Source organism: Petromyzon marinus, chromosome 14, assembly GCF_048934315.1.
Source record: "Petromyzon marinus isolate PM22_M1 ecotype Great Lakes invasive population chromosome 14, UKy_Petmar_22M1.pri1.0, whole genome shotgun sequence".
Lineage (NCBI taxonomy): Eukaryota > Metazoa > Chordata > Hyperoartia > Petromyzontiformes > Petromyzontidae > Petromyzon > Petromyzon marinus.
In genome coordinates this window covers 4944625-5065757 of record NC_133680.1, presented here as the reverse complement: position 1 = coordinate 5065757, position 121133 = coordinate 4944625, and the positions used below count along the sequence as shown (strand labels likewise).

At 46.5% G+C, this 121133-nt stretch overlaps 2 protein-coding genes and 3 long non-coding RNA genes across 11 annotated transcripts; 1 reads left to right on the top strand and 4 right to left on the bottom strand.

Annotated features, from left to right (window-relative positions):
- Positions 1-9014: 9014 nt before the first annotated feature.
- LOC116942399 (uncharacterized) lies at positions 9015-13088 on the bottom strand. Its single transcript, XR_004402784.2, has 2 exons — positions 12355-13088; positions 9015-9852 (listed from the first exon to the last, which is right to left on the bottom strand). It is a non-coding gene; the product is annotated as an uncharacterized LOC116942399 (long non-coding RNA).
- Positions 13089-35505: 22417 nt separating this feature from the next.
- Positions 35506-64106, bottom strand: LOC116942400 (monocarboxylate transporter 5-like). 4 transcript variants are annotated; one of them, XM_032954281.2, is made up of 8 exons: positions 62888-64102; positions 61402-61534; positions 59633-59772; positions 57096-57257; positions 54657-55391; positions 51591-51802; positions 44116-44209; positions 37759-38058 (listed from the first exon to the last, which is right to left on the bottom strand). In XM_032954281.2, exons 1-8 carry the CDS (start codon positions 62913-62915, stop codon positions 37835-37837), a joined length of 1728 nt encoding a protein of 575 aa, XP_032810172.1. In that variant the 5' UTR covers positions 62916-64102; the 3' UTR covers positions 37759-37834. The 4 variants fall into 4 exon arrangements, with proteins under 4 accessions (XP_032810171.1, XP_032810172.1, XP_032810170.1 ...); XM_032954279.2 differs by having other exon boundaries at positions 59629-59772; positions 62888-64098; XM_076067041.1 differs by lacking the exon at positions 37759-38058 and adding an exon at positions 41040-43076 and having other exon boundaries at positions 59629-59772; positions 62888-64101.
- Positions 64107-69300: 5194 nt separating this feature from the next.
- On the bottom strand, positions 69301-75213 carry LOC142924573 (uncharacterized). The gene is made up of 2 exons (XR_012941686.1): positions 74415-75213; positions 69301-73364 (listed from the first exon to the last, which is right to left on the bottom strand). It is a non-coding gene; the product is annotated as an uncharacterized LOC142924573 (long non-coding RNA).
- Positions 75214-78330: 3117 nt separating this feature from the next.
- Positions 78331-90319, top strand: LOC142924572 (uncharacterized). The gene is made up of 3 exons (XR_012941685.1): positions 78331-79458; positions 79757-79864; positions 88305-90319. It is a non-coding gene; the product is annotated as an uncharacterized LOC142924572 (long non-coding RNA).
- MDFIC (MyoD family inhibitor domain containing) lies at positions 87514-120642 on the bottom strand. 4 transcript variants are annotated; one of them, XM_032954286.2, is made up of 4 exons: positions 120400-120642; positions 113437-113589; positions 95730-96050; positions 87514-90698 (listed from the first exon to the last, which is right to left on the bottom strand). In XM_032954286.2, exons 1-4 carry the CDS (start codon positions 120524-120526, stop codon positions 90331-90333), a joined length of 969 nt encoding a protein of 322 aa, XP_032810177.1. In that variant the 5' UTR covers positions 120527-120642; the 3' UTR covers positions 87514-90330. The 4 variants fall into 4 exon arrangements, with proteins under 4 accessions (XP_032810177.1, XP_032810178.1, XP_075923155.1 ...); XM_032954287.2 differs by having other exon boundaries at positions 113437-113586; XM_032954288.2 differs by having other exon boundaries at positions 90636-92532.
- Positions 120643-121133: the final 491 nt, after the last annotated feature.

The window sequence follows — 121133 nt, the reverse complement described above, 5'->3', positions numbered from 1 at the left end:
GTATATTTGGAGTTTGCATGTTCCCCCCTTGGTTCCGTGGATTTTTCTCCGGATCCTCCGGTTTTTTTCCTCCACGTTTAGAATCATGCGTCGAGAGCATTTGGCTGCTGCTATAAATTTCCACGTGATAAGCCGCTTCGTTGAGCTATTATTTGTGGCCAGATCACGTCTGAAAAAGAGCTTTAACTGGTAAAATGAAATAAAAAATCTGCAGTTTAGTTTTCGTGTGTCTATGGGGCAGGGTCAGCTTAAACTTCTACATTGTTCTAGGTCTCGCGCTACGCACTTTGAACTACAAGATACGCTTATCGTCATCAGCGAACCAATTAACCCACTTCTGGTGGAGTCAGATAACGTGACCGATATTAATTTTGCCGAAAACCTGCTGCCAGTCACTAGTAGTGGTGCATGCCAGGTCATTGATGTATTTTAATTATAACCGGGTTAGATATGCACAGTTGTAAGTGAGCATCACAATCCAGCTCACAGTGCTATTGTCAATCCGCTGTCGGAATGAAGAAGGCCTCTTTTCCACGCCGTGTCAGTCACGGGGGTTGTTTGACCATACTTCACCACGCTGGTCAGTACCGTTTGGTGAAGGGGGGCAATGAGACCAGGACTGGTTCAAATCATCACTCGCCATTGACGTTCGCTGTGGCCGGGAGTTGAACTCAGGTGCTTGGGTTCATAGCGAAGTGCGCTAACCACGACTTCACGCCGTGTATAATGCTCAACCACGTGCCTTAAGCAATCCGCTGTTGTATGAAGGCCTCCACGAGTAGTCACCATATTTCACGGTCGAGCGATGTTAACAATCGATCTGGCTGCTACACACAAGCTGCTGTTATTATCGCTTCATCTCCGCTGTGGATCGTCCATTCATTGCCTCCTCGCAAGCCGTGCGACCCAAGCCTGCATTTCTCCAATCCGCGTGTTCCCCTTTCGTTCGCTCGGTGTTATTTAAATCGTGCACCTCACCCACGCGTCTTTGCGCACTTTTCAGATTTAGTCAAAATGTGTCGGATAATGTCCATGTTTCTGATTCTGATGTGCTGCTGCTGTTGCCGCTGCCGCTGGTAATGACGATGGCGATGATAATGAGCGGTAATTCGCCGTGTTTAATTCGTGCGCTCGACAATTATTGACACGCGTGGAGGCTTTGGCGAAACGCGTTTACGCGACATTGTTGCCTGCTCGTGACAAGAGCCAAGGGGCCGTCCATAAATGACGTCACGCACCTGGGGGGGGGGGGGGGAGGGGTCAGACATTTGTGACAATGTGTGACGAGGGGAGGGGGGTTTGAGAAACGTGACGTCACATCAAAATGCGCGACTTTAAAGAAATATAGACAACACGTTCTACTTAATTAAATAGACTTTTTAATAAATGTTTTCTCCTACATCATCAGAGTGCAGCGCCACATTAAATACGCACTACAATGACAATAGTTTAAAGCTATTTGAAGCATGTTTTATATTTTTTGGGGGGAGGGGGGGGCAGAGTTTTGTGACGTCATATTTGAGTGAGGTCTGACTTTTTGTGACGCCGTGTGACGAGGGTGGGGGGGGTCAAAAATCGTCCAAAATCGCGTGACGTCATTTATGAACAGTGCTGTGGTCTCTGCGAGCGAGCCTGGCAGCGGCAGTGCCGGATTATCCCAGTACCACAAGTAGCACAAGTAGCACATGTGTAGTAGCTACATGTGTAGTAGCTACATGTGTAGTAGTAGCTACATGTGTAGTAGCTACACGTGTAGTAGCTACATGTGTAGTAGCTACATGTGTAGTAGTAGCTACATGTGTAGTAGCTACACGTGTAGTAGCTACATGTGTAGTAGCTACATGTGTAGTAGTAGCTACATGTGTAGTAGCTGCATGTGTAGTAGCTACATGTGTAGTAGCTACATGTGTAGTAGTAGCTACATGTGTAGTAGCTACTACATGTGTAGTGGCTACATATGTAGTGGCTACATGTGTAGTAGCTACACATGTAGTAGCTACATGTGTAGTAGCTACATGTGTTAGAGCTGCATGTGCAGTAGCTACATGTGTACTACATGTGTAGTAGTTACAGGTGTAGTAGCTACATGTGTAGTAGCTGCATGTGTAGTAGCTACATGTAGTAGTAGCTACATGTAGTAGTGGCTACATGTGTAGTGGCTACATGTGTAGTGGCTACATGTGTAGTAGCTACATGTGTAGCTGCTACACGTGTAGTAGCTACATGTGTAGTAGCTACATGTGTACTACATGTGTAGTAGCTGCATGTGTAGTAGCTACATGTGTAGTAGCTACATGTGTAGTAGCTAATACATGTGTAGTAGTAGCTACTACACAAGTAGCTACATATGTTGTAGCTACGTGTGTAGCTACGTGTGTAGTAGCTACGTGTATAGTAGCTACGGGCCCCGCACTTTCAAGGGCCCCGCGCTAAATGCTTTCAAGCTATCAATTCCGCTTCAGTGATTCTGCACTTGCTCTATTACTATAGTACTATACCGCCTTTAACTTTTAGGAACGACTGGGTGTTTAATGTTAGCTATTTGTCGTATTATCTGGCTGTATAGCAAATGGTAAAAAAAAAACAATTACTTGACTATGTAAGTAAAACATTTGTGTTTTAATATTGATGTGTTTTTGTTTTGTTTAGGGCCCCTTTATAACATATGCTACAGGTCCCCGCACTAGCTTAATCGGACACTGGCCAGCGGCACTGTTGTGGAAATTCCTTTCTTTGGAACTCCGTTTTACTGTTCGTTTTGTTGTCCTTCCCCCCGCACCTCCGACGAGTGCAGCTGGCTAACGTGCGTTCCGAAACAAGTTCAACATACATACATCTGGAGTTTGCAGATGAGCGGTGTGGAGCAAGCGCATCACGTGACGTACTGGAATAGCTTGCTCACTCCACTGCTGACGGAAAGGGCCTCCACTAGTAAGGGGCTCTAGTGGGCCTCTCACGCTGCCATCGGGCCCGCTCTTTAATGCGGGCCAGACGCCTTGGGAGAGGCGTGGTAACGCGATTGCAATTCGTTAAGTCGATATAATCATGTTGAAAGCTGTCTTGTGTTCTGGGGCGTCAATGAGATAATCTCATAGTGCAGATCATAGCAGCATGGATTCATCAAAGTCTTTGTTATGTAAATGGGCACGGGTATAATTTCAGATCCTTTACGGTGGAAGTTACGCGTCACGTATATTTTGCAAGTTGAATATTAAACGGTGAAAAGTAGAGTAGCTTTAAACTATTTTTTTTTAATACAACACGACGTTGTTTATTTGCGGTGGCAGGCCTCCCCAGTAAACATAACGTTGCTGGGTCCAACCAAACTAGCACCTTACACACCAGTGGTATTTCGTATGTAACTTAAGCAAACAATGTTGTCACTCCCCCATGGGTTCTTCTGCGTATTAGTTCACCATTCACTGCGGTGTATACAGTGTTATCGGTTGTCTTGGGGACGTGTAGCGATTGTAAGGGCATGTCCGCTGCTGCCTATGGCCATTGCTCTGCTGAATTGTGTTAGTTTATCCCTTCCCTTGCAGTACGACGTGTTTCTGTTGTTATAGAATTACAAACATTTCCATAAAAAGTGACCACAACGGGCGCATGAAATAGGCACGTGTGGCCACAAGACGGCGCTGCTTCCAATGCGGGGACGTGGATGGCTCCAGATTGGACTTGATAACATTATGTTGGTAGTTCGGGGTAGGCCACGCTGTGGCAGTACAGCGGTGGATACTGGAATCCATAAGTTCGGAGCTAGGAGTGTTTACTCCCCTCCTGGGCGTGGATCTTCTTCAGGGGCTCCAGTTTCCTTCCACAAGCCACTGGATGAATAGGAGTCAATTTGCCAAACATCCAAACTCAGCACACTCCTCAAAGATTCTTAAAACCTTAGCGTTCTTGGACAAAATGCCATTCTTTATAATGATGCATATGATCCAACTCTTTGGTTCTTTCGGTTAAAGTCACGTAGGTAGAAAAAGAAAATAAAACAAGAAATAATACATAAAGGTCGTCCTCAGGTGCCTGAGGCCGACCGCTTGTGTTGCGATCAAAGCGTCGTGATATATTATTTTATTGGGTTCTTTCGGTCAAGTCACGTAGAATGGAGCTAAAATAATAAAAATAATAATAATGACAGAATAAAATTGTCACGACGTTTCGGCCACAACACAAGTAGCCTTCCTCAGGTGAAGAAACAGGACTGTCCCGAAGACAGCGCTTTGGTGAACCCTGCCAAGCTTGACAGCGTCTTTTAAGCTGTGTGGGAGGAACAGAGCGCCTTGACAAAGGAGTTTACATATAAATGAGCATGTGACTGGGGGATCAGCATGATCTTGGTGTGAGGGATGAGCACCACGGAGAGCGACGAGCCCGGACCGGAGGAAGGGGGGAAGAGGAGGAAACGGCCACGGTGTGCTGCTCTGTACTTGTAGTATTACAATATGTATTATTCTAGAATAAATATTACAATATGTATTATTCTAGAATAAATATTACAATATGTATTCTAGAATAAACACTACAATATGTATTATTCTAGAATAAATATTACAATATGTATTATTCTAGAATAAATATTACAATATGTATTATTCTAGAATAAATATTACAATATGTATTATTCTAGAATAAATATTACAATATGTATTATTCTAGAATAAACACTACAATATGTATTATTCTAGAATAAATATTACAATATGTATTATTCTAGAATAAATATTACAATATGTATTATTCTAGAATAAATATTGCAATATGTATTATTCTAGAATAAATATTACAATATGTATTATTCTAGAATAAACACTACAATATGTATTATTCTAGAATAAATATTACAATATGTATTATTCTAGAATAAATATTACAATATGTATTATTCTAGAATAAATATTACAATATGTATTATTCTAGAATAAATATTACAATATGTATTATTATAGAATACCTATTACAATATGTATTATTCTAGAATAAATACTACAATATGTATTATTCTAGAATAAATATTACAATATGTATTATTCTAGAATAAACACTACAATATGTATTATTCTAGAATAAATATTACAATATGTATTATTCTAGAATAAACACTACAATATGTATTATTCTAGAATAAATATTACAATATGTATTATTCTAGAATAAATATTACAATATGTATTCTAGAATAAACACTACAATATGTATTATTCTAGAATAAATATTACAATATGTATTATTCTAGAATAAATATTACAATATGTATTATTTTAGAATAAATATTACAATATGTATTATTCTAGAATAAATATTACAATATGTATTATTCTTGAATAAATATTACAATATGTATTATTCTAGAATAAATATTACACTATGTATTATTCTAGAATAAATATTACAATATGTATTATTCTAGAATAAATATTACAATATGTATTATTCTAGAATAAATATTACAATATGTATTCTAGAATAAACACTACAATATGTATTATTCTAGAATAAATATTACAATATGTATTATTCTAGAATAAATATTACAATATGTATTATTCTAGAATAAATATTACAATATGTATTCTAGAATAAATATTACACTATGTATTATTCTAGAATAAATATTACAATATGTATTATTCTAGAATATTACAATATGTATTATTCTAGAATAAATATTACAATATGTATTCTAGAATAAACACTACAATATGTATTATTCTAGAATAAATATTACAATATGTATTATTCTAGAATAAATATTACAATATGTATTATTCTAGAATAAATATTACAATATGTATTATTCTAGAATAAATATTACAATATGTATTATTCTAGAATAAATATTACAATATGTATTATTCTAGAATAAATATTACAATATGTATTATTCCAGAATAAATATTACAATATGTATTATTCTAGAATAAATATTACAATATGTATTATTCTAGAATAAATATTACAATATGTATTATTCTAGAATAAATACTACAAGTACAGAGCAGCGCACCGTGGCTGTTTCCTCTTTCCACCCCCCCTCCTCTGTTCCGAACATAGATGGACTCGTCCGTCTGAACAAAGCTCGTCGCTCTCCGTGGTGCTCATCCCTCACACCAACATCATGCTAATCCCCCAGTTACATGCTAATTTATATGTAAACTCCTTTGTCAAGGCGCTCTGTTACTCCCACATAGCTTAAAAGACGCTGTCAAGCTTGGCAGGGTTCACTCAAGCGCTGTCTTCTGGACAGTCCTGTTTCTTCACCTGAGGAAGGCTACTGGTGTTGTGGCCGAAACGTCGTGATAATTTTATTCTGTTATTATTATTTTATCTCCATTATACGTGACTTTACCGAAAGAACCCAGCAGATGAATCCCTGCAGTCAGGAAAGCTTTAAATCGAAATATTATTTTTTGTTGTATTGTATTTTTATACCTACGTGACTTTACCGAAAGAACCAAAGAGTATGGATTCCTGCAGTCACGAAAGCTTCAAATCAAGAATAATCCAACTCGGTTGCTCCTTGCTTTCACTCCTCTATTGGGTCTGAAATTCAGACCACTCAAGTGGCAGAAACATTTGACTGTATTCTCCGGATTATAAAACGCATTTCACCCCGCGTATTTTAAAGCAAAAGATGTGGTTGCGACCACATTGGTATAGCTTTATTGACACCAGACATGTTTTAAGTGTCTCTTACTTTCCGGGCAGTACGGTACAAGCCAACGATGTACTTCACTGGACAAATTATTTGTATGTACGTTGAACATTCTAGATTTGAAGTTTTCGTGACTGCAAGGATCCATACTCTTTGTTCTTTCGGTAAAGTCACGTAGATGAAAAATAAAATACAAATAATAATAAATAAAAGTAAATTAAATCACTTATTTTTATTTTACTTTTATTTATTTTATATTTTATTTTTCATCTACGTGACTTTACCGAAAGAACCAAAGAGTACTTTGAACGTATTACCGCAACGTACTTGGCCAACCATACTAATGGAAGGTGCGGGGGAAGGAGAACAAACTGATGCCACGTTGGCAGTGGTGACAACAACAACTCAACACATTATTCAACACTGTAGTCTTGAACAATATGTAATGGGCGACGTTTCGGGAATGGCCCTTCTTCATGTGTCTCTTGCTTTGCCAAGAGACGTAAAGTTTCATTGGAATTTCCAATCACTCATACATTGAAATAGCCAAACGACCCAGTTTTAAGGCTTGGAATGAGGCTTTTCTGGATAAGGGGCAATATGGTTGCAGGATTTTTAGAATATGCTTCTTATTATATGAGCCAATTTGGGTCTCAGAGATCGTTTTTTCTTATTAGTTACACAGTATAGAGAGTACTGTGTAGCCAAAGGCGATGATAATTATATCACAGTGTAACAAAAAATATATTTTTTGTCCCTGGGTAGTAAGTGTTATTTTATAATTGCTTATGCCTCAAAACTACAGAAAATGACTATTTTTCCCCACAAACTTTGCTTTTGTGACCAGGACAGTGATATTTTGAAATTTACCTATTTTCAATTAATAAACGTGTGCATTCGTGTCATTCCTTCACGTGAAGTCCTGGTCACAAAAGCAAAGTTCGTGGGGAATAATATACATTTTCTATACTTTTGAGGCATACGCAATTAGAAAATAACACTTACTATCCAGGAACAAAAATAGTGTTACATAGTTAATTGTCAGTGATGGTGATATCTGAACCGGTCCTGGACTCCCTCTCAAGAACCGGCTCTGGCCAGCGTGACGTATTGTCAAATAAACACCCTCGACCCCCACGGAGTGGAAGATACCTGAATCTTGTGGATTGACAAAGGGCTCTCCATGATTTTTTTTTATTATTATTCATGGTCATGGCTTAATTTCTCACCGATTGCTTTGCCGGTGGCTGCGAGACTCGGATATGCACGTCAACTCGAGAAGCCACTGCCATCACGAGACGTATTCTGGGCGTCCTGTGTTCGGTACGACACGTAAAGCCCTGTGTAGTTCACGGCGGTTGCCAAAGTACAGTGTATTTGTTTAGTATATGCTCACACATTGCTCAGAGAGAGTCATCAGACGCCCTCCCGCACCTCACTCAGTGCTCGCAAATGCCAGGGTATTTGAACACGATCCTCTGTGTGCCCTCTCGTGGGGAATTTGAGTAGTATTATTGGCATACCATCGTCGCGTAATATACTTGTTAAGGTTACGCTTATAAAGTGCAAATTTCCACGCCTGATAACCGAATATTATACCCTCTTTGGTCATACAATTCAGCCAATGAGGACATTTTTTAAATGTTATTACTAGCATTATGTCAATACCGGTACTTTGTAGCATATTGCTCTAATTGTATGTTGTGCGCGTGGATTAGGTGTTGAATTGTCTCCATTTTAATGGAGACATCTATATAGGACAATGCCGCGCACACCTCCTTCCAAGATGGCCAGAGTTCTGGTAAAGTAAAATTTAAAAAAATCAGCAGGAGATGGACTCGAGCTCAGACCACCAGGTGAGCAGAGGCCACGGTCGATCTGACAATGACACCTCAATGACGAGACGCATACCAAACAAAAAGCCACACGGGCCAAATGCTTTCGAACGCTCATAAATACGCACGCACTTCAAACAGCTTGTTGGTAGTGTCCGCTCCAATTTAGTTTGACAACGGTGTGGGTGACTTAGTGTGCTGTTTGTACGTTTTTAGTGATACAGTATTTAGAGCATGGGGGGGGGGGGGGGCAGGCAAACATGGGGGCTTATGGGAAGCGACCGAGTAGGGTCATGGAGGATATTGAGGGGGCCACTTAAAGGGCCCAAGCCCCCTTGAATTTCCACACCCGTGGCTATACGCAAGGCGGTGTTTCTGTTCTCTTGTAGCAGGTACGTGTACGGCCCATTAACCAATCCTCCGCTGGACGTGGGCATCTTCCACGCCGTGCGGATCCATTGTTGTGTTGTTTTGCACGGTTCATAAACATCACGACAACTCATTACAGAGCCCAGCCTCCGTCAAATTCACGCGATTTATTTTAAACGATCAATACCACAAACTGACAAACGCACACGGACAGCAGTTTTAGCATCACACCCCCGCAATAATGACAAGTGCCGAAAGCGTCGCATCGGAATGCAGAGGAGGCGTCGTGGCTGTCTTGTTTGTCGCGTTGATTCTTGAGAAAGCTCCGTCGCTTTACCCTACGACCGATGCACTTCATCCCCCGAAATCTGTCGTTTAAGCCTGACAGACTCCGGTGGAATGAAGGACGTCGGAAATCGTGGGAATTGCATGGAGGAGAAGGAGGAGGATGATGATGATGATGAAGAAGAAGGAGAAGCGGTTTCAGCGTCTCCGGTGGGTTTATTAATTTCATTTCATTTCTTTCTTTCCACCGTGGCTTTTTGTGGGCCACTGTAGTGTTCCAGACAGACCTGTTCCGTTTCAGTACCCGCGAGTGTGTATGAGAAATCCAGTTTGGCTTTAAGAGCGCAGTCAGTCTCGTGAGAGTTGGAGAGAGATATCTTAAAAAAAAATAAGTCCTCCACACCACCCTTGGATTCCTGCCCAAAATTGGCAACATCATCTTATCGTGTTTTACAAAAAGCATTAAAACATTCGGGAGGCACAGGTATTGGAAGTCGTTCATATTTCCAGACTCAAATCCTTTTTTGAAACAGTATTGAAGAAACGGCCATGTTATCGTCACCCTTAGCAGGAGAGGGGATAAACCCGTGACACACATTTGTTGTGCTGCGAGAAGATAAATGGTCTGGAAAGTCGACGCAGGCGAGGGGATGAAGTTGCATCTGACATGCGGCCAAATGTAAAAAAAACATTCCCGTCAGTCACCTGCCAAAAGGGAGACAGATGGAGAGATAGTTACAGTGCGTTATGGGAGCAGATCATACAACACACAAATAACCGCGTGTAAACATTCACTTTGATCTTAAAAGAGAGCTATGCGAACGCTGTCAAACATTGGTCTGGCGAAACGTGCAGTAAACAATTCTACGGAACGCACCGATAGGACACGGATAGCTCGGAGGTAAAGGGTGTTGATCGTAAGCCTGTCGTGCCTGCGACGCGTAATAATGTACCTGCGAACCGCTCCCCGTCCCACCACCTCCATAGCCGCCGAGCAAATGCCCCCCTCCCCTCCCTTCCCTCCCTCCCTCAGAACCTGTGCGCCCAACCCTCTTCGCGGAATTCGAGACCACACCTTTGCTTCAAGTCTGCCGTAGGGCACGGCCGTTACTAACCCGACACAGGCCGCCCCACGCCACCGCCACCACCACCACCACGGCAACAACAAAAAAACGGGGAGGGGGGGGGTGGCCCAAAATTTTCCTACCGGTTATTTATTGTAATTTCTTGTCGTCAACCACGGTCGCCATTTGAAAACGTGTTTGATTTTTTTTTCAAAGTTACGCCTCTCCATTGGGGTGTTTTTTTCTACTCTCTCTTTTCAAATTTTCCTTCAAATGCCCCCCGACGAGTAATTGGAGGCTTGGAAGAGGGTGCACTGCCATATCGGCACGCAGTAACGGCTTTGAGTTTGAAATATTATATTTGTAAAAAACAAAGAAATAAAGATAATCGAGGAGTTATAAAACTACAGTCATACAAATATTCGGACGTATTTTGTGGACAATTTCTACGAGCATATTTTGAATTAGTAAATTAGCCACCTGTTCTTGGCTTTTAATGACGTATTCAAGAGTCTGGTGAAAAGTTACGTTGGGTTTCGGGCGTGCTAACGACAACTATACCTGTTGAACACGGCCAACATTTTGACAGCCACAGGTGGCACAAGAGAAAGAAAAAAATCCTTGGTTAATGACAGGAGACCAGGTCAGTTACGTTCATTTCATCGCAACACACCTCCATGAAAGTGGAGCTGCGTTACCCTTACTCTACGGAGCGATTCGCGATTAAAACGAAGAATCGGAGCGAGACTCCGAATGATTCTTGCACTTGCAACTATCGTGGCATTCCTGAATTGTTGCTGAGTGTTGCATAAATTGTGAGTGCTTTTGTGTGGCGTGGCACAAGAAAACAACAACCCCCCCCCCTACTGCCGTGGCTGGGTGCAGCAACGTACCACTGGGCGAGTCGGCGCAGGACGCAAGGGCCGCGGCGCCCCGTGCCAATTTTTTTTTTTTACCCAGGACGCTTATTTTGACAAACGAAGTTTTCTCGCAACCATCCGCCCCAGACACCCACCCTCTCACACACACACACACACTCGCACACTCACGCACCCACCCACTACACTCACTCACACACCCACCCAGTACCCTCTCACACACTACCCTCTCACACACACACACTCACACACGAATACACCAACCCACTACCCTCACACACACTCACCTACCCACGACCCTCACACACACTCACACACCCACCCACTACCCTCACACACACCCACCCACTACCCTCACACACACCCACTACCCTCTCACACACATTCACACACTACCCTCTCACACACGACCCTCACACACGCTCCAGGGCTTGCGAACAGCTTCTGTCTGCCGACTCCACTTGTGTTAGGTTTTCTCGGACAGATTCTATTGAGTTTTTGATCGAACCCTTCACAGTCGTTTCTAGATAAGTTGCTGCATTGTCATTTTCAACGTAACATTTGCAGAGCGGCCATGAAAGCCAAACTATGGCGTTGCTTTGTGTCGAAGTAAAAAAAGAAATGGACATTTGCACGTGCATTGAGCGTTCCATATTTAGTTACTTTTCACTTTTTAAAGTGTATTTACACTAAAACAATATACTGTATGTCCATGTACATCTGAAAGCTTAAGCTGGGGCATTTATCACCATGCGTAACGCTTCTGGGCAGAGAGTGGCTGTCGTCTGTAATTTAAATTGCATATACGAAATGCTTTGGGTGCTGCTGGTCTCACAAGCACATACATCTCTCTCTCTATTTGTTCATTAAATGCAAGTCTGTGTTTAAGACAATGCTATTCTATTACAAAGGCGTGCAATATTGTATCTAAAGTAATTCCTTATATACGAGTTTCATTTTGTTTAGACAACGTACTGGCACAACAGCATGGAATAATAACAACGGCATTTTAATTCTCCTTTATTTGGAAAAAGCTGGAACAATATATATTTTTGACAAATTTCTGCGACCTCAAAAAATTCTCGTAGCATTTAAGCGAACGCTACGTATCCCTTCGCGTTATTTTTTTTGCGCTACGTGCGTGATTGGATAACAGACAAATCCCAAAAGTGACCAATAAGGCCAGGTACAATGAATACCGGCAGACAATACTTACGCGGCATTTGTCACTTGCGGATGAAACACGTGGTCGCATTGACGCTCACCTTGAACGGCTGTTTAAGAGCGTGCGAGACCCGCGATGCGGACGAATCCGACTTGGACAATTTCTCAGCTCTCTCCTCCTCCTCTTGCCGCCGAGGCTGTGAGCGTCTCTCTCCTCTCCTCTCTCCTTCTCGACGCTCTCGCCGTGGGCCGCAGTTACATATCGCACGGAGGAGCACCTGATTGGACGGACACGCCTTAAAGTAGGCGGACTTTTTAATTAGCGCGTCTTAGATAAGAATCTTCCACCTACCGCCAATGCTGGAGCTGAGTTTAACGTTTCATTGGTTTGGCATGCAGGGCAGGTGTGTAGGTGTGTGTGTGTGTCCGTGCGGACGTGTGTGTCATGTGATGTATGTGTTGGGAGGAGGGAAAGGTAAGGAGGAGTTTTCACTCGTGCAACAGGCGCTATTTACTATCTGCCCGTTTGCTTGCAGTTTTGGTTCTAGGGCGCAGTGGTTAGCGTACTGCGCAATGCATCCCGGCAACTCTAATTCCATTGACACCAATGGCTAAGATAAGGGGTGCCACGATGGCGAGATGTGGACACCTTCGCCTGGTAAACAGGAGGTCGTGGGTTCGATCCAGATCCCGACCCTGAGGCCTGTACGTTTGGAGTTTGCATGTTCTCCCCGTGGTCGCGTGGATTTTTCTCCGGGTCCTCCATTTCTACGCGGTAAGCCACTTCGTTGAGCTATCAATTGTGGCCAAGTCGCTGCTGAAAAACAGATATATAGCTCAGTGGGCCTTACCTGGTGAACTTAAGAAAAATGACTCAGTTTTAGTTTAGTAGTTTTAAGTGGCGAGTGAAATATAAAACAGATCCTATGCACCCACATCTTCCATCTTCACCAACCCGCACTGACCTTCCTGATGAAGTATAGCCGAACAGATCCAATGACTGACGCGGCTTTGGGAGACGTGCAACCCAGCTGTGGTTTGACAAAGGGCTGTACATGACATGGCACTCGTAGAGAAAATAAGGAGAATGGAATTTATTGACACTCGACCATAGTTTGTGGTGGAACGGGGTACAGTGGTTAGCGCACGGTGCATTGAACCCCGTAACCCAAGTTAGATTCCCAGTCACGGTTAACATAATTGATGAGCGATATCAGAACCGGTCCGCCCTCCCCGCAATTCACCAACCAGCACTAACTGACCAACGTGATGAAGTATGGTAAAAAAAAACATAACCGACACGGTATTTGAGGTCTTCATGGAGCAGCTGATATATCTTTAATTAATGTAAAATGTAATTCCAGTATTTCGTAGCATGGCCTGCTTGTCAACCGAAATAACAAATTCAAGATTGTTCCTTAATCTCACGAGGCTATTGTAAAACACGACATTCACATGACAACGTATTAATGATGAGGCACAGGAGGATCACTACTGTTCACAGGCGGCGTATTGATCTGTTACCCTCCCGGAACTCCTAAATATAGTACCTCTACTTCCAGCAATTTTCACAACTTGCATCGCTCATAATCACTGCCCTTGCGATATAAAACAAACAAAACAAACAACTTGGGCTGGTCTCCCCCAATTGACGTCTTTCTCATCGCTTTGTTCTCCTTACACCCCGCACCTCCGATTATAATTATTAGCGCGGTTCGCGACGTACGGTGCGAAAGAAGTTAAACGTAGCTTAAAGGTCGTGATCTCAGCTTGGCTTTCTCACTCCAGCGCTGTCCTCCAGACAGTCTCGTCCCATTCACCTGATGAAGGCCGCTTGTGTTGTGGCCGAAACGTCGTGAGAATATTATTGTGTTATTTTATTTTATCAATTTATTATTTTATTGTCATTCTACGTGACTTTACCGAAAGAACCAAAGAAGAAGTTAAACGTAGACACGTGCGTGCGCGCGTCTTGCGCCGCCATTTCTAGACAGTGAAAGGTGACGCTTTTGACACCGCTCACAACGCAAATCTGAGAAAAATTGCTTTATTAATAATAATTTACAAAAATGCTCTTTAACGCCGCTACCTTCATGCGCACATTAATGTGTATTTGTGCGCCTTACAAAACCAACAATATGAATCTTGTCTATTAACAATTAAGTAAAGTTGAATGACGAAACACATTTTCGCAATCTGTTGCAAGTGGAATAATAATACAAATTATTAATTGTTCAGGCATTTGTTTATTTATTGCTCGATGAAGGCCCGCCGCACACCATGCCAGTCATGGGGTTTGTTTGACCATACTTCACCATCAGTGCCGGATTATCCGAGTACCACAAGTAACTACAAATGCTACGGGCCCCACACTTTCAAGGTGCCCCGCGCTAAATGCTTTCAAGCTATCAATTCCGCTTCAGTGATCCTGCACTTGCTCTATTACTATAGTACTATACTGCCCTTCAACTTTTATGAACGACTGGGTGTTTAAGGTTAGCGATTTGTCGTATTATATGGCTGTATAGCAAATGAAAAAATACAATAACTTTACGATGCAAGTAAAAACTTAGTGTTTTAATATTTAAGTTGTATTTGTTTAGGACCCCTTTATAACAACATATGCTACAGGCCCCGCACTAGCTTAATCCTGCACTGTTCACTGCGGGTGGTGGGTGGAAGTGGATGTGAGCTAGATCCGACTCAGATATCACTCGCCAATTGTGGTTCGCCATCGCTGCGAATCGAACTCAGGTTGCAATTGAAAATTCCTATTGTTTAAGTCAATCAGAATTCCAGAAGTCCTACGTTTAATCGTGCATCTGTGTATTGTCAGTCTATAAAATGGGTTGCAGATAATTAATTACCGAGCCGTGCCATAAAATCTGTGGGTGGTGGTATTCGTTACTTAACCAACCGGACGGAGTTTCACCGTAGAGATGGAGCAATAAACTCGAGCTAGACCGGCAAAGTTGAATTACGAGACCAGTTTTTGGAAGGCCTTCGTCCACTCGTGGACAGATTACGTCCGATCACGACGATGAAGCCAATAAGTTCGCCGCTTTGAAATCCTTTTTTTTGCGTCGCATTAATCTCAACCCTCGCGGACTGTCACCCTGCGTGTCACTGGCCGAGTGCTTTAATGCCGCCCGAAATGTTTCTGGAAGCCTTTGGCGAGTGACAGGGCCATCACCAACCCCCCCCCCCCGCCCGCCCGCCCCCACCTCTGCAGGAACCCATCAATCAGGCGCGAATGGAGGCGATGTCGGTGTGGCGTGGTCCCCGAGGCTGAATTCCGCTCACCACGACTCAGGTCTCTGCAGGCTCCTCCCGTCCCCTGTGCAGCAGCAACCGCTTCGTCCCCCCCCCCCCCCCGGCTCTCAGTCATATTGATTAATTATTTTATTTCGTGGCCACGCTGCGTGGCTTTCGGTGGCGTTTTCGGCTCGCGCCCGCGCGATGTCCGACGTTCCGCTGCACGGGCATCTGGCCGCACTGCGTCTCGCAAGTGACGACGTCACGCTTACCCTCTCCCCCCCCCCCCACCGCTATTGAAGGCCCACACAGGAGAACGAATTCTGCGCAATTCTGGCTGTTGCCTGATGGGGCTGGTTGGTTGTAATTACCGGCGAAGCGTCACGGTATTCAAATCGTGAACGCCGTGGGTTTACTCTACAACACACCGGGTGTGCTGTACTAGTGACGCATTGGTAGGTTTTGTTTACGTAACAAACCCTTACTAATTGGCTGTGTCGGGTGGTGGCGGGTATAACGACACATTTATAAACACGTGACCTAACACAACCCCCCCCCCCCCCCCATCGATTATGGATGATATTGGTCGCGAAAGCCTACTGCAACCACGTGTTTATTTGACGTCGAAAAAGTCTCGGATCTTTTCTTAGGTCCCTAGACCCGGTGCCTCGCACAACCGGGCTCTCGCTGGGGTGAAGGTAAAGCCGCAGCCCTGCAATGTCTTGCTCACGCCTCCGCTAGTAGAAGCGCATCCACCGGAGGAAGCTCTCGAGAACACTTCAAGGTGGTATGGGGCCTACTCTTCCTCGCTCACCAGACATCTCGTAGGAAGTGGTGGGGGTACTCACGCTTCAGTTCTCTCCCACACTCGATTTGGTGTTCCCATTTAATCTACTCAGCGGACGTCCACATGTGGGGAGGATTTAAGAAACTTGCCGCCACTCTTTGTTTTTTTCGGTGAAGTCACGTAGGTGAAGTCATGTAGGTATAAAATAATCCAGCAGTGGGTTAGTTCCACTGCTGGATTAAAAAAATTTCGCCTGAGGACGACCGCTTGTGTTGCGATCGAAACGTCGTGATTTATTTAATTTTCTACCTACGTGACTTTACCGAAAGAACCAAAGACTACGGATTCCTGCAGTCACGAAAGCTTCAAATCAAGATTGCCCCCACTGTTTCTACCGCTGTGCCAACAGCACTTGGCCCCCGTCAGCCTGTTTAAGCTATATGGAAATTATTGCCGCTGTGTATATGTGTATGTGCATTTGCATACGGTGATATGCATATGCCCTAATGTTTGCGTGTAAACGGTGCACGATGTGCTCTGACTCGGGATTCGTAACCTGTAGGCCATGTCTGCGTTTGTAGGCGTTAGCTCTGACAAGTGGGCGCACGTTTGCGCACTTTGAAATTAATTCGGAACACTTCCACGAAACGTGCACAGATAGAATTGAGCGAGTTAAACAAAAAAAACGCAAAGCAGTTAGGTTTATATTCTTGGTTCTTTCAGTAAAGTCACGTAGAAGGGAAACAGTAAAATAATAAAAATATAAAACAATAAAATTCTCACGACGTTTCGACTGCAACACAAGCAATCATCATCAGGTGTGAAAACCACAGCAATAACATTTTCTTGCGAATTTTATCTTATATTTTTATTATTGTATTGTTTCCCTTCTATGTGACTTTACCGAAAGAACCAAGACTATGAATCCCTGCAGTCACGAAAGCTTTAAATTAGTTCGGTTCTATGAAAAATTATCCAGAGCTCTCCGATTCGCTCCGGCTTCTCGCTCACCGGTGTCCAGTTGCCTCCTCGTCACTCTGCTATCGCTACAATCGCGGTGACCGCTCTCAAGAGCCTCACTCGTTGCCTCATCCACCCGTGCCGTTTTCCCCTTCGACAGACTGCGCCCTCCCAGCCACGGTGTGGGACAAAACACTTCCCCTTTCTGCTTGTGTCTTCGCGCCGCTCGACCATGGAATTCCCTCCCAATCGTCTCTTTGTCCCAGGTTCCCACCGCCTTACCTTAAAGGGATGTATATTAGCGCCTTATATCCGAGGCGCTTTACGCAGAATGAGCAGCGGCACACGTGGATGTCATTTTGTTGGGGGATGAGGTGAATGAAATAGACGAGAGGACGCAATGGGGGCGAATCTGCGATGCGAGAATTCGGCGAAAGTAAAAATTATGGCAGTGAATCTTGATGATTATGAATGAATTAATTGAATGAATGGGCAATGAGTGAAAGCCATACAATGAGAATATGAAGAGAGAAAAATAGCGGTTTCGGTTATGGGGGGGGGGAGGGCGGGGGAGATTAAGGGGTCGTGGGGTGAGCGAGGGAAAATAATAATACCTGAACAATAACCTTGCTCGGTACGAGAAACGCATCATCTTTTATCCATCATGCCAAAACAGTGATAGTTAGTTGCTGGCCGCTTGGTGCTTTGGGCCTTTGTGTTTGCGCTCAGCAACCGTGATTTACAACAACAAAAAACACACACAACCACAGGGAGTGCGGCTGCTGCAGGACGAGTACGGCTCGAATCCCGCAGATCAAATACAAATCAGGGATGTCAGATTGCCAATCGAGAAAGGTGAACGGGCATTGAGCAGGGCGCATCACTGGACGGGACTATAGAGGACGGACGAGACTGGCGATGGAGTGGCAGCCAAAGGATGAGGACTCCGACCGTGGAGATGGAGCTGACGAGACCAGCTCGTTGCACAGTGAGCCGAGAGATGGCGACGGCGTGGGGAGGGCCTTCAACCAGCAGCGGATAGACACTGGCTGCTGATGTCGATGATGTTGACTGGTGGCAAGCCCGGCGGCTTGCGTTTCACGCCGACGTGCACCCACAGCGCTCGGAGTTAATAATATGCTGTCACGCTGCAATGGTCACAATGACAACTGCAGGTTGCAGTTGTCATTGCTGAGTTTGAATCTGGCAGCTGCCCGTGATCAAACCAAGTTTCCAAGTGTACTGAGTTGATGGTCTTCATATTGGCGAAATCCTACCTCTGAGAATTAAAACGTTGACTCGACTGTCATTCAGTGAACATTATAGGAGGATGGGTGGGACAATGCTCTCACTTACCATGTGGATCAGAGGTCACTTGGAGTAGTTTTGCAATATCCACTTCTGCGGGCCGCTTTCTAACACGGAGATTGCGTTGCTTTTTTATTATCATTTATCCGCTTTCTCAATCCACTGCCTCGTCGTTAATATGGGCTGTTTGTACCAAACTTCACTCAACTGGTCCGTGCAGATCAGTGCAGGGCCTGGGGCGAGGGGGAGAGTTGACAGGACCGGATCAGATATCACTTGCCGATTGATGTTAGCCGTGGCGAACTTATTGGCGTCGTCGTCGTCGGACGTAATCTGTCCGCTACTGGGCGAAGGCCTTCCAAAAACTGGTCTCGTGACACCAATGTGCTGGGCTAGCTCGAGTTTATTGCTCCATCTCTACGGCGGAAACTCCGTCCGGTTGGTTAAGTAACGGATAGCACCACCCAGTAATGGCTCCCATAGATTTCGTGGCACGACTGGGTAATTCATGTCAATGGTAAGTCGGGCCACTGGGTTCATTGTGCAGTGCGCTAAACACACGGCCACTGCACTCACCCACCGCATACGCACCATGTCAGCAATGATTATGAACTGGTGAGGTGGGTAGCGTAGTTTCAACTTTGAAATTGGAAATGTTTTGACTTTCCTAGTTTTATGTACTGTCACAAAGACAAAGGTTCCCCGTATAGCCTGAACAGACTGTTGGGGCAAGTGCTGTGAAGCGACCACCTATGAAGGCCGGAGGGCACACCAGGGATAGGTGGTTAACACCACGCCCGGCCGCCTTTGTCTCCCAAGTGGTGACACACCACACCAGATACTCATTTGAGGCTGAGAAAATCGTCACTGGCGTTGGCCGTGAGCGGGAATCGAATTCGAGTCGCCGGGTTCGTAGTGCAGCTCGCTAACCCCTCGCTACACAACCGCTCCCCATGATTTACTGTATATATACTGTATATATACATGCATGTAGATGTGTACACTTTCATTACTTTAAAATGGGCCTTGAAAGAATGGATGTTCTTCATAATCGGTTATGATGCATCTAATATGATCGCTGAAGCATACACACACACACATTATTGAAAGTGCAATTCATCCCTTATGGAGTGCATATCGGCCACTGGTGTTTCGATGCATCATCACAATTGAGTTTAACAATTTGATTCGAGCAGCAATAATGCGTATTTATTACATTGCGACGACTATTGCGGCCACTAGTGGCTACAGGGTGGGTGGGGGGGGGCGGTCACGTGAATCAATTGACATTCAATGTGCAAGAATGGAAGAACGCCGATTTGTGCACACAACAATCTGCACGTTCATGGGGTGGCTGTCAACGAAATGCAACGCTGCCAAAATAAACTCACCCTAGGGGGAGACGGAGCGATGAAATAAAAAATTCGCGTGCAGGTCCTCAGTGGATCGCTGTCATCGCAGCGCCGTGAGCGATGACTCAGGCGCGCCTCTATCCAGCAGTGGATCCATCGTCACTGATTATGATTATTTGATTGATGGATGTATCACGAATGGACATTAATCGATGAACCGATGCTTCTTTTCACCTTCGGTACGAACATCTGCGCAGATTCCACTTAAGAGCTTTTTGACGAGCAGTACATGCGTACTTAAAAAAAAATTATAATTATTATTTACCCGTAGGACTCTGTGCCAAAAATCAAATTGGCCACATGCATTGCATGCAGTGTTTAGCACCCCCGAGGCTGGTGAAGGGCCCTCTGTGAGGTTTCCACTGCCAACAAGAAGCCAGGGATGGGCTCGGGCGTGCTTTCTTTTTTCTTGTTGACAGGGCAAGCCTTGTGGCACAACTGCCGAGCCTCATCGACAGCTGTGAGCTTAAAATGCGATGCCATATTGGAACAGCTCGGCTGAATTGCTTAATTTTAAGTTTTGTTTGACAAATGAAACAATTTTCTCTCCGTACGTTTGTAAAGGTTGACACGTACGATGCGCCGCGATTGGCCCATTTGTCTGCCGCAGGTAGAACACCGTCTCAGATAAATCTCACCTTTGCGATGGTGGAATTTTGTTGAAAGCTTCCTAAGCCAGGCTACCAGCAGCACCTTCAGAAAAGAAAAAGAAAAAAACACATTTTCCGCAGGAATTTTAATTCGCACCGTTCATGATATTAGCGAGAAAAAAAGATCTTAAATCCAGAGTTAAAATTATGGCGTTATCTTAATACCGCAAATGACTTCATGGCGTCTTTATTTGCTCTGATCTCATGCTGCCACAATCTCCCATTGTGTGTGCTCGGTGAAATATACCTACGGTAGTTCAAACTTGATTTGGCGCTTTCGTGACTGCAGGAATAACTCTTTGTTTTTTTCGGTAAAGTCACGTAGAAATAAGAAATAATCATAAAATTACATAATAGCATACGACGTTTCTACGTGACTTTACCGAACAAAACAAAGAGAATACCTACCGTGCTACAGCTTTCACGGGGCTCCTGTGTGTGTGTGCTGTGTATATATTATTGAATGCCGCATTTTCACATGCGCACATCATCATCATCACCACATGTAATGCTGTTGCGCTTGCTACCTCCGCCCTCCACCCCCCTCAAACACCACGCACTTGGCGAAGGAGGGTAGCGAGTCGCCGTCGTGACAGCGTGTCTCGACTCGCTCGCCCGGCTTGTGTAACGAGACGACTTTTGCCAGGGGCGTCCACGCCGTCAGACAAAACGCTCTCTCAGCTATGCAACGCGCGGGCGCATTAGGACGCACGGCTCAAACAGAGAGCTGCTCCCCCCCTTCCTCTCTCTCTCTGCTCTCTCGCTCGCTCGCTGCGCGGCGATGGTTGTAGCGAAAATGTATGGAGAGCGGGGGGGGGCAGTAGATAATTGGGGGGTGGGGTGCGGGGGTGGGGGTTGGGGGGAATGAGTAATAGAAAATTGGTGGACACCAATGAATAATGTCGCATTAAACCCAGCGTTATCCACTAATTTTCATAGGGGGGAGTGGGAGGGGAGGGGGCACTGTCGCCGATAAGGCACCATCAGTGTGTGAGGGCCGCCACACGTTTGAAACTATTGGGGGTTTGACAGCAGCACGATGATGATGATGATGATGGGGGGTGTTTTCACTTGTTGTGTTGTCGGTTAATGGGACGCACTAAAGGCCACCAAGGACCGCCAGTAGCCCGCGTGCCTTGCAATGAAGAACAACGCAGCAAAAGCCGCACAGATCGGGACGGTACTAATGTTTCTGAAAGTGTCTGCTCTGAGCACATCACAGGGAAACAATTGGAGAGATAACCGGTGCCATGTATTTGTAAAGCTGGCTTGGCGATAGCCCAGATCTGGCCTTTGCAACGTGATGCGTTCTACCTGGGTGTCCTATATATTTTTACAGATCATACTACAGTGTAGAGGGTTGTAGATTAGCATTAACCGCGTATCTTCTGTCTTGTATAACATGTGCTCTGAAGCCGGTTCAATGTCTCCAGGTTTGTCTGTACCATCTCATTGTTTGAACAATACCTCTGTTAGGATGATGATAAATTCAGAGTTTAGCCCTCAGACAGCCCGCTTGGCCTGCCTACTCCACACCCTACATTTTCTTCGGAATTTATTTTGCTGGAATACTTTTGCACGCGTGCGGTTTTTTTTGTGCACGTATAAGAATTAAATGCTTCCGCTTTAAAATCCTGGTGCCATTTAACATCGCTGTTACTAGCCTGCGTGAAACATATAGAGGGTGAGTACTGTACGTTGTCCTGCTATCATAAAATTGCAGAGGAATAGCTCTGGTGATAGATAGAGCCTTGAGGCCTTGAGGCTCTCAATTGCGAGGTCATGAGTTCAAATTCTGAACAGGGCTAATGCAGACCAATTGTCATCCCAGACTGCGCACCACTTGTTGGAATGCCCAAAGTAAAAACAATAATAATGCCAATTATTTAAGGATAATGTACATTCAATAACCCGGGGGAAACGTCTTACTGAGTTTCAAGACCCTTTAGGAATGTTTGGCAAACTAAATAATTGAGTGCCTGGTTTCATTTCGGAGCAACCTGGAAATTTCTCGAGAAAATCCACGATGCCATAGCTTAATCACCAAGCAGCACCCATAACTAGAGCACATGGCAAGCCCTGGTGGTCACTCCATCCAAGTATTAACCAGGCTCCAATTTGCTTTAGCTTCTGATGTCCCACGAGACCAGGAACATAGAGGGTGATTTGATTACAGAGGCAGTGGTTGTGGTTGTCCTGTGTATGGACTATTTTTTGCCATGGGGAGATCGAATTTCCGCACTCATGGCTTAGGACTTTCATCGGAAATGAGTAACTTCCAATGCTCGCTTGACCATAGGAGAACTCAAGCAATTCATTTTTGAGCAAGAAACACGCATTGGAGTACAATTGCAACAAATGCAGTGGCGATGCTAAATGTAGCATATGTGTAAGGGTTTTACGAGTGTGAATGAGTAAGGCTCGTATATATATATTTTAGATTTTGCTCCCCAGCACTATGTCCTCTGTACGACGCCAGAACCTCTCGGAAAAAAAAGTTTACTGCTGTCAAAACCCACACCAGAGTGGGAGGGGAGGGAATGAGCATGCCCGAGAGTAACGAGAGGGCGTCCACCGTGGAGAAGGAGTGACGAATTCACTTCACTTGTGTGCAGCTACGAGGTGGCTTGTTGCATCGCAGGAGCCTGAGAGATGGTCTTGACTTGGGACGACCTTAATCCAGCGGTGAATTGCTCATGGCTGATGATGACGACGACGATGGTGATGATGAAAACGCCTACACATGCTCTGAAGTGTAACACGTAGGTTTTCGCGACCAATATCATCCATAATATAGGTTTTTTTTGGGTTAGATCGCTTAAATATATTATGGCTCTGATGTGTATCGCACATTATTGGAAAAAATAAAGATACACATTTGGCCGTAGATTCTAATTTTGAGTAAAATGTGGTACTTTTTCAAAGGATCTGGATGATTTTAAATAAAAATTACCGAATCATTAAGAGTACTTCTATCGCAGAGACGGGCGTATGAAATTAGCTCTCCCGTGCGCAGGTGCTCCGTGATTATTCGATTGCGGGACCGCGAGAGAAGGTTGGGCGCCCCACGCACGGACAAGCCTGTGGGCGCACGCGTGCGTGCGTCGCTGTTTGCAGGCTGGGGTGTGTGTGTGTGCAAAAGGGCTTTTGAATGTTGGAAGGAGACCAGGGCCCGCCTGGCAAGATGCACCTCCTGGGGCATCACTCGTCAAAACTTGCTGCTACGCATTTTTTGTCTTCTTCTTGCGGAAAGTTTTTCGTTTTGGCCATGGGCAGACGCACACACTTTTTTTTTGGTGCTGCGTGTCAGGCATGTGGTCCCCCCCCTCCACCGCGGGTTTTAACCCCTCGCCTGCTCCGTGCATCCGCGGTGCAAAAACAGCCACTCGATTTGGCCACCCGAAATTCATCCAGCGCCTCCCCCCCTCCCTCCGCACCGAGGAGTTGGATTGGCAGCGTGGGTGGAGATGGGAATGTAACCATGTGCTTGATGGCAGTTTCCTGTCACTGCTCGCTGCTCTGAGAACGTGAATCTGAAGGCCAGCCCTGTCTAGATGCTGGTCATTAAACTCTCAATGATAACTCAATTTGAGAGAAAATAAAACTCAAAATGGTGGGTTTTTACATTGAATGCGTGCCAGTACCGAAGCACTCATGTGTCAACTCAAAACTCTTTGTAATTTTTACTTAACATCTCCATGAATTCTGGTAGCATTCTAGTGTCACGTGATATCTCAAACTCTTTGACTTTTCAATCTCTCTGGCTTCTCCCTATGCTCTGAAAAAAGCCACTGCTTGAAATGCCAGGCTACTGTACATGTTTTTTGTGGCAAGGCAGTGTTATTGATGAACGTGATGGGTGTGTTTTGAGTTATACGCTGGGGACCAATTATCAATGCAGTCATTTAATTGTATAGTGCAGTTTATAAAAAGGGTGTTAGGATTTCCTTATTTAAATATTTTAACAATGTATTTTGTGTGTGTTTTCTTTTTTCGTTACCTTGTTGAATACCATGGAAATTTGGTAGCCATCAGGCCCAAAATAATGGTGTTTATTATATTATATTATATACGTATTAAACTTTATAGCTTTGTTTAAGTGCGACGCATGTTGTTTGTATATTTGCATATTAGTCATCGGTAGACAGTTCAACCGGACTGTTAGCTGTTGCATCAGATTCCATGGGAGCTGATTTACTTGCTTCACTGATGATGGGCGTTGAATATTTTTTTAAAGAGTTTCATAGCCCAAGTTGTATCAGCCATGATATATGCACTTCTGGTTGATAAAGACCTCCTCGTGTACGGTTATCCAAAAGTAGAAACTCGTAGCATGCTTCATCCGTTTTCTGCCAACTTTAGCACTTCACACTCCATGGGAGGATAATTACGTTCTCCACTTATGATGGGGAATAAAAAGATTTAAGTGTTTATCATAAGTTCAAATCAATGTAGAAATTTCAAAGTGACCCTGCCCTATGCGTGAAAGCAATACCTCTCCTGCCTGTATTATTTTAGCGCCCATAGTTGAGTATTTTGGTTTTGGGATGTTTCTAGTTTCATAACTAGAGACCCCTCCCCCCCAGCTCTCCAGCCCTTCCAGAAACATCATTGCGATTCGTACTGCTCTCACACAAACTAAACCACGGACATCTGCATACGTCTGGACGCGCACGTGCGGTGTTCACATACCGCGTGCTTGCACCGAATGCAAAGTCGGAGTTGGCTTTGTGCACGCGACGGCTGTGCACAGGTGTCGTTGCAAACACGGCAAGCGCGGCTTTGCGGTGAAGCGTCCCCAGGTGTGGCCCAAGCGAGCCTCGCTTTGCTTTAAAAATATATATATCTTTCCTCTCTCAATCTCTCTGGCGACGTCACCACCGCGGTGTCGTGGTGAGCAGCCGCGCGCGAGGCACGTGTTCCAAAGAGATCAACGGTTCGTTGCCATCTCCCCGGCGCGGCAGCTGGAGCAATGGTGCAATTAAACAAAAATTATATAAAAAAAAATCAGAATCTTTTTTTTCCCTGGTGAAATCCGATGAGCTATAAAGATATTTTTCCCAGATGCCCAGTAGGTCACAGATGTACAGTAATACAACCCTCCTTTGTCTGCCCAGCGGTATAAGTGGGTACACCGCCCATTCGTAGATCTGTGGATCGTATGTGGTGGGGTAAAGTGTGGGTACTTTCACGTCTCTCGGGATGTTTTTTTCGCTGTGGAAAAGTCGCCCCGAATACCATCCAGAGGTAGGTGGTGCTCTCCCTTTAGTGGCGGCAACTGTCTCACACGAGCAGTGGTGTGAGCAAGCAACTTTAACGGAGTGAAACTGAAAGAAGATGTCGATGGTCGTGACTAACAACAGTGGCAGATAAAGGGACAGAATGTGCACATGGAGATGGGGGCAATGTAATCAGCTCGTGTGAAGATTGTGTGTGGTGTTGTATCATCGCAGGACTATGAAATATGGTGATGACTCGGGGTGATATTCATCCAGCAGCGGATCGATCATGGCTGCTGCTGATGATGACCTATAAATATTTTCATTCTTAGTAAAACTGAAATCGGAACAACATTGAAACAAAATTTAAACTGGATTTAGAATTTTGAGCAAAAATGTCGCTTCGCCTATAAATGGTTCTGGGTCAACAAAATCATAAAAAGAGAATGAACGGAAATGAATGTGGTGGCTGAATGCATCGTTGCGGTGTGCCCGCTTTAGATTTCTGTTTGTGATTCCCGCACACCTGTCACGCCCATATCTTTACGCGTGTCAATGATTCTTGGGTGCTCGTGGACACGACACTGCATTGTTTCCATACAAATACCGCACCATTTGGATGCGCGAGCGTCTGAATGCGAGCCTATCTGAAGACGGTGAACAAGAACAAGGGCACGCAACATTACGAGGTTGCGGGGTGGAAATTTAGTGATTTTTATTTGAAAGACGTGGAATTGGGGATAAGAAGGTACGGGGAATGAGGAATTCTCCACTGAACAAGAGATGAATAGATGGGAAAAGTCACAAGTAAGCAAGCGGAGGAGAGGTCACATTCCAAATTCTGTTGAGATTTGGACTTTGTTCTGGTTGGAACCAACCATGGACGTATTATCAATGTGCCAACGTGGTAGCTCTGTCCTATGATTTAATATGCCGATGCCACCTTCAATAAAGACACAAACACATATAATGTCACGTCGCAACGTCGCCGGAGTTGAAAGCGGGGACGTGCGGAATCGATCTCAGTCCTTTTGTTATTTGGTAGTGTAGGCTTACACTGCGACGTGGTGTGTCCCTTTCATCCCCACGTGTTGTTTCTACCTCCCGGCCATCGCAGAGAATTGATCATTCATCTGCAGGGTCCGCGTGCTGGTGCCACTCTTGCCCATACATTTAAGACACCGCATCTGCCCTGGTGTAAATGTAATTTGCACAGTGCCCGATAAATAAAAAAAGTTGACAAAGTGTGCACTGCGGTATTGCGTTTTGGCGTGTATTGCTGCCCTCCAATCTCGGTGGCCATTTTAGGCCGAGTTAACTTAGGCGAGGTCCGGATTCCACGTCAGATACCAGAGACCAATCGTGTACGCGGAAGGAATACGATCTGAGATCTTAGCCCAGCGTGCTTCGCTACTTCACTCTGAGTTCATATCCTATAGACGAACACAAAGATGCCCCCGTGTGTAGATGTCAACAGACTGTTGGGGCAAATGCTGCCAGTGAGCCACCTACTCAAGGCCAGGGTGCCGCTCGAGGGAGTGGAGTTGACGCCACCACGCCTGCCCGACTTTGTGTCCCCATTGCCGATGCTTACGCACCACACCGAGGACTCGTTTATGGCTGAGTCAATGTAGGGAAAGTCTGGAACTGGCTCTGATGTCACTCGCTGCCGGGATTAGCCATGACCAAGGAATACAAACTCAAGTCGCCGACGGATACGCACACGCCGTGCGTAGATAACACCGCGCCGTTTGCGAGCGTCTATAAAGGCCAGCATGGCACGAGAGGGGATGCGCCGGGTGACGGAAGGCAACCGCGAATCAAGAAACATTTCCAAGGCCTCAACCGCCCATGGCCGGCAAATTCGGCCGCTGGGTTGAGGGTGCTGCCCGCGGTGTCATGGCTTAGCGTGCCAGACGCGCGATTCATAGGTCGTCCAGTTCGACCTCACAGCGCAGCTGATGTAACGATGGTACACGCTTCTTAAATACCACCCCCCCCCCCAACTCTGTTCACTCAGCAATATAATTGGATTGCACCACGGTTAATCGATCTGCATTATATAGCTGCTAAACCCGAACGATAAATGCTCTGATACGTGTGGCATTGTCTCTGTACTGTTCGCCCTTTGCCGTTCCCTGGGGTAACACTGGTGGTGCTGCTAGGCCATAAGGAAGGCTGTCTCTGGTGGAGGCCAATCAAGTTCAAAGACAATGGATATATTATCAGAACATGTTTGTTTGCATGTTCACCACAAGTACTGAGTGTTGTTAATGCAGTAACTTCATTCCTTGCATAAGGTTTCTATTTGGTGTTTGAACGCCTTAACAAAGCAAGATGGCCACCTGAGGCGCGCACGCTCCCGGGCCGCGCTCCCAGCAGCGGCTGGCGGGGGCCGCTTGTGAGGGGCCGAGGGAGCCGACGGGGCCAGGGGAGCCGGGGGGGCCGACAAAACTGGGGGGGGGGGGGGGCGACGAAGCCAGGGGGGGCCGACGGAGCCGGGGGGGGGGCGACGGAGCCGGTTCACTCATCATACACTGACTCACATTGCCGCTGACTCGCTCACACATCATACACTGACTCACTTATCATGCACTAACACATCGTGCGCTGACTCACTCACACTGCCGCTGACTCGCTCACACATCATACACTCTCGCTCACACATCATACACTGACTCACTCATCATACACTGACTCACTTATCATACACTGACTCGCACATCATACTCACGCTGCTGCTGACTCACTCACACATCATACACTGGGAGTGTCGTGCTGCCAGCTATGGCTGCAGGATTTGTCGTACCTGTTATGTATATCGTTTATTGTTACATTTAAAATCACAGTTCCTATGATTACTGTTGTTACATTGTTTCTGTAGCTTTATTTTGGTCTGGTTGTGGTGTATTAGTTTTCTGCAATGTATATTCATATTTTGTTTGTTGCGGTTGCTCCCGACTTAAGAGCCGCATGGCTCACAGGGCTGTACCTAATAAATGAAACTTGAAAAACTTGAAACTTGAAACACCTGATTTATTGCCAGAAAGTGGAAACCCCATGCTTATTTTTCATACTTCGATACTTGCAAAAAAAAAAGATCCCATCGATACGAACAAACGATACAGAGGGGGCTCTCTGTAGCCTCCTCTAGTGGAAGAGCCTTCTGCCAGCAGCGGCGTGAGCAAGTTACTTGCAGGGCTGCAGGGCCCTTGACTTGCGGGGGTCGCAAGTTCAATTTTCAGCCTCCATAATACGCTTACAAAGCGGGCTCCCATTCAGCGGCCAGGCGCACCCTGGAATGCCCACGAAGCAGTTCTTCTTACCCGCGCCCGACTCTTGCTGCTATTCTTACGATTCCTCGACCCCTCGTTGTGGGCCCCTCCAAAGCGCCGAGCGAGCACGGAGGCCTGAAGGGCATCGCTGCCCCACCCACCCACCCCTCCCTCGTCTGCCACTGCTTTAGGCTGTGAGAGTTATGCGACGAATTCTGCGGTGAGGGCGGCTACAAACGATGTGTGTGGGGGGGGGGGGGGCTTTGCCCTCTCACCTCAGCCCCCCTCCCCCCGCAGAAGAGGCAGCAGCAGCAATAGTTCAGGGATCACGGGTCCCTTGTCATTTCCAGGGTGCAAGTTCCACGGCCGCCTCTGTGTAGGCTGTCGCAGGGTGTTTGTGTGGTCGCTACCGTGCCGTTGTTCGCTGAGAAATTCTTAGGGAAACGTCGTTTTTTTTGTAAAGTTTTACGATTCTCCGTAAAAAAAAAACAATAACTTTGTTTTGTTTTACAAAGAGAACACTGTTGGGGAGAAATGTGTGGAAAATGCTCGTGACTCCGTCTTTACCTGAAATGTGGTTTCCTCCGAAAGGTTATGTTTGCAGAGAGGCGTACACATGTACAAGATGGTCTGCCCGCTGTTGCGAAGTGTCAATCTAAATGCTAAATCACTTGCCAAAGGGTGGGCCTCGAGATTAGATTGATGAGCAGTGCCCTGAATTGTAATACATGTCCTCCAAGGTTATAGCCATGGTGAGGGAATGGATGAGAACACCATTAATTGTAATTATTTTTACAAAACTGCTCTTGACCGAATAAGTATGTCTATCTATTTGCCTCAGAAAATACATTCAGCTGCATTATGAGTCTGAAATGAGATCTCTGTCTCCGCTGTAATTCATGGAACCTCTTGTATTTTTAAACAATATATTGTACGTATGTAGAAACTTCTTTTGCACCGTACATACTCAACTGTGCTAATCGGAGGTGTAGGGGAATGACAACAAACTGAACACAAAAAGCAATTCTAAAGATATGGCTTTTCAATATAAATTTAAAAGGGCATAGCTCCAGTGGCTTCCTAATATCGGAAGGAAGAGCGTTCCAGACGGCCGCAGAAGAGCATCTGAAAGCGCGCGATGTGGCGACCGTCTTTGTTCGATGGTTTAGCCAAAAGCCGCTGCGAGGATTGCCGGAGTTCACGTGATGGTTCATGCTCCTTGACAAGATCGGCAAGGTGCTGTGGTTCATTTGTGGCAAGTACTTTGTGTGTAATATTTGCCAGATAGCCGGCGTAGTGCAGTGGTCGGTACACTGTGACTTGCGATCCAGAGGTCGTTGGTTGGACTCAATCTCCCAGTGCCGCAGATAAAACAATGACGTCAGTTTCTTAATCCCCCCCTCCCCTCCACACCTTACCACTGTCCGCCCAGCAGTCTACAATGCGTACCACCACAATCGTTGATCTGCGCGGGTCGTGTGTGGTAGGGTAAAGCGTGGGTGATCCCACCTTGCCGGTCAACGTTGAAGAATAAACCGGGTGGACCAAATACCGTCCAGCGTTCGCTCTAGGGAAGGCTCCAGCTGTGGCAATTACAGGGCCGCACCTTTACCCGTTTTAGCTTGGAGGTGTAATGCCCTGCCTGCACTTGCTTGCTTCACACTGTCGGCGCGACCCCACATTGCTGATGATTTGTTGCATTCCACCTGTACATATCATTAAAGAGAAATATTACATATATATAACTTTTTGACTTTTTTCCATTGAAAACAGCTACATCGTTTCGATGGAGTGCTTTTTGCCAGTAACATCAATAGCATCTGCTTTAACAAGGACTGATGAGACCCCGAAGTTTTAAATTGGTCCAGAGTTTATTTGCCTCAACAAAGGCTGCTGGATAATATTGAATCTGGAAAGTCAAATAGCCTGATGGACAATACCAGATTTATATATATGTGGAGATAGAATCTGCATCTCTTTGATGGTGTTTGATCATGTTGGCCTCTGTCGTGCTATTCTTTACCGAGTCTTCGTGGCCTCGCTGATAGTGCAGCTCACATCCCCGTGATGTCGAGCTCTTACTAGTTTATTGGGAGCTAGGATGGGTCTCGTGAGTCATATGCAGGCAGAGGAAATCGTATGAGTCTGTTTTTTTGTTTGGCAGGTGGTGGAAGGACAAAAAAAGGAGACGCTAACGTGGGAATTTATCCCACCATCCTCAGCCCCCTATAGGGGTAGGAAGAGCTGCAGGTGGCCCACACTAGACCGTGTAGCTCATTACAGACGGCACACACATTGATGCTCTCACACTTTTGCACGCGCATTTGTTAAGTGCTGTGTTACAATGTTGCCTCGTGGCATCCGAAGTGGGACTGAGCCTCCCCTCGGTCGTTGAGTCAACCCAAAAGCAGCGCCAAGCGCGGCGGAGCCACACAAAACATCTTGGACTCGTCCAGCAGCAGCAGAAGCCGTTATCGTTTCGATTTGACGGCCATCGTGCCATTGACTATCTTTGGCCATCGTAAGTTTCCGTCTACCTCCGTTCCTTTTTACGTCCATTTTGCCAAACATCAACAGCTTATATCAGGGTTTTTTTTTATTTCCCGTCACGCCTGTAGCCACGTGTCCAAAATACTTTCGATTACATCTTTCCACGACGGGCTACGGCTACAAGTCGAGCTTTTTTTAAGCAAACTCTTGCACTAAACTTTCTTCACCGGTTCTTCTTGCTGTCCATCAGCCAACGTGTTCATGATCAGACGTATCGGGACCGCAGCTGCCTGCTGTAATGATCACACAAGTTTCACGTGCATGCACTTTTCCTTCACGAGCCCGGCTCTGTGTTTCTCCACGAAATACGACTACATCCGGGCAGATGGGGCAGCTGATAAAGGCCGTTTGTGAGTAGCGTTGCAGGCTTGAGAAGACCTACCTACAACTGCCATCGTCAACGCACCGGCTTGTACACTGGCACGTGTATAATATAGCGCGCTAATGTGTGTTTTGTTGCTGTTGTTGTTGTTGTGGCAATAATGGTAATCGCACTGTGCTTGCAATTCAGAGGTTTGCCGGTTCGATTCGATCTCGCGGCAGGCACCGCGGTTGAAACAATGGGAAAGGATTTAGATTTAAAGCTTTCGTGACTGCAGTAATTCATATTCTTAGCTCTTTCGGTAAAGTCACGTTGAAGGGAAACAATAAATTAATAAAATATATATTATTTTATTGTTTCCCTTCAACGTGACTTTACCGAATGAGCTAAGAATAAGAAAAATGGGAAAGGATCTTAAATCTCAGCAGTGTAAGCAATTTTACATCGCGGGCAGCCGGCTGGCAGGTCGCACGTGTCGGGGTAAAGTGTGGCCACTCGCAAAGTTCTCCAACAATTCCGGCCAGCGTAGAAGAGTAGGCCAAATTACCCTCTAGAGCAGCCCTCTGGAGCTCCCGATAGCGGAGGCAGTAGCAAGACCGCACCTTGAGCCACTCAGTACATTTTACTCAATTATACTGCCCTCCGATTACCGTGGTTGGCTGCGTACGGTGGGAAATAAGTTATACATGCATAAAATGAAGAGTATATACCAGGCAACGTTTCTGGCAATTGCCCTTCTTTAGAGGGCATAAATAACGTGCACCTGCATCTCTGCAAACGCTAATTGGCGGCCTAGGAGAGTAGGCTCAACAATCGGGTAACTTCCTATGCGTGTCTACTTTTTACTCTCTCCAATTGCCAACAACAAACCAAAAAAGACAGACCGGCATACTTTTCTTGCCTTGCAAATGACAGGCACGTAATGCGATGTGAAGATGGGCCTTGGCTTGAAACATCGCCTCATGTAGATCTTTATAAGGGCACAGCGTTATTGATGAATGTGTTGAGATTGTTTTTGTTATTTGTGTCTGCGCAACGCAATGTCGCCAAACAACAGATTTATAAAGCATCGCTTATGGGCGCTGATGCTGACGTCCGTGGTGTAAATGTGTTTGTATCTTCAGTCTGTCTTTTCGAGGCTCCTAATTTAAGCAGAGGTTTCGTGCGCGCAAACATCGGTGTCCGCGGTGGAGGTCCTGATGGTTCTGTTCCCAATTATCGGTGAGCGCAGACGCATCGAATCACACATTCCCACTTCGACCCGTGTTGGGAAAAGACAACACGACTGCAATATTTCGAACAACGCTTATTGTCACAATTGTTTGTTTAAAACCCAAGACGGCCGCAACGGGCGCTCAACGCAAAGTGTTCCACTTGGCGTTGCCGTTTGCGCAACGTTGCGTTCATTGCTCCACGCCACGTATGGTGTGTGGGGAGGGGAGGAGATGCCAGGGAAATGCCGCGAAGAGCATGCGTCTACTTGCCTGCCATTGCGCACCGCGGAATTACATGCGGGGAAGCGCTTCAATATTAATGCTCAGGCAAATGAATGCGTCAGATTTGGATGATTCACGTCTTAAGTGGCCGCACGAGTGGCTGTGGCCATCGGCTATTATTCGCATAGGTCTCTGGAGCACTGCCCGTGCCCGTGGCCGTGTGAATGCATTTTACCAGATGGAATAACCGAGGTCACCAAACTCGTGCTCCCCATTATCTACATTGATTAAAATCATCATCATCGTCAGCCATGATCTATACACTGCTGGATGAAGACCCATTATGACTTCCTGCACACAAGCTCCATCTCCATGGTGGCCGTTTTCTCGCATTTGGCTGCCACTCCATCAGGAGTCTTCGACTGCCGTTCATCATTCCTTCGCGAGTGACGCATCCTGCCCAACACCAAATGACTTTCGTGACAGACAATTTGATGTCTCTTAGCACGCGTTCTGTTCCTTGATCCACGTGTTCCTCGTTCGCGGCACCTCCGATTCGCTGCGTACAGGTGCATTTTGTTTCTGAGTGTTATTCCACGCATGCACCATCAGACCACGCACACGCTATGAATCATGTTCTGGAAAAAGACTAATGCATTTCAAAGACTTTGTAAATTAGGAAAGAAAACATTGATTGAATATACCATTATACTGTTCCTAAACCAAAAATATAAGTATTCTTGTTAATAAGGTTGGAAATAAATATGTGACAAGGGATTTTTTTGTTGCACAAGCTTAAAGAATACACTCCAAAGGTGTGAAGGAATACACCACAACACGTTTCATTGTTCATGGTGTACTAGGAACACAGTTGTGTTTCAAAGGAAGACAAAGGATATGTTCCAAACTTATTAAACAATAACATTTGTTCTCCCCAATCGGAAGGTTTTTTGTTGTTGTTGTTGTTGAGATTCGCGATGTAGAGACGACTCCCAAAACGTCCTTTAAAAACTCAACACTTGCACGCCTGCTCGCAGTGTCAAAACGATTATCACGTGAAAAGAAGCAAAAAACACACATCTTAGTCGGAGACGTATTTAAACGAACAACCATTAAAAATAATAGATTTCAGTCCCGTGAGCCAGCTTTGACTGAGGTCGTTTGTGTTTCACTTTCTTCCCGAACCTTGCGCAAAAAAAGAGGCCAATCACTTATTAGCAGCGCGTGGGTTTCTGCGCGGTGGAACTGCACGGCCCTCCGATGCGTTTGCGCTGCGCCTCGATCTGCCCGAGGTCCGACGCTTCGCTCCACCACAACCCCAGTGGTCTTCGTTCGGTCTCTGCTCACTCTGCAAGGCTGCCGGTGCGCTGAGCGGCGTCTGGGGGAGGGTGGGGTGGTAAGAGATTCCTCGCTCGCTGCTTCCGCAGACGATACTCATTGAGCGATGGGAAAAGGCCCCCTTAAATGTATGTGCGTGTAAACATGTTACGAACTTCTTTCGCACCGTACGTAGCCAACCATGCTAATCAGAGGTGCGGGAAAACCGTCTGTGCTAAAATGGCGTTACGAAATGCAGTGTGAATGTTGTGTGCTTCTTTCGCGCTGTACGTAGCCAACGGTGCTAATCGGAGTGCAGTGTCCCCAGAGTGCAGGGCATGAGTTCGAGCTGTTGCCTCCATGACTGAGTGGCACTTGTATTTTTGGGACACAGGTTGTACCGCATCGCGCGATAATTGACTGACACATTCATTAGCTACGGCCGTGGTTGCAAACCGCTGCTGGATGAAGGCCTCCCCTAGCCATAGCCATCTCTCGCGATCGGGCGACGTGATAGTGATCCACCCAGCACCTGCATACGATCTGATTTAATCGCTCCATCACCTTGCCGGGTGCCTCTTGGAAAACGCTCAACTCCATGATTTTCCACTTCGTCATTATTCTTGAACATCTGTCATTACGCTTTCAAGTGACATGTCCTGCCCAGCTCTGTGCATTCCTAACAGGAGGAAAACCCTCAGGAGGGCCTTTAAAAAACAGGACAGCTGTTCCTTGTAAATATGACCCACTCTCGAACAACATGGTTATAATAGATGTTTTATTTTTAATTGTTTAAACAATAACATATATTTTATCGATAAAAATAATACTAAGTATAAAATGCGTGTGGCGTACATGAGTTTTTCTTCCAGAACTTTTTTTTTGTATCGGTTACAACCGCTAATCTGAGTTACAGAGCCACCTTGTGGTAGCTGGAAATCGACATTCTGCGCTGTGATTTGACCGTTAAAGAGAAGAAAAATAGAAGGTGATGAACAATGAATGATCATGAACACGTTGGCTGAACAATACATACCTTTTTTTCATCCTTATTAGTCCATATTTTTCAATTCACCCTTTGTGAAAATGACAATTAAAGTCGTGGAATTTGTAAATACCAAGGAAATATTGCCCTCTGATTGAAGGGTATCCTTGAAAGTGAATTGACTTCATTGCGTGACCACCTGAGGGGAGATGATCCGATAAAAACAAACTATCGTATGTGGATTCGCATGCACCGGCCCTCCGGTAATGTCGTCGCATCGTGCCGTGTGTTGTTTAAGCACGATGTCCGACGTTTCGCTGCACGTGCCGAGAGCTTTTTTTGGGAGGTTCAATTGAATTCGCTCCACGTAAGTTCGCGGCATCACACTAAACAACATACACACTTGAATTGAGTTCTCTCCGTGTAAGTTCACGACATCACGCTAAACAACATACACACTTGAATTGAGTTATCTCCGTCTAAGTTCACGACATCACACTAAACAACATACACACTTGAATTGAGTTCTCTCCGTGTAATCTCACAGCATCACACTAAACAACATACACACCGCGGTACAACCCGACATCTCGCCAGGCGGCTCTGCAGCGCAACCACTAAAATTGACGCAGTGGATTTTCGACGTGTCAATGCGGTTGTTTGTTGTTGTAATGCAGTCTATCTACGTGGGTTACCAATCTTAATTTGAAGCTTTCGTGACTGCAGGAATCCATACTCTTTGGTTCTTTCGGTAAAGTCACGTAGGTATAAAATAAAATAAATCACGACGTTTCGGGCGCAACGCACCTGATGACGGACGCTTGTGTTGCGCCCGAAACGTCGTGATTTATTTTATACCTACGTGACTTTAGCGAAAGAACGAAAGAGTGTGGGTTGTCAAGTTTTAACAGGAAGCGCCTCCATTATTATTGTCATGCATTGTGATCATGTTTTTGTAAGTCTTTTTTTGTTTGAACGCGTGCATTCGCTTCATACATAGCTGCCTACAACTAATGCGCCTGATCCCACCGGATCACAGAAGCTATGCAGCGGTAGAAGCCGGATCATGGTTGGATGGGCCACCACCACCATGTGTAGCACAGGTGCTATAGGCTGCTGCGGGGCTACGTTGTCGGCAGAGCAGAGTGCGGCAACATACATTGTTGCACCGTGCCGTGCTCCAACTACTATGCTCCCTTCTATAAATGTTGAACTTCTTTCGGACCATACAAAGCCAACGGTGCTAATCGGAGGTACCTTAATCGGCCTACACTGACCACCGTGGTGAAGTATGATGAAATAATCCCGACAATGAGCACAACTCTCATTCAGCAGTGAACCGACTAAAGGACTATGTATTAACCATATCTTCTAGATAATAAGACACATCATTTGCCCCTGTATTTTAAAGCAAAAAGCTGACGCGCGTCTTATAATAAAGTTTATTTGTGTGTGTGTGTGTGTGACCAGATTTGTAAAACTAGATTCACCCTGGGCACAAGAAGATGCATCTCACTTTCCGGAGCGTCTTATAATACAGAGAATATGGTAAGTGCACAATCCGGCTTTATTATGCATATCGAGCGTTGCTTAATGGTCACCATCAGCCATCGTCAATCCACTGCTGGATGAGTGCCTCCCCTAGCCATTGCCATTGGTCAAAATCCTGCCATGTAATGTAGGTAAATGGAGTAAAAGCAAATACAACCATGACTGCTTTTTTGTCTCGACATAAGAAGTAAAAAGTGAGATGTTAGTCACATCTGTCTATTGGCTTTCCAGATCAACATTATTCGGCAGCATTTATTCAAGCAAGCAAACTCTCGACCCGGTTCCGAACACCTTCTGAGTCTCATCAGCAGGGTCAGGCTTTCAAAACAAATGGCTGCTCGGTTACTGGATTCCACTGGCAAGAGTACTCGATATTAACTATGGGAATCTGTAACAAAAAAAAACTGCTATATTGCATACAAACTCATGTTGCCGTGTTGTGGAGTATTGTGGGTGACGTTGAGTATATTTTCCAGGGTGGATGGGGGTGTGGGGGGGTGGGGGGGGAGGTCTATGTTTCTGCGCAGCCCCTGCCATTGCTCTTTGTTGCATTTTCATCCACGTGACGTCGGGGGACCGGATCCGGGCAGAGGGCCCAGCGACTCCCCGCTGAGGCCGGGAACCGGTGAGCCGGTCCCCAGGGGCCTCGCGGTGTCGTGGTGCCGGGCGCGAGCCTGAGCCAGCGGCTCCAGGAGCAGGGGCACGGCCGCGATGAGGTAGCACGTGCCCGCCAGGAAGAAGGAAGAGTCGTACGTGTGCGTGATGTCGTACAGCCAGCCTGCACGACGGCGGGGAGAGAGCAGAGTCACGAGAGGGCCACGGACGGATTTGGGTATCTTGGCTCCTGGGACAGCCGGAGCAGAGATGACCCTTGACCCTTGACCCTGCCCCCTTCTCCCACCCCACCTACCCAAAGACAAAGACCCACCCGCCTAGAGCCCGAACAGACTGTTGGGACAAGTGCTTTTAGCGAACACCTATGAAGGCTGGCACGGCAGACGATGGGGGGGGGGGGGGGGGGGGGGTGGTGGCCAGCATCACGCCCGGCTGCCTTTTTCTCCCCAGTGGCGATGTTTATACATGGCACCAGTTACAAATTTGAAGCTGAGTCGAACTAGTGGAGGCCCAGGACTGGGACCGGTTCAGATAATGGTCACCGGTGTTGGCCGTGAGTGAGAATCGAACTCGGGTTCGTAGCGCAGTGCCGTGACACGTACAGAGTGAGTGGTGGAGTTAGCCATAAGCGAAGTGAGCAAAAGCTCAGAGCCCCCAAGCAATTCATGACAAAATAGGCCGCGTAAAATATCAGATCAAGTCCATGAACACAACAAGCTGACTGACGTGTAATAAAAAAAAATGTCATCTCTATGTTCCATAATATAGGTTTTCTGGGTTAGATCGCGTCAATATAAATGTATCGGTAAACCCATCACCACCCGACACAACCAATTAGTTTAGGTTTGTCACTTAAACAGAACGTGACAATTCGTTACTAGTTCAGCACAACGGTGTGTTGGAGAGCAAATCCACAACATTTACAATCTGAGTATGACGCTTCGCCAGTAATTACAATTAGCATCATCAGACGACAGCCAGATTTGGTTGCAAAAGCCCAAGTGTGTAACTGACCAACATCCCTATGTAGTCTGCATCTCTCTTTTCGCATCTCACTACATCTATGTGTTTGTCTACATTTATTTTATCTCACTACATCATTACCTCTTGTTACTCTCCCTTCTGTCATTTCACGGGTTTTTTTAACGTTGAAAGGGGGTTCCGCCAAAAATATTTCCTGCTCAGTGCCCCCCCCCCCCCCCCCACGTGGGCTAGCACTACTATTGCAGACACGTGCACACGAATTCTCAAACGGTTGCTACCGGTACACACTGCAGGCATATTGTTTTTATTAAACTTATAATATGATCAGATAACACTACTTTCTTTAACAAAAATCGAAATATATTATTTAAAATAATATGTATATATTAAAATATGAATATATATACTATTTGGTTCTTTCGGTAAAGTCACGTAGAAAGAAATTAAATGAAATAATAATAGAATACGACGTTTCGATTGCAACACAAGCAACCATCATCAGCTACAAGTGAATGAGAAAACAAACATAGTGAACTTAGAAATATAATGCAATACAACACAGAGAGTCGGCCAACACAAGTCAACACCCCACCTGGTTGATTACGTTCTTCCAAAGATTGCTAAATTTGAGAGAGAGACAAAACACAGACACGGAGACACACACAGACAACCACACAAGCAGAGAGAGAGACTCACACAGAGACAAGCAGAGACACACACAAATATATATAATTTCAATATATTACAAAACATCTAAAATATATTTAAAATATTTAAGTTTTTACATGGGAGATCTTGTGTAAGTTTTGGGCCCTGGAAAAAAAATGTTCCATTTGTTCCTCTGCATACATTGGGCCCGGCCTCCGGGCACAGCCGTTAATTCTGTCCCCCAATTCGTCCTCACGGAGTATCGTGTTTGAAGGTTCACACTGTACGTCGGCTCGTGTTTTGGGTTCGGCCGAATGGTTTTTCAGTGGGCGTGCGAAGACAGCGCACAGCAGTGCCTTGCGAGACGCCATGCTCCTGGCTTCAGCCACAACAAAGTTTGCCGGTTTGAGGACCAAAACAATAAAAACCCGTAAACTGCGCGCCGAAGTAATACGAGATCATCCGCAGCACCACAGTGTAAGGTTAAACAAACCCCGAGAGGACGACCCCTCATCGCTACACCTCCACGGTGGAGATGGAGAGTGATGACATCGGCTCAAGTGCAGGAGCGAGAGTGGATTGTGGCATTGCGGGCCCAACGTGCAGTGGCGACCGAGTGGGGAGGCTGTCATCCAGCGGTGGATTGACCGCGGCTGATGATGGTGATGACCATAGGGAGGATAGGTGGCTGGACACAGGAAGTTGCGGAGAGTAAATCAGACGTCTCCGTATTCCCCGCGTAGAAGGCTTGATGGCTCCGAGTTGATCAGCAAATGTTTCTCTGTTCGTGTCGAGGTTGGTGAGTGGGCCAAGGAGATGGCTTCAGGAGAAGTCAGATGAATATCTGAAATGCTGGCAGTGAATGATCGCAGAGAGCAGTGGCCTTCTACATTGCCAAGGGTGGTGAAAATAATTTGGTGTCGTAATAGTCGTCCGTGCGTTTTACCCAGGACAATTCCACCAAGTCTCAAGCCTCTGGCAGTAAGGCCCTGCGGTGATTATATTCTGCTAAGGGGCCGTCCATAAATGACGTCACGCGAGTTTGGACGATTTTTGACCCCCCGCCCTTCGTCACGACGTCACAAAAAGTCAACCCCCCGCCTCAAATATGACGTCACAAAGCTCTGCCCCCCCCCCCCCCCAAATAAAACATGCTTCAAATCGCTTTAAACTATTGCCATTGTAGTGCGTATTTAATGTGGCGCTGCACTCTGATGTTGTAGGAGAAAACATTTATTAAAAAGTATATTTAATTAAGTAGAACGTATTCTTGGTTCTTTCGGTAAAGGCACCTAGAAGGGAAACAACGTAACTTTACCGAAAGAACCAAGAATATGAATCCCTGCAGTCACGAAAGCTTTAAATCAAAATTTAAGTAGAACGTGTTGTCTATATTTATTTAAAGTTGCGCATTTTGATGTGACGTCACATTTCTCACCTCCCCCCTCGTCATCGTCACACATCGTCACAAATGTCTGACCCCCCCACCCCCCCCCCAGGTGCGTGACGTAATTTATGGACGGCCCCTAAATTCCGTCAATGGGTATTTGACGTGAAAGTAAATCATGATTATTTTTTATACCGTTGCTACTTTTCAGCCCGAGCCGACAACGCCCATTATTCCCAGGGAGTCTCCCATCCAATACTAACCAGACTCGAGCGCGCATAGCTTCTGAGATCCGACAAATTTTGGGCACATTCAGGGCGATTCGGTCTTTGGCAAACGTCTGTAAGACGTGAATGTCAAAACAGATGTGGGCCAAAGGGGCCAAGGTGATACGCCTGCTGCACAGGTGATGTCGCATCAGCGGTGTCGTGTGACATCGCTGACGCACTAAAAAAAAACAAAGACAAAGATCCCCCGTAAAGCCTTAACAGAACGTTGGGGCAAGTGCTGTTAGCGAGGAGCACCCATGAAGGCCGGCACGGTACACGAGGAGGGTGGGTGGCCAGCACCGCGCCCGACCGCCTTTGTGACGTCAAATCAGCGGTGTCGTGTGACGTCTCTCACTCACGGACACACGGGGCCAGTGGCGTGGCTGTCGAGTGTGCAGGCGGTGAAACTGCACCGGAACCCACAAGCCGGAAGGGCCCCAGCGCCGGGGGTTCACAAAGAGTAGGGGGAGAAGTTGAACAGGGGCGGGCGGGGGGGGGGTTAAATTTAATCCATTGCACCGATGGCCCATGCCGAACCACCGCCCGACATGCCACTGCGTTGCGGCATTGCCTGTCCCATTGCAATTTTTTGAGCTCAAGATCTCCGATCGTTGTTTTACCCGGCTGCGGGCCATGGGGTTGGCGCTGACAGCCACGAAGTTCCTCTCGGTTATTCACGGTGGGCGATGACCGCTACTTTATGTCGGGTGGAACATGCATCTCCTCTGACACTCGAAGAGACTCATCAAGCAGTGAACCAGCGTGGCTGGGGAAATAAGAGCCGTCCATCACGCGTTCGTTCATCTCTACGACAGTGCTGCTGTTGTTGCATACCACTGACAGTTATTTTTTTAAGATAATGGCTGCAAACAATGTTGCTTTGTGGAACTCCTCCAATCAATCAATGTGCAGAGGCTGCACGTAACGTCTGACTCTGCGTTCCCTCTAAATCTTGGATACTTTCGTCTTCAGGAGCCTTATGAAATGTGTGTCACAAGTTTTACCTTCACTCTGCTGTCGCTGTAATCTAATGAAGGCGCAATTTTGTTCTTGTCAAGAGAAGTTCATCCGTTGTATTGGAGCATGCCTGCCTTCCAGCACGCATTCGTGCCCGACAGCTCACAAAATAAAATAAATATTCTCAGCTATAGTTGCTAAGCATTTGAAGCACAATGCATATTACAATGTACACGCATTGTAATATATGCTAAGAATCCATAAGTCTTCAATCCGAATGTGTTGATCTGTAAGAGCAGACTTTGGCGGTTAGGTGTTAACTATGCAAACGCTTAGAGATCTGGCAGAAGGAAGGAAGCTTCGGCGAGGTGACATCAACGGCATTGGATGTGATGACCTCTTGACCTTGTACATGTAGGGCAGTGTTTTTCATTGCAAGGCCCTCGGGCCACTGGTGGCCCCCTGGTGGCCTTTGGTGCGGCCCCTGACAATAGACAACACGTGACAACACTCCCCACCATCATCGTGCTGCCATCAAACCCCAAATGGTGTCAAATGTGTGGCGGCCCCTCACACTGATGATGTCTTATCGGCGAAAGTGGCCCCCTCTGACGTAGAGTATTTAGAAAATCTCATCATGTGTTGTGGCTATCTTCTTCTATCGCATGGCCATCGCAACAGGATCCGTAAAACACTGGACATGTGTGAAAAAGTGCTTCATAGCTCATCGGATTTCTCCAGTATTCATAAATATTCTGATACCTGAACCGATCCTGTAGGCTCCCCCTTCACACCAATTGGCACTGACCAGCATGATGACGTATGGTCACACAAACCCTATGACTGACAAAAACGGAGGGTGCCATTATCTTACCCGATAGCGCAGGGCTTCGCAACTGGTGTACTGCAGCAAAGTCTCAGATGTGCCGTGGTATTCTCGAAATTATAGGAAAAGAAATAGGGTTACTGCAAGCGTGTATGATGAACTTATTTTGCACCGTACGTAGCCAACCGTGCTAATCGGAGTTGCCGGGGGAAAGACAACAAACTAAACAGTAAAAGCAGTTCTAAAGAAATGAGTTTTCAATCCAGATTATTTAAAAGTGCACAGCTCCAGGGGGCTTCCTATTATCGGAAGGAAGAGCGTTCCAGACGGCTGCAGAAGGGCACCTGAAAACGCCGCGAGCGATGCGGTGACCGTCACCGTTCGCAAGCGAGAGCACACGAACTCTCTTCGTGCCGTTCAGTGGCCGATCCGAGCGCCGCGCCCAAGCTCCCATTGGTCGTGGCGCGCTACGACAGACGGCCGTCAGCCCCCACCCCCGGCACACGTGTGGAGCGAGCAAGGCATTGTGGATTCTCTCTCAGTCGCAACGCCCCCCCCACCCACCCAGCTGGGCCCACAGTGAGGTTTTGGTTCGGCGTGTTCCGCGAAGAGCGAGCGAGCTCGGAAGCAGTGGGTGCCGTGGGATGAACATTCGTTGAGAAGCGCCGCAGTTGTGGACTGACAAAAGGGCTCTAGATTCATCGCTCATGCGTTTTATAAACACCGATCAGCACAGTTGGCTACGGACGGTGCGAAATAAAAGAAAGCTGTCCCTGATGTGGACGAATCAGTTTCAAACACAGTGCATATATAATTATCAGAGTATTCTTTTTGTTTGCATGTTCACCACAAGTACGTGTGGTTAATGCAGACAATATTCATTGAAAAAAAGGATTCTGTTTGGTGTTTTAACATCTTACCACCTGTTTTATTGCCAGAAAGGGTAAAAACCTATTGTTATATTGCAAAACAAGTTCAACATACAATAATAAAAACGTGTAATATCTTGCTCTCTTCCTGAAAGGAGAATATAAAACACTTTGTTGTTTCACCCAGCGGTCTTTTGCCACGATTACAAAGTTTTTCCCTTTGTTTATTGCGCCGGCCCAGGTCCCTCTAGCGAGGGTGGCTGCGATGTTCGGTCGGTACCTGCAGTGGGGGGCCCCATGAGGCAGCCAAAGCCCACGAAGAACATCGAGAGGCCGAAGGCGCTGCGAACCCTCTGCACGCCCAGCAGGTCCACCTGACGGAGGAGACACAGACGAACCCGCGATCACCGTCATCATCATCACCATCGTCAATTATTCTTTAACTGCTGGCGGGATTGAGGCATCCCCAAACCGGCTTGCTCACTGTGCTGGGATTCCAATTGTCGTTTTGTTGTTGTTCCAATAAGGTTATTGTTCTTCTTGCTCGTGACCTGCCACATATGCAGTGATCTAGAAGCATGCCTTGAGATGATTTAGATGTCTTCTTTGGTTCTTTCGGTAAAGTCACGTAGAATGAGAATAAAATAATAAAATAAAACGAAAAAATTCTCACGACGTTTCGGCCACAACACAAGTGGCCTTCTTCAGGTGAAAGGGACAGACCTGTTGGGACGATTGAGCTTCAAAGGGACAGACCTGTTGGGACGACAGAGCTTCGAAGCTCTGTCGTCCCAACAGGTCTGTCCCTTTCACCTGAAGAAGGCCACTTGTGTTGTGGCCAAAACGTCGTGAGAATTTTATTGTTTTATTTTATTATTTTATTCTCATTCTACGTAACTTTACCGAAAGAACCAAAGAAGATGAATCCTTTCAGTCACGAAAGCTTAAAATCGAAAATTATTTAGATGCTTTTGAGGGTTTAACGGCACATTCTCGGATTTCACGTAGGCCTCGGCAAGGTAAGGTAAAAGGTAAAAACAACGAGCCTACCTTTACCCTACCTTTAACCTTACCACAATACAATCACTCTACCCTTCCTTTTACCCTTCAACAGGTAAGGTAAAAGGTTAAAAGCAACGAGCCTACCTTTACCCTACCTTTTACCCTTACTCCATACAAAGTACCCGATTACAGGGTAATGACTGGGGTACTACTACATATGAAAAAAGGTTTATAACAGGTAAATACTAGGTAAAGCGCTTTATTCATATAGAATACTCTCGATGATTACAAATTTACACGCTTTCTTTAAACTCACTGTCTGTTGTTGTTGTCGTTGTTGTATCCTCAAATCTTGTAACGCAATTGTAACCCACTTCCCAATGTGGTATCGACTGCAAACTTGGTATACTTATTTCATACTGATGACAATACTATATTCTATCATTAAAAATTAAAAATATATATTTGTAAACATTATTTTTTATGTTATGTTTCGGCTTGCGTCTAATTGTCCACTGTCAACTTATGTTGGCTGTAATTGCCCACGGCCCCTTACGTTGTGGTAAGCTTCGGGGCCACTTCCTGGAGTCGTGGAGTTCTGCCATTACTCGTAGATTTCATAACAGCGTGTTTTTAAAAAAGTTTGTTTTAATACTACTTATTAAATGGAGGCCACGGACTGCGCCACGGAGCTTTTAGCGGTAAACAAGGTACCGTATTTACCGGATAATACTTCGCGCTACCTTTACCCTACCGGGTAATTCTTCCCAGCTACCTTTACCCTACTACCCTTTACCTTTTACCCCTTGGCATGTCGACACCTTTACCCTTTACCTTCACCCTTTTACCCGGTAAAAACGGTAAATTACCTTACCTTGCCGAGGCCTAGTTTCACGACACATTTATATATTTACGCGATCTTACCCAAAAGACCTGTATTATGGATGATTTTGCTGCTAAAAAATTCCACGTGAAAATCCACTTCGTTGAGCTATCATTTGTGGCCAGGTCACAGCTGAAAAAGAAGCTGATAGCTCAGTGGGCTTCACCTGGTAAGATAAGAAATAGTTTCGTTTTATTAGCATATTTTTTAAAGCGATGTGTTCCCATTTCCTGTACTTTGCACTCATATCGTGTGTTTGTGCTGCTTGTTGTTACAACGTTCTGACCTGCTCCTACTGGACATCTGTGATAAAGAGCTTTATAGCTCATTTGATTCCTCCAGTCTCAATACAGATTCTGATTCTGTAGATTATCAACGTTCATTTTTTAAATCTCTCTTCAACCATCGTTGCCCACGAAGCCACCTCTCTTGTAATATTGTAACCAAATCTTTAACCATAAGCTGAGTAATATAAAACACGACACATTGGTCAACAACACCTTGGCATTAGTAGGGATAATATATATAATAAGTGGCCAATTTTTCTCGAAATGTCGCCTATTTTATATTTTTCCGATTGTTGAGTTGTTGCTGTTGTTGTTTGTGCTTGTGCACCACTGCCAATGCAGTATCACCAAATAATCTGTCGAACTTTAGTGGAGCACTTTTTAAATCACCAAACGAGATGAATATCCCATCTAGTGTCATGTTGGGGAATTTAGTAATAAAAAACAAAATGATGCAAATTCGATATGACAATGTTTCCACGTCCTCGAAATAAAATATTTCCCAATCCTATACACTTTGTCGACCGCTGCCATTTAAATGACTAAATAAACTACGCGAGACATTGCATCATTATTGTTTGATAGTTATGATCATCGGGACACGTGTTGTAAAAAAAACAATAACAAGAAAATCGCAGCAAGCGTTGCCACTCGTGGACGCTTTCGAGAAACAAATGACACTTTGTAAAACGGTAACGTTGCTGAACACACATGAGAACGGACATACATTGGTTTGAATAAGCCGAGTTAGTTCTCTTAAAGTACTCGTTGGAGTTGCCCGCTCGTTTGAGGTCGCTTAAAAACGAGTAGAGCTATTTCTCATCACGGGTGTTCCATCCAAACCTGTCAACCCCTGATCAGTGCCCTACCTTATTACCTACCAATTCAGGCCTTATTGGTCACCCCGTGCCCTTATAAATCTCAACGTTCATCCTACCAAGTCCCATCATTGGTGTTAGTTAGACTTTTAACCCTTATTATTATAGTAAGACTTGTTTAAAACTTATTTAAGATTTTAGATTCCTATATGTTGAATGTATGCACCATCCTGCCAAAGTAAATTCCGTGTCGGTGTGAACTTTCATGGCGAATAAAACCCTTTCTAATTTCTGATTCTGAAACAGCTGTACGCCGTACGGACCTGCAAACTCAATTTCCCACTACAAGAATACGGGCTAAACCGTGATGGGTTGACACAGTAGGTGGCCTGCACTCTGTTGTTGTCTCGTCACCCTGGGACGACGCCGCTTGTTTCCACTAGGGGGACGCGAACATTCACCAAAAGCAGCAGGGCACTTTCGAGCAAGCACTGCGTGACGCAGGCTTGTTGGACAAGCCCCCATCGCTCGCCATGTGCTCACGGCCAAGTTGCATGCAATGCAGTCGCATCGCACACGCACTCGCCAACGTATGGACAGCACATTCGAGTCCACGCGAACACACAGAGCACATGCAAACACATCACACACACACACGCGCAAAGATCCCCCGAATAGCCTTAACAAACTGTTGTGGCAAGTGCTGTTAGCGAGTAGCACCTATGAAGGCCGGCACGGCACACGAAGGGTGTGGGTGGCCAACACCACGCCCGGCCGCCTTTGTCTCCCCGGTGGCGATGTTTACTACACACCGCACCAGGTACTCATTTGAAGCCGAGTCGACCTAGGGTAGGCCTATGACCGGTTCAGGTAATCGTCACACTGGTGTTGGCCGTGAGCAGGAATCGAACTGAGGCTCGCGGGCAAACACACAACCAGCGGGACCCGACTGGGCAATGAACCCATTGTGGCCCACTCGACGGAGCCAGCATCTGGAAGCAATGTTCTTCCTCCCCGCGAGCAGGGCTTCTTGTTCCCACGGTAGATGCTTCTATTTCGTCCTGTATTCAACAATTACTTTTTTTTTACATTACAAGGGAAAAATCTGTTCGGTTAAGTGAAGATAGCTTTGTTTAACACGTAGGCTTTCGCGACCAATATTATTGGGTTAGATCGCGTTATTTATAAATGTGTCGTAACCCTCCACCACCCGACACGGCCAATCAGCAGAAAAAGTGTCCCGTTGACAAAAGACAAATAGTTCACTACTTTAGCCCACCGGTGTGTTGAAGAGTGAATCCACAACATTTACAGTTTGAGTACGACGTTTCGCTGGTAATTACATCCAGCATCATCGGGCAATTCGCCAGAATGGCCAGAATACGCATGACCTCACAGTCCGACCATACTACGCTGCATTCAAGGCAATTACTCCGCTGGTGTATATCGTGCATGGCAATCATCGCTCCCTACTGCGAACATTTGGCAGGACACACTGAGTCCTGAGACTCGGGTAATACTGGTAGGAACGAAGTTGTAAACTGAGTGTACCAGCCTGCAATAGATTAATGTGTCCGTCCGTCCGTCCCCTTTCAATACTTTAACGAAGTGAAATCTCGTGCTGTTGGGTGTAAAATCAGCAATAGACAGCGCAGAGACTTGTCCTACCAGCCCACCCTGCAGGGACCTGTGAATGATAAACAATACCACGCGTGTTAACCCTCCACAACCACTTGGGAATGTGACACTGGGCAACGTACGCCACCTGCTGATAGGTTGAGCACCACTTTGCCACCGAGTTGTTTCCGTCTCTCGTGTGATTCTCAGTTACGCTTGTGCAAACAATAATCATCATTGTAAAAATGATGTCGACACATTGTCTATCCAGGAAAGCCTCAGTGACTCGCGACTCTCCGCGCCAATTGGGTCATTGGAATATATGAGCTCTTCCGATAACGGGAGTTTATCACGCGGGAGGAAATCAGAGTTCCCATAGAGATAAAAGACAACACGTGCAGCTGGATGACAATGCTCCCACCTCCTGGTCTCCTTGTAGGCCTAAACTAAACTATTCATTTTTTTTCATAGTACCAAGTAAGACCCACTAAGCTATATAGCTATTTTTTTCAGAAGCAACTTAGATATCACAAATGCTAGCTCAAGGAAGTGGCTTATCACGTGGAAATTTATAGCAGCCAAATACTCTAAGTGCACGTTGATTCTAAATGTGTGGGGGTGGGGGGGGGGGGTAAACCGGAGGACCCGGATAAATATTCACACCACCACGGGGAGAGGAAGAAGAAAACTCCAAATACACAGCAGGCGCCATGGTCGACATCGAACCCACGACCTCCTGCACGCCAGGCGAGAGAGTTAACATCTCCTAGCCACCGTGGCGCCCCAATGCTTATGCCTGTAACACCTGGATGATAAGCCCTGCGGGGTACCCATCCAGGTACTAACCAGGCTCTGTCAGTGTGGGATCGATTTGAAAAGCTTCATAACACTGGGTTTATTATTATCATTAATAAACCAGAGTACCCATAGTAAACTCACCAGGCTAAATTGTGGGGTTGACGCTCAGCACTTTTGGGCCTCAGTGTTGTATCTTCAAAGTGGCGCTCACAATTGGCAATTGGCCCACAGCGTTCACAAACTCCGAGAAGGCGATTTTAAGAAATGCTCAGGGGCGGCCGGAAAACATGTCAGTCGCCGTGTCTTGTTGGTGCCCCCTTATCTCTTCCGCTCCCATAATTCCGCCACACCTGCTAAGAATAATTTCATGGGCCGTGTCGATATCACGCAATCTAGCCCGGTGGCCCATTGCGCCGTGTTTAAACGCCTGTCCGCTATCGCGCTATTAAATCTCTCTCGTGCTCGGAAAGGTTATTTCTATACACGGTCTGCCATTGATTGTGTGCGTCGGGCACCTGTTACATGTTGTTTGTAGTCGTGTGAGAGACATCGATTATTTTTATATATCCACATTATTGCTACTAAGTATTCACCTGTACGGTCATTTTTTTCAATTCCACCAATCGACGAGGGCCTCTCCGATCCGTGCGGATCGCGCGGGTAGATTTGACCCCATGTATACATATAATGGCTGTACATCGACGCGTACCCGCACCTTCGATTCGCACGGTTGGCTGCGTACGGCGCCAAAGAAGTGCAACATACACACGTACTCTGCGTAGGTTTCGAGAGTGCAGCCACGATTGAGTGATTAGTGTGGCAATTGGCAGCATTTCCTTCGCTGGTAAATCCCGTGCGATGAATGGTGCTTGTGTGCGAGGTTAGGGGATGGAGTGCATTTTAACAAGGCTGCTCAAGGAATGTATTTAATCAGCTTGGCAAAAAAACAAGCATGCGCATTTTACATTTCATCTTTACAAAAAGTGAGATTTTGTAATTGATAAAGCGCCCGATTGTGCGAGAGTTGCATCACTTGCACATACTTGCCTCTCAAGATGTTTTTTATTTGATAGTCAATAGAGGAATTTAAGAATAGGAGTGTTTTTTTAAAGCATGTCTTAATGATTAAAGCAATTTCATGTGTGTTTAACTAGTTCAGTGCTGTAGTATGAGTAGAGTTATGTTATTTAATATTAATTTCCAAGGAGAACCTTGAAAATGTGAGTTCTGATATTCATGAAATTACTCTTGCACTAAAATTTTAAAAAGGGGCTGTGCCGGATTATTCAATAACAATTTTCTTGTTTTTTCGGCCGTACATTGAAGCAAGGCCCGAACGAAACTTTCAAATACTTTCTTTTTACGGGTCAAGACATGAACGCACACCGCAGCGACTGCTGTCACTGCAAGAGATCTCTGCAGTGACAGACTTGACTGAACGCACTTAAATTGGAAACACAAGATTTTTGCCAAGCTAAAAAATATATTGATATTTTTTTCGTCACTTTATTCGCGATAGCAGTGGTGGCGCGTGTCTGTGTTTCCGGCGCTGTGGGGACGAGGGTTTGTGGACAACGCAATGGCTGTGAAACTCCCTTCCCGTGGGCGTCGAGGAGCTGCTACAGTATGCCCTGGATCGCCAGGAGAAGGTGGTACAGAAAATGTGGACTTCAACTCATCCCTCTGCACTGGATAGAACACCCACCATGGGTTTCCCCGGGCGCACTGGTTTTCTCCGAAATTAAAACTCATGAATTAGTTGAAAAAATGTCACTTCTGAAAAAGAGCTGTATAGTTTGGTGGGCCTTACCTGTAAAAAAATATCGAATGAAATATCTCACCTACCTAGTCATTAAATGGTTTAAGATACGAAGCTTGATAATACTGCTAAAATTATTGTCCTTAAATGCAGACTGATTAATCAAAAATATCAACCGTGCATTTTATTCAGAGGAAGATCTATTAAAAAAACTTTAAATAATGACTACTATAATTTAGCTTGGAATATATATAGCCCCTTTGTCAAAGCACTGCTGGTTGAGGGCCACCCCATGCCATGCAGGTCGTAGGGGTTGCTTAACCATACTTCACCACGCTGATCAACGCGGTTTCTGAAGTTGGGGAGCATAGATGTGGGTGCATGGAAGTGCAGCGCAATAATGTATATTGCTGCATTGCCCTTTTTGCTGCCCACCACATAGCCCCAACAGCCCAACAACAAGATCCCTGTGCGCACATGTTGGTCGCTCATCCAAGCCCTATCCAGGGTCAACCCTGCTCAGTTTCTAAAATCTGAATGTGATTGGGGCACATTTCACGGTGATTCAGTCTAAAGGCCGACGTCAGTTACCAGCACAGGCAGGAGGAGGGCCATGTAGCCCCCGCAGAAGATGGCAAACACGATGGCGTAGGCCATCAGGCTCGTGAAGGTGGTGGCTAAGGGAGAGAGCAGCGTTGTGATGCCGCACAGCAGCAGGTAGACCGTCAGGTAGCGAATCTTGGGCACGTAATTGCGATCGGCCACCCACCCAGATGCCAACTGCGTCAACGTCTCTGTGATTCCTGAATGACAAGGAACACAGGGAGGGGCAGCCATGATCATCGCACCCGAGATCATCGTGAGCATTGTTGTCCAGAGGACACAGTATTAAAGGGTTACCTTGAGATACAGTGGCTGAATGCCGTGTCTCACATGTAAGGGGCGTTTTTCTGGGTACCCCTTAAAATTGAAACAGAAAATATGGATTATTTTTGTTAAAATTGCATCGCCCCCCCCCCCCCCCCAAAGCTCAGAAATTGTTGTTGGCTGAATTATTATCCGTGTCTCCACGCTGCACAGCAACATGATTATCCATGCAGTCCCAGTTTAGTAATGCGCTTTACAATAACTACTGCAGCATTGGATTGTGCGCTGCCGAATGGGGTTATGACTCGAGGTGGTTCAGCGGTGTCTTTTTGATCCTCAATGTTGCTTTATATATGTTTCATGATCTAAAAAGCAATATTAACAACGCTACAAACGTAACACTTAGGCTTTCGCCACTCACAATTATGACTGATATCGGATTTGTTGGGCCAGAACTTGGCGGGTAAAATGTCAATGTGTGTTGTACACCCTCCTCCACCCGATTTGTACCAGTACTGTATCGGGTTGTTCAATGACGATCGGATTGCTCTGCGAGGTGTAAATGGGCTACATAGGGTCTCTGTGGTCTTCATGGGAAAAAAAACTACTAAAAAAAGTGTGGCTATACCAGGGCACCCCACACCTGAATTTGCGTGGTATTTCAAGGACACACTGAATTTACAATCCGACCAGCTCAAATTGTGTTTTTCTTATTGATATTTCCACACCTCTTTTATTTGATTGCAATCGAAAACATTTTGAGTACTGTGAGAGGCGTTGCATTTTGCCTTGCTTGTTCTAAAAGAACCTTCATGCAACGATGCCATGCAGAGAGCAGTTGTGGAATAAAATACATTTGTGTCCGATATATATTTTTAATTATACAGGGTGCTTCAAAAAATGTTAACACTTAAATGGGACTATCGTTTTTTTTTAATGGAAAAGGATCGGATAATACACTGTAACGTGATAACAAATGTAATGCTAATAGCTTCAAAAAGTCAAAGAGTCTCCACTTGTTCGCTATTATTGTCAACACGTGCCTGGAGTCCTCTCCAGGTGGTCTCCAGAGCCTGGAGGCAGCAGCACATTTCTTGTGGTGTTGTTGCAAATTCTCAGAAGTGTTAAATAAATTTTGAAGTACCCTGTACAGTAATGTCCTGTTTTTAACACTGTACTGATAACCAAGTCTGTAGTAAACTACAGTACAAACAGCACTTTTGCAATTAAATTAAACTATTTATTCAGTCTCAGAGGAGGCAGCGGGGCAGATTGGGGTAGTCAACCCGGTGACTTGAGTTGAATTCCCAGCCACGGCTAACATCGGTGGTGAAAAAATATCCGAACCAGTCCCGGGCCCCCATAATTCAGCAGCCTGCGCTGATGCACGTGATAAACTAAAGTCAAACAATTGCCCTTTGTTGACAATGGCTTGGGGAGGCCTTCCACCCAACACTGGATCGACAAAGGGCTGTCAACTATTACGATTATAATTCATTTTCACAAATCTTGGTGGATGTCTAAAGTGCGTTGCCTCAGTTGGCAGGCACTCGCATTCTTGATCTTTCACTCTTGGAGAGAGATACAGTACGCAATAGATATCGGTGCGGAACGCCACTGGGCAGCACGTGATGTACAACTCAATTCATTGTGTAAGCACACTTGATTTTAGTCCTAGAGGGTGTTCTAAATTTGGCCACATAACATCTGTCCACATTGGGTTTCAATACCACGCGACGGATAAATGCGCGATGGGAAAAGTACCGGCATTTTTTATTGCATTCCGAAAAGGGTCGCTATGTCTCGTAAAAAAAAAAACACAGTTGGACAGAGTGCCAAATTATATTTAAAGCGCACGCTTTTATTTTTGGAGTAAGGCGGTGGTGCCGCATGTGGTTGCGGTGTTTACACTCTCATTGAGCACCGCAGCCGGTTTGGACGCAAGCGGCATACACTCATCGTGACGGGAATTAAATAGGGCACATCTTTCGTCCATCTTTCGCACCATCTGAAACGACTGGACGTGTGATTGCAACCTGCAGTATCCCGTATGCTCTGTTGCCTAATTGACGCCCTGCCAAAATCCTGAACAGCAAACGTGTCGGTGAAGTTCAGAGCGGGGTTCAACAACACTCCGATGTTCTATGACGTGTTCACATGAGCTGGGCAAGCCAGGCTGCTAAAATGTATTTGTGTTAACAAAAGCAAAATAGGCATGTGTTCCAAGTTTTTGGGATTCACCTGAAAAATCCCAAAATTGGGCTTGGATATGAAATTTCAAATAGTCTGGAAAAAAAAGTTTGCTTCAGATGTATCCAAAAATATGACGTCTAAAGGAGTTCCGTCACTTCCACAACGCAACTGTCGTGGTATCCTCACCAAAAGTACCATCACGTGACGGAAATTTTGCTCAAATTATTAAAACGTATTCTTTTTCACATTAAACGTGTTGTTTTACGGTGGAACTTTACGTAAAAAAATAAAATAAGAATGTAATGTTTGACATTATTTTTTATTCAGTGCACAAAGAATAAAAGTCGTAAAAGATGCACTTCAAAATGAATACAAAAGAAACAAAATCCTAAATTGTGTAAAAAAATCCGATGTCCAAAAAATTACATCAGAGACTCCTGCCCCACACTAAATTTATTACTGCCCCTTAATGGAGATCTTGAGTTCCAAAAATTGAGATAACTGGCATGTTCAAATAAATAATTTAACTTCAGTAATACACCTATTAACCTCGTCATCTGTAGTTGTTGTTTGCTCAGATACCCGCTCTTGGCTCACCTGCCATGGAGATGATAAGTGATGCTTTCATTGGATCGATGCCCAGCGTCTGTGCCCGCGCTGCCAAGTGGAAGTATGGAATGAAGTATGCCAGCTGGCTGAACACCACAGACCACGTGTACACATGGAACAGCGGTTCCCTGAGCAGCGAAATGTCCAGGAGTTTCTCCTCCGACTTCGGCTCTTGCCCACCGCAAGGCGGGCAGGACGTCGCCCCCCTCTCGTCAGCAACCTCCACGTGCACGCGCTGGCACTTGCGCCTCGCGCTCACGCGCTGCGGATTGTTGCCGGAGTTGGCCGTGCGGCGCCTTTCGCTTTCCGCCTCCGCTCCACGGGAGGCGCCGTCGCTGCACGGCGACCCCGCCCGGGTCGGCGTCGCCCTCCGCCCCGGCGGGGCAGCGGGGCCCTTTCCGCCTCCGTTGGGAAGATCCGTGCTCTCTCCAGTGTCGACGCCTGTCCTCCTCCCGCTGCTGGCATCGCCGCCTTCGTAAGTGTGCGCGGCGTTGAGCACGGGGGCAGCATCCCACCTATTCTGCTCCTGCTCTGCCGCTCCGCGCCGTTCCCCCTGCGCCGGGCACACGATGGCGATGTCGCCCGCTTGGTCTTCGTTCCCCGGTCCGTGCGCCGACTTTTCGATTTGTGCCGAACCGAGGTCGTCCAGCAGGTGGATCGGTCGGAGCAACATTCCAGACGGAATCAAGTTCAGCATGAGGGCGCCGAGGATTAGCAGGGCTCCTGGCGGTGGCAGAGGACGCGTGCACACGTGGCGTGGAGAAGAGAGCACATTAACAGACGTTAGTGTAGCAAAAAAACACACCGTTGCCACGCATTCATACGCTGCCTTCGGCAACCCCGCACTGACCAGCAGGGTGAAGGATGTTCAAACAGCCCCCACGACCCACACAGCGAAAGGGAGGCCCTCGTCCAGCAGTGGGTTGAGAAACGGGCAGGACAGGCATGCGCACACGTGTGTAACTCGTGCACACGTGTGTAACTTGTGCACACGTGTGTAACTTGTGCACACGTGTGTACCTTGTGCACACGTGTGTAACTCGTGCACACGTGTGTAACTTGTGCAACATGCTGCATTGTTTTCACGCGAACTAGAATTGCTCCCAGACGCGTTCATTTAATGTCGCTCATTGTCAAAGTTGAGAAAGTAGATTTTAATATTCTCTGATTCATCGAGTGTATTTTTAAGCACAGTGTCATTTTAGGGAAGTGCGTTTCCAATGAATGTCCATTTTCATTTAGGGGAAGAAATAGTATAATTAATAAATGATGGTATATATATGGATACCGTCTCTGAAAGTATTGTGTTTGTAAAATCTGCCATCAACTATCTCGGGCAATGTCCTAATGACATTTATAAAACACGAATGACATTTATACAAATGTCATTCGTGTTTTGCCTGCAGTTGCCGGCATTTGGGAAAATCAATCGGAGCTTAGTAAACAACTCTGTCTATTCACTCTGTGGAATGTAGATCTGCATGATTAATTAAAACTACTCCTACTCATGACTCTTATATCACATCATCTGCACAAAATGTATTCATCTCCGTTATGGTGATGCTGGCACTGTGCTCGTACTTGCATCGGTTGCAGTCGCACAATTTAAACCCTGAGTTAGAATTTTCTCCCTCCGCAACCTTGCAAACAAGGTAACATCAATAGTACATTCGAATTAATAATGAACGAAATTCTGTTTTTATCGAAGCAGTTAATGGCTCGGTTAGATTCACTGGGACAGTGCTCATCTCGTGTTTACAGCCCTGAGCGACTGGTTCAAATTCTCCCTTCCTATGGCAGGGCTGAGTTCACCCACGGTGGCTAGGAGACGTTATCTTCCTCGCCTGTTATCCAGGAGGTCGGGGGTTCTATTCCGACCTTGACGCCTGTACATTTGGAGTTTGCGTATTCTCCCCGTGGTCGTGTGGATTTTTCTCCAGGTCCTCCGGTTTTTCCCTCCACATTTAGAAGCACGCATGGAGATTATTTAGATTGTTTTGCTGCTATAAATGTCCAAATGACGGGCCACTTTGTTGAGCTATCATTTGTGGTCAGGCTGCTTCTGAAAAATAAGTTAATACCTCAGTGGGCTTTTGCCTGGTAGGATGGGGATGGTTTCGTTGTATTTGCATGTGTTTGGGTGATTTGTTTAACTTTCTTGTACTTTGCACTAATATCACGTTTTTGTATTGTTTGTTGTTGTAACGTTCTTCCCCGCCGCTACCGGGATAAATATTTATTATTCCGATTCCGAAAGGCTTCGTGAGACCGGGGCACAGCGGCTACCGAAAGACCACCGAGGCGTTTGCGAAGAACATTGCGGGGCCACTCAGTCGCCGTCCAATAACGACATTGACAGAATCGATTTTGTTCGGGGGGTGGGGGGGGGGCGGCTGGAGTTTGTTTCAAAAATAAGAAAATTCCTACCTCGCCAACCGTACTTGTCCAGCAACATCTGCGTGAAGGGTGCAAGGGCGAAGGTGAGGCCCATGCCGGAGCGCGAGATGGCGTAGGCTGTGGAGAGGCGCGACTTGAAGTAGCGTGCGGTCATGATGCTCGCCGACTGGTAGATGAGGGCAAAGCCCAGACCTGGGTGGCGACAGGAGCCCCGTTTGGGGGAAATTCCACGTGACCATGGCGGGGGCCAGGGGGGGGGGGGTGGTGGGCGAAGAGTCACTTCGCCCACGGGTTACTGTGCATCCACCGATATGCAACACCCACTGGATGCCACTGCGGTCGACCAACCCATTGGATAACCACTGTTGACTACCCACAGAATGTTTTTATTTTTAGTTTAGCAACCTCGCGAGATGATGAGTTTAAGTAGACCCGGGGCTAGCGTTGGAAATCGCACGCTTTTTTTAATTAACTCGTAAGCTCTTTGAGGGGGTCGCAGAACAGCCCCACTTTCACTTCTGAGAGACAGTCCACTTTTAACGTTTAAGGGTATTTTTTCTTAAAAATATATAACGTTTAAAATTATTATAATAACGTTTAAAATGATTACTAGCATCATTGTCAGAGAACTCAGGGACTATTATTTTTCCCGATGATGCTGGATGTAATTACCAGCGAAACGTCGTACTCAACACACCGTTGGGCTGAAGTAGAAACTAATATGAGTCTTGTTTACGTGACAAATACCTTACTAATTGGCTGTGTCGGGTGGTGGAGGGTTACGACACATTTATACTTAGGTGATGTCACCCAAAAACTTTTACTATTAATAATATTGGTCGCGAAAGCTTACTTTTAAACTGCCCCAGGATGTCCAAGACAGCGGTGGCTCTTTGACATGAGAACGCTGGGTCATGCGCGGAGCGGAGAGGGCATGCATGAGGGCAGCGATACCCTCCATGGCTTCCCAGGAACTATTTCGAAGGCACATTTTGTGGCGTGGGAGGCACGCGATGTCCCGTGAAAAAAATGTTCCAGTTATTTTTGTCTGAAATTGAGAGCGGATGATGGCAGAAGACCAACCGGGAGGCTTTATCTTGGGAGTGTTTTTATTAAATTGTAGGCTGGCTGGAATCACTGCTGCCCGCATATCTTTGTGTGTTTCCTAATGATTGATTATCAACTGCCCACGTCTCTACCCCATGCCGCCCCTCTTGCCTTCAATTTGGCTTCGGCGTACTGTATTGAACTGGCTGCCAACTTGTAGTGTACGCTGTCTTAATTTCAGCGGTTGCACAATCAACTGCATTGCTATTTTTAAAGACACATAACCCTCCCCGCTCCTCCCAATGAAATATGTGTGTGCTAATAATACCTGTTTCTTAGTACAAAGCAACTGAACCAGAAGCTTGTGGCCTTTTGAGTGCAGGTGTGTGCAGAGAATGCTCGGGGACTTTCATGGAAGGACAGGTTTAGGTAATGTGGAGGTTCGGAGCAACTAAGTGCTGTGGTTGTGATCAAGACCGATGGGGGATACAATCGGTGGGACACGTGGACAGGGTGGTGGTGGCAAGGTTACCGAGACAGGCATTGGAATGGCAACCAAGAGGTATGTGACCAATGGGAAGACCCAAAGCCACATTGTGGTGACGGTGAGACCGTGGGAGCAGGCATCGAAGGACGGGTGTCAACTTTGCAACGATTACGCCTCTTTGGCAAATGGAAGGGAACGATGTCAAGGTGTCGTGGCATCAACGGCATTGGCCACAATGACCTATTTACCACGACATGATCATATGCGACTGCGGTTACTCTAGAGCAGCGGTTCTTAACTTTCACTGCAGCTTCTTTGGTTCTTTCGGTAAAGTCACGTAGAATGAGAATAAAATAATAAAATAAAATAAGACAATAAAATTCTCACGACGTTTCGGCCACAACACAAGTAGCCCTCTTCAGGTGAAGTAACAAAACTGTCGGGACGACATTGGAGCTCTGTCGTCCCAACAGTTTTGTTACTTCACCTGAAGAGGGCTACTTGTGTTGTGGCCAAAACGTCGTGAGAATTTTATTGTTTTATTTTATCAATTTATTATTTTATTCTCATTCTACGTGGTGACTTTACCGAAAGAACCAAAGAAGATGAATCCTTGCAGTCACGAAAGATTCAAATCGAAATTGCACTGCAGCCTTGCACCCTTATGGTTCTCAATCGATACATTTTAAAAATACGTAATGTTAATAAATACAAAGGTTTTATGAAACAAAGTAGTTGTACTTAAGTACACGCGCTTTAATTTGTGTCGTCGATGATTTCCCTTTATAAAACAATCTGGCCGTGTCTCGCTACCCCCAAAAAGGGCATCTCGCACCCCCAGGGGGTGTGTGCACCCCAGGTTAAGAACCACTGCCCTCGACCGCTTGGTACCATCTTCCTGTCCAACAACAGATGCCGCCGCACAGCCAGAGACCGACCGCCAAGCCATCCCACTCTGCGCTCGTTTTTTTGGCAAACCGCTGCCGGCAGGGGCGAAAGGGTTCGAGGGCATTGGTTATGGTCACTTACCTACCAGCACGCCCAGAGTAATGTACAGGAAGGGCACACTCTGCGCGAGCACAGACACGAAGAAGCCCGCGGCCACGATGACCCCCCCGAGCACGGCCGTGCCCCTCTCCCCCAGTCGCCCACATGACACGGATGCCAGGGGTCCTGGAAGGGCAGCCAGCCAAAGGAAGGCAGAAGGGACGATGGTTATCGCGTGCGCGTGCGTGTGTGTTGTTACTTGTTACGCGGGGAGCGGTGGTGTCGCGGTTAGCGTGCTGCGCTACGAACCCGGCGACCCGGGTTCGATTCCCGTTCAGGGCCAACACCCAGTGACCATTATCTCAACCGGTCCTGGGCCTCCCCTATGTAGACTCAGCATCAAATGAGTACCCGGTGCGGTGTAAACATCGCCACTGGGGAGACAAAGGCGGCCGGGCGTGGTGTTGGCTACCCACCCCCTCGTGTGCGAGCACCTATGAAGGCCGACACGGCACATGCTAATAGCACTTGCCCCAACAGTCTGCCAAGGCTATACGGGGGATCTTTGTCACTTGGCACGTGGCTTTAAAGTAAAAATGAATGTGTGTGTGCGAGTGATTGTACCGTTAACGGCGCGATGGACTCGACAGACCCTGTAACCCTCGTTCAATATTTAGCGACGAATAAGTGAACCGGTGCTGGGCCTCCCCTAGGTCGACTCAGCCTTCAATGAGTACTGCACCTCGTGTAGTGTATAGAAATCGGCACTGGGGAGACACCAGCGGCCGGACGTGGTTGCTGGCCATCCACCTCTTCGTGCGCCGTGCCGGCATTCATAGGTGCTCGCTAACAGCACTTGACCCAACAGTCGATTATAGGTTACGCGGGGAGTCTTTGTATTCGTTTTTGATGCTCTGCCGAGGGCATGCACATTTAAAGCAAGATGCATTCCGGGAGCAATTGGTCTCTTGTGGTATTCAGTGAAATGTATCTTCTCCGGGGTGATGAAGAGCACGTGATTGGTGGACCCTATTACCCCCTAAAAAAATACCAATGTTATCTGCCGCTTGGCACTGGGGCAGTTTTGCGACCACTTTTGGGATCGCTCCTCTTATCCGTAGAAAGTAACAGTTAATGGGTCGATTTAAATTACGTAGAAATGCACAAATTTCCTTTTTTTTTTACTTTTTTGCTGAGCTGCCCGGTAAGTGGAATCATTTGTAAGCAATCCTGACGAGCCTCGTGTGATTTACGCTTTGGAGCCGACGCCCGTCAGGTAGCGGAACGTGAGCGATTAAAGCGCTGTCTGTCACGGGCCCGGCAATTCGCCTCGGCGTGGCGAATTGCCTCGATCGTCGTCGCAAGCCACAAAAGCCCCCGTGCATAAATATATTAACGATGCAAATCAGTGCGAGCTGCTGTACAACAAAAATTGCGTCTTTAAATTTAATGTAAAATACGATTTTCAATATAAAACGGCATTATTATATTACCATTCACAGTGAACGATTTACGCATTAAAGGTCTTTTTTTATATTTAAATGTGGAGGGAGTGAACAGAAAAAAAATGCAGCCGAGCCACATTTTCGCGTAGCTATAGTGCAATGAAAGTGCATTTTACAGCTTCGCTCCTGGCTGGATGAGCCTGCTTGATTGAGCAGCGACTCCAAAGAAGAGGCGAACCTTCAACTCAGCGGTGCAAGCGCAAGTCTTAATGGAGGGAGAGACTGTGATGGGTGAAAGCCACCGCGCGCGGCGTCTGTGAAGGCGCCCGGCTAAGAGGTCCTCTTTTGTGCGTCGCTCAGCCGCGCTCACCGGCCATGAGGCGTAGGCTGGACATGATGGATCCAATCCAACTGATTCGCTCGGCGTTCTCCGAAAACTCCTCTTGGAATGCCACGAAGAAGAAGCCGAAGGATTTCAGCATCCCCATCACCAAGACGTTCACCTGTCACAGGCAGATATTGCTCTCATTGACTGAGGTATTTTGACATTATTTCGCCGTCTATCCAGCCTCCCCCAAACTTTGTCAGTCACGGCTTCTAGAGTTCTGTGGGTTTTACCCAGAAGTGGCCCCACCAAACCGAGTGAGTGGTACTGCCAATGTGCCCTGCTTTTGTTAAATCTTTAGCTGTAAGTCATTCAACATGTCGGCCCTGAAGAGGAGCCATTTCCTGAAACGTCAGCCCGTTATAAAATACTTAGATTATAATACTTATCCTGATGATAATAATTTACGGCCCATTGTCAACCCACTGCTGGATGAGGGCCCTCCTGCACATGCCACGTCAGAATTGGACGTTGTTCGAGCAATAGGTCACCACACGGGTGCCCAAGATCGGGTATCGCTCACCAATGATGTTAGCTGTGGCCTGAAATCCAACTGAAGTTGCCCGATTCACAGTGCAGTGAACCTAACCATTGCACCACTGCACCAACCCTTGTTGTTGATCGCATCTTAATATATTGTACACCACTGTAAAACAAACCGAATAGGGCATTTTATTCCTGTGAAATGAATGGGATCCTAAATAATTGTTAAAATCCAGTGCGCAGACCAAATTCCACATTTTTGTTAAAACAAATGACTTGCAAGTAATATGAATAGATTAAAATACACACGTATAATAACTGCTCCTGCATAATTAAAAATAGCCGATTTTTTTTTCTTTTAAAACGGTTAATGAACACCATCGCCGGCTCTCACGCGGTAAAACAATGAAATAATGAACTCGGATTTTGTCTGCTATTCCCCCCCTCCCCCCCGCATCTAAGACGCGTTCGACGACGAAACATTTCACCAACACCTTGCAGCAGCCTCAAGTAACAACAATAACAACGACGCCGCCGCGGTTTGAGCGTGGAGGCGAAGTCTTCTGGCTCATTATAACGGGAGAATTTCACTTAACCAGCCACCGGCAGCAGCAGCAACAGCAGCAGCAGCAGCCGAAGCAGCAGAAACAGCCGCAGCAACAGCAACAACAGCAGCCGCCGAAGCAGCAGCAACAGCAGCAGCCGCCGATTGCCGCCAAGGGAGCGGTTGTCGCCAAAGTCCGGCGAGATTCACCGACGCGAATTTTTCTTCCACTCGCCGCGCACTTTCAACAAAAAGCCCCGCAAAATATTTTTTTTTGGGGGGGGGGTCAGGGCGCAAGAAAAAAACCCGCCATTATATATAAACGTTTTTTTTTATAACTATAATTAATTGCTGTAAACCCGTGCAGGGTAACACACACAAATCAATTAAAAAGCGGCAGCTGCAAGGAAACAACTTGGGGGTGGTGGGGGGGGCATCGTTTACCATGAAGAAGTGGAGCACGATGATCCATCCCCACCCTCCGTCTGGCGCGTCGACGTAACACCTGAGCTTCGGTGCTCTGTTCTTCCTTGACATGGCGAACACCCCCCCCCCCCCCCGCGCCCCCCTAACTGCTCGTTAGCCTAATAACAGCCAGGCGCTGGGTTGCTGCTCGGGCTCCGACCGCCGGGGCAATGTGCATGTCCCTGCGCCGTCCGCCGCTGCGAGGAACGTGTCCCACAAGTCCGCCGCCGTCGACGTGCAGGAGGAGAACGCGATTGGGCTCTGCGAGTAGTTCCACCATGAAGGAGAACGAGAAACAATTTGGCGCCGGGTCCGTTCGTAATGTCGAAGTGGCGGACTCTGTGTCCTCGTCTTTGTCGTGCTTTTCTCTCTCTCCGGCAGCGAGTGTCAAACTGCCACGCACGTCCCCTTCAATCCGCCGGTTATTTTTTTTTTGGTTTCGGAAATTTAACCCGGCACGCACAAGCGGATGCAGACATCTGCCTTCGCGTCTTGCGCAACGCAGCGCATGTGCCCCATTCTGGCACCGGCCCTCGCTTCCAAACCGACCCAAACTATGCCGGACTGCACCAAGATACTGGCAGCGGTTTGGCGCTGGCTGTAAATAGCGACGCGATTGGAAACTTGACGCCGCGTTTTAGTTTCAGCCGACAATTTCACGGAGACGGCGCATTAACATAATCGCGTGTACTTTTTTGTTTGTTAATTCCTTGAAACATGCCATTCTGTTGCGCGCGGCGAGTATTTTCACCGACGTACAAAATGAACTCGCGACACCCGATCGCTGTGGCGAGCGGCGAGTGCCTAAGAAGGGCTTTGCGTCGTACAAAGAGCCACTTGTTTTAAGTGTGCCAAAGGCTACGGAGAGCAACACCATAACGCTCATAGCTGCGGCAAAAGGGGCGCTCTGCAAAACTCGGGGGTTTAAACACTTCTCAATTTATGTGAAATTCAACCAATCCGCCACGTGGAGGCAATGTCGCACTGCCATGCACAAAGATCTCATTGGAGTTTGAAGTCCTGTTTGGGTATCCTCGTTTCTGCTGCCCTCTGCATTCCTTTTGTCGTCGATTCGAAATTCTTTCGGCAGCATGGAATGTTCACCCCATTGCTTCGCTCACGCCAACGTTGGTACTCGCGCGAGTGCCAGCGTCACCAAAGTTTTTCGCAGCGACGAGAGAAGATGTTTTCTGAAATTTGCAACGGGGAGACAAAGGCATACAAATAAATTGGGTACAAACAGGGGTGGAGCCGGGGGGGGGGGGGGGTGACAGGGGTGACATTCTGCGTATAAGTGTACAACACTCGGTCTGGCGGACTCCGTGCAACTGCATTGTCAGAGCGTGTCCGCCAACCGATGGCGTCTAGTTCAACAGCCTGACTCTCTAAATCATTCTTGAAATTAACATTTGTTGAATGTCACCCCGGCCTGAAATCCTGGCTCCGCCCCTGGCCGTACAAATATTCACCATCTGAGGGCTTCTGATGACACCATCAATATAACGACTTGAATTAGGGGAAATGTAATTAAGGAGACTGCAACGTTGGGCTCAAGATAAATGCAACGGAAGCAAACGTTACATGCGACAAGCTTGCTAAGCAATTAGAGATATCCATTAGAAGGATACAAATGGGAGAAAAAAACACAACGGAATACGTGAACCTGGAACAGATGTTGAAGGCGGGTTGCGATTAAATAAATAAATAGGCTACCGACAGCGGGAGGGAGTGTGCCTTATTAAGAACTTCGAATTAATTTATTAATCACTTTCAAGGACGGATTTATAAAGATATAAAGAGCACAACTCCCGTTCAGGAAGACAAGTGACACAATGTCTTCTCGTCATTGTTAACAATATATTTCTATGCTTCCTCGATGACTACCAACTTGTTAACATGTTTTTATCTAAATGTAATTCTCTTTATTACTTAACGTTTCGTATAAAAAAAATATATAATACGAATACTTTACAACTCTTGGTTAATCCACTGCTGGATGAAGCGCCTCTCCCTCCCCTCCCCCAGGGGCCATGTCAGTCATGGGGGTTGTTTGGCCATACTTCACCACGCTGGTCAATGAAGGTTGGTGAAGTTGGTGGGATGGGGGGGGGAGAGGTCCATATGTTATCTGTGACCGGGAATCAAGCTCATACCACAGGGTTCATAGATACACCGTCTCTTAACCGCTGTGTCTAATCTAAAGTTTTTAGATTTAAAGCTTTCGTGACTGCTAGGATCCATACTCTTTGGTTCTATTGGGTAAAGTCACGTAGGTGATAATAAAATAACAAAAAATCACGACGTTTCGGCCACAACACAAGCGGCCTTCATCAGGTGAAGGGACGAGACTGTCTGGAGGACAGCGCTGTCCTCCAGACAGCTGTCCTCCAGACAGCGCTGTCCCTTCACCTGATGAAGGCCGCTTGTGTTGTGGCCAAAACGTCGTGATTTTTTGTTATTTTATTTTCACCTACGTGACTTTACCTAATCTAAAGTTTCACATTTACAATGTTTGAGCTTGCAAAATGGGAAGCCAAGCTTGTTCACAATTTGTATGTATATAAGGTAAATGCGCAGCCCTGCAATTGCTTGCTCCCGCCACTGCTGGTGCAAGGGCCTCCACTGGACGTACCTCGATGGGTATTTGGTCTCCACTTCCATGCTGGGATTACCCACACGTGACCCCATCACACGTGACGAAGCCGATCGAGTAACCGTGGTGAAACCATTCATAGTGCTGGGTGGGCAGAGGCAGTGGTGGATTGGGGAAACTTTCCCAACTGCAGCCCTAGGACATGGAGTTGAACATTTAGCTTTTGCATTGCAAGTTCAGTGTGTTAACCATTACCGCATGGCAGCGTTCCACATATTTATATATGCACAGTGCATAGATATATAGTGAAACACAATTCAGAATACTTTTGTATAGGTTGTTAAATCCTTTGGAAGTCAGTGTTAAAACTATACAGAAAACCCTCTCGTTTCATGGTTTTGAGCAATTGTGGCTGTTATTTACCATGTAAATACATTTACTTTGATGCTGTAGGTGGGAATTGATCACCCATTGTGCTGTACCAACAAAGAGAAAGAGAATGGGTGCTAATGTTTGTTGGTCAGATGGAAGCGGGGGCTATTTTTTTGGCAGCTCTATTCATTTCGAGTCAAGCTTGTGCGGTGGGAAAATCCAGCAGTGAGATTTATTTCGTAGGATTATTATTCAAAAGTCTCATTTGTCAGTTGGACTTTTTTTTTTACTGGACATTCAAGCAAATGCCAGCGCTTAAGTTTTACAAAGCAGGGCGACTTCGGCCCTGAGAACAGCTTTCATTTCCTCCACAACGACAGTCATAAAATTCACGACTGCTGTTCACATGACACAGATATAAATTCGTTGGAAATGGGCGTCCTGGGTAAAAATTTAAAACGAAGCAATAGCCCACTGCTCTGGCACATACCAGGGCCCGAAGGGCTCTCTGTTCCACTGCATAATCGAGTAGAGAGTTTGAAAAAGTCCAAACAAATGCTGCTCTCTGCTTGACCGTGCGTTCTCAGCAGTTGAACTCCTTTGTTTAGCTCACATCTGCTCAATGTGCCGAATGCCCTCTAACTCATGACGTCAACATTCATCAAGACGTCTGGACGGTGGGCACCACTTCTCCGAAAAGCTCGACAAACGTAGGCATTTAAAACGCGCACAGCGACGAATATAAATCCGTTTTTTTTAATCTTTACCACCAAACATTCGGTTCGGTGAATTAAAGACGACGGTGACTTCTCTGATCGCCGTGGCACATCTCTGCACCCACCACGACCTTCCACCAAATTTTTTAATTTCCCAACGAAGCGAGAGACTCCCAGAGGGATTGCTACGGAGCTGTGTAGCTATCCCCGGTGCCCGTGCTGCAGTGCTCACGCGACTGTGACGTGCACGCAAAGAATAAAGTGCCGGCAAGCCCAGGATGCATGATTTCTGAATTTATCCCATGTGACAGCTGTAAAATTATTATTTAGTGGAGCAATCTGTGTGATGTTTCATTCTTATAAATGGACACGCTTTAGTAGGTGAAATAATATGAATTTTTACAATATACTGGTAATGATAAATTATGTGTAATTTATTGCAGTGATGATATGACTTAAGCCCCTATTTGCTTTGGTGTTATTTATCAGAATTAAAACGATGGTTAACTGTTAAATACAATTTTAAATAGAAAAAATGGTAAAGATAAAACCTTAGCACGTTAGTTCGTGCTAAGATGTAACCATAGCAATTAAAACGTTTAGGAAATTGTAAATGCTCCACAGAGCTGTCTTTGAAGGCTCATATTTGGTGGTTAGCCCCGTGGCACGGGATGGATTGAAATGAGATATTGCATTTAAAAAGGAGAAGCCTCTGTCAAGGGAGGTACATTGATGGACCAGGATATGTAAATGGTGTGTGCAGGTCGATTATTTAAAATTATCAGATGTAGTTTAAGAGAGAGAAAAAAAACGAAGGTGTTATCTGTGAGCCACCCACCGGCCGCGGTTTTAGTAGAATATCTGAATATTAAAATGAACATTTCAATTCCATTTTGTGAGAAAGAAATAAAACTGTTTAAGTGTCCTTGCTAAAAGTTCAATTGTCGTTGTTTGGAAAGCAGTGCCCAGGGTTCGAGTGGGGATCCTCGTGCTCAGGGAGTCAAAGCTGCGGACACTGCACTGTGAATGCAGTGACCGGAGTTCGATCCCTGGCCATGATAACATCGGTGGTGATATCCGAACCGGTCCTCAATACCGCCAACCGGCATTGATCAGCGTGAGGAGCTCTCCAATCCGGAAGCAAAAAATGACAAAAGTGCTGTACATTATCGACTGATTCAATTCTTTGCAGAAAATACCTGGGTAGTGTCATCATCGTGCACCGTGAAGGAATGTATCACTGGATTAATATCAACAAATGTATTTTTTTCATGTTTTCTTTGCATTACTCCACTGTCGCTGCAATGGGGTTTAAAATTATTGGAAATCCGCAGTCATGGGCTTAGGCAGTTCAGTGTTGGTCCTAGAAATCAGGCAGGTGAAGGGGTCGCTCACTCACGGGGCTCTTCTAAGCTTTAAACCTCAATCATGAGTGTGCATTTATTTATTTGTATATATATATTTTTTGTTAACACCAGTACAGCGCGTACAGATAGGGTCTTCGTTGTTTTCGATGGGGCATTTCCATGGATGTGGCCGATGTCGTAGCTGACGTTCGAAGCAATAATAATTCAATCTTCAGTTTAACACGTAGGTTTTCGACACCAATATCATTAATAATACACTTTTTGGGGGGTTAGAACGCGTCAATTTATTATTTCCTGAAGTAAATAATAAAATCCTATTATTTACCTCGGGAAAATCTCACTGAGTCTCAATAATTTGTTTTTAGGAAGGTCCCGCTACATTTTGGTTGTTTTTGGCCAATTCCCTGAACTGAGTGTTTTTGCATATGTCGGGACGCAGCAGAGAAACCCCACCACACATGCAGGAGGATAACCCACATCACTGCCACCTCCTGGCCATTTTACGGCGCTGGTGGTTACCCAGCCAAGTTGCTAACCCAGCTCAACCCCTCTATAGCTCTCGAGATCTCACAGATGTGGTGCATTTAGCGCGATTTGGTCATGGGCATGAAGGAATTCCGCATCTTCGATTCCTCTCGATTATGCACAAACCTGCCAAGCCAGGCCCTTGCCCCCTCCCCTCCCAGTTCCCAGTAGCATTGCTTCCTGGACAGAAGCTCCCTTCACTCTGCTGTACAAATATATGGAACTGCCTTCCTGAACACATTGTTGGCGAAATCACCGATTCCGGTCTTCAGGCCTTCAAATGCCGAGCTCACGCACACACGAAACATCTTCTAACTTCGCCTTGTAGGGACTGAGTCTTTGAGCTATAGTGAACCAATGATTATGCCGATTAGATGTACTCGTGTCTGATATGGCTTTTGTTCACAATTGCAACCAAAAAAAGTCACAATTTTCAGGCGCTTTGTCATACCACTGTCAGAAGAAAGGGTTTTCCGTGCCTTGTCGGCCTTCGAGGGCTGATTGAAAATGCTTCACCATGTTGGTCAGTGCGGGGTTGATGAAGGGGGGCACACAGGACCAGTTCAGATAGCCGTGGCTGCTGTCTGGCCAGCATGGCATATTTTTATTAACTATGTATGAAATGAGGAGCCGCCCCCTATCCAAATGCAGCAAAGTAATCTCTATGTGCAGTATGGTCTGTCATTGTTATTATATTTAGAGTTGTTCAGCAAATGTGTGCATTGTATGTGTAATCAAGTGGGTGGAACGAACATGGATGAAAACTATTAACTATTTTTATTTCACCAGGTAGGGAAAAACTGACCTACATAGCTCTCGTTCAGAAGCTACCTCGCCACAAATGATAGCTCAACGAAGTGGCTTATCACGTGGACATTTATTGCAGCCAAATACTCTAAACGCGCATTGATTATAATAAATGTGAAGGGGAAACCCGGAGGACCCGGAGAAAAATCCACACGACCACGGGGAGAACGTGAAAACCCACGACCTCCTGCATACCAGGCGAGGGAGGTAACATCTCGCCACCGTGGCGAGATGGTTTATCTGTTTGGTGCAGTGCAGCAGAATTGCTGTCGCTTATCAGGCCGGGATACCTTTGTCGGGCACTCGGCCGCCGATTTGGTAACATTCGTTGTGCTTGCGCATGCAGCAGGGAAAACCGCGAGCCGGTTGTCTCATCTTGTCCTCTCCGCACAGAAGAAGAAAGACGTTAACAAAGCTCGCGGTTTTGTTTGGTGATCATCCAACAAAATAAGGGCACGAGGTGCTGATTGCGTAAAGGCGTCATCGTCGTCGTCGTAGACATGGCAAGGCGTGGCTGTTGAATTAGGATGAAAGCAATTCGTTGGAAGCTCGGTATGCAAGAGCAGCAGCGCTGGAACAGTGCCACTTACCGCTGGCGAAATACATTTGGCCAAAATTTTCAACGGCATTGTCCCAAAGAGCTTGCAACTCATTTATTTAAAATATTCCTCTGTTTCAGGCCAAAAGCGTCACAGATACCCTATATAAAAGTGAAATATCAGCCCCCTAGGTTTTGGTTGGTATTCACGCCAGCAGTAATGAGAAGGAGCGTGTTGATTTAATTTAAAAATCCGGGATGTGGGAAATGAGCTCTAATATTGATGCATCATCCAGATCGCTGAATCCAATCACTTTAAATCCGCTGTGAATTGAATTTCCTTTTTAGCGCCCTTAATGAAGTGGAAAATGTCTACACTGTGCTCGCCTGGATTCTCTCTGAAAGCGATAATGAGATTTTGTGTTTTTAATACATGCCGAATTTTTGAAATTTGGAAGACAAAAAGATTGCAAGGAATTAAATTAGAATTTTTTTTATGTTTTACATATTTTTAATCCTGAAAAGATATCAGATAAGGCCACCGTGCCTGGGAACTAATGACAGATTGCATTTTGGCAAACTAATTCCGTTTGGGAGAGATTTGTGATTAGAACTCTGCGCCAACCGGAGTGGGAGCGCTTGGCAGTGTCCGCGAGTTGACACCTGCATCTGTGTTCGACACAAACATTCCGCGTGCGGAGTGCGGAGAATTGTCGGAGCTGCATTTTGGCAAAAAAAAATAGTTCAATAATTCCTCTACATTGTTTTTTTTCAGCTTCACTTTTTAATTACGGGAACATAATTACACCGATGGGTTGATTATTTTAATATGCCTGCGTACTAATGATAGTTGAAGCGGAGATTTAGTTCATATCTGGAAACAATTGTGCTGGGCACATATTTGCACAAGGCCGTTTTTCCTACCATTTACACCACTTTACAACACGCGTGTTAGACCACGATCCTCCCGAGCCTCCATCCGCGTGTTATTTTCTGCAACTGTAAACACAAATGCATTGTTTATTTCTCTCTCTCGCTGCGGTCTCGTTTATTCGTCGGCGTTTACCACTCGCATGGCGTCGTATGATGTAATGCAGTCCACATTACGCACAGAAGAGATAACTTCCAAATGTTGTCTGGTGTGTTTAGCCTTGCGTGATTTGCCCTATAGAACCGCACTGTTACCAACGGTGGGATCTGTGCAATTACAAAGGGCCAGTTGTTTTCTTGACAAGAAAGATTAATCAAACTGCGGCGCGATGTCACCCAAAAAGGCTGCACGCGTTGTTTTAATAACTTCTCGTGTAGTGTCTGCGATGCTAAAATATTAATTTGCCACAATACAGCGGTGGCATAGAGAGACTGGAACGGTCCTTTGACAGGATAACCATTTTGCACACTCGTACGAAATTGATGCGTGCTTTTACATAGCATCCAGAGAACACGTAAAAATCTACTTGCCTGATGAATACTAATATATATTTTTAATCGCTCATTATACTAAACTTTAATATGTGATTGGATCTTCTTCAAGGCCCGGCCCTTCGCAGTTGCTCAATTTTTTTATTTTTTTGCGTTTGTGTGAGAGACTCACAGCAACTGTCGGAGATGGCCCAAGTGCTCCACTTAAGCAGATGAGTAATTTCCTCCTTATTGCTTTGCTTTATTCGTACACTTTAATATATGAATGTGACTGTGAATGGCTATAATAGAAATTGTAAAATATGCTCACAGCCTGTGTGGCATTGTACCCAAAAAGAATTGCCAGCTCTGCATGCGTGTGTTCTTTTTTAAAATGCGCCTAAACTAGATTTTTTAAAGTCCAAATATCGTTTATAACGTGGGCCATTAAGCAGTATTGATTGTTTAATATTGACCATTAATGCGTTCATGTTTTACTCACAGAGTAGTTACTGCATTTAAAATGTCAATGTAAGCATTTGCCTTTGACATCGATATTACAGACATATTGACCCAAATTTCATTGCTTTGAACGTCGGTTTTTGCTTGTTAACTTTTAATAAGATAACCCTAACAAGCAACCGTGAGTTCTGCCAATTTCTTTATGGCTTTATCCTTTTTAATATCCATAGCTGGCTATGCTTAATGGAAAAAAACACACACACACACAACCACTACTAACCCAGCAACTGGGAATAGTTTTGCTTATAAATCAGCCCATGCTAGCTCTCCACCAAATAAGTGTGTCTCTCTCTCTCGGCATATATGATCATTTGTAAAGTACTGCACACGCTTGGAATACTGCCATGGCCTTATTCTAGTTCTATTTTTTTTAATAACGAGAAATGTGTAGAAGGAGGGGGGGGGGGGACGGATTTACTTATTTTGTCATGCCAGTCTGGTGGGGTGATATATTTAGGCATTATCTTTCAAATTGCCTTAAAATTAAGGATGTTAAAGAGGGATTGCGTAGAAAACTGTCAAGCGTGAGAGGCTGCACGCATTAATACAGTGCGCGTTATCTGCAGACAGAAATTTTTGCTTTCCGATGCAGGACTGATGGAATCCTGCCCGGTGGAGGTTTTTTTTCTATTCTTCTTTTGTTGCGTCCTTGTTGTGTCTTTAACCTCCAGGTAATTCTGGCGTGCCGGGGGGGGGGTTGGGGTGGGGCTGTCCATCATCTTCGAGAGACGCAGCCGCATCGCCCGCCACTCGAGTGAGGAGGAGGGGGGGGGTGCAAGGATAAATAAATGCGGGTGTCCTCTCGCCGTGCCAACGATACCTGAGCAATGTGAACGCGGCGCCCTGGCACCCAGAGAGCAAAGAGAGAGAGGGAGAGAGCTCGGTCGGCTAGTCCTTGCCCAAGCTGCCCGATTGGGCAGACAATTAGGTGAGCGACGTTATGGTCAGTGCCTAGCTTAATTGTTGTTATCCATCCACGGGGGCAATTCTACATTGTGTGCCTCTGTATGTGTTGTGCGTGCGAACGCGCGAGTGGCATTTGTCCATGGTTTTTGTGTTATCGAAGGCAGGAGTCATCAGAGCCGAAGTGTACATCATCATCATCATCCGTCATAAATCTATCTCTCCTCCAGGCCGTTGTTATCCTCCATAACTGCTTCTCAAACTCCATTTGTGTATTGCGGGCGTATATATAATGCGGCTGTTCCGCATGATCACTTTGGTTATTTTGCCGATTGGCATTTGTTTTGGTATTTGTCTTCTCTCCCCTTTGAGTTGCATTCTGTTTTCTCTTGCCCGCTATTGAATTATTTTGGTGCGTCTTCTATTTTTTTTAAACATGCTTTGGTTCCCGTTACGCACGCTCTCTCTCTCTTGTTTTTTGTGTTATCATCTTCTTCTCATTTCATTATTCCGTCCTATGTCTTTATGCGCTTTTTAATATAAAATAGATGCATATTATCTCCACTCCCTCCTCCCCCACGAAGCGTAATTAAAACCAGCTGTCCCCTGCCGTCTGCAGCCGTGCGGAAGCTGTAACAAACATTTTATCTGGCTTCTCATCAAAGCGCCCGAAGGATGCTGCGCAGCAGCCCATCTGCGTTGGCTGTTTAGTCTGTTGGGGGGGGGGGGGGAATTAACAATCGTATTATAATACAGCGCGCTCGCACAGACGGCGCAGACGCGCGCCGGCTTGCATCAAACACAGTGCCCGCGTACGCACGCGCGCACGCACACAAGCGCGCGGTCCTGCACATAACACGTACGGCATATTAATACTTCCACTCTTGCACAATGTCGAGCTGTTAAGTAATTAATGCTCTGTAATCATTTAATTGTCTGCAAGGGGTGGCAGGAATATTTATATTCAATCTACGGCTCATTAGGGACTCCCAGCAGTATTTAGCTGCGAACAAAGTGCGGTTTTTTTTGGCTTGGGAGCCGAGACAAGACTCGTCTTTAAAACAAAAAGGATGTCACAGCCGTCTTTAACTGCCACTGCAGGAACTCCCTCCCACCACTGCGCTTGCTGACCAAGGACAATGGTGGGAACGGTCTTAAGAGAGACGCCTTTGATTTTGCTAAACAAAAAAAAATCTGTCCATGCAGGCGGCCGTCTTCAACCGCAGTTTTTTCCCCCTCTTCCATTTCTTTTTTTTGTGGTCAATCGTAAACGCGTGTGCACAAGTGAGCATTCGCACTTTCATATTAAGCTAATTAAGAGTGGCCCTTGAATCGAATGTTTGAGTTGGCAGGTTGCCGGTTTCAAATCGGCCTTTGGTGTGTCGCATTCAATGCTGGGGCCATCTCTGTGTGCCGTGGAGAAGGGCTCTTGCCCGAAACGTCGCCCGTTTTACATTTCCACGCGCAGGGCACTCACGTAGCAATATCTTATGACTGACGATCGGTTCCATTTGGGTCAGATCGTGTGGGTACAATGCCATTTAGAACTTATCATCCTCTGCATACCCTCCACATGGAACCAAACGATTTCAAGCTTGTCACGTGGGCAATGTGCCGATTGATTTTTGATTTTCGGAAAAAACGGTTACATAAATAAATAAAGAACAGAAACATTTTACTATTTTGTACGACGTTTCGCCAGAGCATGAAATCAGCATCATCGGGTTGTAGATATTGGTTGTTGTTGTTGTTGCAATATTACCTTTTAAGGTCGTTTGTTTTCCTTCACGGAGCGTGTTGTGTCTTTATTTGGAGCAAAGCAGCGTCAGCACGAACAGCAGAGATGGTGTGTCGCGGTCTTGTGATGCAGTCGCTTGATAAACCCAGATAGTGATCGAAAACAAGTGTCTGCCAATGAGTGTAGGGTTGTTGAAGCCTCGTGGCTGACACAATAATGTCCATGGCAGCAGTGAGATTACTGTTGTTGTTCTCTCTCTCCGCAATGATGATGACGACGAAATGTACGTCAAAAGGGCATGATTTGAGATGACAAGGAATTCTCGTTCCGATATGCACAAAGAGCGTTGTATGTGCAAGAGTAAAAAAGAAGATCGATTCCTGGCGAGGAACTAATCCTGGCCAATAATACTGTCAAGAAATAACGATGATGACAATAATAGGAATGAAGAAGAAGAAGAAGGAGAGGAAGGAAGAGAAAGAGGAAGGAAGAGGAAGAAGATAAAACTGCGTAGGTGAATAATTCCCTCTGGGCGAGCGTGAGGTCTGCGTCTGCGCTGAATCCCTCGTCCGTTCGCCTCGTGGGCCCTGCGTGTTTACGCGGCCGTGGCCGGGAATCTGCGTCCCCTCGCAAATTCATTGCTTTGGCGCTCGCTCGTGAAGTTGACGAATACCTGAACTTTTAACGGGCGCGGAATTTGCCGCGTGACGTATTCCTAAGAGGTGGCGGCGAAACCTTTTCCTTGGCGCTCGGCTTACCCAAGTGGCCTTGTTAACGCGCATTAGCATTTTGTTGGGGGGGGGGGGGAAACAACAATCAGAGCCGCTGGAGGAAGTGGGGGCTGGAGTTTTGAGAAGGTCTTTGATGTTTGCTGGGGGGGGGGGGGTGTAGTCATTTATTTTCACGGGCACGCACAACCGCACGCACAACCGCACGCACACACACACAAAAAAACCCAATTTAAAATTGCCTTTGTTGTAACGTCTCCCATCGGTAAGAGAGTGGCGTCGTAATTATTAAGTTTAACGCGAATGCTCGAGTGCGCGTGATTGGTGTACGCACGAGAGACGAATGTCTTCCTGTGAGCCCTTCTGTAGACTTGCTCGGACAACAGCTGTTAGCGAGGGCCAAAATGGGCCGATGGTGCCGGATGTAATTACCGGCGAAACGTCACAGTGCTCGAATTGTAAATGTTGTAGACATGTCCTCTTCCCCAACACGCCGGTGGGCTGAAGTAGTCACGAATGGGCCATATTTCGTTTACGTGACAAACCTTACTAATTGGCTGTGTCGGGTGGTGGCGGGTTAACGACACATTTGTTTTCAACTTACGCGATATAACCCCCCAATAAAACCTTTGTTACGAGCGAGGTCCTATTAAGGCCGGCACGTCACGTGGGAATGCAGTGTGAGTGACACATTTATTTGCCCAATGCTGACATGCGCACACTCTGCGTTAAACAGTCATCAACGCGCATTCTTAATTCGGCATGGTCAGGAATTGAACCCAGTTCCTCAGCAACGTAGACGATGATGTCTGTCTTTGTGTGTGTGGCTGTGTTTTGGGTACGTGTGTTCGTGTGAGACGGTGGTGTAAACAGCAGAACTGGGGATGCAAAGGTGGTCGGGCATGGTGCTGGCTACACAACTACAACCACCTCCTCACGCTTATGCACTACGCCTTCATAGGTGTCAGCTGATAGCACTTGCCCCAACAGTACGTTCACGAGGGATCTTTGTATTTGCGCGTATTCGTATTGGTAAAATTAGGGATTAAACATTTCCAATTGTCTGGAAACTTCAATATTATTAGAAATGCATGGGAATGCCTGTTCTGCATTGTGAGTTTTGCTTCATGTGAGAAAAAAACATATCTAGAAGGTGACCACCTCTGGAAAAGTAAATATAACTCTATCAGACATCGCGCAGGAGTGTAACCTGTGTAAGCATCGTCTTTGGTAAAGTTATGATTGCCAGGAACCCCCTACTGCGAACAGAGTAGGCATTTATGTCGAATTGACTTGAACATGCTCTTTAACAGCTGGAGGTCCGCGCAATAAGGTGATAAGATGTTTTTCAAGTTAAGTTTGATGCCTTCCGCGAAATGCCTCGTGACATTAAACTGCTCATCTGTGTTTGCAAGAGACTCGCTTAAATAAAACATCTGTTGGCTGTTGATCATCTGAGGCTGCGAGGGATGCCACTTACCTGAGAGCGAGACGGCGCCCACAACTTGTTTTCTCTCCGGTTTTGTCTTTCCCATTTAAAAAATAGAAGGGTGGCTCGCTTTGGAACAAAATCTGAAGAGGGTTTTTTTCCCGCCCCCCAGCCTCATTTTTTTCACTTTAACTTATCCACCAACTAATAACCATTGTGTGTGCGAAGAGTTGGTGACCCTCCAAAACCTGGGTGACAAGAGGGCTGATGAGCAGCAAGATAACGAGCTTACAAACAGTGGCAGCCACACGTCTCCGTGTGCTCTGCTACAGGCTCGGGGGTCAAGAGGTCAAGTCCACGGAGTTTCCTTTAAGATGAGTGCGATGGCGCGAGAGCGAGAGAGCGAAAGAGAGAGAGAGAAAAACAGCGGAGGTGGGGAGGGAGGAGCTGAGTGGAAATGAAAGCAGGAACGCCGCCGCTGTTGTTGAGACCGGGGGGTATGGGAGGGGGTCCCCTGCAGATCGTGACGGCATAGACAAGCATCTGGCATTTTACTGCCTGACAGCCGAGCCTTGTTTGTTCTCCGTAACGAGCGTCGCAGTCGCGCTAATGAGCGTTTCCATGCGCTATTATTGCCTCTTCAAAAAAAGAAAGATGCTGTGGAGCGTTGGCGAGATACCGGGGTTAAAGCCGCGTTCTTCTCGCTCCCCCCCGCCCCACACACACACCCCTCCCACGTGTAACTTTTTCAAAGAAGCGGTGTCCTTTTCGCTGCAAGTGCATCATTAAACGCTGCCATCGTTGTGCAGTCAACACTACAAATAGGGGAAAGTGAGTGAAGCAACACACACACAAACAACAACAACAGCAAGGTACGACTCACGCAGCCTCGGGGAAGCGTGAGACGTACCTCGCATTGCCCGAGTTGGCGCCTCCCCTTTTTGTTTAAGTTCGCACCGGATGTGGCCAAACCTTGCTTACCGTGCCTGTCAGATGCACAGATCTTCGTTCGAAGCAGCCGCGTGTTGCAAATCATTGCCAGAATAGTACGGTCTGCCTTTAATTTGCGAGAGAGAGAGCGTTGCACAAGGGACCGCCAGCTGCCATTATTCAGTGCCCCCCGTTTGCGGGAGACGTCAAACTCAAAGAGGGCATCTGGCTCACGGCTGCTTTAAATAAAACCTACGCTGTCAACAGGCTTGCAATTTGCGCGGCGCGTCTGTTTAACAAGACAGATAGGCGCCCTTGCAACTGCGGGAGTACCTCGCAAATCCGGAGTCGACGCTTTCTTGGAGCTTCTTCCGTGTTGTGAAACGTCGTATATTGAATAACCTTCAACATTAGCACAATGAGGATGCGTTCCCAGCCTTGGTAACTTACCATTTCATACTATAAAACGTCGTAACTTTCCATTCATGTTATAAACAAAGACAATTTTTGTTATTGAAAATACTATTATATTTCATACTGTGCAGTATGAATAATTTTTTTGTTAAAAAACTGACACAAATTACAGAAACATAGCGAAGAAACATAATATTCTTATTTATATGCAAACGTAGATCGACGAAAATTAAGTATTTCTCCATTTATTATTTAACTTTCCATTTAAAGTAATGGTAATAAATCCACAGTTCGCTTTACCGAAACTTCGTTGATGGAATGTGGAGGTGTCACTGAAGAGCATCGGTTCCCAGAACGCAGATCCCTGCACCGCCACCATCGGGGGGTCTGCGAGGCTGTGATGCGAACGCGGGTTGAGCCGGCTAATAATGGCAACGTTTATTGATTCGCGCGTGAATTTACATTTTACTCGCATTTAATAAAAAAAATAAGTTAGGTAAAAATAAAAATACCTTGCTTGAACTACCCTAACCCGAAGATCTAAATGCCCCCCCCCTTAAACAAAAGTATAGCTGCATTTAATTAATACATAATATATTCCGGTGATATGAATCAATTTGCATGTCCTGGTATTGACAGATAAGTTAATGCGTTTGTGTGGGGGGCTTGCGCGGTCCACGTAAATGTTTTAATCGGCTACGTGTGCAGTTTGTCGTCATTCCGCCGCACCTCCATTGTGCGCGTCTGGCTACGTACGGCTGGCTACGTACGGCCGGCTACGTACGGCGCGAAAGAAATTCGACGTGCGTACGAGTTGTGCCAAAGCAAAGTTTGAGAAACACTTCTCTGAGGTCTTTCAGGTTTGTCCATTTGCTCGTGTTAGCCACTGTGGGGCAGCACCGTGTCCACTTTGATGACATCGCCGGACGATGTTGGTGCCGAGGTCTGCAGCTAAAACAGCTGAACGATTAAACAAACGTTGCGTGTTGCGGTCAACCCTCCAGGAGTCGATTTTGCCGTACACATTTGTGAAATATTTGTTTGAGTTTTCACGCGCGGAATAAAAAAAATAATCATCCCAATTCATCGCGCTGTGTTTTAGTTCATAATAACTCGTGGAATCCAAGATTTAATTTAACAGTTCATAGATTTCATTGTTAATGATTATGGAGCGCACTCGCATTTACATGTTAAAATAACAGACCTTAGAATCATTACATTGGCTACCTCGCCTCTCTCAGTTTACTGCAATTAAAATCACAACTTGTATGCACATTGCATTCGTCTATTAATTTTGTTTGGGGAACTGATATTATAATGCAATTGAAATGTGTGTGCTGAGAACGGGCTAGTGTGAAGTAAGTCGTAATTAGGGATAAGGCCTACGCGGGCTGTCTGACTCTCGTATATCTCTCCTTGGGGTATTGGCCCGTGTCCGATTGTACACGGTTCTATCTTTTGATCTCAGTGCAGTGGATTAGACACCCAGCAAGGGTAAGGCACACGCAGCTCACAAGCACAGTGGCAATTAACCCTTTCCTCCGCAAGGACTCAGATGCACGCGCAGGTTCAGAAAATGTTTGCGGTGAAATCGTCTGCGTTAGTTTATGTTCACAAAACTGCGTTTATTGTCTTCACCCTTCCGAAGCGACTTTGAAAACGTGCTTTAAGAGTTATTATTTTCAATTACGAAGTCTGTGGGCGGTTATCGTGACTTCATTTTATATCCTTGTGCCATGATAACACCACATTTTTGTTGTTGTTGAAAAAAAATGCCATTGCTTCGGAAGAGTTTGTATGATTGTTTAAGAATCGGGCCACGTCTGATTTCGCTCGTCCATGTACGTGCACCGATGCGTGCGCAGGTCTCTGCGCGCCGTGCGGGCCTGCACGCGGGCAAGCGCAGGACGTGAAAAAGCAACGGAGCCGGCACTGGAATGGGGATCACGCCATCTCTGGAGGGGTTAATCACGGTACAACCGCGTCTAACGAGAACATCTCACAATGTGGACACACGGGAACCCAGCGGCACACCACCCCCCACCCCCCCGTTCCCCCACCACCGTCGTTTCAGTCCCGCGGCACGGTATACGCGCTGATCAATTAAACTTTCATCCATCGTTGCGAGGAGGCCCGGTGGCTCAGGGGGTCAGGGCTGAGCCGGCGCTGCTGAGACCCTTAGTTCGATTCTGGGTTTTACCAAACAGTGATTAAATCGGGTTTCTCCTCCAGCAGAGTGAGCTGACGATCTCGGCGCGGTCACCGACGAACGTCGTAAGGGAAGTTCGTCGGATTAAATTTGGATTTTAAATTTATGTTGCTAAATTGAAAATTGCGTGGCGGTTTGTATTGCCACATGGTAAATGTTTCTCTGGGACAGGGTTTCGTGCAGAGAAGTGCAGCAAGCTCGCATGCGAATGAAGAGATCACTAGATGCGATCTCAGAAGTAGTTTTGTAACATCTGCGTCCACGGGCTCCTCTCTGTTGTGGATCAATGATGCACAGCTCTGCAAGAGACTTCGTCCCATGACGTGACACCGATAGCACAAATTGGGAGCAAGGACAATTATTTTACGTAAATGTATTACAATAAATTTGCTTGTTTTACTTACTTTCACCCTTCATCGCAGGGTGAGCGCACACACCCAGCATGATGGATCAAAACGCGCACAGTTACCACAACAATCTTGATACACGCGCAACATCTTGATAAACCCCCCTGCGCATTCAATGATGTATTGTTCAAAGAAACCAATATCGCGGATCCCCAAAGTGTACCGTCAATCCACTCGTCAGCGGCAATGTGGACCAAGGACGCATTGTATAATAATAATAATAATAAAATGGTGATCACAGTGATAGAACATTAGATTGGATCGTAACTGATTGGCAATATTTTTTTAATGAAATGGCAGCGAGGGAACACAAGAGAGATGGCTCATGTGGAGGTGGAAAATTTAAATACCAGGTGTGTGTGTGTGCGCGCGCGTGTGAGGAGTGTAGTGTAGCTGTTAATGCGCTGCACTACGAACCCGCGACCCGGGTTCGATTGCCGCTCACGGCCAACACCATTGACGATTATCTGAACCGGTCCTGGGCCTCCCTTTGATCGACTCAGCCTCAAATAAGTACCTGGTACGGTGTGTAAAACATTGCCACTGGGGAGACAAAGGCGGCCGGGCGTGGTGCTGGCCACCGACCCCATTGTGTACTGTGCCGGCCTTTATAGGTGCTCGCTAACAGCACTTGCACCTACAGTCTGTTAAAGACTATACAGGGGATCGCCGTCTTTGTCTTTGATAGAGATGGACTCTGCCTACTGTTTATAGGGTTGTGAAAAGTTTAAGTGATTTCTTCCTCAAATGCGCATTGAATCATTGGAGCGCTGAGCCAGTGGTGGGAATTCATAATTCAGATGTCGGTAGCGAGTTTAACCACAGGATATAGCCACTGTTAACTTCCTCACGTAGTGGTAGCTATTTTATCAACCCAAAGAGTTAATGGGCTGAGTCTAACCTCTAACCAGGATTTAACCTTGCGACATTCCTATCGCTGAAAGTGTATCGCTCTGCAACTGAGCCAGATGGCCCCCATGTAGTTGTGGAGTGAGAATGGCTGATGCTGCTGCTGCTAATTCCACTGTTGATGATAATGATGTTACAAGCAGGGAGGTATGCATGCTCATTTTACCTGACATTCCTATTAGGGGCATATCTCACCTGCAAAATTAAATTCCGAGATGTGCCGCTGCACTGGTTTGACATGCTTCCGCTCTGATGTGAAAGTTACAAAGCCCTCTAACGTGGAGTGATTCCAATTCATTTGTTTCTTAAAATCCACGACACCATTCCCATATTTTCTCAACAAGGCGTGGGTGATGTGTATAATTGAAATACCCACGCTACTGAGCAAATGTCCCACTCTCAATCTCGGGCTGTTCTCCGGATTCCTATTCTGCAAATATTTTTTTGTTGCCGTGCCACTTCTCATCTCGACATTTCGACATCATCGACGCGCTCCATCCAAATGCCAATTAAGTCGCGATGACACGGAGCGCCTCCGTCGATTGGCAAACACGCAGCAAATCGCGAGACCGGAGGGAGGGAGGCATGATGACAGAGCGCGGTTTTTAAAACCGCGGCTCCTCTTTCCACCCCCGCCCCCCTCAAGCTGCGCTTGGCAACAGCGACTGGCAGGTCACGCGGCAACAGCGCTCTCATCGGTCGATGCAAGCGTTTGTCACGTTGCTCCGAGCCTCAGAGCCGAGCAAGGCTGGTTGCGGACGCGTCTCGCGCGAAGGTGGCGTTTTACCCCGACGCGTTGCAGGACTCACGGTTTATACCGTTCACGTTTTCGTACGCAACAAAAACAAATCCTGCTGGCAACTACAACTGGGTGTTCACAGTTTTGTGATAAACACGATAGCCGTGCCTGGGCTAAAAGAATACCACACACATTAGCTGAATTTGTTAATTGTAGCAATCGTTATTTTCGTGACAACCGCCCCCCCCCCCCCTCAAATGCATTAATTTTGGGGATTATAAAAAGTTAGGGAATTAATGTGAACAGGTATCATGGAATTGTTTTGTTTACTTAAAAAATGAAAACGCCAGAGTTGGTCACGTGGTACAGGGGTCAGAAGACTGAGCCGGCACCGTCTAAATCCTGGGTTCTAATCCAGGATTTTAGACGCTCGTGATTCAACTGACTTCTCAAGTGTAACTCAAGTTCAATGCTGTGAAAAAGGGACATTGCCTGAAACATCAGCTCATATATATATCTCCTTTTAAGGCCATGGTTTTACTTACAAATGTTGAGCTTTTTTTTTTTACAAAGTATAGCAAGTTGATGATCTAAGCTTGTTGACTAATGACTACGTAAAAAGTGGAAAGCACCCGATGTTACTAAATGAAGTGTTCACTTAATGTGGCTAAATTCCAGCTCTTAGAATGCAAAAAAATCATATCGGTTTTACTGCCATATGACGGGTGATATTTCTGTTTATAACAGGGCATGTAGGAAAGTATGTATGTTGATCCTCTTTCGCACCGTACGTACCCAACCATGCTAATGAGAGGTTCGGGGGGGGGGGGGGGAGGACAACAAACCAAACACAAAAAGCAGTGTGACCACTCATGTTAGGATTAAAAACAAAAGCATCCCATCATGGACCGTTCTCTAACGCAGGATTCCGCCACCCCGCAAGATTCTCGAAACTACATTTCATCTCGTGCCAAGACGGCGATAGCACAATCGGAGTAAACATTTCAGGGAGAGAGAGAGAGAAAGAGAGAAAGAAAAAAATGGCAAAAGCAGTGAAAACGCTTCAAGCCAGTGACAGTGCAACACCTGTAAAATGCCAATACGCAATTAACAAGCTCTCTGTAGCCATGCTGGGCCAGCAGGAACCTCACAGCTGGGCCCTTTCCTTCCCCCGGGGCACGACGCTTTGAGGTTAGTCAAGGTGGAGCGTATCTACTGTCACGACCGTCGCGACTCGCCTGCGACTTTCATACAAGGCGGAGCAGAAATAAATGAAAGCCAAGAACCTCACTATACATCAGCGCATAATGCTTATTGATTTTTTTTCTGTGGCTTTGTAGCGGGCTTACTTCGGACAATGCTAAACTGTATCAATCAATGCATCGCGGATTGTCGTGCGGCCGCGCCGCTTGCGGTTTGACACCACCCGTTCTAATGGCAGCCTGCTGCTGATAGTGTCGGATTAATGTGAAACCTTTTTGTGTCCGCGACGCGATGGAATAATGCAAATGTACCCCCAATTAAAAAAAACACGCGCGTAGCAGACACGTCTCTCATGTTTAATTATCTTCATTATTCCCTATTTAGATCCGTGGCAGTTTGAGTCACAAATGTGACTGTAAACGAGCGCTAATGCGAGGGATACCGTGTTGTGGCTCATCCGGCTCATTAGAAGAAGAAGAAAAGAGGGAGAAAAAAAACCCACCCCTACCGCGTGCCATTTCTCCTTCGGAATCTCCTTCCCCCCTTTTTTCGCGGAACGTCGAATTCCGGGCGGAATCGCAGAAGCCCCCCGACCCCCCCCCCTCCCTCCCTCCCTTAGTGTTTGCGACCGTAATCAGCCCCGATCCAGTGTTTGCCGATTGTCGCGTTGCTTCCACGCCGCCGGCGCCGTGTCGCGATGTCACCCAGATAAATAAAGGCCACTTCAAAATTGTCAGCCGCTTGGGAAAGAAGCCCTCTTTATTGCCTCCCGTGTCGGTTGCAGACAGGGCATTAATCTGAGCGTGATCGGAGAGGTGGGGGGAAGGCGGGGGGGGGGTCCCTCCACCCACGCCCCCTCCACCCCCCCAATGGGACTCACCCCTCCCCTCGACACCTTCCTCCTTCGTGGTGGCTCGCCGTGTTGCCGCTGCAGCAGCAGCAGCAGCAGCAATAATGACCGCAATAGTAATAATAATGATGTGCTTTCCCGCCGTTATGGATGGGCTTGGCTCACTGCCGTGTTCCTCGGGGGGATGCCCGCTGAAGGCAGATGTTGGGAAATGTTTCGTGACGTCGCGTTCGTGAGCCTCTTTCTTCGGTCCTGCGTCTCTGCCGACGAGGCCTTTGGCAGCGGTTTGCAGTCGACACAGTTGCAACGAGTGAGGCAGACAAACAAGCCCCAAAACATGCTCTATGAAGCCTGTTTTCTTCTCTTCGTCATCAGCATCATCATTATTAATTATTCAAACACTTATACGTGGAAAGACACACGTTATCGGTCGAACGAAAGATTCGTAAAATGAAATTGCATCGGTCCTTGGCTTCACAATCACCAACAGCACCGTCAGCAACAGCGGCCGTGATTTATCCACTGCTGGATGAATGCCTCGCCACAAGCCGTCACCGTCTGCCACTGCTGGGAAGCGGCAATCCGCCGAACAAGCACACGCGAGCTAATTCCATCACCAGGGGTCCCCTTCGCGGGTCATTCTTGTGAAACAGCTTCTCAGCTGAATGTTACTTACCCGCGTCAACCAAGAAAATCAATCAATCAAAAATCAATCCATCGCTCCATCTCTGTAGGGGATGCGGCTCTCTCGGGCGCGTTTACTCTGTGCACGCATCAGATTTGGCGTGGGACATTTCATTATTGTGGATTCACGTACGTTGCGTATACTGCGATTCGTTCGCCACGTGACACTTGCGGCCACTGGAAAGCGCGACGATGCAACGCGTTATTGAATCAACGCGCCACTCCGAATCGTGACAATGAATTATACGGCAAGGGGCGTCTGCGCACAGGGCTTAATACATGGACGCACGCCACATTACGTCGAGATCCATGAACGCGTTGTCTGGATGCTCAAGCGAGCTTTGAGCAGGGGTCATCTCAGATTGTTAATTTCTACATTCCTACGTCAGGAGTCGCTCTCCTTCATAGGACAACCACTCTCAATTTCCCACCAGCTCGCGATCACTTGGTAATACTCAGTGTACTGATCTAGAGGTATGATGATGATTGATGATAGATGATGGTTGCTGCTGATGATGATTAATGATGGTGATCAAGATCAAGATATTATTAAGGCGTAAGCCGTTGATGCCACTACTCCTCGCCAACACTTCGACCCTCTGCCAGATCCCGCAGCTGCTGCACAATAGACTCTCGATGATTGATGATGATGATAATGATGACGATGATGGGGGGCAGAGTTGACTGACTGGAATTCAAACTAGGAGAGCTTGTTGCCCTCGCTGCTGAGCGGTATTTCCATCCACAGACTCGAGCCCACCGCATTCTAATGAGCTCCCGTGACGAGTCTTGTCTAGCACCGAGAAGGAATCATGCCGCAGCATTCCGTACATCGCATTGAATCGTGGGAATATGCTAATGATCTGAAGGCTTCACAATCATTAAGCAGTTTTAAGTTAAACCTAAAAACTCACCTTTTAAAACTTGCTTTTACTTAAGATTATTTTATAGGGTTATTTTTTAATATGCCTTCGATAATAATTTATTATAATGCAATTTTGTTTTGTATAGAATTAGATTTTATTCTTCGTGTGATTTAGTCTATACGTTTTTTTAATCTGTACAGCACTTTGAATGGCATCCTTTGCACGAAATAGTGCTATAGAAATAAAGACCTGATTGATTGATGTAAAATGAAAACGAATTTTTCAAAACACATAGGTTACCTGCCCCCTCCTGCCACGTAATGCTCAACCATTCTTAAAATAATGGGAAATAATGTTCATGTACAGTTTACATACGTGCAAAAATAGAGTGCAAGAAGAGCTTATGTAGATTTCAACTGAATGTTTACGCCACGTTAAGGAATATAATTATGCCTCCAGAAATACCGAACAAAAGAACGAAACATCTACTTTTCCGACCAAATGTATTACAGTTGCCATTCTGGAAATAATGCTAACTACATCCGGTGGTGCTAGTGGTGTTACATGACAAAACACTGTTGAGGATGCAAGGTGAAAAACCATCACAACTGTCCTGCCCTGGTTATGGCTCAAGAATTCCAGGATTGGGTGCAGTGTCGTGAATTGAAGAGGCCTTGGGATTGGATGGAATTGAGAGGGCCTGCACCACAGGGCTGTCCTTGGGCAGATAACTTAAGAAAAGGACTAACAACAAAAAAATGAACACTCGACAATAACAACGTGGCCTTAAAAGAAAACAAATATGTAATAGGCGAAGGTTTTGGCAATGACCCTTCTTCGTAGCAGAGAAGTAGAGAGGTCGGAGAGATAGAGTCTAGAATAATAGTTGGAGGCTGCAGCATCAAGAAGAAGTAGGATTTAATATGTGCAATTGGCGTAATCGCTTTAGTTGACGTTGTTCATAACTCTCTTACAGAGCAGTGCATCACCCCATGTGTTAAAAAAATGGCCCATAGAAAGAGATATGATATAACTGCATCCGAATTCCCTTTCTATCCACACACTGCGAGACGAACTTCCCCGCATACCATGCAAACAGAGAGTAATCTTCGTCGCACGTCAGTGAAATTGATACGTAGCCTTGATTCTCTGAGCTGGAATTCATCCAATTTGAAGTAACAATGATCCGATTCAACTTTTGAGTTTTTTTGTTGCTGCTGCATTCAATCATTGACGACCGGGCTGAGGCCCCCAACTCACTCGATTGGAGGGTCCTGGTTTAATCTATGGGCAGTGGTTGAATCCCAGATTCGATCCCAGGATCTCCGGAGTGCTGGCCCGGTATCTCAGAGTCCTGAGTCACACATCCACCACATCCTTACCGCAGCTTAATTGCAGCTTTCCCCCATCTCCACCGATAAACATTGTATATGGGCTGTTCTGTTTTATTGCATTGTTATTCCAAACGTAAGTGGACATTTCATTCTATGTTTACAAATTGAAAAAAAATTACGCTAAATTGCTGCAATAACGTTTTTTTTTTAAGTTTGTTATTATTATTATTTTTCTTCTTCTTTAATCCATCTATTTTCCCCAACAATGTTATGCGCTTGTAATGACGTCTCAAACATTGTCCACACTGCCGTGCAGTATGTGCGTTTGATTTCCAGTAAACACTGCCTTTATAATTGATTTTCGAAATAATGTGGAATTAAGTACTATGATTACTCCAAATTGATTTTTTTAAATACAAAACACGTTTTCCACATACGTTTTATTGAAACACGTTTTTTTTTATAATATTCTGCAAATAGTCATGAAATAAGTTCAGAAGTGGGCCTTTTTTAATACATAGTACAAACGCACACTTAAATCCAGGACATAAAAAGACAAAACATTACGATGTTTCTATGGGTGGCAGTTATATGGAATTCATTAACATGCGTCCGTTGGCCAATGTATGTCAACAAATATTGCATGCGCGGAACAAACACATACGAGCAGTGGCAAGGTCCAAGGTTCTGCAGCTTGGAAACAAAACAATTCCAAATTGTGTTCATAAAGCATTCGGGAGCGTGCTCGCGGAGTGCACCACTCTGCACGGTGATCCGTTCATAGATACTCCCCTGATTTTATAATCACCCACATTTTTGTTTTGACACGCCCTCTTTATGCGTGCTATCGGGTCGCACTCGCGCGTTGCTCGGTTCGACGTTTCGCTCCCGGCGCGCGGTCGCGAAACGTCGAACGGTGCGCAGTGAGTAACCTCGAAAGGCACTGCAGACCTGCGCAGAGCAAACCACAACAGCCTAGGGCGGTAGTGTCTCGCTTCCCCCTTCACCAACCCGCACTGACCAGCGTGGTGAAGTATATTCAAACAGCCCTAATGACCAGTACAGCATGGGGAGGCCTCGTCCAGCAGTGGATTGCTAAAAAGGGCCGTGCGTTATCATGAATTGTTACATTATAGTATCGATGCTCCACAATGCCAATTATTGACCCAGGAGAAGTCTAAGTGAGTCTTAAGACTCTTTTGTTTCTTTCAGGATGGCCCCTTGCACTTGGATGTTTGGGTCAACTCCACGAGCGCTTGGCTTCGCGTCGGAGGAAATTGGAGATGCCGGAGAAAACCCATCACGCGTACGAGAGGGGTTGACCAACATCTCTTGGCCACGTTCTGGCCCCGTGCCTACAACGCCTGTAAAGCTCCAGCGAGCACCGACCAGGCTCAAAAAAAGCTGCTTAGCTTATGAGATATGATGAGATCGAGCGCAGTGGTGGGTTCATTTAAATAGTCGCGTGCGTCTTTGTCGTACGGATGTGAATCACGGACAATGAAGAAGGCAGATGAGGGCAAGGAAAGATTTGTTTTTGAGATGCAACCGTATCGGTTCATACTCGGCATTCCCTGGACAATAAGCACAAACGAGTGCACACTAGATGGCTTTGCAAGGCTATTGAAGGACGTGCACGAAAGGGAGGTTCGTTACTCGGAGCAGATCGTGACGAGAAGGCAGCGGTAGCCTTGAAGGGAGACCCCCCGCAAGACAAAGCGCGACGGGAACAGGCGTAAAGGGGAGATCGTCAACACGGTGGGAAGACAGTGGCACAGATGGTAACGATCGTAATCGCGTCTCAGCAGAGATACGCTCAAAAAGTGATGCGCATGCTTTCTGTGCGTTTGCGAATGTATGGTGTAAGTTGTTGCGGGGAGTGGGAGTGCAACGGTTAAGCTGGCGCTCTGCGCTACGAACCCGGCGACCCGAGTTCGCTTCCTTCATAGGTGCTCGCTAACAGTACTTGCTCCAACCGTCTGTTAAGTCTATACGGGGGATCTTTGTCTTTGTAAGTTGTTAGTACACTGTGCAAAGATTTTAGGTGTTTTTTTTCCACAACAGAAGCCAAGCCATGCTGCTGACATCACGCAGGATTAACATGCGCATGGCCCTGCTTGGCCCCAGAGGCAGATTGAGATGTTTTGTGAAGCCAGTGTAGCACGGTTTGGTTCTGGCTCGGCACGGCAAATAGCAGGTGGAAAAATACCAATACCGTGGAAGACCTGCGATTGCTCAGTTCGGATGTGCTAGTGAAAAAGGTTTGTTAGTGACTGGAAAACAAAAACCTGGCCACGCACAACAGCAGTGACACTTGCTGTGTTCATCTCATCTGGATCTCCCATCGGTCAGCTCAACCTAAAATGAGTCTGCGGTTCGGTGTGATCCCATATCAGACCCCGAGCGAAAGAGTTGGCCGTGCATGGTGCTGGCCACACCACCACTCTGCTCCCTTACATCACTTGTCACGACAGTAAAACATTTCACTACACGTAAATTACAACAGTGGTTAGCACTAAGCACATGGCATTATGAACCCCTGCAACCTGTATTTGATTCATGGCCACAGCTAATATCAGTGGTGAGTGATATCTGATCCAGTCCTAGCGCCCTATTCACCAACCGGTACTGACCATCATGGGGAAGTATGGTAAAAAAATAACCGTAACAAGCCACAATTATGGGAGGCCTTCATCCAGCAGTGCATACAAAAAAAGTACCCTACATGTGTGGCACATTAGGAATGGACCACTCTTTTAATTACTTCCTCGTGCAGCAAGGCAATAAAGTGTGGTTTTGTGAAAGTCCTTATGTGCTGTGCTGTACATCAATGCACGTGTGTACACCAGCACGTGATAATCGAGTTGGGCCTGTGGGTGGCTGGCAGGGTTATTGATGAACCTGACTTGTACACCAGTCACGTGGTTAATGGCGACTCGGTTGAGGATTGCTGTGTGTGACACACGTGCTGTTGCATTTTACAGATTGACCACAATAAATGTGTTTGCCCTCAATTTGGAGCACCTGCCCACGTCCTTCATCTCGAGTGTGCAACGCATGTACACATACATGTACGGGCTGTGTGTACATTTGTGCATCTGCACTCTTCTCGTCCATCTGCCGGGCCGGGTTGGCGGGGGGGGGACAAGCCAAGTGTGAATATAACAACAAAAAAACGTCCTTCTTTTCTGCGACCAATCTTGATTTGAAGCGAACAGTCAAATCAGCATCGCTCCGCTCAGGACAGGAGGCAAAATCCACAGCACTCAAAGCAGATCTCCACGCAGTCCGACGACTCGCAACATCCCTGCAGCATCCCGCCGTCAACGTCTCCGCACAGCCCGCACGGGGGCACGTCCTCCCCGGCCTCGGGGCCGCAGCAGCAGCAGCAGTAGACGCAGCAGCAGCCGCAGCAGCAGCAGCCGCCGCCCAGCTCGGCGCCCGGGCAGCAGTCGGCGCCGCCGAGACAGCGTTCGGCATCGCCGGCGCCGCTCTCCTCCGCGCAGGAGCAGCAGTGGTGGCAGCAGCAGGCGCAGGACACCAGCATCCAGCACAGCGACGCAAACTCGCAGTAGAGGCACGCCAGCACGCTGCGCACGCAGCAGTCTGCAAGCGGCGGGCGAGGTGGATTGAGGGACGCATAGCCAGGAGGAGGGTTCGTTGTTGTCGCGGCGAGCGCGGGAAGGTTTTGCAGCTCGCCGTGTTTTGATTTTTAAACTCTGCGGCTACTTTTAGCCGCGCCGGATTATTGGGATCGCTGCATGGGATGGGGATTAAGGACTACAGTTGATGGCGTCCTCCCAAATGAAGCGGTATTTCCCCTGGGCACGCAGCTCGCTCCGTTTTAACTAGATGTCGCGTCTTGGAATTGCCAGGAGCGTTTTTGTGTGTGGGGGGGGGTTTGCTGCGTTGGTTTAGTAAACTTTGTTCAAGTGCGTGTTTACCCGCACCTCGTGTCAGCTGGGGTGGATTGATGGTAAAGCGGATTTACGCAGCGAGCTATGAACCGGGCAACCGTCAGTAGCGAGTGATATATACACGTGTATATATATCACCTGGATCTGAGCCCTTCCCTTCACCAATGCGCATTGACCAGCACGGTGAAGTATGGTCAAAGAACCCCCATCAGCAACACAGTACCTCCGATTAGCGCGGTTGGCTACGTACGTACGTTTAACATGTATGCTTTCACGAGAAATATTACCAAATAAGAGTTTTCTTTGGGTTATATCATGTGAATATAAATGCGTCGTTAAACCCGCCACCACCCGACACAGCCAATTAGTAAGGTTTGTCACGTAACAAAACATGCCAATTAGTTACTAGTACAGCACACCGGTGTGTTGGAGAGTAAACACAACAACATTTACAATTCGAGCACCGTGACTCGTTCGCCGGTACGATGTGAAAGAAATTAAACATAGTAATGTCCAGCGTTGGGTGGCCTTCATCCAGCAATGGGTTCACAAAGAATCTATGGATTGACTCTTTTTATATCTTGCAGGATTGTTAATATGCATGTCTATATTTGAATCTAAAGATTTGTATCCTGCTAGTATACCCCTAGGCATGTGTACATATATACCGTGTATATAAGTAGAACTTCGTCGTCGGTATCTACATAAAAAAAAAAACTACTTAAAAAATTTGGCCAATTGTTTTTCCAGATAAAAAGCCAATGTGCCCTGTCTGGAAAGCCATTAGGGAGATGAACTAAAGCACATTAGGTCTGCTTATATATGCTTTTACCCGTAATGCCACGATATGTAATGTGAAAAATGTGTAATTATGTTAGGGGTCACCCATCTAAGTACCAACCAAGGCTCGAACAAAGCTCAGATTCCCAGATACAACAAAATAATTTCAGGTGGCTCGGTCACACTTGTAAACAATCGTTTACAACTCGTCCGTACGCACGCACACACGTCAATGGCGAATACTTGAAACGGGCAGGGCAGGAGTGAGGAGAGAAAGCCACAGGGCTGGCATTAGTCTCGGAGCGAGAAAGCAGTTGCATGGTCGATGCAGGCGGGCGGGGGGGGGTTAAGCTACAGCTCCGCGTGCGCTTCTTCGACTACTCGCGGAAGCACAGGTTGGAGCACTCGATGCAGAGGTCCACGACCTCCACGACCTCCACGACCTCCACGACCTCACAGCACTCCTCGCACGGCGTGAAGTCGAACTTGGGGTGCCGGTGGACCTCGCCGAGTAGGGACCCTCGCGCGGCGTGGACGCCCCGTCGCGGGGGGCTCGCCGGCGGCGACTGGGGCGGCGTCGCGGTGCGGGTCACAGGGGCAGCAGGTGCCCGCCCGCCCGCCCGCCCGCCCGCACGCCCGGCACAGCGGCGCCAGCAGGGCCACGAGGCAGCAGCGGAGGGGCAGCGTCAGGCACGGCTCGCGGCAGCGACAGAAGAGGCGGGTGAGGAGGAGCGAGGCGCAGCCTGAAGAGCAGGGAGGAGGCCACGCCGGTTTGGGGAGAGGTGCAGAGGGAGGGAGATCAGGTCGTAGGAGACAGGGGAAGGATGGGCAGAGGGCAGTGAGCGGAGGCGGTTAGAGGGAATTGAAAAGAGTGTGGCAAAGGGAAGACCAAGACCTCCCACAAATGAGATCTGCTACATTGTGTTGATTGGCCAAATCCCATCGATGAGTGTTTCGCGTGTGGGAGGAAACCGGAGTATCCAGAAAAAGTACTCTTTGTTTTTTTCGGTAAAGTCACGTGTAAATAAGAAATAATATAATAACATAATAGCGTACGACGTTTCGGTTGCAACACAAGCAGCCATCATCAGGTACAGAAGAGCTAAATTTACGAGAGAGAGGAAACACATAACCCCAGATGTATATACAGACGCTCTGCCTGTGTGTGGGCCTTGGTGTTTCCGAGTGTGTGCTGCTGCGCCCCCTTTGCTCCATGCATACCTCATGCTAATTTGTCCCGTTGCCTCTCAGCCTTACCTTCTCTGCCTATTTAAGGCGACTTCACTGTGTGCGTGTCTGTGCTGGTTCGCTCTACTTGGATGTCTATGTGTGTGTGCGCGGTCTGTATTTAAAATTTCATACTCAACTTGCAATTTAGCAATCTTTGAAATAGCGTAATCAACCAGACTATGCGTTAATTGTGTTTTGACCGACCGTCTGTGTTGCTTTATATGGTTTCCAAATTTTGCTAAACCCTGTTTGTTTGGTATGCTTCTCTCTCTGCGTCCCCTGTTGTATCTGTGTTAGTTCCCCCCTACTTGGGTGTCTGTATATACATCTGGGGTTATGTGTTTCCTCTCTCTCGTAAATTTAGCTCTTCTGTACCTGATGATGGCTGCTTGTGTTGCAACCGAAACGTCGTACGCTATTATGTTATTTTATTATTTCTTATTTATACGTGACTTTACCGAAAAAAACAAAGAGTTATTCCTGCAGTCACGAAAGCTTCGAATCAAGTCTCTATCCAGAAAAAGCCCCACGCTGCCGAGGGGGTGACACTCAATGCTGCCATCTCCTGGTCAAATCGCAGTAGGGAAGGTAGCAAAAGATCTGAAGAGGTGGAGTGAACTTGTGTTGATAGCATAAGGCTACCTGATGATGATGATGATCAGGTAGCCTTATGCTATCAACTTGTGTTGATAGCATAAGGCTACCTGATCATCATCAGGTAGCAAATAGACATTAAGGGAAATAAATGGGCAGCATAGCTTTCCCGGGCGGTTGGGAAAGGTTATCAGAGGAAGGTATATAAATACACCAGGGGGGGTGGGATACATTGTGTGGATTTAGGAAATGGAATGTTGTGGTGGTGGTGGTGGCTGTGCGGAATTCTAAAAAAAACAGACGATACTGTATATGATGAATAATTAAAAGTGAAGTGCTGATAATGGTAAATGGAAAAAAAACCCATAATAAACAAACAGTAATGAGAGGCCCTGATGTCTTGTTATGTTTGACCTCAGCTTGATTAAACCGTGACACATTGGGCTGTACTTCAACACTGTGTGTGTGTGTGCATAATAATGAGACTGTCTTCTCTGCAACCACCAGCACCACCAGCACCGTGCTCGCCCAAAGTCTGTTCTGTGTCACTAAGCGGCACAGACGTGTCTCAGCAATTCTCATCGTGTCTCAATGCCCGGTGAACTCAAATCGAAAATAGATAATGTTGTTGAATAATTGGTTGATTTAATCAACACCAGTGAAATCGCATAATAAGGCAGACAATTTCCAGTGTTGAACAACGCTGGAAAAATTAGCGTTTTGTATTTCAGTATAATTGTATTTATTTATTTCCTCATCACGATTGCTGTACAAGGGCAACACCACTAAATGGCCTGCAACAAACGGCACTGTTGAGGGTATGATTGGTACGAGTTAACGTGTTTCTTGAATTGAGAAAGATGATAATGACGTGCACCTGTGTCAAAAGAGGATTTTATTTAACTTTGTACGTGTGCACAGCTTTTTTTTATCAATCCACCGCTGGATGACGCCTCCCCGCGCCATCTCAGAAGTTATTTGACCATACTTCACCACTCTGGCCGGCGCCGTTCCGGAAAGGCAGTCAGCGCAGACGTGGGAGCGTCGAAGTGCAGTATAACAATAGATTGTCTTACACTTCCCTCTGACTTTTGTCAGGGGCTCTTGTGCTGCCATGTTCATATTGCACGCACCAGAAAAATATCCCAGCAACTTCAACAAATTCATCTAGCCACTCAATCTCTTCTGCCCTCGTTTGGTTTTAAGTGTGGTAGCACACTCGACTTGTAATCCAGCGTTTGCGCTTCAATGCACCAACACGGCAGTTGCAACAACGGTGAAAATATTTTCTAAAGGCCCCGGCCTCTGTCCACCCAGCAGCATAAACGATTACACCACAGTCGATCAACAGGTTTGGGTGTGGCGGGGTAAAAGCAAGGGTGACTCTTCCAAGAGGTCTTGCCCAGTATAAAAAAGTAGGTCAAATAATAATTAATAATAATTACATTCATATAGCGCTTTTCATCAAGGAATCCAAAGCGCTGTACAGGACACACCAGCAGCAGATACTCGGCATAATAATATAATAATATTTTAATACTCTCGACAGGAGCTCTCTGGACCTCCCTCTCGTTGGAGACCCTTCTGCCAGCAGTGGCATTAGCAAGCAGTTGCAGGAGTTACACCTTGACCTTTACCTTCTGCCAGCAGTGGCATTAGCAAGCAGTTGCAGGAGTTACACCTTGACCTTTACCAACTTTACCTGTCCTGAACATTCACTTTTCTGAATATCAAATATTACCTATTTTGGAGCGCCAAGGTGGCAAGATGTTAACCACTTTGCCTGGTATACAGGAGGTCACGGGTTTGATCCCGACACTGAGGCCTGTATATTTGGAGTTTGCGGTGTCTCTCTCTCTCTCCCCGTGGTCGTGTGGATTTTTCTTAGGGTCCTCCGGTTTTTCCCTCCACATGTAGAATCGACGTCACGCGTTTAGAATAAGCCACTTCGTTGAGCTATCATTTGTGGCAAGGTCGCTTCTAAAAATAAAAGATAGAGCTATATCGCTCAGTGGGCCTCGCCTGGTAAAATTAAAAAAAAAATAAGTTTAGTTTGTCTTCGTGGCATGCACCAACACGCTCTCCAAACCACGTGTCACTCAAGCCCAGCACGTACCATCATTTGCGCTGCTCCGGGGGGGTCGCGACGACTTCGAGTGCTGGCTGAGCTTCCTGCGCTCGCCGGCTCGCCGGGCGGGCGTGGCCCCGGTCGCCCGCCTTGGTTCGTATCGAACCGGCGGAGGGTCCAGCGCGAGTGTCGGCACCGCTGGCGGCAGTCGGCGCTCACGGCCCGCGAGGCCGCAGGGCCCGACCGGATTGTCAAGGCCATCTCCCCGGTCCGACGCGAGTCGCGATGCGCTGGCCGTCGCCTCTTTGGCCCCTCCGATTTCTTGTGGGTTGACGTGTTCTCGAGGAGCCGAGTTCAAAGGTCGAGGGCCTGGATAAAAACACATTAAGATATTGAGTGATTGCTTTATTTTCCGCTTGAGATAAAAAAAATCATCTTTTGTTGTCTGTATTTACTCCGGGAATTGCTGCGCCCCATAAAAGAGTTGTGGCGAGATTGTGATGATCCCACAGTCATTTGTCAGCATTATGTACCTGAAATTCATTCTCCAGCAATTTCATTTGTTTCCAAAAGGCAATGCCAGTGGCATGGCCAATGAACAAATGACTTACCACTCGTTTTTTTTTACACTCCGCAAAATTGTGATTTGGTCACCAAATTGTCCTTCTAGAATTGTGCTTTTTATTTTTACTAGAATGAAGCTAACGTTAATTAAAACGCACACGTGCGCGCGGTTTGTTGAAAGCAACAACAAAAACGCACGACTGTATTGCATTTCGCCAGGCCGTCAAAACTTTACGCGTTTCCAGCGCCGGCTTGCTCGTTGGCTGCTTCGGCGTAACGGCGCATTGGTATGCTGCTCGAGAGCCCTGGAAATGTCTTCACAAACATTGGGAAGCCAGGTTTTAAAGGACAAGCAGCTTTCTCCCCCCCCCCCCATCCGGTGTCCATTACGGCATCGGAGATTGGATCAAGGGCATGACGGGGTTCGGCGGTTGCTCCGGGTGTGTGGAGCTTGCGAACGTTAAAGCGGGGGATAGGACGTGGCGAAATCATTCCCGGAGTTGTTTGCGAGACTGGAACCGACATCAAAGGCTACAGTGAAAGGGCAGCGAGTGTGGCCCACGGGCTTAACCCCCCCAGCGCCCGAGTGCAATAACGCCTGGGGGTCTGCCTGCGTTCAGAGTCACACGCTGAAGATTAGATTAAAACTCATTGGTACTGGTGGATCCCACGCCAAGTAAATTTCGCAAAGCAAACACGGTTCTCCGTGCCCATTAGTCCACACGGAGAAAGCCCCCCCCCCCAACCCCACCCCACCACCCTCCGTTCTCAAATGTTAGGGCTGGGAATCTGACTCTGCGGGGTTGCATACGAGGAGGATGTGGAGGAAGAGGTTTAACGTAGATTGCCGGCGACCAGCAGAGGGCACACGATAAGATCGGCCGAGAGGCCGCGTAGACTCGAGCGTGGGATGTGATGCGTCCAATTAAAAGTTAAAGGTGCTGCCCGGGCAATTGCCTGCTCACACCACTGTTGGCGGAAGGGCCTCCACCGCTAGAGGGAACTCTCGAGAACCCCATTGGAGGGTATTTGGCCTGCTCGTCCAGTAGCGGCAAGACTCGCGAAGGACGCTGCTGGGCAGTTGGAAGCAGTCGCCCTCCAACAACAACAACGGATGGCAGAGGAGGGACGCTCACAACAACGAGCGGAGCGTATAAAACGCAGCGAGTTGACACAGTGGGGCGGCACAGGTGGTGTGTCCGTCAGTCATCTTCGTCGATCGACCCAATGGCACCTGGGTCTGTTCCGTGACCTCCTGCCAGCAAGCCTTCGCCACTTCACGTGGCCTCGAGGTGCACCTAGCCTGGCACAAGAACTGCAGGGGCGTCACCGCCACTTCGTGGCGAACGGCCACTGTTGTTATTGGTGTGTTTAAATGCCCGTAAAAGCGTTGCCCTTTTAACACAGGGTAAACAGTGTGCAGGTTCCCTGCAATAAATGTGTCAACAACGCAGCGAACACCTCTGAGTAATTGGGCTGCATTGATCCCTGGTTTCTTTCCCTTTTGAAAAAAAAAAGTGCCGCAAATGAAAAATGGCATATTGTTTAAATTACAAGAAGGCATTTAGCGGAACATCAATGTGACTTTATACAAGTGCCGGGCAGTACATATGAAACGCATCCTGTTTTCACGGAAGATTTAATCGCCTAATTACCGAGTCTTGTGTTTTTCCGTCCCAGGCCGCATTTCAAGTGATCAATCACGCCCACAGTTTGAAAAGAAAACCAGACACAAATTCTGAGCCCACACAAGGCCCGTTAGCCAGGGAAATTTCGACATAAACCTGCGATTCACAACCGTATTATTCACAGATGCGCGATGTACAATTCACAATCGCTTGCCAGCGCCGGTATTCTGCCATCCAGTTATTCGTTCGCAGTATGAGACGCACATGTTCGACAAATCACTTTTGCTTGGGGCCTGTGTTCTATTAAAATGTTCAGTCCGGAGCTAGATGCGGTTAAGCACGTCTGTGATCTTGGCGCTTTTAGAGGCAATGGTTGGTGGATCACACAGATTTGCGAGTCTCCCGAGGTGGCCAGCTGACTCAGAGGTCAGAGCGGTGGGCTGGCACCGCTTGAGTTCCTGGGTCCATATCCAGGCAAGCCGCCCGTGGTTAAACTGGCTTCTCAAGTCTCGCGAGTTGAGCCTGGTTACACATGACTGCGGAAAAATAAAGATCAAATTCTAGTATTGGTTATGGAGCATTTCCAGCACTGGGATGCAAAAGAAGATATATTGGTTTTGGCTGTCATGTGACAAATATTGCTCTCAGCGGCAGAGCGGTTGGAAGAGTGCTGCCCACTTATTGTGTGGACCAGAGGTCACTTGAAGGTATCTCGGGATCAGAATCTTTATTCAGGCTGCAGCAATCCGATGAGCTATGAAGCTCTTTTCCACTTGGAGTTCTGTGACCTCTGCGTGTTTGGGCCAACCTCCGACATAAAGCCCTGCACTGAATGGATGCTCCATCTCATGACGTGATGTTAATAGCGCGATCGGAATAAAATTGTGGCAAAAGGCAAGACACAAATCGTGAAACTCCCAAACCCGCTGGGCTGTAAAGTGGCCAGGAGATGTAAACCCATACGTGTGAAATTGTGAACGTCAGTGTCAAATATGTTTGTACCACATTACGAACACTTAAGTAATTGAATTTGCCAAAAAAAAATCCCATCCTGGGCCCTCCTACAGAAGTTGGCGAGACTTTTCCAGATGAATGACATGATCAGGGGCTCAGTCACGGTTAAAAATGCAGATACGCTGCAACAAGACGAGGAGACGAGGTCATTACCTCAAGGGCTTCCCAAGAAGAAACACTGTCACCACATAACTGGGCGACGCCAGACATAAGCCCCAGTTTGTTTGACCCTGGTTCCTTCCGCATCTTCAACGAATTTACTGAGGCACGCGGACACACATAATTATAATCATAATATCTATTTATGCTGGAGGAATCCGATGAGCTATGAAGCTCTTTTTTTCACAGATGTCCAGTCGGGTCGGGTCAGGACGTTACAACAGCAATAAGACACATGATCGGAGTGCAAAGTATAGGAAAGGTAAACAAATAACTAACACAAATTTCCACGTAAAACTAAACTATTTGAATCTTACCGGGTAAAGGCCACTGAGCTATTAGCTTGCTTTTCAAATGTCACCTGGCCACAAATTATAGCTCAACAAAGTGGCTTATCATATGGAAATTGAAAGCAGCAAGATAATCTAAATAATCTAAAAGCATGTTTCTAAATGTGGAGGGAAAAACCGGAGGACCCAGAGAAAAAAATCCACGCGACCACGGGGAGAGAGGGAGACACGCAAACTCCGAATTTACAACAAGCATCAGGGTCCGGATCGAACGCACGACCTTCAGTATACCAGGCGAGGTAGTTAACATCTCGCCACTCCAAACATAAATGTGGCCTTGCATGCCTGCCTGCCTCGTGCACGTGGCTGAGCCATCACATGCGGTCTTGTCTCAGCAGACTTCCTCAATGCATACTTCATGACCATGCAAATCGGTGACCGCACAATGAACTTTTAACTGCTTTCAGGCCAAGCTGTTTGTGGTTCAATGCTTGCGTTTGCCTGCATCTTTTGTTCGTAACATTTTCTATCCCTTTTCAAGAGGCTGCCTCCCGTGTACGTGTCAAGTGCATCGTCTAAGAATCTTGTTTTGACCAAGCGTGGAGCGGTGGCACGACGGTCAGCGCACTGCGCTATGGTGAAACCTGCGATCGGAGTTTGATTCCCATCCACGGCTAACATCAGTGGCAAGTAACGTAAGAACACGCCGTGCCCCCCCCCCCCAACTGTGGTCAAATAACCCCCATAACCAACGCGGTATGGCGAGGCCTTCATCCAGCACCCGACTGACAAAGGGGCTGGGAATTACTATTATTATTTATTTAGACCAAAAATGTTCCTGTGTGTGTGTCAAAGTGCCTGCAGACAAGAAAAAATATATCATGTCATTGCATGATATCTTTGTCTGTCCTTGCATTGCATCATGACCAAAATTAGGAGAATTACCCACCATCACTAAATCACTAAATGGTCCCTTCCTGCTTGTTGGGTCTAAATGCCACTTACCGTTAAATGTCACCTAACGTGCAAGCACTCGACTGGGGATGACAGGCTGTCACTGCTATGTCAGGAAACGAAGCCGTCACCGCCACCGCCGCCGCCAAATGCAGCGGCCCGGTTACCGGGGGAGAGGGCGGCAGCGCTGCCGCTTCAGCGACGGCGAAGTGGCCGGTGCACAGCAAGACCCTTTGTTGATTTGCTTATGATCAAACCCTTTTCCTCGTTATATGATCTCAGCTTGTCACCTCCCCGCCTTTCCTCTTCCTCTCGTGTTTTCTCCTCTACTTCCCCTTCTTCCTCTAACCCCCCCCCCACCACCACCACCACCCACCGGCCCCCTCCCTTTGCGCTCCCTATGGCCTCTTAGATCACGGGCCGGGGAACGCGGAGTGCTTTATCGACGCGCTCGTCGGTCACTCGTTGCGCGATTCTGGCTGCTTTGACCGGTGTGGAAAAGCGGCACGGAAATATTATCCAGGCAGCGACAAGCTGGGAAGTTTGCGGACGGACGCATGGGCGCGACGCGCACATTGCACGTGAAAAGCACGCGGTCGGGAGATGTTTGTCGGCGTAAACGCAAGGATCGTCATTGTTGGCAATAGCCAGCGATAACAAACAACAAAATACACCCGACAGTGATCACGGACAACCTTTGTCTTTGTACGTCATAATCATTTGACAGCCCTTTAACAAATCCACTGCTTCGTATGCCGTAATAATTTTACAGCCCATAATTTATTATCAACCCACTGCTGGAAGAAAGCACGCCGATGCGTTTGGATCACTGGGGGTTGTTTTATCACGCCTCACAATTGCTGGTCAGCGCAGGTTGGCGACGTCCCGGGAGACTCAGACGACGCTCGCCGCTGGGTGTTCACCGTGGCGGGGTATCGAACTCTCGTGGCCGAGTTCAGAGGGCAGTGCGCTAACCACTGCGCCACCGGTCCAGGCCCTGGGCCACACTCTCGACAGTTGGAACCGTAGAAAGTTGAAACCGGTCCAGGGTTTGGCTTCCAAAACAAATGCCGGTGGCAAAAGAACGATACAGAAGACCCCAATGGCCTATCACTCTAACGTGTATGTTATTTTATTATACTGGGATGAGCGGAACATTTTTTTCCGTATGTTGCAGTAACGTAAGTAGAAAGTACAGTGAGGTAAACAAGTATTTGATCTCCTGCTAATTTTGTACGTTTGCCCACTGACAAAGAAATGATTAGTCTATTATTTTAATGGTAGGTTTATTTGAACAGTGAGAGACAGAATAACAAGAAAATCCAGAAAAACGCATGTCAAAAATGTTATAAATTGATTTGCATTTTAATGAGGGAAATAAGTATTTGACCCCCTCTCAATCAGAAAGATTTCTGGCTCCCAGGTGTCTTTTATACAGGTAACGAGCTGAGATTAGGAGCACACTCTTAAAGGGACTGCTCCTAATCTCAGCTTGTTACCTCTATAAAAGACACCTGTCCACAGAAGCAATCAATCAATCAGATTCCAAACTCTCCACCATGGCCAAGACCAAAGAGCTCTCCAAGGATGTCAGGGACAAGATTGTAGACCTACACAAGGCTGGAATGGGCTACAAGACCATTGCCAAGCAGCTTGGTGAGAAGGTGACAACAGTTGGTGCGATTATTCGCAAATGGAAGAAACACAAAAGAACTGTCAATCTCCCTCGGCCTGGGGCTCCATGCAAGATCTCACCTCGTGGAGTTGCAATGATCATGAGAACGGTGAGAAATCAGCCCAGAACTACACAGGAGGATCTTGTCAATGATCTCAAGGCAGCTGGGACCATAGTCACCAAGAAAACAATTGGTAACACACTACGCCGTGAAGGACTGAAATCCTGCAGCGCCCGCAAGGTCCCCCTGCTCAAGAAAGCACATATACATGCCCGTCTGAAGTTTGCCATTGAACATCTGAATGATGCAGAGGACAACTGAGTGAAAGTGTTGTGGTCAGATGAGACCAAAATGGAGCTCTTTGGCATCAACTCAACTCGCCGTGTTTGAAGGAGGAGGAATGCTGCCTATGACCCCAAGAACATCATCCCCACCGTCAAACATGGAGGTGGAAACATTATGCTTTGGGGGTGTTTTTCTGCTAAGGGGACAGGACAACTTCACCGCATCAAAGGGACGATGGACGGGGCCATGTACCGTCAAATCTTGGGTGAGAACCTCCTTCCCTCAGCCAGGGCATTGAAAATGTGTCTTGGATGGGTATTCCAGCATGACAATGATCCAAAACACACGGCCAAGGCAACAAAGGAGTGGCTCAAGAGGAAGCACATTAAGGTCCTGGAGTGGCCTAGCCAGTCTCCAGACCTTAATCCCATATAAAATCTATGGAGGGAGCTGAAGGTTCGAGTTGCCAAACGTCAGCCTCAAAACCTTAATGACTTGGAGAAGATCTGCAAAGAGGAGTGGGACAAAATCCCTCCTGAGATGTGTGCAAACCTGGTGGCCAACTACAAGAAACGTCTGACCTCTGTGATTGCCAACACGGGTTTTGCCACCAAGTACTAAGTCATGTTTTGCAGAGGGGTCAAATACTTATTTCCCTCATTAAAATGCATATCAATTTATAAAAAAAATTGACATGCGTTTTTCTGGATTTTCTTGTTGTTATTCTGTCTCTCACTGTTCAAATAAATCTACCATTAAAATTATAGACTGAGCATTTCTTTGTCAGTGGGCAAACGTACAAAATCAGCAGGGGATCAAATACTTTTTTCCCTCACTGTACACGAAGCATCGCAATTCCACTTGGATCACGAAACTATGAAACGTATGTGGGAACGATTCGGGGAGATAATGATATGAAAATTATGGGGGCTATATGCAGATTCAAATAAGTGCATAGAGAAAACATGATGTGGTGGTGGTGGTGGTGATGATGATGACGATGCTGGTAAGACAAATTGTAGTGGCTGTTGACATTGATGTGTTGATTTTTTTGACGTGGGAGTTGTATGCGTCGTTTTAAAAGCTCCGTACAATGCCAGGACTTCTATATTTTATTGATGAAAGTAATAGCATCAGCTGCTTTAACGGTGCCATTGCGCTCTGCGTCCCACAGTCACTGTATGATATTTCAATTAAAATTATGTTATCTTTATGATTTTCAAATAAAAAAAAAAATTGTCATTTTTGTTTCATTTTTATGTGGTTCCTTTAAATTACTTGGAATAGTACAGTGCTCATATTACGATCGCTTTGATGGCTATTTTATGGAGAGTCGTACCCTTCTATTGGAATATTCATCAGCCAGGGCCTATCTACTGCTGGATGTAGGCTCTATCACACTGTCACCATCCCACATGGGCCTGGAATACCACTAAACATTTTGCTCCATACGTAAAAAAGTTGATCTCAACGCTTCACCTGATCATCCTCTCAGTCTCGTTCTCTCCTTTGGCTGCCATTCTGTCACCAAACTTGTCCATCTTGTCCGTCTCCAGGGGCGCCACAGTGGCAAGATGTTAACTACCTCGCCTGGTATACAGGAGGCTGTGGGTTCGATTCTGATGCTCGATGCCTGTATATTTGGAGTTTGCATGTTCTCCCCGTGGCTGTGCGAAGCTTTCTCCGGGTCCTCTGGTTTTCCCTCAACATTTAGAAACACGGCATTTAGAGTAATGTGGCTGCTATAAATGTCCACGTGATAAGCCACTTTGCTCAGCTATCATTTGTCGCCAGGTCGCATCTTAAAAAAATAACTACATAAATCAGTGGACCTTCCCGGTGAAACAAAATTAGTTTCATAGTTTTACATCTGCTAAAGTCCTTCCTAATGACAGGTCCTGACCAAGTCCACTTGTTATTGTCTTTCAATCTGATTTATCTAATTGATTATTTGATCCATGTGTCCCTCCTTCCGTCTCTCAGTATAATTCCCAGAATTCACCTCTCCAAGCTGCTTTGCGCACTTCTCAGCTATTGTCCAATGCTCTTTGTTGGTGTCTTCCTCATGGTAGGTGGCGGGCAATTTTTTTTAAAACTCTTCTTCATTGTTAAATTCAGTTTTACAAAAGCACTCCACGATGCTCTCGCTCGCCTCTTTATTTCATCATTTACCTCCCGGTTTGTTTTCAACAATTGCCCGAGGCAAAACGTACCCCGGCATTCTTTTACAATTCCATCACTCCAACAAATTTTCATTTAACTTAACACATACATTTTCACATTTTCATTTGTTTACCAAACTTGTACGTGCTTTAAGTTTTGTCTCGTATTCTTTCGGTCGTTTACATTTACGTTGCTCACATTTATCATGAGCCACACTTTGCAGGCTTGTTTTTGCGAAGTAATGCACGGTTTCCCCCCCCCCCCCCCCCATGGTATAATGCCTGACGTCAGAAAAACATGATTGATATTTCCACCATTTATGTTTTTTGTGAGACGAGATAGCTCCTACGCAGGATTGGCTGCGATAAATGTTCACGTGTTAAGCCACTTCGTTGAGCTGTCATTTGTGGCCCGGTCGCTCCTGAAAAAGAGCTACAGAGCTCAGTGTGCCTTACTTGGTAAAAAGAAAAAATATCGACATCATGGCATCATGGGAACATAATTACAGGATGTCTTCCATCTAGTAGCGGATAGAACATGGACGATGATGATGCATTTATACGATACCTATGTACGCTATTCCCATATTTATACACGGTTTTGATAATTCCGTGTATTATTATTCGAGGTTTTGGTTGTTGTGAAAGGCTTGGATGACTTCATTAGTTTCCCACTGAAATGGCATGCATCATGAGCACTCGTGGTTGGTGAAGATGCCTCCTGCCTAGCAAGGGGACTCACTGTGATCAGCTGTCACCGTCATTTAATGTGATGCGCCACAGTTCTCAAAACCACATTTAAAGTGATCAATCACGCCCACGGTTTACAACAACAACAAAAAAACCGACGCAAAATCTGAGCCCATAAAAGGCCCGTTCGCCAGTGAAATTTCGACATAAACCTGCAATTCACAGCCGTATTAATCACAGACACGCGATGTACAATCACACTCGTTTTACGCAAAGCAATCGCCTGCCAGCGCCAGTATACTTACATCCACCTATTCGTTCACAATATGAGACGCACACGCTCGACAATTCACTCTTGTTCGGGGGTTACATTGGCCTGTATTTGATTAAAATGTTCAGGCCGGAGCAGGATACGAGGAAGCACGTCGGTGTTCTGGCGCTCTTCGAGGCAAGGGTTGGGTGGATCAAGATGGAGACAGAAAGACAACCGTCGTCAATAGCTGCAGTCCCAAAGGACGCTATTTTTCAAACGTCAAAGCTGCGACCACTATGGGGAAGACTGCCACTCACGCGTCGGTCTTCAGAGCCACGGTCGCACGCATAGGACTTGAGATAACGCCAGCAGCAACAACTGCAACTTCAATCATAATAATCTCTATGGCTATAGATAGAAGTCACGTAGTCACTTGACTTGTGCGTGGCCACGCCACAACCCTGGATCCCTCCCCTTTCCCAGCCAACTTTGAAAACAGACTCTGCACCGTGCAACTACCTGCTGATTCCTTCTCTCCCATTCCATCTCTTCCCTTTCTCATCCTGCTTTTTCCCCCCATGCTTTACATCCTTGACTTTACTTCTCATCCCATGGTGTGCCGTGGGCACAGTGTTGTATGACTGAAATAACAGATACGATATCAATTAACTACTAAAATAAAACAATAAAATTCTCACGACGTTTCGACTGTAACACAAAAAGTCATCATCAGGTGTGAAAACCAACGGCAAGAAACTTTTAAATGAAGTGGCGGTTAGTATTTATTTTTAAGCGTTAGCACCACGGATAGCGATTTGACAGTTTGTTTAGAAGGAAGAGTCCATCTATGTTCGGAAAAGAGGAGGGGGGAGACGAAAAATGAATGTATGCTGTCTGAAAGCCACCGTAAGCGTGAACAATCAATTAAGACCCGAAATTGTTTATCAAATCCTTCCAATGATTGCTAAGCCAGAATTCATCTTCTCTGTTGAAATTGTCTCTGTGTTTGTATATGTGGATAGCCTCATGAACGAATCTCTTATGGTAGCCAGATGGCTTGCAAAAAACCTCTGTCTTGGAGAAGTCAATGTCATGTGAGCCTACTGAATTATAACAGTGATCTGCCACGGCCGAGGTGTTGGTCCTACCGTGTTTAAGATCTGCTTTGTGTTCACAAATGCGGTCCGAGACATGTCGTTTGGTTTCTCCAATGTAACTACTACCACAGAGGCAACTTAGTTTGTAGACACCAGGGTACTGTATGTCCGGAATCACATCTTTTACAGACGGAACCAGATCACGGATTTTATGTAATGTGTTGAAACGGACCTGGATCTTGTGTTTATTCAAGATTTTGGAGATATTTTTTGTGATCCCTGCAATGTAGGGTAAAGTGATGTTTTTTAAAGGTTCCTCAAGAGGGTCCTTCTTCATGGTTTGAGTGATAGCTTTGCGGATTGTATAGTCGGAGTAACCAATAGCCTTAAGAGCTTGGTGTACGTGCTTGAGTTCACTGCCTATGTGTTCCTGGTCGGATATGCATTGGGCTCTATGGTGCAGAGTCTTGATGAGAGAATTCTTCTGTGATGGATGGTGGTGGGAATCCGGTTTCAGATAAGCATCCGTATGGGTAGCTTTCATGTAGACAGAGTGGCTCATTGAACCATCAGGTCTCTTTTTTATTAGGACATCCAAAAAGGTAGCTTGCCATCTTTTTCGACTTCCATGGTAAATCTGATGGCTGGGTGTATGGAATTGATGTGGTCGAAGAATTGGTCTAGAGCAGGCCGGCCATGTGGCCAGATGACAAAAGTGTCATCCACGTACCTCTTCCATAAGGTTGGGTGCAGAGTGGCAGTCTGGATGGCGTCAGTGTTTCTCCATGAAAATGTTGGCTATAACCGGAGATAGGGGGGAACCCATTGGGGTGCCCTCAGTTTGTTTGTAGAAAGTTCCATTCCAAGTGAAGTATGTATTGGTTAAGCAGTGTCTCACCAGGGGGGGTACCTCAGTGTTTAGTCCTTGATGAACCAAGTCTTCAATGATTGCGATGGTGTCAGGTACAGGAACTTTGGTGAATAAGAAAACTACATCAAAACTGACAAACAGGTCGTCTGGGGACAGGGAAATACCCTTGATTGTCGATACCAGGTGAGTAGAATTTTGTACGGCAGAGGTGGTTTTTCCAGTGAAAGGCCGCAGGATTTCAGACAGAAAACGAGCCAGTTTTTAGGTGGGGGAGTTGATAGTAGAGATGATGGGACGAAGGGGTGTATCTACTTTATGTATTTTTGGTAAGCCGTATAATTTTGGTGGCCTGGCAGCAGATGGTTTCAACGAAAACTGTTTAGTTTGATAAATTATTTTATTGTTTCCCTTCAACGTGGCTTTACCGAAAGAACCAAGAATATGAATCACTGCAGTCACGAAAGCTTTAAATAAAAATTTACTAAAATAAAGTTGTAATAAAAAATAGTTCCCATAGTAATTAACTGTTACAGCTCAAGTTGATGTTGTGACCTTTTTCATTTTAAGGCAGAAAACTGTTCATCCTATGTTATTGTTATTCATTCAATAAAACTACACTTTGGCATTCAAATATTATATACTTTCACTTTTAAGAAAAAAGCAATATTTTGTCAAAAAGGACATAGGTTAGTGTGTACATTTTTAAGAATTTGATCCTAACAACTTCTCATATTTTTCTAATTTTTAATTAATGTTTGTTACTTTTGGACCGGCATTTTTTTACATTTGACCCCAGATTATTCGTAGTCGTATTCTTATTAAATTTTATGGCCTTTTTTTGTTTTAATTAAAGCTTCAACTTAACAACACGCGAGCCTGACACTGACAGTTGCACGTTCCAGTTGGAGGATCTCCCGTCGCAAGAAGCCGACTCGACAACTACTGGGCTGTGTACCGGATTTCATAGCCATTAAAAAAATGTTTCATGCGCTTTCATTGACGCTGTATTACTCATTGCATTTAGATATTCACTGATTTCACTTTCATGAGAAATACATACTCTTTCTTAGGGGGTAGCTTTTCTTTGCCAAATATTACATGTTATTTTATTCGCAATGAAATATTCATCATGTTTATGGTCTCTCACGAATGTGTACTTGGCTTACATTCGCTTTTATTTATCACCAGACTTCAGCTTGGGTTACGTCAGTCGAGGCCAAAGCCTTGCCAACTTCATGAGCTGTGCTAGACCCATTTGCTCCCCCTCACAGTCAACACCGCCCATCGTTAATTCCAATTGGTCTCCAACTTCCAGCATCGATTAGAAGCATCCAAAAGCCCTCATGGAAATTTCACACAGCAGACTGGATTGCCTACACTGAAGTATTAAAACGCACCGTTGTAACAATTCTGGCATTTCCACCGTCCTGTGCTGTGCAAAGCTGCAAGTTCGGTGATTCCACGTGGCTCCCCGCCAAATTTGCGCTCCCATGTGTCGATGATGAATGTGCCGGTCTGCTTCGACAAAATGAAACAAATCCGGAGATCCCGCCTTGACTACACCCCTCGTAGAATCATTAGGCACCCGCTCGCTGAGATCTCGCCTTGACCACACGCCTCGTAGAATCATTAGGCACCCGCTCGCTGTGGCCACCAGGAACAAAACGAGTATCTCAACTTGAACACCAATTGTTCAAGTCGCAAAAAAAAGTCTGGCGCCTAAAAAAAGCTCAGTGCCACACAGCGTCCACCAAGCCACGGCCGCCCAGCGGGTCACCCCAAACCAAGTCCCCGCTCGTCGTCTGCAAGGTGGCGAAGCTTCGCTCGATCAGGGTGCTCATCGGTGAGCGGTCGACGAATGTCGACAGTGACTTTGCTAGCGAAGCCAAATCGGCACCCCCCCGGTAGCCTCCCTCTCGCTAAACACAGCGGGAGAAGATTGGTCTGAGCAGCTTAAAGCTCGCCACTGCCCCATGATGTATGTATATACGTACAGTATGTGCGGTGAACTTCTTTCAAACTATACGCAGCCAACCGTGCTAATCGGAGGTGCGCAGGAAGGACAAAAAACGAAACACCAAAAGCAGTCCGAAATAAACGAGTTTTCAATCCAGATTTAAAAGTGCATATCTCCAGTAGCTTCTGAGTATCGGAAGGGCGTTCCAGACAGAAAGCGCATCCGAAAGCACGCGATGCAGTGACCATCTTTGTTCGATGGTTAGCCAAAAGCCGCTGTGAGGGTGACCAGAGTTTGCATGATGGTAACACCCCACCACTGAAACACACGTGACCTGTGCAAGCTTATACTTGAGAGTTCTAACCCATGGTAGTTGACCTGAGCTTTCGCGCCAATCAAAGTCATCATCCTGCACCTCCGATTAGAATGGTTGGCTACGTACGGTGCGAAAGAAGTTCAACATACATCCTGCTTAAGCCAGGTAAGGAGCCACACAATGCAGGCAGCTACCGTAATACATCTTCTGCTCAGCATCTGCTTCAAGGTCCTAGAATGATTGAATTCTTTAACAACAAGCATTCTCGTCACATGGCAAGCCGGCTTTCGCCCAATGCTTGCAGCACCTGTCAATAATTGCTGGCACCAAATCAACCTTCGTCGGAAACGGCTGAATGAGAGCACCGTGTTCAGTGGCCTGGTATCCACCTAGGGCATTACGGTCTGCTTGTAAGTCTGCCTAAGAGCGCTGCCAGGCTAGGCTCTAAACTCAGTGGAACGTCTCCTATGAGGCCAACGTTTTAAGAGTTCATATTGGCGATAAAAACCAGGTCATCGTCACTCTCAGTTCAATGATCTAACCCTGGAATTTGTTCCGGCTCTTAATTTCACTTCAATCTAGATACCAACGACTTGCCAGACACGCAGCCCCACGAGTTTACGTATGTTGATGGCATTTGCTGCGGAACTCAAGCTGGGGTTAACACACTGATCTAGAAGACATCCTCAAACTCCAGCCTGACGGGTTTAGCCAACGACTGCCATCAACGGCGTCTGCTACTGAAATTGGTGGAAATGGTTTCAAGCGCGTTTCACGTTTATCACGACAAAGTGAACTAAATGTATTCATGCATGAAAATGTATATTGAGCATGGAGCCTCAATCAGTTTACCTCTGAATCGCTCCTTCATAGGGCACTGGCCCACCATTGCCAGCTGTTAGAGCCTGCTGCCAAAGTCAAGACGTGAAATCACTTGCTTAGCAAGCGAGCTGCATCCACATGGGGAGGCATGTATGTGTAACGACTCTGACGACGATGTAATAAGAGCCACGTTATTGGGGACGCAGCCACAATGTGGGGCCCTATGCTGCGTTCCCATCTTCAGCTCGTAACTTGCTTCGAACGTCCTCACTCCTCGTGCTTCTCCCCTTTTATACTCCTCGAGCCTCCTTTCTGGAACCTTCTCATTTATTTTTCCCTTAGCCAATCCCTGTCCTTCCCCTCTAACGGATCCCCTCCGTTTCCCACGTGATCCCTTTAAAAGTCTGCCTCCCGACCAATCACCGTGGAGCTCTCTTTCTACCAATCGGAGACCTTTGAATATTTTCGAATAGCCTGCACATTGGCTTGGGGTCATTTTTCGTTCATCTCACATATGAATTTATATTTAACTTCTTTCGTACTGTGCACAGCCAACCGTGCTAATCGGAGGTAGCACATCCACCCTTGCCACTACGTTGCTCAGCAGCCGAGTACTCTGCTGAAGTGTGGGCCCACCAATCAGCTCCACTCAGCTATATTTCAACTGCATTTGGGACGCAGCTACCAGGACGAACCAACATTTTCTCCCCAAATGACTCCACCATCCCTCAACCATGTTTATACCTGCCTCGCTGTGCATGGGCACTACTTTTTTACACGAGACGAATTCTATGGTGCTGCTGCTGCCGCTGTATTGGCAGTGGTGCACAAGCACAAATAATAAACCAAGAAAAACTCAAATCATTCGTCCGTCAATAACACTCCAGCCTTATAAAGGGGAAAAAATATGTAATAGGCAATGCTTTGGGCCACATACCTTTTTTCACAGCACAGAACGAGAATATGGATTTAGTCTAGAGCAATCCGATGAGCTATGAAGCTCTGTTTTTTTCCCACAGATGTCTAGTATGGGCATCGATAGAGAAGCCCTGGGAGAGAGGGTGGGACATAAGAGTCAGACACTGCACTCTACACCGCGGGGCCTGATGAGAATTTACATTTAACAAAAAATGTGTCCTGATGAACAGTTTTGTTTTGTTTTTAAATGTGCACATGAATGGTGACCCGACAAGACCAATAGGATCATTGCGTGGCCTACGAGGTCAGATGGAACCCTCTGGGTTAGCCTGAACTGCGGGTCCAGAGAGGTGCAGCCTATGACGCAAATTAAGGAGGAGGTGGGGGGGAAATGTTGGGGGGGGGGGCAGGGAAATGGGGTCGGAGCGGGGGAGGGATTTCCTTCTGAGCAGACTGGGCGGAGGACTCAGAGCACTGAACATTGAGGATGATGACACTGTCCTGGGCCCAGCCAAGTACACACGCGCACTGGAGGAATATTTTTTGTTTGTTGGTATTACTTTCCAATGGATGTTTATTGCGTTGGCACGCGTGTACGCTCATGATTTCCACTTCGGGTAAGAACAACGTCGGTAAATGTCGTGAAAAGGGAATTGGTTGATCAAAAAATAATGCGATGCCGTTTTAAACTTCATCAATGTGTGTTTTGGCATGCATTTCATTTCTGTAAAAAAATTGAAAATATTTTATTATTCTATTTGAGTCCAACAACTTTCCCTGTGTTTTTCTTTATAATTCATTCCACCTGATCATTACTTATACTTTTAAACAAGAACAAAAATAAGCAATTATTTTTTGCCAAAAATTTGTATTTAATGCTATCGGTTTTTGTTGTTATAAATAAAATATTTGCATGTATGTTGTTTATATATTTTGCATGAATAATTATTGTTGAGGCGTCATTTGTCACGTTTCCTCATCGCACAACAAAGGTACCACTGTCATCTAATGTTGGTAAAATACCAAACGTTAGGACCTCTCTTTGTACTTTTGAATGGCCAATCACGCATTATTTGCTTTTATTTTACAAGCACAGATGCCGTAAGTGTATTAGTATTGGTCATGCCACTCAACGGTTGTATTCCCATTGCAAGTGCATTTATCCCAAAGAGAGAGTGTATGAAATACCAGCAGCCGCATTCACGTGATCAATGCCGTAACGTGAATGTCGGAGAGGCGCCAACTTCGAATCGCTCCTCAATGCAACTTAGCGAACACAGAATCGCATTAATTTTATGTGAACGGGATTCTGCGACAAAATGCAACTTCATAACCAAGTGTTAGACGTGTGCATATTCGCAAGTTGAGTTACCTCTTTTGCTTTGAAATTAACAAAAAACTAAACTGAACTGGAGAGAATTTCTCAATTGGAACACATGGCAATAATCAACACCCACCCCCCCACCCCTCTCTACTGCAGAAATGTGGCAAACCCCTCTTTAAAAAGAGCAATGAGACTCAGTGAGGCTTTCCTGGATAAACAAGCGTAGTAATAATATTGATGATGATGATAATGATAATAATGGGGTGAAGCAGGACATTTTCTAGGACACCCATCAGATGACATACGGGTAAAAATTTACGTCACATCGAGGACCAATAGAGGGAATGAAATAGAGAGTTTAGATTGAAAATGAGATGGCAGGATGTGATGGGAATATGTTGGTTCGCTTGAAGGAGGTGAGTGGCAAAGAGATCGTGAATGGTGGATCACATGCTGAGAGACATTTTCCCACAAGTGTGGCGTCAATGGCCAAGAAAGAAGATGAAGGGCCAACTGCATCGATCCTCGTCGTTGTGATCTACGGCCTTTCCGGCGCGTCTTCACGTTCTAATCGAATGTCAGTTCCTGTAGAAGCCCTGAGAGAGTGGACCGCGGACCTCCCAACACCATTCAGAACACCGCTCGGCACACCCCCCCCAAAAAAAAAACAACCACATCGCAGCGCGGTCAATTAAAAACTTGACCGGCTCAGCGCCAACGGAAGAACAAACAAACAAAAAACCGACGAGCAGAGAAAAAAACACGCGGTCGGCACCTCGCTCTGAGGCCTCTTCCCCCGACGCCTCCTCCTCCTCCTCAGTCCCGCCGGCCGAGCTGCACCCGCCCGCCGATGTCGAGCTCCTCCTCGGAACCGACGCCGGCGGCTCGTCGGGAGGGACAGCCGGCGCGCAGGGGCCGCTCACGCCTGCTGCCGTTCGCGCACACGCGAGTGCGCGTACACACACACGCACACGCGCACGTACACACACACACACACGCGCACGTACACACACACACACGCGCGCACGTACACACACACGCGCGCGGAGATACACGCGCACACACACATGCGCGCACGCACACACACGCGCGCGCGCACGTACACACACACACGCGCGCGCACACGCACGCGCACACACACGCGCGCACGTACACACACACGCGCGCACGCGCACACGCACACGGGGTCACGAGGGCAGCGTGTCGCGCGCAGCAGCAGCGACCCTTCGCTTGCACCGCATTCTCCGCAGGGCTCTCGGCACGCGGATAGAGACCGGCAATTGCTCAGCGATGGGCTTGTATGTGTATACGTATGTTGAACTTCTTTTGCGCCGTACGTATCGACCATGCCGATTGGAGGTGCTAATCGGAGGTTTTTGTGTATGTATATACATGTTGAACTTTTTTTCACAACGGTACTTAGCCAGCCGTGCTAATCGGATGTGCTAATGGGAAATGTAGGTGTATGTAAATGTTGGACTTTTTTCGCACCGTACGTAGCCAACCGTGCTAATAGGAGGTGTTAAATCGGAGGTTTTGGTGTATGTACGTGTGTGTATGTTGAACTTCTTTTGCACCATACGTAGCCAACCGTGCTAGTCGAAGATGCAGGGCAGCAGGCTACTGAGGTAGCTCTGTGTGTGTGTGTGTCTGACGTGGTATCGGGTGGTTCTCTACGTTGTCCGGACACTGTCCGTCGTTTCGCTCCACATTCTGCGACCTTCTTCAGGAAACTCCGTTTCCTCTGCAGCACGTGCCGCGGACAACAACAACAACAACAAACCCATCCGTAGTAGCAACAGACCGCCGATGCGTTAGGACTGCCATCGTGTTGGTAATCGAACACATCGAAAGAAAGTAAAAGACAAAAAAAAGGTCTGACGAATTCTTCAACTTTCGTCAAGATGAGAGTCGTGGCCCCTTCGAGCGTGATTCGCGAGTTCTCTCTTTTTAATTCTCGTGATCACCTTCTACTCCGTACACACGGCTGCCGATGGCGAGCGACTGTCACCCACGGCGCGCATCGTCGCCGCCGTCCGAACGGAACTCCCCAAATTCCCTATCCTTTCCTGGGGAGAAGGGGTGGGGGGTGTGGACGTTCCGTCGATAGCAAGAGAGTTTTCCACCGCCGTAGATGTCGCCACAGCCGAGCTGCGTTTAGGCGAATGAACAAAACGGCGGCTTTTGTTGTTCTTGTTGTTGTTCTAGCTATGGCTGCAAAGTTTGGTCGTACATGTTATGTATATCGTCTATTGCTCATTTTGAATCACAGTTCCTATGATCACTGTTATATTTTTTATAGCTTTATTTTTGGCGATCTCGAAAACGTTTTGGTTTAGCCATGCTTGTTTGTTGTCGTACAGAGTTAGACTGATAACTTTAATCTAAATTGTTTTATGGTTGTTATTGTTTGACTTGCATCCCACTGGGATTTTTGCACACAGCGTTGATATACGGTGCTTTTTCTGGAAGAGTTTGCTGTTTTTTCCTGGATTTTTCTGTTGCGCGTAGTCACTTTAAGATGTTTCTTGTTCATGTTTTTGTTTGTTGCGGTTGCATCCGATTCAAGAGTCGCATGGCTCACAGGGCTTTACCTAATAAATGAACTGAACTGACCACGAGGCGTCAGCGGGGTCGGCAGCGAGCGAGGAACAGTCCCCTCGCACACCGCAGCCGCGCGGGGCACTTTAACGCGGTCGACAATGAGCGCGGGGTCCGGGTGAGTCAGACAAATTGCTCCGCAGCAGACAGAGGCAGCCTGACTCACACAATTGCTGGCTCGCTCCGCAGTGTGTACCTCTCATTATCCGACAGGAAACGGCAAAGCATTTGGGAGTTCTATTTGGCATCAAGTACATACAGTAGTGGTGAATAGCAGTGACTGAAAAACGCCAACCACCTCCTTGTCTTAGTTTATTAACAAACACCGGTGTACAAGCAATATATAAGAGTGTGTGTGTGTGTGGTGAAAAAAGACGCATTACAAAAAGTGTTCAGCCCTCTGTTGCAATGGCCTGAACGAGCAGCCCAAAAGCTCTCGCGTGCCCTCATGCTAGGGCCATTGCTCGAAACGTCAGCCCATTGTACATGCATACAGTGAAGGAAAAAAGTATTTGATCCCGTGCTGATTTTGTACGTTTGCCCACTGACAAAGAAATGATCAGTCTATAATTTTAATGGTATGTTTATTTGGACAGTGAGAGACTGAATAACAACAAGAAAATCCAGAAAAACGCATGTCAAAAATGTTATAAATTGATTTGCATTTTAATGAGGAAAATAAATATTTGACCCCCTCTCAATCAGAAAGAGCTGATATTAGGAGCACACTCTTAAAGGGAGTGCTCCTAATCTCAGCTTGTTACCTCAATAAAAGACACCTGTCCACAGAAGCAATCAATCAATCAGATTCCAAACTCTACACCATGGTCAAGACCAAAGAGCTCTCCAAGGATGTCAGGGACAAGATTGTAGACCTACACAAGGCTGGAATGGGTTACAAGACCATTGCCAAGCAGCTTGGTGAGAAGGTGACAACAGTTGGTGGGATTATTCGCAAATGGAAGAAACACAAAAGAACTGTCAATCTCCCTCGGCCTGGGGCTCCATGCAAGATCTCACCTCGTGGAGTTGCAATGATCATGAGAACGGTGAGGAATCAGCCCAGAACTACACGGGAGGATCTTGTCAATGATCTCAAGGCAGCTGGGACAATAATCACCAAGAAAACAATTGGTAACACACTATGCCGTGAAGGACTGAAATCCTGCAGCGCCCGCAAGGTCCCCCTGCTCAAGAAAGCACATATATATGCCCGTCTGAAGTTTGCCAATGAACATCTGAATGATTCAGAGGACAACTGGGTGAAAGTGTTGTGGTCAGATGAGACCAAAATGGAGCTCTTTGGCATCAACTCAATTCGCCGTGTTTGGAGGAGAAATGCTGCCTATGACCCCAAGAACACCATCCCCACCGTCAAACATGAAGCTGGAAACATTATGCTTTGGGGGTGTTTTTCTGCTAAGGGGACAGGACAACTTAACTGCATCAAAGGGACGATAGACGGGGCCATGTACCGTCAAATCTTGGGTGAGAACCTCCTTCCCTCAGCCAGGGCATTGAAAATGGGTCGTGGATGAGTATTCCAGCATGACAATGACCCAAAACACACGGCCAAGGCAACAAAGAAGTGGCTCAAGAAGAAGCACATTAAGGTCCTGGAGTGGCCTAGCCAGTCTCCAGACCTTAATCCCATAGAAAATCTGTGGAGGGAGCTGAAGGTTCGAGTTGCCAAACGTCAGCCTCGAAACCTGAATTACTTGGAGAAGATCTGCAAAGAGGAGTGGGACAAAATCCCTCCTGAGATGTGTGCAAACCTGATGGCCAACTGCAAGAAACGTCTGACCTCTGTGATTGCCAACACGGGTTTTGCCACCAAGTACTAAGTCATGTTTTGCAGAGGGGTCAAATACTTATTTCCCTCATTAAAATGCAAAACAATTTATAACATTTTTGACATGCGTTTTTCTGGATTTTTTGTTGTTGTCATTCTGTCTCTCACTGTTCAAATAAACCTACCATTAAGATTATAGACTGATAATTTCTTTGTCAGTGGGCAAACGTACAAAATCAGCAGAGAATCAAATACTTTTTTCCCTCACTGTATGTTTGCTGATATAAGGCAGTGTTGATGACAGTTGAGCAGGGTTGAGCAACCAACTACCTAGTGCCGGATTAAGCTAGTGTGGGGCCTGTTTGATATGTTATAAAGGGGACCTAAAAAAACACATCGATATTAAAACGCAATTTTTTGCTTGCATAGTAAAGTAATTGTACTTTTTTAATTTGCTATACAGACAGATAATACGACAAATCGCTAACCTTAAACACCCAGTCGTTCATAAAAGTTGAAGACAGTATAGTACTATAGTAATAGAGCAAGTGCAGAATCACTGAACCGAAATATTGATAGCTTGAAAGCATTTAGCGCGTGGCCTTTCAAAGTGCGGGGCCCGTAGCTACTACACGTGTAGCTACTTGTGCAACTAGGATAATCCGACACTGCAACTACCACAACTGCCAGGCGATGTAGTCCAGCACTTTTGAGGCAGCAGCCTGGGTTGGTGGATCACCGCCACGGACGTTGTTGTGAAACTTTCCTTCCCGTGGGCATCGATGAAGTTGCCATACGCTTGGCTTGCAAGGGGAAGGGCAGTACAGCAAGTTGACTGTAATCGCCATCTGTTTCCATCTGCACGGGGATAGAGTGTTGCCCCCTCGCGCTCGTGGATTTTCCCGGGGTGCTTCGATTTCTTCCCACGCGTAGAATAATCACTCACTAATTGGCTGAAAACATCTATAAATAAAAAAGCCAATGTAGCCCCTCCCCCCTGAAAAAGAGTCATATGACTCAGTGTGGCTGCCCTGGATAAATAAGTAAATGATTACGATTATAGTTCTTGGACGAGTGGCCACCATGTGCACACAGGATGATGATATAGGCTGCCGTGGGGGGGGGGGGTTGTTGGCAGATGGCAGTGCAGCAATACGTCTTGTTTTTTCTGTACTTCTGTGATTCCACACATCTGTGGTTGCTGCCTTCACCAAGCCTCATAGACCAAGTGTGAAATATGGTGAAGTAACCCCCCTCACTCCACGCAGTGGATTGACAAAAGGGCCGTACTATCTCAATTTTTTTTAAAAAACGACGAAATTTGGCGAGTTCTCCAGCCGTTGTGTTTTCTTTTTATAACAAAGCCAGGTCACTCGTTATCGTCTGCTCACGAGTACAGGCACGTGCTGTCAATTTGGAGCATTGGCACGCCGCGTGTTAATGCAGTGCTGGATGTTAGTTCCCTCGCCCTGCGATGCAGCAGGTCGTGGAGTCGATTCCGACACTATGTTTGGAGTTTGCGTGTCGCTCTCACCGTGGGTCCTCCGGATTTCCCGTTCCACATGAAGAAACATGCGTTTCGAGTATGTGGCTGCTATACAACTTACTTCTGCTATGAAGCCACCTTTGTGAAAAAAAAGGCTATATAGCTCAGTGGGCCCTTATCTAGTTAAATAAATATAGCAGTACGCGCGATAACCTGAGTTCGATTGTTCCCACGCGGCTAACGTCAGTGGAGAGTGAAGTGATATCTCAAACAACCCTGGGTCCCTCACTCCCTTCACCAACCCGCACTGCTTAAGCGCGATGAAGCATGGTCAAAATAAACGAAAACTTAAAACGTTCCTCGACGACCGACACGACGTGGTGGGGGGGGGGCGGAGGCCTTCATCCAGCAGTGGATTGACGAAGGCTGATGGCTGTGACTAAAGCGGCGTCGTGTAGCCATCGTCATTATTGCGGCACAGATTGGACAGATAGGAATTGCTGACAACGCGCGCACGGCTTTCAAATGAGAGTGAACGCAATGTATAATGAATGCGACGTTGCCTCGTCACTGGCAGGGCATGCTCTCAATTGCAAACTCATTCCTTGCGAATTGCTTGTTTCGTTCAGTTTGGTGTCGTTCCTCCGCACCTCCGATTTACGCGGTGAGCTACGCACGGCGCGTAAAGAAGTTCAACGCACATTACACACACACACACACATATATTCGCCCGTGTAAATAGTTCGTGAAAAGAAGACAAACCACGGATCTCTAACTAATTTTTCAACGCGCGTTTCGTCCTCCGATGTAACAATTTAGCCATGATAATAATAATACCGAGGTCACACGGAATGACGAAAAGCCATTTTAATGAATTACGGCTCAGTGTTATCACCAATGTTAGGGCAACGATCATTTGACCAATTTATCCGGGTTTCTCTCGGACAAGTCCCTCGTCGCAAGACAACGTCGTAATAACATTTCATTTACGTTGGATCATTATCAACATCGTCCTCATCATCTTTAGGAGGAGTTATTGTGACCTCCCGCTGCAGACGGAACGACAGAGAAGCGCACACAGCTCACTTGTTCAACTCGAGTTGGAAAGAGTTAAACAATATATATTAGGCTACTGAACTCTCCTTCATAATAACTTAAACGCATACAACAAAAACACATGAAGTTTAAGTAAAAAAAAATCATCTCCAGATGCTGGTATGGAAAGGACACAAATGTTTACTGTGTTAATGATTATGCAATAAAGTAATAATAACTCTTTATATAACAGCCTCACTGAGTCTCAAGACCCTTTGCAGGAGGGTCCTGCATGGGGCGTACCAATGCCAGGGAATGCGGAAATAACCCGCCACGCATACGAGGGAGATAACGCTCTAAACTCCGTACAGGTCGATTCAATAATCCATAACTTTTCTGCAACCTTCTGGGTGACCACAAATTACTGCATTCTGGAACAGAACCACGTGGAACAAATAGCCCCTCAATGCCCGATTCACGGACACTCAATTGGCTGGCTTAACCACTGCAATGTGAAATTATAGTTGTTGCTCGACATACGAAGAAGAAGTCGAAGACTGAAATCGGACATAATCGCAGGCCATTGATGATGGTTATGACAGCGGTCATAACGCTGATGCTACTGCTATTATGATCACATGGAAATGCTGACGTTCAACAGGTGAGAGTGATCAAGCCGCACAACTTCAACAATTCCGTGCGTACCCAACAGCACACAACTCTACCGCGCCGCGTTCGTGCAGAATCCCCCCACCCCACTCCTCCCCCCCCCCCTACTCCTTCGCTCCCCCACAAACCCAGAAACACTTCGCAACTTTCTTTACCTCCGGTACAACTCGCAGGGCACGAGAGTGGCCGCGGCTCCGAGAGGCGCCCGTCGGCGGAGTCGCCAGGGTCCAACTCTTTGGGCCCCCGCTGCTGTCGCGGTGCTTGCTGCTCCACCGAGCACATCGCGTCCGACGCCTCCTGGTGCCGCTTCCCGTCACATCGAGAGTCGCTCGCGCGCACCACACGCAAAACCGGGTCCGTGCGGCGTGAGCAATCCAACACTCTTCTTATCCAACACCCCCCCCCCGGGCCTCAACCAAGCACAACCACCACCGCCTCTACTACCCCCCCAACCCCGTTCGATCTTTCTTCTCCCCCCCCCCCCCCCAGCTGCCTGTTTGGCACCAAAGTCGAAATTTTCGCTAAATAAATAATTAAATAACTCGCGTGTGTGGGCTGCTCATGTCGGGGGCAGCGCGCTGCGCCACGAATCTGGTCACCCGGGTTCGATTCCCGCTCATGGCCAACGCCAGTGACGGTTATTTGAACCGGTCCTGGGCCTCCCCTAGATCGACTCAGCCTCAAAATGAGTACCTAGTGCGGTTTGTAAACATCGCCGCTGGGGAGACAAAGGCGGCCGCGCGTGGTGGCGGCCACCCACCCACCCCCTCGTATGCCTTTCGAGCTGTTATAGGTGCTCGCTAACAGCACTTGTTAACCAAACAGTCATTTACCTTTACGGGAGACATTTGTCTTTGCATGTAAGTGCATCGGGAGCGCAGCGATCCAA

What these genes read in the sequence shown, in the direction of transcription:
- LOC116942400 (XM_032954279.2), bottom strand. Translation starts at nt 62,980, where the DNA reads ATGTCAAGGAAGAACAGAGCACCGAAGCTCAGGTGTTACGTCGACGCG. An exon ending in GGACAAGTACGGTTGGCGAG is followed by an intron (nt 55,392 to 57,095) that starts GTAGGAATTTTC and finishes TGCCACCGCCAG; the next exon opens with GAGCCCTGCTAATCCTCGGC. An exon ending in CATGGGGCCCCCCACTGCAG is followed by an intron (nt 38,059 to 44,115) that starts GTACCGACCGAA and finishes GCCGTCGTGCAG; the next exon opens with GCTGGCTGTACGACATCACG.
- MDFIC (XM_032954286.2), bottom strand. Translation starts at nt 120,526, where the DNA reads ATGTGCTCGGTGGAGCAGCAAGCACCGCGACAGCAGCGGGGGCCCAAA. An exon ending in CCCTGCGAGTTGTACCGGAG is followed by an intron (nt 113,590 to 120,399) that starts GTAAAGAAAGTT and finishes CGCGAACGGCAG; the next exon opens with CAGGCGTGAGCGGCCCCTGC. An exon ending in GGAAGAGGCCTCAGAGCGAG is followed by an intron (nt 96,051 to 113,436) that starts GTGCCGACCGCG and finishes GTTTTTATCCAG; the next exon opens with GCCCTCGACCTTTGAACTCG.